At 47.2% G+C, this 144,179-nt stretch overlaps 2 protein-coding genes across 5 annotated transcripts; one reads left to right on the top strand and one right to left on the bottom strand.

Annotated features, from left to right (window-relative positions):
- Positions 1-44,629: 44,629 nt before the first annotated feature.
- On the top strand, positions 44,630-143,838 carry LOC140460048 (uncharacterized). The gene is made up of 5 exons (XM_072554455.1): positions 44,630-44,690; positions 44,795-45,355; positions 51,249-52,660; positions 67,124-67,185; positions 141,699-143,838. The coding sequence occupies exons 3-5, from the start codon at positions 51,634-51,636 to the stop codon at positions 142,746-142,748; spliced, it is 2,139 nt and encodes a 712-aa protein (XP_072410556.1). The 5' UTR covers positions 44,630-44,690; positions 44,795-45,355; positions 51,249-51,633; the 3' UTR covers positions 142,749-143,838.
- Positions 95,678-135,044, bottom strand: LOC140460919 (uncharacterized). 4 transcript variants are annotated; one of them, XM_072555646.1, is made up of 2 exons: positions 134,738-135,044; positions 95,678-97,475 (listed from the first exon to the last, which is right to left on the bottom strand). In XM_072555646.1, the coding sequence occupies exon 2, from the start codon at positions 97,076-97,078 to the stop codon at positions 96,278-96,280; it is 801 nt and encodes a 266-aa protein (XP_072411747.1). In that variant the 5' UTR covers positions 97,079-97,475; positions 134,738-135,044; the 3' UTR covers positions 95,678-96,277. The 4 variants fall into 4 exon arrangements, with proteins under 4 accessions (XP_072411747.1, XP_072411745.1, XP_072411746.1 ...); XM_072555644.1 differs by lacking the exon at positions 134,738-135,044 and adding an exon at positions 106,329-107,649; XM_072555645.1 differs by lacking the exon at positions 134,738-135,044 and adding an exon at positions 106,435-107,649.
- Positions 143,839-144,179: the final 341 nt, after the last annotated feature.

Genomic DNA, 144,179 nt, shown 5'->3' with positions numbered 1-144,179 from the left:
GAATAAAAACATCGACTGAATTAACTATGTACATTACAATGTACTCCGGCTAGCCAATAGAATTAGAGACGCGGTGGCAGGACTCTCTGAACAACTGGCAGTGATCTCATTGATGACAGTACAAAATAGAATGGCCTTAGATATGTTGTTAGCAGAAAGTGGGGGGGGGGGGGGGGGAGTGTGCTCTATGTTCGGAGATTAATGTTGTACGTTCATCCCCAACAATACAGCACCTGATGGCTTGGTAACCTGAGCCCTGGAAGGACTAAGAATCTTGTCTGAAGAAATGCATGAACCCTCTAGGAACCATTTTACCATTTTCGACTCATGGTTTGGGAAATGGAAAGAATTGCTGGTGTTTGTGTTTATGTCCCTCGTTGGTATGATGATTGCGTTAGTGTTGTGTGGATGTTGTTGTATCCTCTGTATTAGATCTCTGTTGAACAGGGTAATCATCACAGTAATTGAAGTGAAGCCTCCCCCGCCCTACCAGATGTCACAGATGGAGACGGAAACCATGGCTCTGGCAAGAAGAGAAGACTATGCATCAGCGAGTGAATGTGATGTATAAAACTGGTTTGTTGGTCTCATTCATGAGACCAAAAGGGGGACTTGTAAATATATGGCTTGGTGTGAGTGTAAATATACTCTGCATTCGGAAGCCTTTGATGTACCTGTTTTGTGCGTAGGAAGAGGTCACGTAGTGTTCTGTTTCGTGCACGAGGAGGTCACATGGTGCTCTGTTTCGCGGGCAGAAGGAGGTCACAGGGGTCGGACATCCGGGAACGCGAGAAGGCGGAGAATGGAGTCTGATCGGCAGCCAATCAGAAGACAATCCCCCCTCAGTCATTGCATGACGTTTTTTATTGTATAAAACACTGGGTCAGGGACAGGAATAGATTGTAATTTGTGAACTGACACACTTTGTAGTTTGTCAGGTACAGAAAGGTCTAGACCCAGAGCTCTGTATACTTTGTCCACTTAAAATAAACTAAAAGTGTGAGACCGAATATCTTCTCCTATTGCTTCACTTAAAGAACATGCGGGACTCGGCTCACACATAGAAGAAAGTAAGCTGGTAGATTTGAGCCAAAGCCCTACAGTATTTAGCATAGCAAATTCCCCCTAACCTAGACAAAGTTAAGAATCACACAACACCAGGTTTGGGTCCAACAGTTTTATTTAGAAGCACTAGCTTTTGGAGTGCTGCTCCTTCATTAGGTGGTTGCGGAGAATAAGATCATAAGACACAGAATTTATGGAAAAACATTACAGTGCCCTGCCACTGAAATGATACATTGAACAAACCTGGATTGTTAAGACTTTAATCTTTTCGAAAGGGTTGCAGGTATCATTAATATGCAAATCCCAGAACTTCCCGTAAGGCATCTTCTCAAACACGTTCACTCTGTGTGAGAAAGAAAATGTCTTTATCCATCAGTATATCTCTATACCTATTTGAGGACACATACCTAATTTCTGTTGGTGTGAATATTGTTGTAAATCATAACTTGGTAATCATAGTTAAATGTAAGGGAGAAAGAATTCCTAAAGTCAGGCACTATATGAATCCTGAGACACCACCATTTCTGGTTTACTTCTGAATGAACAAACATTAAACACGAGCACCCATTTATTTCGAATGTTGTTTCATTTTTCTCATTTGATTCCCTGCTATAACTACACACTCTGTCTGGATGGTTGACAGGCTGGGAGATTGTGGGTTGGGGCTTGATTGAATGTTTTATTGTTCCCAAAAGTGTCAAAGGAAGGGAGGGGGTGTCAAAGCTTCAGCAGAAATCCAACAGAGTTGACAACAGACCAACATCATATTCTGTGGGAACAGGGAGATCAAAGGAGGACAGAGAAAGCAGGACCTGAAATTCGAGCTAACGCCAGCCTACCCTGTGATCAGTGCTTTGATTAGCAATGCCAACCCTCTGCTTTTACCTAGCTTCCCATTTGACTACCCCCTTGATAATCAAGATCCAACCTTGTCATCCGAAAGCTATATATCTTAAGGAGTTTCAGATCATAATTATTCTCTTCAATGTGCGCTTAATTCATTCACTTTTGTTACAATGCACACCGTTTTTTTAGTTTCAAGTTTTGTGATCTTTCTAATTCAGTTTTGATTGCTGGTGTATTTACTCTCCTTGTCCCTTTCTATCATTCTCTTATCATTTTCTATATCGCTACATTGCTCACCAGCCTTGATTTGGATTGGCCATGCTAAGTTGCCCCCAGTGTTAAGGGATGTTCAGGTTAGGTGGGTTAGCTATGGGAAATGAAGGGTTATAGTTTCACAGTAACAGAAGCAGGAATAGGCCATTTAGCCCATCAAGCCTAATCCACCATTCATTAAGATCAGGCTGATATATCCTTTGTCTCAGCTCCTCCTCTCTGCATTATCGCAACTACCCTTAATTTCCCTATCATGCAAAAACCCATCCAACTGTGTCTTGAACATAATTAATGAAGCTGCCTCTACTGCTTCCTTGGGCACAGAATTCCATAGATTCACTATTCTCTGGGAAAAACAGTTCCTCCTCATCTCTGTCCTACATCTACTCCCCCTAATCTTACGCCTCATCTCATCCACAAGCAGAAATGACTGGATAGGGTAGGGTTTCATCCCCACAGTTCCCACTTTCCACCAATATCCCAGATGTACTCACTGAATTGCTGCCTCACAAATCAAAGAATTCATTGTGACTTTTTCTGCTCTCAGTGAGGGCAAAGAATCTTTGAAAGCTGCTCTGAAAGTCCAGCCTTCACAACACTTCTGCTTTCACCGAAGATAATTAGAGTCATCCAGCATCTTCACCCCAACTCGTCCGTGTCAACAGATATCCTAAATTGATCGAGTCTCATTTGCCTGCATGTGACCCATATCCCTTTAAACCCTTCCTATTAATATAACCATCCAGATGCCTTTTAAATGTTGTCATTGTACCAGCCTCCACTACTTCCTCTGGCAGCTTGTTCCATGCATGCACCACCCTCTGCGTGAAAAAGCTGCCCCTTGGGTCCCTTTTAAATCGTTCCCCTCTCACCTCAAATATATGCCCTCTAGTTTGACTACCCTGGGAAAAAGACTTTGGATATTCACACTAGCCATGCCCCCTATGAACGTCCATAAGGGGCACAGCCTCTGAACGTCCTCAGCCTCTGAAGTTCTGGGGAAAACAACTGTGTCTCTGTACCTCAAACTCTCCAACACTGGCAACAGCCTTGTAAATCTTTTCTGACCCCTTTCAAAGTTTCACAACATCTTTCCGATAGCAGGGAGGCCATAACTGAATGCAAAAGAGTGTAACCAATGTCCTGTGCAGCACAACGTGACCTCCCAACTCCTAGACTCAATGCTCTGACCAATAAAGGAAAGCATACAAAACGCCTTCTTCACTATTGTATCTTCCGGAAATTCCGCTTTCAAGGAATTCTGAATCCGCACGCCAAGGTTTCTTTGTTCTGCAATATTCCCCTTACCTGAGTCAGTCCTGCCTGGATTGCTTGACCAAACTGCAACACCTCACATTTCTCTAACATAAACTCCATCCCTAACTCCACGGGACATGGGTCCATCCAATCAATTCTAACTTTCTTTCCTCTCTCATTCCCAAACAGCTGTAAATCTCCATCCCACACACACTCCCTCCATTCTCACTTTGCTGAACCTAATCCCTGCCGTACCACATCTTGACGGGTCTGGTTCATGCTGATTAACAGGGCCCACTCAGGGAGGATCTAACATACAGAATACTGAACGGCCTGGGCACAGTGGAGGCTAGGAAGATGCTTCCATTGGAAGGAGAGACTAAGACCCGAGGGCACAGCCTTAGCGTAAATGGAAGACCTTTTAGAATGGAGATAAGGAATAACTTCTTCAGCCAGAGAGTGAGGAATCTATGGAATTCACTGCCACAGAAGGAGAGGTCATTGAGGATATTTAAGACTGAGATAGATAGGTTCTTGAGTATGAAGGATTACAGGGACAATGGGGTTGAGAAACTCAAGAGCCATGATTAAATGGTGGAACAGACCCAATGGGCTGAATGGCATAATTTCTGCTCCTATGTCTTATGGTCTGTTGATGTCCTGGAAGAGAATTGGGAGCAAGGCCATTTGGTCTTTTAAGCCTGGATCAGCATTGAACAGATATGAATCTACTTGCATATAGGTGGATAGGCTAGGACTTTTTCACTGGAAGAAAGTGAGGACTGCAGGTGCTGGAGATCATAGTCAAGAGTGTGGTGTTGCAAAAGCACAGCAGCTCAGGCACCATCAGAGGAGCAGGAAAATCAACATTTCGGGCATAAGCCTTGACTCTCCTCGGATACTGCCTGACCTGCTGTGCTTTTTCATCACCACACACGTTTCCACTGAAGCACAGGTGACCTTATACAGGTTTATAAAGTCATGAGGGGTATAGATGAGGTGAATGGCACGTGTCCTTTCCCGAGGATGGACGTTTCAAGATTATCTTTATCTGCATCTCCCTCATCACCCATCCCTAGTCTTGAAGAAGGGTTACACCCAAAACATCAACTTCTCCAACTCCTGATGCTGCCTGGCTTGCTATGTTCTTCCAGCCTCCTGCCGGTCTGTTTTGCCAATTGGGTAAAAACAATGACTGCAGATGCTGAAAACGAAATACTGGATTAGTGGTGCTGGAAGAGCACAGCAGTTCAGGCAGCATCCAACGAGCAGCGAAATCAACGTTTCGGGCAAAAGCCCTTCATCAGGGCTTTGCCAATTGACAGAGTCTTGGACCAACATTTCCAGAGTCTGTCTCCTCCTGGATTCACTCCCTTTCCTTTCAGTTGCTGCAAGTCAACAACTGAACCCCAGGATGAAAAAGAAATGGAAAAGGGGGCAAGGAAAGAGAATGTCGTACTCACAGATATTGGACAGAAGAAGGAATTTTCAGTCTGGGCAAAGCTCAATGTTCATTCAGACAGAAAGGAGCAGGTGTAGCAACTTCAGAAGGTCATGGTGCAACTTCCCCATTTAGACAATAGGGTGGCTCTGATTGGCAGGAGGACTCGTCTCCTTCTGGTCCTCCAGAGCTCCCCAATCGTCCATCAAAAGAAGGTCTCGCGTCACTTTTGCTGGCAGCGATGAGCATGCCCAGTGTTTTGCTGACACCAATGGGCATGCATACTGCTTTTCTGATACTGGCAAATATGCGTTGTACGCTCTATGGGAATACGGGAGTTACTGACAAATTTTAAGTGTCCAAATGCCCATAGGGGGAAAAAAAAGAGCAGTCACAATTTTTTTCTCCTGTGGCTCAACATCATTTGCATTTTATCTGGTTGCTCAATTTTTGTATGTCTTTTCCCCTTGTTGAGAGAGAGAGAGAGTGGCCCCGTGAGTTGACTGTGGGAAGGAGCTTTAACCGGTTACACAGATTGAAGAAACATTACACTATTCGCAGCAAGGGGTGACTGTACACGTTTGCTGACTGTGGTCACACTTTCAGTTGTTCATAAGAAACACAGAGCCAAAAGGACACCAGAACTGCAGAGATGTCGTGGAAATATGGGGATTGAGGAAGAGATTTCATTCCCTGTGAGCACTGGAGATTCATCAGCTCAGTCGCAGTGGGGAGCGGCAGTTCCTCAAAAAATTATTACATTATTTCCTATTGACAAAAACACATTCACACTGCCTGAATACCTTGAACTTCTACAAGTGCCCTGTCATAACAGCTTTCATAATAGCTTTGAACATTTTCCCCATGACCTATGTTAAGGTAAATGGTCTGCAGTTTCCTGTTCTCAGTCTCCCTTTTTCAAGAAAGGGGCCTCCCAATCTAAAGAAACCTTCCCTGAAACTAATGAGGTTTGGAAAATTCAAACCAATTAAAACAAATTAAAACCATTTAACTATTTCACTAACTAGTTTTTCTTTAAGAGTCAAGGATGAAATCTTTCGGGTATCTGGGACTTGGCAACTTGTAGATCCAACAGCTTACTCAGTTCTACTTCCCTGGTAATTGTACTTTTCTTCAGTTCCTCCCTCCCTTTCAATTCCTGATTTACAGCTAGTTCGAGGGTGTTACTTGTATCCTCTCTAATGAAGACAGATTCAAACACTTTTCAATTCATCTGCCATCTCTTTATCCTCCGTTATTGAATCCCCAGACTCATTTTCCACAAAACCTGTACTTAATTTCGTTAATGTTTTAAAAAATAACCTGATGAAACTTTCCAACCTGATTTTATATTTTTGACTAACTTTCTAACCCTAATTGCTGTGCTCCTGCCTACGTTATTTCTGATATTTTGCCCCAGCTCTCAACTCTAGCATCAAACTGTCTGCTTATTCTATTGAACTGACCTTGATTAAGTGTTGCAAAACACACAAGGACAAATCTTTCCTCTCCAGAAAGTCTTAGTACTAAACACGATAAAATTCACTTTGAACTATTGTTCATTCAAATTTTACCAAGCAAACGCTGCAGATTCAAAATCCCACAATGACTCCCAGTTTAGTTTTGACCTCTAATTCTGAAGATAAATTTGAATACCCAGTGATTAACTGGAGAAACTGTTCATTAAGTTTTCACATTTTTAAACAAAGAAAAAATACCAATTAACTGGAGTAACTTAGCAGAATAACATGTCTGGCCTTAGATTGTAAATCTAGTTTTCTTTACTTCCCTGCAAGAGTTCCAATGAATATTTACATGAATCTTGATAGTTCATTCACTTTCTGGGAATAGTCCAAGGGATGCAACATCTCTCTAGGATTCACCTGAATCCTTCTCAGGATTCCAAGTATTCCTGCTAATTGTATGTGGGAGAAGATCTGCCACCCTGCCCACCCACACAGGCCCACAAAAACAAAATTGGCCAAACTGTACCAAAACACCCAGAATGCCTCAGCAGGGACCAAGCAGGCTGACAAGCAAATCTAGATAGCACTCGCAGACAAGGGAATATACTTCAAGCATCCACTAACAATGACAGAGCACCACAGCCATCTCAAAGTCCCGAGGGCAGTTTCACAACCCAGCCACACAAAGGACAAGTCAGACAGAGAGGCACCAGCAACAGCATTGCTCCCAGGAGAGAACAATGGGAGCATCTCACCACTTCACAGGAGACATTAGCATCTACCTGTGAAGAGGAATGGAAGCTCTGGACACATCCATACTGTCAGAATGTAGCTTTGTGTAGAGAATGAAGATATTCCTCCCATAACAGTTTTCCGATTAGCATCATTGTAACTAGATTACTCCATTTCTAGCAGCAACATTTCACTGAGACCCAGAGAACTGGCGATGAGGTCGCTTCACTATCTAAAGCCAAACTGTCCCTACAACGTGACCCTGCCCTGAATCCCGCCACCCTGCTCCCACTCACACCAGCATTACAGACGCCCACGACTGTTCAGACCTTGTCCAACAGGTCATCACCCCGTGCCCTGACCTCTCTGAAACACCTCTAGACAACTCTGACCTCTAACTCTATACAGATGGTTCATCCTTCAGGCCCTCAGACCACTGCACACTAACAGGATATGCCCTCTGATCTCCTTTCGCAGTCCTGGATGGCACGTCTGCACAAGCTGCGGTGTTGTTTGTGCTCACTAGGGCTTGTGTTATTGCTAAAGGACACACAGCAAACATTGATCCTAACTCCACATATGCCTTTGGAGTCATCCACTACAACACACTACGCTGATTTCTAATCTCCTGGAAGCAGCCCTGTTACCCTCAGCCCTAGCAATGATCAAATGCCATGCCCATACCTCTGCCACTGACCTGGTCACCCTCAGGAATGCCCCTGCTGACACAACAGCCCAGAAGTCACACTGCACCCCACCATCTACATCCTGCAGGCCCCCAGAATAGTGAAAGCCCCAGTATTCCCTGACCTCATGGAGGCAGTGCCAGCTACCCAAGAAACTGGTCCACAGCAGGAAAAGGACAGTTGGGCCCACACAGTCTCCTTCCCTCAACCTGTTAATACACTCTGATGGCCGCATCGTTTGCCCAATAGCCCACCGACACATATTGACCCTAGGGGGCATGATGCAGACTGAATCAGTCCCAGTATGCACCAGGATTCACTGCCACTGCCCAAGCCCTGCTGTCACAATGCAGAACAATTCAGGGAAGCCAGTTGCCAAGTATAACCACCTGTCAGTCTCTGAAGGATCTTTCAGCCTCTTACAGATTGACTCGGCACATATGCCCCAAAAACAGGGTTACAAGTACATCCTGGTCATCAGAGACATGTTCTCCAAATGGGTGGAAGCATTTCCCACAAGAAAGGATGATGCACGTATGGTAATAAAATGCCTCCTAAAGGATGTCATCCCCAGATGTGGAGTTTCTGGACGGACGGGGGGACTCACTTCAAGGCTAGGCTTGCAACTGGCATTAGTGAGGCACAAGGGATACCACGGCGACACCCCATCCTCTACCAACCCCAGTCGTCAGGCATGGTCGAGCGGCTGAATGGCATCCTGAAGACCACACTGACTAAAACCACCCAGAAAATAGGACTGACCCGGCAGGATACCTTGCCACTTGCCCTCTATGCTAGACGTGTGCAGCCAAACTGAGCAACTGCGCTCATCCCTTTTCAAGTTCTTATGGGGCGGCCCATGCCCACTGCCACCAGACCCCTGACACTCACCACAGACACAGCCCTGCTTCTGACACGAGGCCCTACTAGAGTATGTCCAGGCCCTTAGCAGGAGCATTAGTGCCACACACGACCAGGTCAGGACTGCGTTGCCCACAACCCAATCAGTGCCCATTCATCCGTTCCGACTTGGGGACTATGTCATAAAATCACTAGAAAAAGATTCCCTCTCCCCTCGGTGGGAAAGGCCCGTACCTGATCCTAGTGACAACCCGGACTGCTGTGAAACTGGAAGGATTGCCCGAATGGACACATGCCACCTGCTGCAAGAGGACTCCTCAACCTATGACCAGAGACCACACAGAGGAAGGCACCACTCCGACCACCGAGGATGGATCCAGCTGCTCGCGGCAGCCATCACCATCAGCACCCTCAGCCTGATCTGTCTGACCATCACACTGTGGCTTGCTGGTAAACAGGGACAAGGGGCAGCACATTTCATAACCCACTGTGATTTGCGGACCATGGGTATGCCCAGAGATTTAATCAGACCCACTGCTGCACCAGGTCCCTGTCCACTCTCACGGGGGGCACTTCCTTAGCCTCAATCCCCTTGAATATCTCTGACGTGGCGGAATGGTGCCTGGGACCAGACAGGTCCCCTGAAGTTACCACACTCAAAATATCACCAGCAATGACCAAATATGGGGACAACAGCCCAGCCCACTGGAGGTCTGCAGGTTACCACCTGGAAAAATTTAAAGGGTAATTTTACCCGGCCTACAACCTCTCCCATGAGCCCTCAGCCCTGACCATTACTGACACTAACACACACGGGCCACCAGCGGGATCCATCTGTTTGAAACGCACACAGCCATCCGGATGGGAGGCTGGCTGGAGCCGGTGCACTGACTCCCTGCTCCTAACTCCCGCAGCACACTGATCTGCTGCAGAAGGCAGCATTTTAAACCCACAGGTCCTCAACTACCCAGAACACCACCTTCCTCACCAGCTGGACAGGGATCCAGACCCTCCATCTCTGGAATGACAATAGTACCTATTTCATCTGTGGCCACAAAGCCTACCCCTGGCTGCTGTTGCCCTGGACTGGGAGCTGCAATATTGGGTATGTGGTACCATTCATGTATCACTCCCAGTCCCCTCCCTTCCCAAAGCCCATGTCATGCAGTAGACAAGCCCTCGCTGCCATTGAAGCAGCTCTCTACCTGATGTCACCCCACTCTGCAACCCTATGGTTACAGGTAGAAGCCCACTAACTCGCTGCCACATGAGAGGAGGTGGCAAACTCCACAGCAGATGCACTCACCCAGCTGAATGTTGAGGCTGTTGCCATCCGTACTGTGGCTCTGCAGAACAGGATGGCCCTGGATACCTGCTCACTGTGAAAGAGGGCACACACAGAGCCTGACTGCAGGGACTGATAGCCCTCATCGCTATCATTGCCGTGCTTAGAGCACTAGCCATGGCTATCCAACTGTGCTGTTTAAGCCTATGTGCAATTCTCTTACCCTTTGCCCCCACCCCCCCCCACCCCACCCCACCCCCCCCCTCCCCCCACCCCCATCCCACCTCACCCCCCCTCACCACTCAGCTAGCACAGATCCACTGGGAGAACATCCCTGCCCCTAAAATAGCCTCTCCTGGACCAGACTCAGACACAGAGCTATCTGTCTGATACTGAGACCCCCCCCACCCAACAATCCCCCTGGCTCCGGCTACATTGCCCCTTCTCGTCCCTCCCCTGAGCAAAACAAAAAGAAAAGGGTGGGGGAATTGTGGCAAAAGATCTGCCACTCTGCTAAACCACAATAGGCCACAAAAGCAAAATTGGCCAAACTGTACCTAAAACACCCAGAATGCCCATGCAGGCTCGCAACCCAAACCAGACAGTACACACGGACAAAGGAATACACTTCAACCTCACTAACAATGACAGAGCACCACAGGTATCTCAAAGCCCCAAGGGCAGTTTCACAATCCAACAATACCAAAGCCACACAAAGAGCAGGTCAGACAGAGAGGCACCAGCAAGGACTTGCTTCCAGAACAAGAAATGGAAGCACCTCACCACTTCAGAGGAGACGTTAACACCTACCTGTGAAGAGGAATGGAACCATCGATAGTCAGGATGTTACACTGTGTGAAGGAACAGGACATTCATCCAATAACTGTTTTCCAATTAGCATCCTTGTAACTAGATCACTCCATTTCCAGATACATTGTATATTCCCCAATTCTTAATCAGCCTTATTGCACAGCATTATTATAAAAACTTATCTTATCCTCAGCTCTGGGAAGAGAAATTCTGACCTACCTGTACAGACTGTCAGTTCTGTGTCAGCCTAGTCAGTTTCTCTTCCAGCGATATCACTTGTAATAAACTGTTTGTCAATTTCACTTCAAACTGCGCTTTGTGATCTCTAACGTATTGGGAAAATTTCTCCGACATGCTATAACAGGGCGACCAGAACTGTACTCAGTACTCTCAAAGTGGGCTTACCAACATGATGTCCCAACTCCTATACACAACGGTGTGAACAATGAAGGCAAGTGTACTGAACGCCTCTTAACCACCCTGTCTACCAATGATGCAACTTTCAAAGAACAATGTACCTGAAACCCATCACGTCTCTGTTCTACAACACAACCCAGGGCCCTATCATTAACTATACAAGTCCTGCCCTTCCTTATTTTAGCAAAATGCAACCCCTCGCTTCTATCCATATCTCTCTCATGCACATGCTCTCTCTGAGACACTCACAGCCTCTCACAGGCTTATACTCCATCATACTCACGCTTCAAGCACGCACACACGCAAACAGACACACGCGCTCTCATGCACACACACTCTCTCATGCAGGTCTATGGGGTGAATTTGCATTTGCAGATACATTCAATTTTGATCAAAAAGCACACAACCTGCAGGCAGTTGACACATGTAATATTTGTAAATTCCTACTTTGGAAATAGAACCAGTCTGATTCAAGATTGGCATACAGACAGACTCAAACCTCACACATTTCATTATTGTCTGAATTGCTTTTATCCATACCTCTCTCAGACACACACATTTACCCACTTATACTCCCATCACACTCTCACTTTATCAAAAAAGCATGCACATACACAAACATGCTCTCTTATGCACACACTCACACATGCACAAGTCTATGGGGTGAATTTGCATTTTGAGTCAGAGTCATAGAGATGTGCAGCATGGAAACAGACCCTTCGGTCTAACTTGTCCATACCAACTAGATTTCCTAATCTAATCTGGTCCTATTTGCCAGCACTTGGCCGATATCCCTCCAAACCCTTCCTATTCATAAACCCATCCAGATGCCTTTTAAATGGTGCAATTGTACCAGCCTCAACCACTTCTTCCAGCAGCTCATTCCATACACACACCACCCTCTGTGTGAAAAAAGTTGCTCCTTTGGTCCCTTTTATATCTTTCCCCTCTCACCATAAACCTATGCCCTTTAGTTCTGGACCCCCCCACCCCAAGGAAAAGACTTTGTCTATTTACCCTATCCATGCCCGTCATGATTTTATAAACCTCAATAAGATCACCTCTCAGCCTCTGACCCTCCAAGGAAAACAGTCCCAGCCTATTCAGCCTCTCCCAATAGCTCAACCCCTCCAACCATGGTAACATCCTTGAAAGGTTTAAGAAAAGATTTACAAGTTTCACCACATCCTTAGGATAGGAAGGGGACCAGAATTGCATTCAATATTCCAACAGTGGCCTAACTAATGCTCAATGCTCTGACCAAAAAAAGGAAAGCATACCAAACGCCTTCTTCACTATCCTATCGACCTGCGACTCCACTTTCAAGGAATTATGAATCTGCACTCCAAGGTCTCTTTGTTCAGCAACACTCCCTAGGACCTTACCATTAAGTGTCTAAGTCCTGCTTTTCCAAAATGCAGCACCTTGCAATTATCCAAATTAAACTCCATCTGCCTATCCTCAGCCCACTGGCCCATCTGTTCAAGATCCTGTTATACTTATTAGCTGTCTATTACATCTCCAATTTTGGTGTCATCTGCAAACTTGCTAACTAATACCTCCTACATTCATATCCAAATCATTTGTATAAATGACAGAAAGTAGAGGACCCAGCACCGATCCTTGTGGCACTCCACTGGTCACAGGCCTCCAGTCTGAAAGACAACCCTCCACCACCACCTTCTACCTTTGAGCCAGTTCTGTATCCAAATGGCTAGTTCTCTCTGTGTTCCATGAGATCTAACCTTGCTAACCAGTCTCCCTTGGGGAACCCTGTCAAACGCCTTACTGAAGTCCATGCAGATCCCGTCCACTGCCCTGTCCTCATCAATCCTCTTTGTTACTTCTTCAAAACACTCAATCAAGCTCGTTAGACATGATTTGCCACGCACAAAGCCATACTGACTATCCCTAATCAGTCCTTGCCTTTCCAAATACATGTAAATCCTGTCCCACATCCACCTCCAGAATGGTTACCGGCTCCTGGCCTCTATATAGCTGGCCGGTCTGCCTCGGCCGCCCTCCCGCTGCTTCCCCGCTCGTGCAACTTCTCCTCCCGACCGCCTTTGCCCCGCACGATGTTAGCTCGGAGGTGGGCGGGGCCAGGGCAGCCTCACCGTCACCAAGCAACAGCCACCTCGCGCTACAACTGCTCATTCACAAAAACAAACTCTCCTGTCTCGCTCTGCAGCTGCAGGGGGGACACTGCCACGTTTCGAGGAGCCCTGTCTACATTGGGAAAGCTCACGGCTCAATTTAAATAGATATTCCGACATAATAACGAAACAGTCATATCTAAAGGGGCAAATCTGTATTTTAAAGGGACATGGATATTTTAATAGGCTATTTCTGCAAATAAAGAGATTTAAATGGACACGATTATATTTCAAAGGGATGTGGTGTGAGAGGTAATTTCGGTTCAAACTTTAAGATGTGCCTAGACCACAGACTGATCTATAATAAAAGACAAAACTTTTGCTTCTTTTCTAAAACATTTTGTATACTCAAGAGTAGGACAATTTAAATTGTGCATAATGCTGACAATTTGTGAGCAGAGTGACTTCTTTTCTAAAAACATTAGACTTTTGCTTTTTTAAAACATTTTGTATACTCAAAAGTAAAATAGTTTAAATTGTGCATAATGCTGACAATTTGTGAGCAGAGTAAAAACAAACAGGCCCTTGATTGATGAAACCATTAACACAGGCAGGGAAGGATGAGTCCTTGACTGATAAGACTGCAGGACAGGGAAACGACTCGAGAGACATCTGCTACAGATTGATACAGAGACATCTGCTACAGATTGATACAGAGACATCTGCTACAGATTGATAAGACCGCTAGCACAGACAGAGAAGAATAAGTCTTTGACTGATAAGACTACAGGGTGAGAAAGACAACACCTTTGGAGACTCTGGAGACATTTGTTGCAGACTTTGTGATAAGGGTGCAAATTGGAGAATAATGACGGTTTAAGAATGTGAACCTCATGGCTCGTTAGAGCCAGGAAGGGGAGGGTCTGGAGACATTTGTTGCAGACTTTGTGATAAGGATGCAAGTTGGAGAATAATGATGTTTTTAAGAATGTGAACCTCGCGGCTCGTTAGAGCCAAGGAGGGGAGGGACTTGTGCTGTATATAATGAGAAACTTTGTAAGCCTCAGCGCGCCTTTTACTCAGAAGGCTGCCCAACTCTGCAGACTTGCTAATAAAACTTTGTTTTCCTGAATTTGTCTAGAGCGATTATTAAGAAGCGATTTTCATTTCTAACAACTTGGGGGCTCATCCGATCAACACTCCGGCCGCAGGGGGAGCTGAGGAAGGACATCGGAGAAGGTGCACCCTGCCGAGTTCGGCAGTCCCTGATTCCTTGCTTGTCGCCCCGCGCGGCTTGAGCGAGTGATATCCGGGAGGCTCAGGAAAACAAACGAGGGGTGTGGCCGAGGCAGTGGGGACGGTTAACGATCGAGTAATTTCGGTGCACCGAACCCAGGTAAGAAAAAACCTGCGGGGACCGTGTTTCCGGAGGACTGGGGACCTACGGGGTGCCTGTGGATTTTTCTACAGAGACGTGGGACTCCGGTATCTAGAGGCCGGGGCTCGTCTGTGAGAGATTTTGCAGAGACCGTGTTTGAGGAGGAACGTGTACCTACGGGGTGCCTGTGATCTGTGTCACAGAGACGTAGGACACAGGAATCCAAAGACCGGGGGTGCCTACAAAGGAACCTGGGCGACCACGGGACTGAAGGTCCGGGAATTGGCTAAATTGTGATAGATTATCACGGGATAATACGAGAAATACGAAGTCCTCGGCAATGGGAAATAAGGGATCCAAGGCGATTAAGGGAAGGGTAGGCTTAAACAGGGACAATGACACATACCCCAGGGTACCTGACGATAGTCCGTTAGGAAGAATGTTAAATAATTGGAATCAGGGTGGGAGAAAAGGAAAATCTAGAAGGAAGATGGTAAAATACTGTCAAAAGTGGTCCCAGAAACCTATTCAGGGCGACTCAGTGTGGTGGCCTAGCTTCGGTACTGACGAAGACTGGGTCCGGCAAGCTCTCATTTTATATGTCAATTCAAAACCTGATGTTACTCTGGAAGAAAGTGATTACGCCCTTTGTTGGCTACCGCTCACAATATCCTGCAAAATGCAGGCAACTAATGAAGACTCGAAAGGGCAGAAAGAATGGGAACCTTTAGATCACTTACCGCCGCCCTACGTGACCCCGTCTGCCCCACAGAATGATCCTTCGGGTGACGACGATTCAGGGGAAGGGGAAGAAAATGGGGAGGAACCACAGGCTGCCTCAGGGGTACAGACCAGATCTCAAACTGGAAGGGGTCACAGACAAAACCCTGCCTCGATTGCAAGAATGAATCTACTCCGAGAAGTGCCTATGGGGGGCGAGGAAGGAGGGACGGGATATGTGAACGTCCCCTTAACGAGTACTGAAGTACGGAATTACAAGAGGGAGATGAAGGGCCTACTGGAGGACCCCATGGGCCTGGCTGAACAATTAGATCAGTTCCTGGGGCCGAATACTTACACGTGGGATGAGATGTATTCCATCATGGGAACATTGTTCTCTCGCCAGGAGCGTCAGATGATACGACAAGCTGCGCTGTTGGTCTGGGAGAAAGAGGAGGGAGAAGGAGGGGAGCAGAAGTTTCCCCTCACCGACCCCGAGTGGGATAAGAACACGGAGGAGGGACGGCGCAACATGAGAGACATGCGGGAATATTGGATAAAAGGAATAAGGCAGGCAGCCCCGAAGGGGCACAATTTTACCAAGGCCTTTGGGAATCATCAAAACCCGGAGGAAACCCCTACGGACTTCCTAGACAGGATTAGGAAGAACTTGCAGCAGTTCGCTGGGGTGGACCCTGAGACGGACGTGGGACAACAACTCATACGGGTAGAGTTTGTATCAAAAGCCTGGCCGGACATACGAAAGAAGTTAGAGAAAATGGATGATTGGGATAGTAAATCTCTAAGTGAACTACTACGGGAGGCGCAAAAGGTGTTTGTGAGAAGGGACGATGAGAAGCAAAAGAAGGCGACAAAGATAATGATGCAAACGGTGCAACAAATGACAGCTAGAAGGAGGGAAAAGGGAGAGCCGTGGCAGAAACAGGAAAGGGGAGAGTCGTGGCAAGAGCAGAGGAAAAGAGGACCATGGCCGGAACAAAGGAAGAGTGGAGGAACTCGAGGCCGCGACAGGGAAACGAGGAGGATACTCAGATGTTACTACTGTAATGAAGAGGGACATTTTAAGCGAGGGTGCCCCCGCTACAAGCGGGAAGTGCGGTCGTACGCCCTGATGGAGGAAGATTAGGGAGGTCGGGGGTTCCTACCCTTGGGGCAAAAGGACTATCGACAGGAACCCCTGGTAAACTTGAAAGTAGGGCCCCAAGGGTCGGAGATCACATTTATGGTAGACTCGGGAGCCGAAAGATCAAGTATAATCCAAATACCCCCCGGCGCCCGAGCAGGAAGAACAGTTATGGGGGTATCTGTCATTGGAGGAAAGACATTGCAAGTCCCAGTAGTGGAGGACGTGGAAATTGGGTATGAAAACAGAACTACTAAACGAGACCTCCTTCTACTGCCATCGGCGGGGTTTAATTTGTTAGGAAGAGACTTGCAGGTCAAACTAGGGATCGGAACGGTACCAAGTAACGGGGAAATGGTGGTAAGGTTGTTCGCCCTCACCGAAGAAGATGATCAACAAATAGACCCGGAAGTATGGTACCGAGAAGGGAACAGAGGGGTCTAAACATCAAACCTCTCCAAATCACCATGTTACCAGGAAGAGGCCCAGTAAGAAGGAAACAGTACCCGATTGCTATGGAAGGACGGGAGGGGTTACAACCTGTGATAGAAAGATTAATCACAGACGGACTACTGGAGGAATATATGTCCCCTTTCAATACTCCAATACTCCCTGTGAGGAAGCCGGATGGGACATATAGGCTGGTGCAAGACTTGCGGGGGTTGAATGAAGTAGTCCAGGCTAGATACCCGGTGGTACCCAATCCCTACACGTTAATGAGTAAAATTTCCCCCGAACATGAATGGTTCAGCGTAATAGATCTGAAGGATGCCTTCTGGAGTTGCCCCCTTGACGAAGAAAGTCGGAACCTTTTTGCCTTTGAATGGGAGAATCCCTTCACAGGACGAAAGCGACAGTTAAGGTGGACGGTCTTGCCGCAGGGATTCACGGAGTCACCCAACTTGTTTGGACAAATACTGGAGCAGATCTTAGGAGGATTTCGGTGTAACGCGGAGAATCAATTGCTCCAATATGTCGATGATCTCTTACTGTCAGGACCAAGAGAAGAGGAGGTACGAGCAGACACCGTTGCCCTGCTGAACTTCCTGGGGAAACAGGGCCTACGCGTCTCCAGGACAAAACTCCAGTTTGTGGAGCAAGAAGTAAGATATCTGGGCCATCGAGTCAGTAAGGGGCATCGCCGTATCACGCCAGAACGAATATCAGGGATTACGGGTATGCCAATACCCAGGACGAAGAAGGAAATCAGACAATTCCTGGGGCTAGTAGGATATTGCCGGATATGGATTGAAAATTTTGTACGACAAACTGGGACAAGAAGGACAAAAGGTGGACTGGTCAGATGAGGAGGAGCAGCGATTTAATATTATTAAAAGTAAACTGATCCGAGCTCCGGTATTGGCTTGACCCACCCTGAAGGAACCGTTCCAGTTATATGTCAATAGCGCCGGCGGAATTGCCCAGGGTGTGCTTACCCAGCTGCGGGCAGGGAAACGTCAGCCGGTTGCATTTTTGTCAAAAATGTTAGACCCTGTGTCATGTGGATGGCCGACCTGTATACAAGCAGTGGCAGCTACGGCAATGTTAGTGGAAGAGGCCCGAAAACTTACCTTTGGAGGAAGGATCACAGTATATTCCCCACATTCGGTTAGTGCCATACTGGCTCAGAAGGCTCAACGCTGGTTAACAGACTCTCGCATCCTGAAGTATGAGACGATTTTGATGACCGGGGACGATATCAATTTTGCAAAAGATCTCAGTTGCAACCCTGCCCAGTTTCTATACGGACGTCCTGCAGATGGGGAACAGGAGCATGATTGTGTGGAATTTGTAGACTTGCAGACCAAAAGCCGAGAGGACCTGCAAGAGGCCCCGCTGGGTGAAGGACAGGAACTGTACATCGACGGGTCCTCCCGGTGCATCAGTGGGGTCCGGTACAGTGGCTATGCTGTCGTAGATGGTGCAACGAAACGGACGATCGAGTCCGGACGACTGCCCGGGAAGTGGTCAGCCCAATCCTGTGAGTTGTACGCCCTCCAGAGGGCCCTGAAGTTGTTCGAAGGGAAAGTGGGAACCATATATACTGACTCAAAGTATGCATACGGAATCGTTCATACTTTCGGGAAAATCTGGAAAGAGCGAGGATTGATAACTTCCCGGGGAAAAGAATTAGCTCACGAACAAATGATCAGCCTGACGTTGGAGGCCCTGGCGTTACCTACAGAACTCGCAGTAGTCCATGTACCCGGTCACCAGAAGGGGTCGACACCGGAAGCGGTGGGAAACCGGCTGGCAGATGAGGAAGCCAAGCGGGCAGCGGTCGAAAAATCTGTTCAATTGTTAACGTTAATACCGTTGAGGGAAGGGCTCGCTAAACAACCCATCTTCACCCAGGGGGAGATTGATAAAATGGATCAATTGGGTGCCCGGCTAGATACTAACGGGAAGTGGACGGTTCCTGATGGGAGACAAGTACTGAACAAACAGATCACCCGGGGTATTCTGCACCGATTACACCATCAGACCCACTGGGGGGTGCAAGCCATGTGTGACACGATCCTGAGGGACTATGTATGCAGGGGGATATACACGTTAGCCCAACAAGAAATAGTCGGATGCCCCACTTGCCGGCGTATTAACCAGAAAGCCATGCGTTCTATGCCAGCCGGTGGTCAGCCCCTCGCAATTAGGCCATTCCAGAAGATCCAAGTCGACTTTACAGAATTACCCCCAGTACAGAGATGGAAATATCTGCTAGTAATAGTAGACCATTTCACTCACTGGGTAGAGGCTTTCCCAACCGCCAAAGACGATGCACCAACCGTGGCCCGACTATTGTTAGAGAACATAATCCCGAGATATGGCATATTGGAATCTATCGACTCCGACTGCGGGACGCGTTTTATTTCTAAGCTACACCATTTGATCTGTACTGCCCTGGGTATCCAATGGAAATTCCATGCACCCTGGCATCCTCAGAGTTCGGGTCGGGTTGAGAGAATGAATGGCACGCTCAAGACCCAATTGACTAAGCTGGTGTTAGAAACTAAGTTACCTTGGCCGAAGTACCTGCCCATTGCCCTATTGAGGATACGTACGGCACCTCGCCGGGATGTCGGGGTTTCCCCCTATGAAATGCTGTTCGGATTACCATATTGGAGTAAGGTTGATGGATGTCCCACTCTACAAGGGGGAGATATATTTGTCAGAAACTATTTACTGGCCTTATCCCGTTCTTTTGCAGAACTCCGGAGGAAGGGTCTCCTGGCTCAGACTCCGCCGCTCGACTTCCTCCTGCATAAGGTGGAGCCCGGAGATTGGGTACTTGTTAAAACCTGGAAAGCCGAAAAGCTCCAGCCGCGGTGGGAAGGACCGTTCCTGGTTCTGTTAACAACTGAAGCAGCTGTTCGGACGAAAGAAAAAGGGTGGGTCCACGCGTCAAGGATAAAGGGGCCTGTTCCGCCTGAAGGAGAAAGCACTTGGACATGCGAGCAAGGGGACAAGCCGTTGGTGGTAAAACTGAAAAGACAGCAATAATGAACTCTACTTGGACTGTATTGGTGGGGATATTGATCAGTTTACTCCTGTATGTGGGGGAGGGCGAGGGGAGATGTGACAAATGTCGGACTACGGTAAGGCTCGGGATTCGAATCTACTCGGGATCATTTGTGTCCCATTCCTATGTGGACGATTGGTGTTACGATGTGAGTGCACGCCATGAATGTTGGGAGGGTGGAAGACCCTATTATCAGGTGTATAATAAAGGATACGGTGGCAAAATCCGTGGATGCCCTATAAATACGAATGGGTAGAAGAAAAGATTGAACTCCCTGATGTTACACAAAACCTGTTTATTGATCTCACCTCTAGAATAGCCACTGTTTTAAATGTTAGCAATTGCTGGGTTTGTGGGGGGCCGCATATGTCGGAACAATGGCCGTGGACTGGTCAAAGCTTAGACATATGGGAATTGCTGCAAACCACTTGGACTCATGTCAACGAAAGGAAAAGCCAGGGGTGGAGACTGACGAACAGCCCTGAGGGCCAGTTCTGTATTGAAGGCAAGGGGACCGTGGAGGTAGGGATTAGTCCCTGTCAGAATGTATTGGACGCGACCACGCGAGTATGGTGGCCTGAGGATATTACTTGGTACATTGCAAACCGAGATCATGGAAATTGCGTTCCATTACGTACTGATTCCTCCTCTGACGAGCTGGGGGCTGGTTACTGGAATTGCAGTGGTCCTGGTCCTTATGAGGGCGTCCCTGGAGTAAAGGAGCTGTGGGATGACGTTGTGAGGCAGGGAGGCCCTGCTCCAGATGGCCTATTTTGGATATGCGGTAATCAGGCATACTCCAAACTGCCCATGGGATGGGCTGGGGTATGCTTCCTGGGTCTAATACGACCTGCGTTCTTCCTATTACCCCGGAAGGAAGGCGACGATTTGGGAATTAAACTCTTTGACTCCCTCCGTAGGTCGCCAAGGGATATCCAAGTCGGTGACTGGGGGGATGAGTGGCCACCGGCCCGGATTATTGCATACTACGGGCCAGCTACATGGGCACAGGACGGATCATGGGGATACCGTACTCCTATCTATATGTTAAATCGTATTATCAGGCTCCAAGCAGTCGTAGAGGTTATTACTAACCGGACGGCCCTGGCCCTGGAGTTGCTGGCTAAGCAGCAGGATCAGATGAGGGCTGCTATATATCAAAACCGACTTGCCTTGGATTATCTGTTGGCCTCGGAGGGGGGCGTGTGCGGGAAGTTTAACCTGACTAACTGCTGTCTAGAAATTGACGATAATGGTAAAGCGGTTTTGAAAATTTCTGATGAAATTCGGAAATTGGCCCATGTGCCGGTACAATCTTGGCGTCCTCTTAGTGGCATCGGATGGTGGGATGGTCTCCTAGGTGGTAGTTGGTGGCACACGGCGTTGCTGGTGGTTGGGGGGGGGGGGGGGCGTGATTCTTCTTCTCGTATTACCCTCCTAACCCCCTGGATTCAGTTTTTAATTCAGAAAAATATTTCCCGACTCCAGGCAGTGGTGGTTCCACAACATGGGACACGGGAACTTAAGGTGATGTTGCTGCGAAAGACCAAGGATTTCCCGGGCCCTTGAGGAGGGGAGGGGGGAGGCTTATCTTGGTCAGGCACATCTTAAAAAGAGAAAAGGGTGGAATTGTGAGAGGTAATTTCGGTTCAAACTTTAAGATGTGCCTGGACCACAGACTGATCTATAATAAAAGACAAAACTTTGCTTCTTTTCTAAAACATTTTGTATACTCAAGAGTAGGACAATTTAAATTGTGCATAAAGCTGACAATTTGTGAGCAGAGTGACTTATTTTCTAAAAACATTAGACTTTTGCTTTTTTAAAACATTTTGTATACTCAAAAGTAGAATAGTTTAAATTGTGCATAATGCTGACAATTTGTGAGCAGAGTAAAAACAAACAGGCCCTTGATTGATGAAACCATTAACACAGGCAGGGAAGGATGAGTCCTTGACTGATAAGACTGCAGGACAGGGAAACGACTCCAGAGACATCTGCTACAGATTGATACAGAGACATCTGCTACAGATTGATAAGACCGCTAGCACAGACAGAGAAGAATAAGTCTTTGACTGATAAGACTACAGGGTGAGAAAGACAACAACTTTGGAGACTCTGGAGACATTTGTTGCAGACTTTGTGATAAGGGTGCAAGTTGGAGAATAATGACGGTTTAAGAATGTGAACCTCATGGCTCGTTAGAGCCAAGGAGGGGAGGGACTTGTGCTGTATATAATGAGAAACTTTGTAAGCCTGGGGGCGCCTTTTACTCAGAAGGCTGCCCGACTCTGCAGACTTGCTAATAAAACTTTGTTTTCCTGAATTTGTCTAGAGCGATTATTAAGAAGCGATTTTCATTTCTAACATGTGGGCACATTCAAAGGGATGTCTTAATATGTGCATCAAGTCCCTTTCAGAATTCTACTGCTTTCAGTACTGTCACTTCTGGTTCATAGAGGTATACAACACAGAAACAGATCCTTCAGTCCAACTCACGCATGACAACCAGGATTCCCAAATTAAACTAGTCCTACTTGCCTGTATTTAGTCCATATCCCTCTTAAACCTTTCTATTCATGTACCCATCCAAATGTCACTTAAACGTTGTAACTGTCCTTACATCTACCACTTCCTCAGCAAGTTCATTCCACATGCAAACTGCCTTCTCTTAAAACATTGCCCCTCAGGTTCCTTTTAAATCTCTCTCCTCGCACCTTAAAAAAATGCCTCTAGTTTTGAGCTCCCCTATGCGAAGGAAGGGCTCTTTGCTATTCACTTTACCTCCACACCTCATGATTTTATAAATCTCACTAAGGTCACCCCTCAACCTCCTGTGAAAAAAAGTCCCAACCTCTCCTTCTAACTCCCCCCCCCGGTGTCTCTGTTTTGCAATACAGCCCAAGGCCCTACCACTAACTGTACAAGTCCTGCCCTTGCTTGTTTTAGCAAAACACAACCCCTTGCTTTTACTCATACCTCTCTCATACACACTCTCTTTCTCAGACACACACATGTACACCCCCCAACACACACAGGCTTCTACTCCATCACACCCTCAATTTACCAAGCATGCACACACACATGTGCACACTCACACACAAACTCACATCCACACAATCACATTCTCTCATACACACAAACACTCCACAGGGTGAATTTGTATTGACAGAATTATATTTACAGTTAAATTCAATTTTGCTCAAAAAGCACACAGTCTGCAGGCAGTCAATCCATGTCATATTTTATATATTCCTACTTTGGAAATAGAAGCAGTGTGAATCAAGATTGGGATACCGACTGGCTCATACTTCACACCATCCATGTATGGTCTGAGCTGACATATCACTTTCTTTAAAATATAAAACCTTAAGTCAACTCGAGAACGTGACTTTTAGATTAGATTACTTACAGTGTGGAAACAGGCCCTTCGGCCCAACAAGTCCACACCGCCCCGCCGAAGCGCAACCCACCCATACCCCTACATCTACCCCTTACCTAACACTATGGGCAATTTAGCATGGCCAATTCACCTGACCTGCACATTTTTGGACTGTGGGAGGAAACCGGAGCACCCGGAGGAAACCCACGCAGACACGGGGAGAACGTGCAAACTCCACACAGTCAGTCGCCTGAGGCAGGAATTGAACCCGGGTCTCTGGCGCTGTGAGGCAGCAGTGCTAACCACTGTGCCACCGTGCCGCCCACAAAAAGATGTTCTGGGATTTACATTTCAATGAACCGAAATCTGTAATTACTCTAAAAGATGAAAGAGTAAACAGCAATCTAAGTTTGTTCAATATATCCTATCGGTTGCAGGACATTGTGATCTTTTGCTATAAATTCTGTGTCTTACGATCCTGCTCCACAGCTACCCGATGAAGGAGTAGCACTCCAAAAGTTAGTGCTTCCAAATAAACCAGTTGGACTGTAACCTGGTGTTGTGAGATGTTTTGACTTTATTCTCCCCAGTCCAGTACTGGCCCCTCCACATCGTTTCGAGTGAACACAGCCCACAATAACGCCGATGAAATGATGCATTCTGCGTTCTGGAAAAATTGACAATTTCTAATGATACTCGTTTCTCATTCACTCCACCATCGCGACATTGGAAACTTAGGGCAGGAGGCTGAAAGAAATGAGCAGCTTTAAAACAAAAACCTCTTGGAGCTCAAAATTTTCAGTGAGAGTCTGAGCCCGGCTGTAAGTTGAGGTAACCTTTATTGTGACCCAACTTTGTTACAGCTTCAGATTCCCCCCCCAGCAAAAAGGTGTAAAAAATGTAGCTACTTTTTAAACAGCTCAAGGCCGAAGCGCAGACTCACCCCACCCCACCCCACTTTCTTTGCTGTTGGTCACCACCGAGTTGTCCCTTTGTAAGTGGATCCTTGGTACAGCCTGAACCCATATGAAGTATTGCCTCATTCAGCAATGTCAACCCATACCCTGTCTTCAAGTAAGTTCCCCTCCCCCCAAAAATGGTTTCATCATTAGATTCTGACCTCAAGATTTCTGACCGAATTCCAATTCCGCCATCTGCCGCGACGGGAGTCGAACCAGGGATCCCCAGAACTGGGTTGATAGTCCAGTCGCTAATGGCACTTTGCTGTCGCTCCTTCAATCCCCCTGCGATGACACGTGAACTCGCTGATGGCTTCGCAGGTGGGAGGAGCGGGTGAAACCCTTCCCTCACTGAGAGCAGGTGAACGGCCTCTCCCCAGTGTGGAGCCACCAGTGAGTCAGCAGGGTGGAGGAACCGCTGAATACCTTCCCGCACTCAGTGCAGGAGAATGGCCTCTCCCCCGTGTGGACCCGTTGGTGCCTCAGCAGGGTGGGGGAATCTCTGAAGGCCTTCCCGCACTCGGGGCATTTGAAGGGCCTCTTTCCCGTATGGACCTGCCTGTGCTTCAGCAGGGCAGTGGAATTGCTGAAGGCTTTCTTGCACTCCGCGCAGGAGAACGGTCTCCCCCCCAGTGTGGACCCGCCGGTGCCTCAGTAAGTTGGAGGAATCGCTGAAGGCCTTCCCGCACTTGGGGCAACTGAAGGGCCTCTCCCCGGTGTGGACGCGCTGGTTCTTCAGCATGGCAGAGGAATCGCTGAAGGCCTTCCTGCAGACGGGGCAGGAGAACAGCCTCTTGTTGGTGGGCTGCGCCAATGAGTCTCCAGGACAGACGGGGAACAGAAGCCTTTCCCACAGTTGCCACACTTCCACGGTTTCTCCATGGGGCAGGATTCCTCGGGTTTATCCGTGGCTGATGCTTCTGCTGCACACAAATGTACAGCCCCTCCCTGCTGTGAATTGCTCTTTCCTGGCCGTATAACTGTTACACGCTCTACACTCAGTGCACTGCACAAGTAGGTCTCTCATCCAGACCCACTGATGCTGAAAACATACTAAAACAGGAGCCAAAAAGCTTTGCTCCTTCTCACAGAAAATTGTTGCAGTCCCGAAGAATTGACTGACTGTCAGACATTGAATCTCCAGCGTCTGCGGGCCTCACTTTGACATCAGTGTCGAAAAGTGCGGCGCTGGAAAAGTACAGCAGGTCAGGCAGCATTGGTGGAGCAGGAGAGCCAACATTTGGGCATAAGCCCTTCATCAGTTCATTTTGAAACTTCCGTCTTCAGATCTTCAAATATTCTGCAAAAATAGATTACAAAAGTCATCACCATCAGTGCAGGGTAGAAATTCAGAACAAGAAATTCTACCTTTCTTTTGTTTTTCCACCAAAATAGTAAACACCATTCCCCTGCTCTCTCTCTCTCTGTTCTCACTCTGCTCTAACTAATCCTCCTGAAGGTGCTGATTCAGGATCTTACAGGGGCAGAAAAGAAAAACATCAAGACTGACATTTCTTTGAATTTTGGATCACTCCGCTGAAAAGTTAATATCTTTCACAACATTGGGATACTGCTGAGAGTGAGCAGGTTTGATTTCGGGAAGCAAAGAAAAAGTGTGGCAATTCAGGGTGAACCTGCACTGCAGCTTCTTGAGGAACAACCAGACACGAAATGGTTAACGTCCCCAGGAAGGTGGGAGCAAAATGAGACATCAAGGCATTAACACTGACACACTTCAGTCAAACTCTTCTGCTCTCAGTAAGGGCAAAACATCCTTGAAAGCTGCTCTGAAAGTCCAGTCTTCACAATGACCCTTCTGCTTTCACCAAAGACTATTAGAGTCATACAGCACAGAAACAGACCCTTCGGTCCATCTCATCTGTGCCAAACAGATATCCTAAATTAATCTAGTCCAATTTGCCTGCATGTGGCCCATATCACTTTGCACCCTTCCTATTCATGTACCTTTTAAAATGGCTTTTAAAACTCCACTCTCACTTCAAATATATGCCCCTCTAGCTTTGGACTCCCCTACCCGGAAGTAAATATCTTGGGTATTCACCATATCCATGACCCTTATGAACATCTATAAGGTCACCCCTCAGCCTTCGATGCTCCAGGGAAAATATCCCTGGCCTATTCAGCCTATCCTTGTACTCAAACCCTACAATTCTGGCAACAACCTTGTAAATCTTCGCTGATTTTTTCAACATTTCACAATATCTTTCCTATAACAGGGAGACCAGAAATGAACACAGTCTTCCAAATGTGGCCTAACCAATGTCCTCTACAGCTGCAACATCACCTCCCAACTCCTATACTTAATGCTCTAGCCAATAAAGGAAGGCGTACCAAATGCTTTCTTCACTATCCTGTCTACCTGTGACTTCACCTTCAACAAACTATGAACCTGCACTCCAAGATCTCTTTGTTCTGCAACACTCCCCTTAGCTGTGTTAGACCTGCCTGGATTGTTTGACCAAAATGCGAAACATCACACTTCTCTGAATTAAACTCCATCTGCCACTCCTTGGCCCATTGGATCAATTCTAATTTATGCTGAACTCTCTTTCCTCTCTTATTCCGGAGAAGTTGAATATTCTCCATCCCACACACTCCCTCCATTCTCACTTTGCCGAAACTAATCCCTGGTGTACCTCATTCTGAAGGCTCTGGTTCATACTGATTAACAGGCCCACACTTAGGGGAGGTTCTAATTGAAACATACAGAATCCTGCCCAGCCTGGACAGAGTGGATGCTTCCATTGGTAGGAGAGACAAAGACCCGAGGGCACAGGCTGAGAGGAAAGGGAAGACCTTTCAGAACGGATATAAGTAGAAACATCCTCAGCCCCGGAGAGTGGTGAATCTACAGAATTCATTGCCACAGAAGGTTGTGGAGGACAAGTCATTTAGGATATTTTAAGATAGATAGGTTCTTGAGTATCAAGGAGTTCGAGGGTTACAGAGACAAAGTGGGAAAATGGGGTTGAGAAACTTATCAGCCATGATTGAATGGCAGAGCAGCCCTGATGGGCCGAATGGCCTAATTTCTGCTCCTTTGTCTTATGATCTCTTGTTGTCTTGGACACAGACTATGAGAATTGGGAGCAGAAGTCAGCCATTTGGCCTTTCAAGCCTGCACTAGCATTCAACAAATATAACTGGTTATGACTCTACCAGTGTCTAGGCGGATAGGCTGGGACTTGTTCACTGGACCACAGGAGGTTGAGAGGTGACCTTACAGAGGTGTATAAAATCATGAGGGGGATAGATGAGGTGACCACTGGGTATCCTTTCCCTAGGATGGGGGTTTCAAGATTAGGCAGCAAATTTGAAGGTGAGAGGAGAAAGATTTTAAAAAGGCAGGAGGGGCACCATTTTTTTGTTTACACAGAGTGGTTTGTGTGTGGCATGAAGGTCCAGAGGAAGTGGTGGATGCAGGTACAGTAGCAATGGTTAAAAGGCATTTGGATAAGTACATGAATAGGAAAAGTTCAGAGGGATATGGACCAAACACAGGCAGGTGGGACTAGTTCAGTTTGTGAATATAGTTAGCATGGACCAGTTGGACTGAAGGGTCTGTTTCTGTGCTGTGTGCCTCTGTAACTGTTCTATACTGGTCTCGAAACCATTTTCTTGCCTTTCCCCATAAACATCCACTTCTTTGTTGTTCAAAAATCAGATGAACTCAGCCTTGAATATATTCAATGACCCCCTAACTGCAGGAAGACATCCCCACTTCAGACCTCTATTCCTCTTGCTAATGTACCACTATTCTTGCTGATTGCTTGCTGCACCTGTCTGACAACTGGCATTGACTGGTGTCTAAGGACGCTGAGACCTCTGCATACATCCACACATCATTTCTGATGAAGGGCTTATGCTCGAAACGTCAACTCTCCTGCTCCTTGGATGCTGCCTGACCAGTACCACCCTTTGACTCTAATCTCCAGCATCTGCAGTCCTCATTTTCTCCACATCCCAATATATCACCATTTAAAACAATACACCTCCTTTCTGCATTTTTTTCACAGCAAAAGTTATGACTTCACATTGTAGTATTGTATTTGCCACGTGTTTGCAAATTGTGGTCTTCCCTACATCGGGGAGACCGAGTGTAAACTTGGGGAATAGTTCGCCGAGCATCGTAGCTGGGTCCATAGAGGACAACCAGACCTACCATTCCCTTTCTGACATGACCATTTTAGGCCTCCTCCATTGCTACAACGAACCAAACAGCAAATTGGAGGAACAACACCCCATCTTCCACCTGGGCAGCCTACAGCCCAGAGGACTCAACACTGAGTTCCCCAATTTTAAAAAAAAACCCCTCCCTTCCCATCCCCAACTCCATTTCCAGCCTGGCCACCTCCCTTCCACCAACCAGATTCACACCTCCCACTGACCAACCAGGACCAACTATCCCCACTTCACCACCCTGCCCCCAGCACACCCTTTTATCCCCACCCCCGTCACGAGGAAACCGAAAAGTTGACTTCTCCTCCTCCTCCTGATGCTTCCTGGTTTGCTGTGTTCTTCCAGCCTCCTGCCTATTTTCCCAATTGAGATTCAGACCAGAACCAAAAGGTCCAGAGTCTGTCCCCTCCTGGATTCACTCCTTTTCCTTTCAGTTTCTGCAAGTCAACAATTGAACCCCAGAACGAAAAAGAAATGGAAAAGGGGGCAAAAAAAAGAGAGTGTCGTGCTCACAGATCTTAGAGGAAAACATTTGCAGTCTGGGTGAAGCTCAGTCTTCACTCAGAGAGAGAGAGGAGCAGGAGTAACAGCTTCAGAAGCTCACGGCCAAACCTCCGCATTCAGACTATGGGATGGCTCTGATTGGCAGGAGGGCCAATCTCCTTCCGGTCCTCCAAGGTTCTCTATTGGTTCATCAAAAGAAGGTCTCGCGCCTTTGTTTTTGCGGACAGCGATGAGCATGTCCAGTGTTTTGCTGAAAAATGTGTTGCTGGAAAAGTGCAGCAGGTCAGGCAGCATCCAAGGAGCAGGAGAATTGACGTTTCGGACATAAGCCCTTCTTCAGGAATGTTTTGCTGACACCGGTAGACATGCGCATTGCATTGCTGACACCGGCATAATATGCTCAACGGGGATGTTCGTGTTACTGACAGATATTTAGCGTCCAAATGCCAATAGGAAAAGAAAGAGTAGAGCCACAATTTGTTTTTTCCCTGTGTCTCGACATTTTCTTGTTTTTGCATTTTGTCTGGCTGCTCAGCTTTTGTATGTCTTTTCCCCTATTGGGGAACGACAGTGAAGTCCAGTACAGGAGGGCATAGGTTTGGGGTGAGAGGGACAAGATTTCTGAGGGTCCTAAGGAGCTATGTTTTCACACAGAGGGTGATATGTGTAAAGAATGATCTGCCAGAGGAAGTGGTGGAGGCTGGTGCAGTTACAATATTTGAAATACATCTGGATACGGATATGAATAGGAAGGATTCTGAGGGCCAAATGCTGGCAAATGAGTCACTAGATTTATTTAGGATATCTGGTCGGCATGTACCGAAGATATGTTTCTGTGCTTTACAAATCTATGACTCTATTTTGACATAGTCGGAACAGATTTCATGAGACGAGGAATAGGTCATTCACTCCTTCCAGCCTGTCCTGAGCTGTGGCCTAACTGCGCATATTTCAGTGCAAGTTCCAGGAAGATTTCAGCAGCTCTTTTAAAAAAATTAAACGTGCTTTCAGACTTCAATGATGTTTCGGAATATATTATTTCAGCTACTCTTGATTTTAAAGACCAGCCATTTGTCACCCCTCCCGACTCCCAGTTGAGTCATCGCCATCCATGCTCTCTCTCTTTCTTCTGAGAAGGGCATGATACAGTGATCAAAGAGGGTTCGAGGCCTGAAGCAGGAGAAAGGATTGGAGGGGAGGGGAGTAGGGTGATGGAGAGGAGAGAGAGAGAGAGAGAATGGATGTGGGGCAGAAGGCGGTGTGTCAAGAAGCAGAAAATGGACAGTGTGCAGAGGGTGGGTTAGAGAAAGACTGGGGGGGGGACGGGGGGAAGAGAAAGACCTGCAGGTAGGTACGGGGGCAAAGAGAGACAATGGGGTAGAGAAAGAGAGAATGGTGTGCAGAGCAGAGTGTGGGGGGAGAGAGACATAATAGACAAGGGGGCAGCAGGGGTGTGGGGGGGAGGGAGAATGGATGGGGCAGTGGGTGGGGGGAGAGAGAATGGACAGGGGTCAGTGGATGGCAGGAGAATGGACAGAGGGCAAAACGTGGGTGGAGAGAAGAGAGAGAGAGAATGAGAATAGATGGGGGAAAGAAGGATGGAGAGCAAGGTGTGGGGGAGAAGAGAGAAAAGGCATGGGAAGGCAGAGGATGGGAAGAGGGACTGGACAAGGGTGCAGATGGTGGGGGGGGGCGGTGGGAGAGAAAGAGAGAGAGAGAGAATGGACAGGGGGCACCGTGGGTGGCAGGGGGTGTGGACATGGGCCCCTGTGGGTGGTGGGAGGAATGGACAGGGTGCGCTGTGGGTGGTGGGGGAATGGAGTGTGTGCGCTGTGGGCAGCAGGGGTGAATGGACAAGGTGCGCTGTGGGTGGCGGGGGAACAGACCAGGGCACTGAGGAAGGGGGACAGACAGGGGGCGCTGTGGGTGGCAAAGATTAAGGCCGGGGGCACTGTGGTGGTGGGGGAATGGATAGGGGTGCTGTGGGGATGTTTGGATCTTGGTGGTAGTTAAAGCATCCCACTTACTCCCAACATCCCCTTCTCTACACACGCACAGTGCAGGTTTTTGAGAATCCAGATGGGATGCTGTTCTGGATGGCCTGCTCCCACACTGTAGGGATTCTATGATCATGCAAGCTGTCAGACCAGCAACTCTTAACTGGTGAAGTGAAAGATCAGGATCCAATCTTTAAGCAGTTTTCCATTTATTCACTCGATTTGCCCTCTAAACATTCCTTGAATTTAAGGTGTTCCATTGTAGTTTAATTGTGATCCACGAAAAGCAGCATCCAGTCTCATCTGAGTGCAGAACCAAATTCAACTGACTCTTCTGTCTGCTCTTTAGAGGTAACATCCTCTCTCTCTCTCTGTGTTGATCCAATCGGATGACCAAGGCTGGAAGTACCACTCTCGGAATACAATTGCTGATCTACAGTTTGCTTCTGCTGCTGAACATAAGGATTTAAAAGCTGTGAGCCTAATCTCACACAAAGCACAAAAACAGAATATTCACTTGTGCCTCCGCAGGGGATTAATTTTATTTGGAATACATCACAAAATAACAAGAGGTACCCCTCCCACAACTCGTGTATTACCCATGGAGGGAGGGGAGGGGGAGGGGAACTAAAATATTTTACTCTCAGATGTTTGAGGGGCGGACAAAGTTTCAGCCCCTCAAGTTAAAACGAAACCCTGTGCTTTTTTCTTTTTTTTAAAATAAAACTCAACCTGCATGGAGTTGCGAGGAATAAAAAAAATGAAGGAAAGGGAGTTTGCAAAGTTTCCGACCCCCCACAACCCACCCACTGCTCAGCTGGAGACAGTGCTGCCCCCCTCCCCCCCTCTGTCCAGGAGTAATCTCTGGAAAAGTGGGGGTGTTGATCGTGAGGAGGATGGTCCCCGGCTACACTCTGATATTGATCAAATGGTAAATGGGGCAGAGTGACGGAATTTAATCTCCAGACGTTCAGGGAAATTTAATAAGGGAAGGAAGCAATAAATAGTAGGTCCCGACTGAGTGCCGAGGAACAAAGGGACCTTGCTGTCCAAGTCCAGAGATCCCCAAAGGTGTCAGTACAGATAAATGGTAGGGGAGGGGGCATAGATTTGTACTTTTTCACACAGAGCACCACACAGGGCGTGTGTGGAATGAGCTGCTACAGGATACAGGAAGAGGCTGGAACAATTACAACATTTAAAAGACATCTGGACGGGGACATGAATGGGTAGATTTTAATGGATATGAGCCAAATACTGGCAAATGGGATAGATTAGTTTAGGATATCTGGTCAGCATGGACTGAAGTGTCTAGTTTCTGTGCTGTACAACTCTCTGACCACCCACTTCATTTTGAAACCATTCACTGCCCTTTACAACACCCTGTTAGGGTTCAGAGAGTTCCAGGTCCTGACAACTCTTTCCTCATGTCTCCTGCGTGTTTTAAGTCAATAATACCGGTTGTATGTTACTGGGTTAGTACGTTAAAGACAGACACATACAATATAATCAGAATTTCTATTCAGTACAGACAGTGATGACTTGTTTCAACTTTGTTTACTGGGTATCAGAAGGAAACAGATTTCTGCAGACAGAAATGTCGGAAGAAATGCCATAACAAGATCTGACAGAGTCACTCAATATCATTGGAGGCTTGAGTCTGGAAGTAGAAATCCATTCTAACTGCTTCAAAAAGTACTGGACATCAGTGTGACCAGAGAAGTACTCAGACAGGAACACACCAGAGGACTGAGCTTTAACTGGTTACACAGACATAGAGAGTATTCCCCAGTGAGCTGAATCAGCTGGGGCTGTTTTCCTTGGAGCATCGGAAGCTGAGGGGCTTTCTCACAGAGGTTCATAAAATCATGAGGGGCATGGATAGGATAAATAGACAAAGTCTTTTCTCTGAGGCGGGGGAGTCCAGAACGAGAGGGTGAGAGGAGAAAGATTTATGAGGGACCTAAAAGGGGCAATTTTTTCACACAGTGGGTGGGGCATGTATGGAATGAGCTGCCAGAGAAAGCAGAGAAGGTTCATACAACGACAACATTCAACAGGTATATGAATAGGAAGGGTTTAGAGGGATACGGACCAAGTGCCGGCACACTGTAAGTAACCTAACCTAATCTTAAAAAAAGGGACTAGATTAGGTTGGGATATCTGGTAGGCATGGATGAGTGGACCAAAGGGTCTGTTTCCATGCTGTACATGTCTCTGACTCTACGATAGAGTAAAAACAGAAAAGATGTCTACCCCTTCCCTTTCCAATCTATATCCTTCCATCCCTCCTCAGCTGGGTAATTAAGATACAGACCTGAGTTTGGAGAGCCTGCTCCATCCCTGAATTCACCCCAGTTGCTACAAGTAAGCAGATTTCCCTCCCATCCTCCCAGAGTTGCCCAAAGGGAGGGAGTTTCACTCGAACTGACAGGGCCAATTCCCCGTTGTAACATCATCAATGAATCGAGGGGGCATAGCGAGCGGGTGAAGTGAGTGGCGCGGTGCGGCCGACAATGGGACCTTGCACTACCCTTGTTCCAGACAGCTGGTCCACACTGTGTTTGTGCTGCCCTGCACAGTTTGCAAATCTGCCTTCCCTTCAGAGAATCCCCAGTGTGAAAGCAGGCCAATCAGTCCACCATGTCCACACCGACCTCCAAAAGGTAACCCACCCATAGCCATTCCCCTAACCCTATTGCTGTATGTTTACCCCTGACTGATGCATCTAACCTGCACATCCCTGGACACTATGGGTAATTTAGCATGGCCAATCTACCCTAACCTGTACTATCTTGCATGCTATGGGTCATTAAGCATGGCCAATCCACTCAAACCCACACAACATTGAACACAATGGGTAATTTAGCATAGTCAATCCACCCTAACCAACACAAAGTTAAAAATCTCACACCAGCATGTTATTGTCCAACAGATTTATTTGAAAGCACTGCTCCTTCATAAGGTGTTTATGGAGAATAAGACACAGAAAAACATTAGTGTCCTGCCACTGAAATGATACATTGAATAAATCTGGATCGTTAAGTCTGGATCGTTAAGTCTAAATCTGGATCTTTTAGAATGGTAACAGGTAGCATTAATATGTAAATCCCAGAACTTCCTGTAAGGCACCTTCTTGGGACAACTTACGGTTTTATAACAAAAGGTGACATCTCAGCTCAGACAATGCAATAAAGGTGTGAGGTAAGAGTCTGACTGTATCCCAATTCTGAGTCAGACTGGTTCTATTTCCAAAGTGGGATTTATAAAATATTACATGTATCAACTGCCTGCAGATCGTATTTTGCTCAAAAAGAGCACAATGTATCTGCAACTATCATTCTGCAAATTCAACTTCACCCCCATTGACTTGTGTGTGTGTGAGAGAGAGAAAGTCTATTTCTGTGCTGTATTTCTCTAAGTCTATTTGATAACAGATGCTTTGTTTCTGTTGGTGTAAATATTGCTGTAAATCATAGCAGAGTGCTAATAATTAGATATAAGGGAGCAATTCCTCCACCCTGCTGAGGCACTGGTGGGTCCACACGGGGGAGAGGCCATTCCCCTGCACCGAGTGTGGGAAGGCCTTCAGCTATTCCTTCACCTTACGGAGGGACCAGCGGGTCCACACGGGGGAGAGGCCGTTCAGCTGCCCCGAGTGTGGGAAGGGCTTTAACCAGGCCTCCAACCTGCTGGCCCACAAGCGAGTCCACACTGGAGAGAGGCCATTCACCTGCTCTCAGTGTGGGAAGGCCTTCACCCCCTCCTCCTACCTCCTACCATGTGCCGTAGCAGGGGGATTGAAGGTGCAACAGCTGAGTGCCATTATCGACTGGACTGTCAACTGAGTTCCAGGGTCTCCTAGGTTCAAGTCCCGCCGTGGCAGATGGCAGAATTGGAATTCTGTTAGAAATCTGAAGTTCAGAATGTATCAATGAAATCATTTCCGGGGTTTGGTGGGGGTGGAGGGGGGAGGTGAGAAAACTCCCATCTGATTCACTCACGTCCTTTTTAGGAAAGGAAACTGCCATTGTGGGAAAGGATTCACTCAGTCGTCCCAGCTGCATCCTGATGTCTGGCCTACGTGTGACTCCAGACATACTGCTGACTCTACGCTGCCCCTTCCTGGCAAACATGCAGAGAGAAACTCACTTGGAGACAGGGTATGAGTTGAAATTGCTGCATGAGGCAATACTTCCTCCGGGTTACGGCTGTACCAAGGATCCAATTACAAAGGGACAACTCTGTGCTGATCAATAAGAAAGAATGTTGGTGGCGGGGTTAAGTGTCAGTGCTTTGACCTTGAGCTGTTATTTTTTTTAAAAATCACCTACTTTTTCAACACCTTTTTGCTGGGGGGATCTGGAGCTGTAACAAAGTTGGGTCACAATAAAGGTTACCTGACCTTACTGCTGGGCTCAGACTCTGAAAGCTTCAAAATCCAAGAGGTTTTTGTTTTAAAGCTGCTCATTTCTTTCAGCCTCCTGCACTAAGTTTCCAATGTCATGTATCAGATGGAGCAGTGAATGAGTAGCTGGTTTCATTAGAAAGTGTAAATTTTTCAGGAGTGCGGGTACTGCATTGTTTCATCAGCGTTGTACAGTTTACTAGCAGCACTGAGAGGTGTGGGCTGTTTTCAGTGAACACAATATGGAGGTGCCGGTGTTGGACTGGGGGGGACAAAGTTAAAAATCACACATCAGGTTATAGTCCAACAGGTTTATTTGGAAGCACTAGCTTTCAGAGGATGCATTGTTTAAATGATGATCTATTGGGATGTGGAGGAAGTGAGAACTGCAGATGCTGGAGATCAGGGTCAAAAGTGTGGCACTGGAAAAGCACAGCAGGTCAGGCTGCATCGAAGGAGTAGGAAAGTTGATGTTTTGGGCATGAGCTCTTCATCAGGAATGATGTGTGGATGGACAAAGGGGTCTCAGCGTCCTTCTACACCAGTCACTGCCAGTTGTCAGACAGGTGCAGTGAGCAATCAGCAAGGCAAGTGGTATATTAGCAAGAGGAATCGAGTTCAGAAGTGGGGATGTCTTCCTGCCGGTGAATATATTCGAGGCTGAGTTCATCTGATTTTGAAAGAACAGAGAAGTGGATGGTTATTGGGGAAGGCAAGAAAATAGTTTTCATATCGTTATAGACAAGTTAGTCATACAGCACAGAAACAGACCCTTCAGTCCAACTAGTCCATGCTGACTATATTCACAAACTAAACTAGTGCCACCTAGTTTGGCCAATATCCCTCTGAACCTTTCCTATTTATGTACTTACCCAAATGTCTTTTAAATGTTATTACTGTACCTGCATTCACTATTTCCTCTGCACATTCATTCTACACACACAACACTCTCAAAAGAAAAGCTGCTCCTCATGTCTTTTTAAAAACTTTCTCCTCTCACCTTCAAAATTTGCTCCCGAATCTTGAAAGCCCCCATCCTGGGAAAGGACACCCGCTGTTCATCTCATCTATGCCCCTCACAATTTTGTAAACCTCTAATAAGGTCATGTAATGAAAAATTAACATTTGTGAAATCTGTAAAAGAATACTTTGCTTTTCTTGCAGGCAGACAGTAGCAAGGTCAGGCAAAACACAAGGACAGTAGACTTCCATATCAACAATCAAGGAATGAGAAAAACAACTCCATATGTGGGAAGGAATGTTCCAAGCTCTTGGCCTTGAGGTGTGATAAGGATAAGTGAAATAAAAGGAATATGGGAAAGCTGTTCAGCGCCCCTTACATGAGGCGTTTTGTCAATGTATTGGGTCCCCTGCAGAGATTAAAAATAAACTTTTTCTTTGCTGTTGCTAGCATTTGCGTCGAGTCGATTTAATTTCCACAACAGTCGCCTCTCAATCTCCTGTGCTCCAGTGAAAATATCCAAGTTTATCCACCTAGATATAGGTAGATTAATATCCAGTTATGATCTGTTCGATACTGGTGCAGGCTGGAAAGACCAAAAGGCCTACTCCTGCTTCCAATTCTCTCTCACTATGTTCAGGACAGCAAGAGACCATAAGACATTGGAGCAGAAATGAGGCCATTCAGCCCATCAGGTCTGCTCCGCCATTCAATCATGGCAGGTTTCTCAACCCCATTCTCCCACATTGTCCCCATAACCTTCGATCCTCTTGATACTCAAGAAAGTCTCCATCTCCATCTTAAATATCCTCAGTGACCTGGCCTACACAACCTCGTGCCAGTGAATTCCATACCGCTGTCTGGATGAAGAAGTCTCTCCTTATCTCCATCCTAAAAGGTCTTCCCCTTCCTCTAAGCCTGTGCCCTTGTGTCCTATTAGATTAGGATTAGATTAGATTACTTACAGTGTGGAAACAGGCCCTTCGGCCCAACAAGTCCACACTGCCCCGCCGAAGCGCAACCCACCCATACCCCTACATCTGCCCCTTACCTAACACTACGGGCAATTTAGCATAGCCAAATCACCTGGCCTGCACATCTTTGGACTGTGGGAGGAAACCGGAGCACCCGGAGGAAACCCACGCAGACACGGGGAGAATGTGCAAACTCCACACAGAGAGTCGCCTGAGGCGGAAATTGAACTCGAGTCTCTGGTGCTGTGAGGCAGCAGTGCTAACCACTGTGCCACCGGGCTGCCCTATCAATGGAAACACCTTCCCAACATCCACTCTGTCCAGGCTGTTCAGTATTCTGTATGTTTCAATTAGATCCTCCTTGAGTGTGGGCCTGTTAATCAGCATGAACCAGACCCTTCAGGATGAGGTACAGCAGGGATTAAGTTCAGCGAAGTGAGAATGAAGGGAGGATGCGTGGGATGGAGATTTTCAGCTTCTAGGGAATAAGAGAGGAAAGAGACTTTGCTATAAATTATAATCGATCGGATGTGCCAATGGGCTGAGGAGTGTCACATGGAGTTTAATTTACAGAGATGTGAGGTGTTGCATTTTGGTCAAGCAATCCAGGCAGAGCTGACACAGTTAAGGGGAGTGTTGCAGAACAAAGACACTTTGGAGTGCAGGTCCATAGTTAGTTGAAAGGGGAGCCTCAGGTGGACAGAATAGTGAAGAATGCGTTTGGTTTGCTTTCCTTCATACTCAGTGCTCTGACCAGTAGGAGTTGGGAGATCATGTTGTAGCTGTGCAGGACATTAGTTAGGCCACTGTTGGAATACTGTGTTCAGTTCTGGTCTCCCTGCTACAGGAAAGATGTTGTGAAATTTTGAAAGGGGTTGGAAAAGATTTACAAGGCTGTTGCCAGAATTGGAGGCTTTGAGGTACAGGGAGATGCTGTATAGGCCAGGGATATTTTCCCTGGAGCATCAGAGGCTGAAGGGTGACTTTATAGACGTTCAAAATGGGCAAGGATAGGGTGAATACCCAAGGTCTTTTCCTCAGGGTCAGCATGTCCAAAACTAGAGGGGCATAGGTTTGAGATAACAGGGCAAAGCTTTGAAAGGAATCTGAAGGGGTCCACTATTTCATCCAGAGGGTGGTGCATGTATGGAACAAGCTGCCAGAGAATGTGGTGGAGGCTGGTACAATGACAACATTTAAAAGGCACCTGGATAGGTACATGAATAGGAAGGATTTAGAGGGATAAGGGCCAAATGATGGCAAATGGAACTAGATTAGGTTAAAATATCTGGTCAACACAGATAAGTTGGACGAACGGTCTGTTTCCACGCTGTATGACTCTAATTGTCTTGCCCTTCCTGGGAGCTAAACTTACGATGAACTCTTTCCTTTGTGCAAGCAATTGAGTGAGTGAGTACATTTGTGATTTTGGTGGAAAGTGGGAATTCATTGCACTGTGGGGATGATGCCTTACTCTATCCAGTCATTTCTGCTGGTGGATTAGACTAGGCCTCAAGATTAGGGGGAGTTGACTTAGGACAGAGATGAGGAGGTGCAGCTTTTCCCAGAGAGTAGTTAATCTATTGAATTCTCTGCCAAGGAGAGGTATCTTCATTAAGTATATTCGTAACAGAGTTGGATGGGTTTTTGCATGGTAGGGCAATTAATGCAGTTGGGACAATGCAAGAAGGAGGAGCTCAGACAATGTACAGATCAGCCATGATCTTAATGGCAGAGCAGGCTCGATGGACCAAATGGCTTACTCCTACTTCTATTACTGTGAATCTATAATCCTGCGTTTCCCATGGCTAACTTACCTACCCTGCACATCCCTCGACACTATGTGCAATTTAGCATGGTCAATCCAAATCAAGGCCAGTGAGCAGCGTAGTGATGTGAAAAGTGAACATCAGAGAACGATAGAAAGGAACAAGGAGAATAAATGTAAAAGTAATCAAAACTGGATTCTGAAGTTCACAAAAATTGAAACTAAAAACGGTGTGTCTGCACGTGTGCTGCATTGTAACAAAAGTGAATGAATTGACTGCACACATTGAAGAGAATAATTATGATCTAAGTCTCCTTACAGAGACATGGCTTCAGGATGACAAGGATTGGATGCTGAATATCATTGGGGGGTAGTCAAATGGGAAGCTAGGTAAAGGTAGAGGATTGGCCCTGCTCATTAAAGTACTGTCACAGGGTAGTCTGGTGTCAGCTCAGGTTTTAGGTCCTGATTTCTCTGTCCCCTGTTGATCTCCCTGTTCCCACAAAGTTAGATGTCGGTCCATTCTTAGCTCTGCTGGGTTTCTGTTGAAATTTTGACCCCACCCCCCCTTTTACACCTTCTGGAACAAACGTTCAGTCAATCAAGGCCCAACCCACAATCTCCCAGCCTGTCGACCATCCAGACAGAGAGTGTAGTTACAGTAGGGAATCAAACAAGAAAAATGAAACAAAATTAGAAATAAATAGGTGCTCATGTTTAATGTTTTTGTTAGGACATAAACTAGAAATAGGGCTCTCCCAGGATTCTGATAGTGCCCTACTTGAGGAATTCTCTCTCCCTTACATCCAACTGTTAGTACCCAGCTATGATTTCCAACAATATTTTCACCAACAGAAATAATGCATCTGTTATCAAATACACATAGAGAGTACAGCAGGGAAATTGTTTTTTTCCTCTCTCATGTACACACACATATGCATATTCATGGGGTGAATGTGTATTTGCAGGATTATATTTACAGATCCATTCTATTTTGCTCAAAACATACACAATCTGCAGGCAGTCAATTCATGTAATATTTTATGATTTCCACTTTGGAAATGGAATCAGCCTGACTCAAGACTAGGATACAGACAGACTCTGACCTCACACCTTTAATGCTTATCTGAGCTGAGACGTCATCTTTTGTTGTAAAACCTTAAGTAGTTTAGGTGTTGGAGGTGATTTCCTCGAATTCCTGGAGCAGCAATTACTGTTTTATATGCTGTTGCATTGTTTTGGAAATTTGGAGAAAAAAAACTCAAAACAACCAGCTCTTTTGAAAGGAAGAGGAACAGACAAAGGAAGCACATAGTGAGGTCAGTGCAGGAGAGAGAGAGAGAGAGAGAGAGAGAGAAAGAAACCCACATTGCTAACTGACACAACAGTGAACCTGCACAGTTACTGCCTTTGCTATTTGAATTCATGTATCACTGGACTTTGGCGTGTATCTGGGAAAATTAACAAGCAGTAAAATTCACAACTGATCTTGGAGATCAGTTTGGGATAGGTTACAACACAGAAAGAGATAAGTGGATTTTTTAACCATGGCCTTGCAATGAGTCTGCAGTGAGTGGAGTGGGTCCTTTCTTGATTATATATTTTATTGAGATATGTCTCTAGATTAAACTTAAAATATAAGCCATAAATATTAAGTTAAACTGGAACAATGCTTTGAAGCGGAATAAGACAGTGCTATTTTCTGGATCTGTGGATTGAAAGAAGCAACGATGGCCGTTCGTAGAGTGATATGCTCTTCTTGTTGGATGTGGGAGTTTAGGGAGAGTTTACGGGTTACTCCCAACCAAATGCCATTGGTTGTGAATCCTATCAGATTGGTTGGAGAGACAGTTAGAAGTAATGAGGAATTTACAAGAGCAAGGGATGTGATGGATGGCAGCTTTAGGAAGGGAGGAACGTCTCATAAACAGTCACATAGATGGGTTAACTCCAGGAAAGGTAGGAGGGGTAGGCAGGAAGTCCAGGAGTCTTCTGTGGCTATCCCCATTTCAAACAAGTCTGCTATTTTGGAAAATGTAGGGAGTGATGGATTCTCAGGGGAATGTAGGATGAGCAGCGAAGTTTCTGGTATTGAGACTGGCTCTAATGTAATGAGTGGTACGTCGGGTTCCAAGAGATCAATTGTGTTTGGGGAATCTCTAGTCCGAGGTACAGACAGACGTTTCTGTGGCCAGCAATGAAAAATCAGAATGGTGTGTTGCTTCCCTGGTGCCAGGATCAAGGATGTCTCAGAGAGGGTGCAGAATGTTCTCAAGGGGAGAGGGGCCAACAAGAGGTCATTGTCCACATTGGAACCAACAACATAGGAAGGGAAAAGGTTGGGATTCTTAGGGAAGATTACAGAAAGTTAGGCAGGATTTTAAAAAGGAGGTAATCGAGAGTAGTAACATCTGGATTACTCCCGGTGCTACGAGCTAGTGAGGGCAGGAATAGGAGGATACAGCAGATGTATGTATGGCTGAGGAGCTGGTGTTTGGGAGAAGGATTCACAATTTTGGATCATTGTAAACTCTTGTGGGGTAGAAGTGACCTGTACAAAAAGGATGGATTGCACCTAAATTCAGTAAAGTGTTTGACAAGGTTCCCCATGGGAGACTGCTTGGCAAGGTTAGATCTTATGGAATACAGGGAGAACTAGCCATTTGGATACAGAACTGGCTCAAAGGTAGAAGACAGAGGGTGGTGGTGGAGGGTTGTTTTTCAGACTGGAGCCCTGTGACCAGTGGAGTGCCACAAGGATGGATTTGGATGTGAGCATAAGAGGTACAGTTAGTAAGTTTGCAGATGACACCAAAATTGGAGGTGTAGTGGACAGTGAAGACAGTTACCTCGGATTACAACAGGATCTTGATCAGATGGGCCAGTGGGCTGAGGAGTGGCAGATGGAGCTTAATTTAGATAAATGTGAGGTGCTGCATTTTGGGAAAGCAAGTCTTAGCAGGAATTATACACTTAATGGTAAGGTCCTACGGAGTGTTGCTGAACAAAGAGACCTTAGTGTGCAGGTTCATAGCTCCTTGAAAGTGGAGTCGCAGGTAGATAGGATAGTGAAGAAGGCGTAAAGTATGCTTTCTTTTATTGGTCAGAGTATTGAGTACAGAAATTGCGAGGTCACGTTGCGGCTGTACAGGACATTGGTTAGGCCACTGTTGGAATATTGCATGCAATTCTGGTCTCCTTCCTATCAGAAGGATGTTGTGAAACTTGAAAGGGTTCAGAAAAGACTTTTTTTTTATTATATAGAACATAGAACAAGGATGTTGCCAGGGTTGGAGGATTTGAGCTATAGGACGATGTTGAATAGGTTAGCGCTGTCTTCCCTGGAGTGTTGGAAGCTGAGGAGTGAACTTATAGAGGTTTATAAAATCACGAGCATGGATAGGTTAAATACTCATGGTCTTTTCCCTGGGGAGTCCAGAACTAGAGTGCATAGATTTAGGGTGAGGGGGGAAAGATATAAATGATACCTAAGGGGCAACTTTTTCACGCACAGGGTGGTGCGTGTGTGGAATGAGCTGCCAGAGGAAGTGGTGGACGCTGGTCCAATTGCAATAATTAAAAAGGATCTGTATGGATAAAAGAATAGGAAGGGTTTGGATAGGATGTGGGCTTGGTGGTGGCAGGTGGGACGAGGTTGGGTTGGGATATCTGGTCAGCATGGACGATTTGGACCAAAGGATCTGTTTCTGTGCTGTACATCTCTCTGACTCTATAACAGTCAAAGTTAGGGAGTTGAACCTCATAAATCCTCATAGCTGCTTAACTAAGTGGGCAAAATATCAATACCTCTCAGCCGTTCCATTTGCAAATCGAACACTATTTTCAAGGCAAGTTGTTTGTGTCTGTGCATTAGTCCACAACCCAGGGGAAATATAATGGAGTCTTTAATAGTTGCCCACTGTGTCCCATATGTCAAATTCATTAAAGTCTGGATGTCGTGAAAAAAGCAAATATACCTAATGCAGATTTCTACTACCCAATTAAAACGTATGTTGGGCACTTGAAAGGATTGGGGACATTTTGAAGCATGCCACAGACCTAGTGTGGGCCCATGGCTTATCAAATAGGGTTTCACCTGTCATAACCCTGGGGCAAGCAAATTCTTTATTACTAATTTTGTAAAGCATAAGTGCTCTCAGCACCATTACGTTCGGACACTAGGACCCTGTTGAGTACTCACAATTCTTGCTACTCAGCCACAAGATATTAATGTATCAGCATTTTTGTCCCAGGCCAGCTTTCCTTTTTATTGGATGTGACAAAAGCAGCAGCCACTCTATATTTCATCTCTCAAACAATATCAGCCAGTGACCTGGCAGGACCAGGGTATCTCCTGCCTGACTCGCCAACTGTGGAGGATGGAAATAAAGTCCCATGCAAGGAAAGAATTTGTTTATCAGGGAGCAGTACAGCTGCAAGGCCAACCGTCTCCGCTGAGCCTGGGAAACATAAGCTTTAGCAAGCAGGCACTAGGATGAGATTCAAAATGGCTCCCAGGCTTTAATATGTGACAAAATGGCTGACTCAAATCTAACAATTCTTCCACATCATTGCAGGGAATAAAACAAGAAAAATGAAACAAAATTAGAAATAAATAGATGCTCATGCTTAATGTTTGTTTATTAGGAAGAAAACCAGAAATAGGGATTTCTCAGGTTTCTTCTCGTGCCCTACTTGAGGAATTCTCTCTCACTTACATCTAACTATTATACCCAGCTCAGATTTACAACAATACTTACATGAACAGAAATAAAGCACTGATGTAGACTTTTTCACTCCCTCATGCACATATGTGCACACATATAAGTCTATGGGTGTGAATGTTTATTTGCAGATACATTTTATTTTGCTCAAAAAATGCACAATCTGTAGGCAGTCAATACTATGTAATAATATGTGAATTCCGCTTTGGAAATAGAACCAGTTTGACTCAAGACTGGGACACAGTCAGACTCTGATCTCACACCTTTGATGCATTGTCTGAGATCAGATGTCACCTTTTGCTGTAAAACCTTCAGTTCTCTCGAGGGTGACATAGAAGAAGTTCTGGGATTTACTGTACATAGTAATGACACCTGCAACCCAGTCTAAAAGATGAAAGACTTAACAATCCAAGTTTGTTCAATATATCCTTTCAGTGGCAGGACATGCAATGTTTTGCTAGAAGTTCTGAGTCTTATGATCTTATACTCTACAACCATCTGATGAAGGAGCAGCACTCCGAAAGCTACTGGTTCCAAAGAAGCCTATTGGACAAGGGATCTTTTGGAAAGTGTGTTCTCCTCCCCGTCTGCTACAGGGCAGTGCAGCGCAGGCGCAGTGAGGGGGGCAGCTGTCGACTTCGCCCCGTCCCTTTGGTTGACACTTTTCCTCACCACGCCCTTCGTTACCGTAGTGACGTCACAACGCGGAAGTGGCCCTGTCAGTTTGAGTGACAATCCCTCCCTCTGGGAGGAGGGGAAATCTGTTCACTTGTCGCAACGGGAGTGAATCCAGTGAGGGAGAAGCCTCCGCAAACTCAGGTATGCGACTTAATTACCCGCGTGAGAAGGGACGGAACTATCCAAATTGGGGAGGGGTAAATATCTTGTCTGATTTGTTTTTAAAATGTACCCGATTCCCACAGGTAATGCAACAGTTACAAGTACAGCTACATGCAATATTCCTCATTGCAGCTTCAAGTCGGCTTTGCATCCTCTGTTTCTCCTCCGCCTTGGCTCCAGCACATTCGGCTTCCTTCCCTCATCTCCCCCCCCCGCCCTGATGTCCAAGCTGATCCTCAAATCTTTTGTGGGTTTTGAAAACTTTCTTAATCCTCTAATCGAGTATGAGTTGGAAGGTTATGTTGTAGCTGTTCCGGACATTGGTTAGGCCATTTTTGGAATATTGTTTGCAGTTCTGGGCTCTCTGCTAGAGGAAGGATGTTGTGAAACTTGAAAGGGTTCAGAAAAGATTGACATGGATGTTGTCAGGGTTTGAGCTGAACAGGGTGGAGCAGTTTCCCTCGAGCGCCAGAGGCTGAGTGGTGACCCTGCAAGGAGATGTTATGTGGAACATGAATATGTGCACACCCGTAGCCGGATTCATTGAAGCAGTTCTCATACGACCCTGCAGTAGAGTTAAAAGACGTCAGCAAACGTGGCAGGAGGGCTAACACGGTATTGGAAAGTGATATTTCTCTTCAGAGGTGAGAAGGTTTGTAGCCTTAAAACTTGTCCTTAAACATTTCGACTAAATTGTAATTTTGAATTATAGAACACATTTGCTGCACAATAGAAAATAGACAGGCAGGGAGAGTAAAAACTGGATTAGTGGTGCTGGAAGAGCACAGCAGTTCAGGCAGCATCCAACGAGCAGCGAAATCGACGTTTCGGGCAAAAGCCCAATTAAGAACGTTTGCCTGAATATCAGTCAATCTGTATAAACAGGACACCGAGTGATAACATTCATGGCTGTTCCTTTGTGAAATTAATAACAATGTTGATTCTGACCTCGAAAAGAAACTTGCTATCGATTAACTTCTCCCTCGAATTATTGTCCTTCACTATTATCTGACTAGTTCAAAACATGCAGTGCTTTTGTTAACTTTTTGTGTTTGTGATTACCTTTATACACAAGTTTACAAAGGCTATCTGTTTGTGATAGTACAACAGAGTAGCCTGCTAGGGCACTTGAAGGAAGAGTGATGTCCTACACTCCTGGATTATTAGAATCCAGTTAGTCTGGCTTCTATCTCTGACACCTCGCTCCCCTTCCTGGACCTCTCCATCTCCATTAGTGACGACCAACTTGACACTGACATTTTTTACAAACCCACTGACTCCCATAGCTACCTGGATTACACCTCTTCCCACCCGATCTCTTGCAAAAATGCCATCCCGTATTCCCAATTTCTCCGCCTCCGCCATATCTGCTCCCAGGAGGACCAGTTCCACATAGGACACACCAGATGGCCTCCTTCTTTAGAGACCGCAATTTCCCTTCCCACGTGGTTAAAGATGCCCTCCAACGCATCTCGTCCACATCCCGCACCTCCGCCCTCAGACCCCACCCCTCCAACCGTAACAAGGACAGAACGCCCCTGGTGCTCACCTTCCACCCTACAAACCTTCGCATCAACCAAATTATCCACCGACATTTCCGCCACCTCTAAAAAGACCCCACCACCAGGGATATATTTCCCTCCCCACCCCTTTCCGCCTTCCGCAAAGACCGTTCCCTCCGTGACTACCTGGTCAGGTCCACACCCCCCTACGACCCACCCTCCCATTCTGGCACTTTCCCCTGCCACTGCAGGAACTGTAAAACCTGTGCCCACACCTCCTCCCTCACCTCTATCCAAGGCCCTAAAGGAGCCTTCCACATCCATCAAAGTTTCACCTGCACATCCACCAATATCATTTATTGTATCCGTTGCTCCCAATGTGGTCTCCTCTACATTGGGGAGACTGAGCGCCTCCTAGCAGAGCGCTTTAGGGAACATCTCAGAGACACCCGCACCAATCAACCAAACCGCCCCGTGGCCCAACATTTCAACTCCCCCTCCCACTCTGCCGAGGACATGGAGGTCCTGGGCCTCCTTCACCGCCGCTCCCTCACCACCAGACGCCTGGAGGAAGAACGCCTCATCTTCCGCCTCGGAACACTTCAACCCCAGGGCATCAATGTGGACTTCAACAGCTTCCTCATTTCCCCTTCCCCCACCTCATCCTAGTTTCAAACTTCCAGCTCAGTTACTGTCTCCTTGACTTGTCCGACCTGCCTATCTTCTTTTCCACCTATCCACTCCACCCTCTCCTCCTTGACCTATCACCTTCATCTCCTCCCCCACTCACCCATTGTACTCTATGCTGCTCTCTCCCCACCCCCACCCTCTAGCTTATCTCTCCATGCTTCAGGCTCACTGCCTTTATTCCTGTGAAGGGCTTTTGCCCGAAACATTGATTTCGCTGCTCGTTGGATGCTGCCTGAACTGCTGTGCTCTTCCAGCACCACGAATCCAGTATTTGATTTTCAGCATCTGCAGTCATTGTTTTTACCTTATAGGTATCAGTGTTACGTTGTAACAGTGATGCTATTAATAAATGAAGGGGATGATTAAAATTAAACTAAAATTGTCTGTAAGAGTTTTTTTAAAATTCCAGACTACCAAGTGTTCTTCATTAATATTACCAACAAAGTGCAGTCCATTGTCCAAGGTAATGCTGAATACTGAAGCGGGGATTAATTTCCTTAAGCAAAATCTTCACCACAGTCTCAGCAGTAGTGTTGGCTTCAATCCACTTAGAAAATACATAAACAATAACCAAAACATATTTATAGCACTGACATTTCAGCAACTCTATGAAGTCCAGTTGAAATGTCACAAAGGGACCCTCCGGCAAGGCAGTTCTACACAGAGCTCAAGGCAAGCCTTTTCCAGGGTTATGTTCCTGACAAATAAGGCACCGGTCGCTAACCCTTTGAGCTAGTTGTTGGAGGTGGGGATGCTACCAAGCTGTCAGGAGATGGTTGGTGACCAAATGGGCACAACAGTGAGTTGCGTAATGCACACAAGTCAATAACCCAAACAGCAAGATCATCAGACATACAAGTTTGATCTGTGGGAGGAGTCCAGAGTTGGAACTGTCCTCCTTCCAATCAGAGTGCCACCCACACCATTGTCTGAATGCAGAAGTTGGACCATGAGCCTCAGAAGCTGCTGTTGCTCCTCTCTCTCTCTGAATGAAGATAGAGCTTCACCCTGCACCACAACGTCCTTCCTTTGTCTGACATCTCTGAGTTCAGTACTCTTTTCTCACCCCCTTTTTCCAGAGTGGTGAAGGGAGTCCAGGCAAGGGAAGGGAGGTGATTTGAAATTGGAGCATTCAATGTTGAGTCCTTCGGGCTGCAGGCTGCCCAAGCAGAAGATGAGGTGTTGTTGTTCCTCCAACTTGCAGGCTGTTTCGTTGTGGCAATGGAGGAGGCCAAAGATGGTCATGTTAGAAAGGCAGTGGGAAGGGGAATTAAAATGGGTGGTAACTGGGAGGTCCGGTCAGCCTCTGCGGACCCACCTGCGATGCTCGGCGAACCGTTCCCCAAGTTTATGCTCGGTCTCCCCGATGTAGAGAAGACCACAAACACGTGGCAAATGCTGTACCACAATGTAAAGTTATAGCCTTTGCTGTAAAAGAAAGCAGAAGGGAGATGCATTGTTTAAATGGTGGATATATTGTGATCTGGAGATCAGAGTCAAAAAGTGTGGTACTGGAAAAGCACAGTAAGTCAGGCAGCATCCGAGGAGCAGGAGAGTTGACATTTTGGGTATGAGCCCTTCATCCGGAATGATGTGTAGATGTACAAAGGGGTCTCAACGTCCTTCTACTCCAGTCAAGGTCAGTTGTCAGACAGGTGCAGAAAGCAATCAGCAAAGCAAGAGGAATTGAGTTCAGATGTGCAGATGTCTTCCTGCAGTTAGGGGGGGTTCATTGAATATATTCAAGGTTGAGTTCATCTGATTTTTGAACAACCCAGAAGTGGATGTTTATGCAGGAAGACAAGAAAATAGTTTTAAGACCAGAATTGAAACAGACCTTCAGTCCAACTAGTCCATGCTGACTATATACAGAATTTAAACTAGTTCCACCTGGATTGGCCCATATCCCTCCAAACCTTTCCTATTTATGTACTTTCCAAATGTATTTTAAATGTTGTTACTGTACCTGTATCCCTGACTTCCTCTGGACATTCATTCCACACACACCACTCTGTGTTTAAAAAAAAAAGGTGCCCCTCCTGCCTTTTTAAAGTCTTTCTCCTCTCACCTTCAAATTTGCTGCCTCATCTTGAAACGTCCACCCTTGGGAAAGGATACCTGGCAGTCACCTCATCTATGCCCCTCATGATTTTATAAACTTCTATAAGGTCACCTCCCAATTTTCTGTGCTCCAGTGAAAACGTATGTGGTGCTGGAAAAGCACAGAAGGTCAGGCAGCATCCGAGGAGCAAGAAAATCGACGTTTTGGGCATAAGCTCTTCATCAGGGCTGATGACCGAAACGTCAATTTTCCTGCTCCTCGGATGCTGCCTGACCTGCTGTGCTTTTCCAGCACCACACTATCGACTCTGACCTTCAGCATCTGCAGTCCTCACTTTCTTCCAGTGAAAATGTCCCAGTCTATCCACCTAGATATGGTTAGATTCATATCCAATTACGATCTGCTCAGTGCTTGGTGCAGGCTCGAAAGACCAAATGGCCTCCTACACCATCCAATTCTCTTCCAGGACATCAACATACCATAAGACATAAAAGCAGAAATTATGCCATTCTGCCCAACGGCTCTGGTCCACCATTTAATCATGGCTAATGAGTTTCTCAACCCCATTGTCCCACTTTCTCCCCGTAATCCTCAATCCCCTTGATACTCCAGAACCTATCTCAGTCTTAAGTATCCTCAGTGACTTCTCCACAGTGTTCTGTGGCAATGAATTCCATAGATTCACTGCTCTCTGGCTGAAGAAGTTTCTCCTTCGATCCTTTCTAAAAGGTCTTCCATTTAATCTAAGGCTGTGACATCGGGTCCTAATGTCTCCTACCAATGGAGACATCTTCCCAGCGTCCACTCTGTCCAGGCTGTTCAGTATTCTATATATTTCAATTAGAGCCCCCACCGAGTGTGGGCCTGTTCATCAGCATTAACCAGACCCTTCAGGATGAGGTACAGCAGGGATTAGGTTCAGCAAAGTGAGAATGGACGGAGTGTATGGGATGGAGATTTTCAGCTGTTTGGGAATGAGTGAGGAAAGACAGTTTGATATAAAATAGAATTGATCAGATGGGCTGATGTGCTGAGCAGTGGGAGATGGGATTTAATTTAAAGAAATGTGAGGTGTTGCATTTTGGTCAAGCAATCCAGACAGGACCAACCCAGTTAAGGGGAGTGTTGCAGAATGAAGAGACCTTGGAGTGGAGGTTCAGACATCCTTGAAAGCGGAGTCTCTGGAAGATACGATAGTGAAGAAAGCGTTTGGTATGCTTTCCTGTATTGGTCAGAGCATTGAGTATAGGAGTTGGGAGATCATGTTGCAGCTGTGCAGGACATTGGTTAGGCCACTTTTGGAATATTGCATTCAGTTCTGGTCTCCCTGCTATAGCAAACACGTTGTGAAACTTTGAAAGGAGTTGGAAAAGACTTACAAGGCTGTTGCCAGACTTGGAGGGTTTGAGCTACAGGGAGACGCATGAAAGACTGAGGGGTGACCTGATGGATGTTCATAAGGGGCACGAATTGGCTGAATACTTAAGGTCTTTCCCCCAGGCTATGGGAGTCCAAAACTAGAGGGCATATGTTGGAGGTGAGAAGGGAATGATTTACAAGGGACCTGAGGGCATGTATGGAACGAGCTGCCAGAGGAAGTGGTGGAGGCTGGTACAATGCCAATGTTTAAAAGGCATCTGGATGGGTATATGAATGGGAAGTGTTGAGAGGGATATGGGTCACATACAGGCAAATGGGACTAGATTAATTTAGGATATCTGGTTGGCTCAGACGAGTTGGGCCAAAGGGTCTGTTTCTGTCCTGTATGACTCTAATCATCTTCGGTGAAAGCAGAAGTGTGGTTGTTAAGCCTTTTCAAGGATGTTTTGCCCTTACTAGGAGCAGAAGAGTTTGACTGAAGTGTGTCGGTGTTAATGCCTTGATGTCTCATTTTGCTCCCACCTTCCTGGGGACATTAACCATTTCATGTCTGGTTGTTCCTCTAGAAGCTGCATTGCAGGTTCAGCCTGAATTGATACTCTTGTTTCCCAAAAGCAGACCTGCTCACTCTCAGCAGTATCCCAATGTTGTGAAAGATATTAATTTTCAGGTGGCTTTATCCAGAATTCAGGGAGATGTCAGTCTTGACATTTTTGCCCCTGTAAGATCCTGAAGGAGAATTAGTTAGGGCGGAGTGAGAACAGAGGGGCAGAGAGAGAGTGGGATGGTGCTTTCAATTTTGTAGAATAACAAAAGAAAATAATATTCCCAGAGAAGGTAGAGTTGTTTGTTCTGAATTTCTACTCTGGAATGATAGTAATGACTTTTGTAATCTCTTTACAGAGCATTTGAAGATCTGAAGACAGTAGTTTCAAAATCAACAGATGAAGGCCTTATGCCAGAACCATTGACTCTCCTGCTCCTCAGATGCTGCCTGACCTGCTGTACTTTTCCAGCACCGCACTTTTCGATACTGACTCGCCAGTGTCTGCAGTCCTCACTTTGTTAATGTCTGACAGTCATTCAATCTGTCGTGATCACAATAATTTTCAACTATGATTCTGTGAGAAGGAGCAAAGCTTTTTGGTTCCGATTTCAGTATGTTTTTCAGCATCAGTGGGACTGGATGAGAGACCCTACTGTGGCAGCACAGGGAGTGTGGTGTGTGTAACAACTATATAGCAAGGAGAGGCTGTACACACATTTGTGTGTAGCTGAAGCTTTGGCCATGGAGAAACCCAAGGAATCCTGCCCTGTGGAGAAACCATGGAAGTGTGGCGACTGTGGGAAAGGCTTCCGTGTCCCGTCTGCCCTGGAGACTCATCGGCGCAGCCACACTGGGGAGAGGCCGTTCTCCTGTCCTATCTGCGGGAAGGGCTTCATCAATTCCTTCACCCTACTGAGGCACAAGCGGGTCCACACAGGGGAGAGGCCCTTCAACTGTGTTGAATGTGGGAAGGCCTTCAGCAATTCCTCTGCCCTGCTGACCCACAAACGGGTCCACACAGGAGAGAGGCCATTCTCCTGCCCTGAGTGCGGGAAGGCGTTCAGCAATTCCTCCGACCTGCTGACCCACAGGCGGGTCCACACGGGGGAGAGGCCCTTCAGCTGCCCCAAATGTGGGAAGGCCTTCATCAATTCCTCCGCCCTGCTGACCCACCAGCGGGTCCACACAGGGGAGAGGCCCTTTAGCTGTCTTGAGTGCAGGAAAGGCTTTACCCAGGCCTCCACCCTGCTGACCCACTGGCGGATCCACACGGGGGAGAGGCCCTTCAGCTGTCCCCAGTGCAGGAAGGGTTTTACCTGCGCCTCCGCTCTGCGGACCCATTGGAGGGTCCACACGGGGGAGAGGCCCTTCAGCTGCCCTGAGTGTAGGAAGGCCTTCAGTGATTCCTCCACCCTGCTGAGGCACCGGCGGGTCCACACAGGGGAGAGGCCTTTCCCTTGCACTGAGTGCGGGAAGGCCTTCAGCAATTCCTCTGACTTGCTGACCCACCAACGGATCCACACAGGTGAAAGGCCTTTCAGATGCCCAGTGTGCGGGAAGGCCTTCAGCGATTCCTCTGCCCTGCTGAGGCATCGGCGGGTCCACACGGGGGAGAGGCCCTTCAGCTGCCCCGAGTGCGGGAAGGCCTTCAGCGAATCCTCTGCCCTGCTAACCCACCAGCAGGTCCATATGGGCAAGAGGCCGTTCTCCTGCAGAGTGCAGGAAGGCCTTTATCAATTCCTTCACCTTGCTGACCCACCAGTGGGTCCATGAGATTAGATTAGATTACTTAGTGTGGAAACAGGCCCTTCGGCCCAACAAGCCCACACCGCCCCACCGAAGCGCAACCCACCCATACCCCTACATTTACCCCTTACCTAATACTACGGGCAATTTAGCATGGCCAATTCACCTGACCTGCACATCTCTGGACTGTGGGAGGAAACCGGAGCACCCGGAGGAAACCCACTCAAACACGGGGAGAATGTGCAAACTCCACACAGTCAGTCGCCTGAGGCGGGAATTGAACCCGGATCTTTGGCACTGTGAGGCAGCAGTGCTAACCACTGTGCCACCCTCCACAGGGGGAGAGACCATTCACCTGCTCAGAGTGCGGGAAGGGGTTCAGTCAGGTGGGTAACTTGCGGAGGCATGAGCAGCTCAACAAGGGGAAAGAGGCCGTTCAGGGGCCCCGAGTGCAGGAAGGGGTTCACCTGTTCTGTTAAGCTGCTGACCCACCAGCGGGGCCACATGGGGGAAGTGGCCATGCACCTGCTCTCAGTGTGGGAAGGTATTCACCCGCTCCTCCCACCTGCGGAAGCACCAGAGAGTTCACGTGCCATCACGGGAGATTGAAGCAGTGACCGCCGAGTGCCATTATCAACTTGACTACCAACCCAGTTCTGGTGCTGTCGGGTTCAAATCCCGCCACAGCTGACGGTGGAATTGGAATCTGGTCAGAATGTAGGTGAACCCCCATCCAATTCACTCATGTCCTTTTAAGGGAAGGAAATGGCCATTGTGGGAAAGGATTCACTCAGTCGTTCCAGCTGCAGCCTTTACCCAGTCTAGCCTACACATTACTCCTGACCCACAGCAGCCTGGTTGACTCGACACTGCCCCCGCTCGTTAGCACGGCAAACGAGCGGGGAAAAATTTACTTGGAGACAGGATATATGTTGAAATTGCTGAGGCAATACTTCCTACAGGTTAAGGCTGTACTAAGAATCCAATTAAAAAGGGACAACTCGGTGCTGACCAATAGTAAAGAAACTGAGGGAGGGAGGTGAGTGGTGAGTAGTGTATGCGCTTTGACCTTGAGCTATTTAAAAAGCATCCAAATTTTCTACACCTTTTTGCTGGGGGGATCTGAAGCTGTAACAAAGTTGGGTCACAATAAAGGTTACCTGAACTTACCGCTGGGCTCCGGCTCTCATTGAAAGGATCGTTAGAAGTTGTAAATCTTTCAGGAGTGCAGGTACTGCATTGTTTCATCAGCGTTGTAAAGTTTATTGGCAGCACCGGGAGGTGTGGGCTGTGTTCACAAGAAATGATTTGGAGGTGCCAGTGTTGGACTGGGGTGGATAAAGTTAAAAAAATCACACAACATCAGGTTATAGTCCAACAGGTTTATTTGGAAGCATGAGCTTTTGGACCGCTGCTCCTTCATGGGGTAGCTGTGGAGCAGGATCATAAGACACAGATTTGAGAGCAAAAGATCAGTGTCATGCAGCTAATAGGATATATTGAACAAACCTAAATTACTGTTAAGTCTTTCATCTTTTGGAATGAGTTACAGGTTTCGGTTCACTAATAAGTAAATCCCAGAACATCTTTTAAGTCATCTTCTTGAGATGATTTAAGGTTTTATTTTTTAAAAAAGTGACATCTCAGTTCAGATAATACATTAAAGTTGTGAGGTTAAAGTCTGTCAGTATCCCAATCTTGAATCAGACTGGTTCTATTTCTAAAGTAGGAATGTATAAAATATTACATGGCAGATTGTGTGCCTTTTGAGCAAAGTAGAATATATCTGCAAATAATTCTGCCAGTACAAATTCACCCCATAGAGCTGTGTGTGTGCACGCGCGTGCATGCATGAGAGTGTGATTGTGTCCATGTGAGTTTGTGCTGAAGAGTGTGTACATGCTTATTAAAGTGAGAGTATGATGGAATATAGGCCTGTGAGAGTGGGGTGTGTGTGTGTGTCAGAGAGTGTGTGTATGAGAGAGGTATGAATAAAAGGGAGGGCTTGTGTTTTCCTAAAACAAGGAAGGGCAGAACTGCTACAGTTAAATCCTGGATCATGTTGTGCAACAGACAGACATGGTGGTTTCAGGTACATGGGTCTTAAAGTTGAATCTCTGGTAGATTCAACTTGCCTTCATTGTGCAGACTGTTGAATATAGGAGTTGGGACATCATGTGGAGGTTGTACAGGATGTTGGTGAGACTACTGTGTACAGTTCTGGTGGCCCTGTAATAGGAAGAATACTATTAGAGAGGGTTCGGTAAAGATTTACCAGGACGTTGACAAGACTGGAGGGTTTGAGTTTCAGGAGAGGCTGGGACTTTTTTCCACTGTAGCACAGGAGATTGAGGGATCACCTTATTGTGATTTATAAAATCATAAGGGGCGGAGATAAGGTGAATAGCAAAGGGCTCTTCCTTAGCGTAGGGGAGCTCAAACTAGGGTTTTTTAAATAAGGTGAGAGGAGAGAGATTTATAAGGAACCTGAGGGGCAACATTTTGACAGAGGGTGGTCTGTGTGTGGAATGAACTTACTGGGGAAGTGGTAAATGCAGGTGCAGTTACAACATTTAAATGACATTTGGATGGGTACATGAATAGAAAGGTTTTAGAGGGGTATGGGCCAAATGCAGGAAAGTGGGACTGGTTTAGTTTGGGAATCCTGGTCAGCATGGACGAGTTGGACCGAAGGGTCTGTTCCTTTGTTGTACACTTCCATGAACCAGAAGTGACCTTATTGAAACCAGTAGAATTCTGAAAGTGGCTTGACAGGACAGATGCAGATAAAATACTCCATTGTAGGGGGAGCCAGAGTCCCGAAAATGTGAAAGCAGGCCATTCAGCCCATCTATTCACATTGGCTCTCCCACTCATACCCACCCCCTTTACTCCATCTTGCCCATGGCCAATCCTCCACATCCCTGGGCATTATGGGTAATTCAGCGCGGGCCAATCCTCCCTAACCTACACCCCCTAATCTATAAATTATTTTAGTCCGCAAGGGTAAAAAGCACAAGGATTTAAACAGTGAGGGGGTAAAAGTCACAAGCCCCAGTAAAATCAGATGTAAAGTGAGTGTAAAATGTGACTATGACAGGACAGGCCCCACATTCCTTCCCCTCCGTCCCCCCCCCAACCTGCCTCACCTTTCACCTCCCGGGCCCAGTACCTTCCAGGTGGCCCCAGAGTTGACACAGGGGCCGCCCCACGACCAGTAGAACTCCACCACCCAGGCGGCCGACGGGTTCCCAAACAGGCCCTTAACCCCATCCGCCTCCAGAATGGTCACCGGCTCCTACCTGCTGTACAGCCGGGCGGTGTGGCCCGTGACACAGCAGCTGCACCAGGAAGGCGGCGGTGCCCAGTGACGGGTGTCTGCCCCGGGGCCGCACGGCGCCATTTTCCTAACGGCCGCCCCTTCCCCGCTCGAGCGACTTCTCCTCCCAACCGCCTTCACCCCCGCGTGACGTCAGCTCAGGAGGGATGGGCGGGGCCGGGGGAGCCTCACCGTCACCAAGTAACAGCCACCTCGCGCTACAACTGCTCATTCACAAAAACAAACTCTCCTGTCTCGCTCTGCAGCTGCAGGGGGGACACTGCCACGTTCCGAGGAGCCCTGTCTACATTGGGAAAGCTCGCTGTAAACAGATATTCCGACATATAACGAAACGTCCTCAGATCTAAAGGGGAAAATCTGCATTTTAAAGGGACGTGGACATTTTAACGGGCTTATAGAGATATTTAAATGGACGAGATTGTATTTCAAAGGGATGTGGGCACATTCAAAGGGATATCTTAATATGCAAAGTGACGCAGTCATATCTAAATGCATCTACATTTCAAAGAGACGTTGCCCTATTTAGAAGCAGAAATATCCCTTTAAGAGATATACTCATTTTAAGAGAATTACCCTTTGGGTAAATATAGATTATCGAGGGGCAAGATTACGCTTAGAGGAACATGCATTTAAAAGGCTTAGCTACATGTAAAGGGGCATTTTTATATTTAAAAATGTACATTGAAATCTAAAGAGACTTGGTCATAATTAAAAGTACCTGGTAATATTTAGAAAGCATGACCATGTTGGAAATAGTGCAGCCACTTTTAAAAAGGGGGTTGGGGTGGGCGGGAGCTAGTTTAATTTTTAAGAAAATAAGCAAGTTATTACGATTTGGAACGATCTTGAAGGGGTAATAGAACCAGTAAATGGCAAAGGTAATTGCAAAATTCTTGAAAATGATTTTAGATATATGTGGATGCGGGGAAATAATTCAACAAAAGACCTATTACACATTTGATAGACCAAACAATCTTCTTTTGAGAGATATAAATGGGAGTATAAATATTTAAGTAGAAATTCCAATTCTCCTCCCAAAGTCATTGTCTTATCAGGGTGCAGTGCAAACCAGTACAATTTGTTATGCCACAGTAGGCCTTGCTACACAACCTCGTCGTGTCCTCACCCAATATTCATATCTGTGTTCTTAGCAGTCACGTTTTAAGGGAAAGAACGGATGATGAAACACACTGGCTCTGCCTGTGATGCTCACATTCCACGAACAAATAAAACAGATCATGGCGCTGCCATCACTGCATGTGTCAGAATTAAATGATCAGAAAAATTCTGACCTCACACTACACCCAGTTTGTGCATAAAAATGTCATTATTTCTACTTATTCTTATAATTTCTATTGATATTCAGTCTGCACCAAGTTAACAGCGGCCAATTCTGCATGTTGACTTTCTATTATCACAATCTCTTTGACGTTCTTATATATGTATTTAAATTAATCTTCAGATTGTTTCACAATTGAATGACGTTGCCAGACTGAAAACTCACAACTTCACCAAATGTCAAAACTTCTTTTTTACGCTATTTGGGCAATGCCACAGACAAATAAAATATCAAAGAAAGACAAAGTTATGAGGAGGGATACATATTTTGTTTAACCAAGTACAATGGCAGTGCAGAGAATTTCAGAAACGTGCAAGAAATATTCACTTTGTACCCCTTTATTCAACTCATTCAAGAATTTCAAATTGAATTTGAGGTAATTCAAGAGCAAATGGCAACATGCCTTTGTTAATAGACTCACCATAAATTATGAAAGATCACTTTTATCAAAGTCACAATGCTTAATCCCAAATGGAGCAATTAGGTGCAAAGTTACTTTCAACCATTTAATAAAACATTGCAAATTTTATTTCATATGAAAATACAATCATTTTATAATTTGGATAAGATCTTTACAAGGGAAATATATTAAACAAAATAGCTTTCCTGGGTATCAATATTTACAACAGTTATGCAGCTATTATTTGGCAATTGACCAACTAATTGAAATAATTTCAGAATAAATTAGCTGCTCACTGCTTGTCACTGGCCACTCGGGTGTTTCCTTACTTCCTGGTGGTGGAAACTGAATAAAGATTCGTGCACCTTGTGTCTTTCACCGTGTCTCACACACCTGTATACGCACAACATGGGTGCTGGGGGGAAAAAAAAGCACAAAATAAAACATAAATTAGCTTCACACTGCTTGTCACTGGCCACTCGGGTGGTTCTTTTCTTCCTGGTGGTGGAAACTGAATAAAGATTCTTGCACCTTGTGTCTTCCACTGTGTTTCACACCTGCACACACATATGGGTGCTGGGGAAAAATAAGCACTACCGCACTTAGGCGATAGTGTGGGGGGGGGGGGGCGTTCAAAAAATAAAATTAAAAAAAAAGAAAAAGAGATAAAATAAATTAGCTGCTTCATTATTATACATTGATATATTTTAATAAAAATGTCATGAAAAGGAAATCTTTAACACAAAGAACAAAGCAAAGTTAAATAAAATACAAAACCATCTTACAGAATTCACTTCAAATCATATCTGTTGAATCACAAAAAGATGATGCTCAATGTACCAAATATCAGACAATCACTGGTAATGACAGAAAAACATTGTAAAGAACATATATATCTCAATTATATCTTAAATGAATAACCACTCTGTCTTGGACAACAACAATTGAAAGTTTTTTTTGTCAGATTGAAAACCCGGCGCCAGGTTGACCTCCAGGGGGGAGGCACGGGCACCAGTTGGCCGGTGGACAGTCCTTTGGGTTCAGATTATCCTCTTACATGAAAACTCTGATCGCCAAGCTTTAGAAAATCCATCACTGAGCTCCATGTTGAATAAATGTTTTTTTTTCAGGAAATCCTTTTCAGATTTCAGGCTTCTCCAACAACAATAAGCATGAAGGAAAAGTTAAGCTCAGTGAGGAAAGGGTGAGTAATAGCAATATCTCGGCTCTCACACAAATATCCTCTGAAGAAAAGAAATGCATCTGGATGGGGACATGAATAGGAAGGATTCAGAGGGATATGGGCCAAATGATAGTAAAATGGGTCACTAGGTTAATTTAGGATATCTGGTGGGCCTGGACTGAAGGGTTTGTTTCTGTGTGCTCCTCTTCTGTGATCCCCAGTCATCTCCCCAAACCAGCTATTATCATTAAATAATCTGATAATTGTTGACTTCCATTAACCTCTTTGAGCCTAAGAAATTTCCTCTCTCTGCAAAGTGTGGTTCACATTGGCAAGTTCAATCTTCCTCCGATCCTTAGGAACACACTCTATAATGCGCAACATTCTCAATACCCGTTTAACGTTCATTGGGGAAACTACTATCAGTCCAACAGTTGGACAGAATTCCTCCGAAATGTTTTTGGTAAATGCACTGCTCCCATCAGAGCTCGTGGGTTCACAGTTTAAAATGCTTTTAACAGCCTTTTTAAAAATTTCCCTGCCTTCCCAGGATACAGAATTTCTCCCATCAGAAATTGTTTGCCCTGAAAAAAAATCCAGCAGGAAGATGACTATGGAGTTATCAGTAAAAATGTCTCTTTTGGGTCACCCAGGGTTAGAAATGGAAGAACATCTCTCTTCAAAGTTACTGTTCGGTTTGCTATTTCAACATTCCTTGAATTTAAGGTGTTCCATTGTCACCTTTAATTATGATCCATTAAAAACAGTATCCAGTCTCATCTGAGTGCAGAACCAACTCAACTGACTGAAGAACCGAAACAACTTTTCTGTCTGCTTTTTAGATGTGACATTCTCTCTCTCTCTCTGGTGACCCAACAGCATTACCAGGGCTGGAAGTACCACTCTCGGAATACAATTGCTGATCTACAGTTTGCTTCTGCTGCTGAACATAAGGATTTAGAAGCTCCTCGCCTGATCTCGCACAAAGCACAAAAACAGACTGTTCACCCGTACCTGCACAGTGGAGAAATTTCCCTTAGAATAGATCACAAAATAACAACTGTTACCAGTCCCACGACTCATGTTCTTCCTATGGACAAAGTTAAAAATCACACAAAACCAGGTTATAGTCCAACATGTTTATTTAGAAGCAGTAGTTTTCGGATCGCCGCTCCTTCAGCAGGTGGTTGTGGAGAATGAGATCATGATCATGGAATTTGTACCAAAAGAGTCCAGTGTCATGGAAATGTGATACATTAAACAACTTCAGATTAAACCTTTCATCTTTTCGAATGGGTTTTTGCTTTTTAATATGTTAATTCCTGAACTTGTTTTTAATTACCTTCTCAAGAATTTCATTTAAATGCAGTGATTTTCAAACAATAGGTGTGAATTCTGTCTGTATCTCACTGTTGAGTCAAACTGACATTTTTCTTAGAAAAACTCTGCATTTAAATTATACCCTTGAGAAGGTAATTTATAGATTAGGGTGTAGGTTAGGGTGGATTGGCCGTGCTAAATTACCAACAATTTCCAGGGATGTGCGGGTTACGGTGGATTAGCCATGGGAAATGTGGAATAAGGGGGTGGGTCTGGGTGGGATGCTCTTCAGAGGGCAAGTATACAATGGATGGGCTGAATAGCCTACTTTCACATTGTCAGGATTCTATGACTCCCCCGACAAAGGAGCATTTTATCTGCACCTATCCTGTCAAGCCCCTGTCAGAATTCTACTGGTTTCAATATGAGGAACTCCCCACATACGTTTGAGACACCACCCATGCTCTCCACCTCCTCCAAGACTTCCATTTCCCCGGCCCCCAATGCCTCATCTTCACCATGGATATCCAATCCCTCTACACCTCCATCCCCCATCAACTGGGCCTCCAAGCCCTCCGTTTCTTCCTCCCGACGTCCCCAACAGTACCCTTCCACTGACACTCTTATTCGTTTGGCTGAACTGGTCCTCACCCTTAACAATTTCTCCTTCGAATCCTCCCACTTCCTCCAGACAAAAGGGGTAGTCATGGGCACCCATATGGGCCTCAACTATGCCTGTCTCTTTGTTAGCTATGTAGAACAGTTGATCTTCCGTAATTACACCGGCACCACTCCCCACCTCTTCCTCCGCTACATTGGTGCCACCTCGTGCTCCCGCAAGGAGGTTGAGCAATTCATCAACTTCACCAACACATTCCACCCTGACCTTAAATTTACCTGGACCATCTCTGACACCTCCCTTCCCTTCCTGGACTTCCCTTCCCTTCCTAATGACGACTGACTTGACACCGACATTTTTTACAAACCCACTGACTCCCACAGCTACCTGGATTACACCTCTTCCCACCCTACCTCTTGCAAAAATGCCATCCCGTATTCCCAATTCCTCCACCTCCGCCGGATCTGCTCCCAGGAAGACCAGTTCCACCACAGAACACACCAGATGGCCTCCTTTTTTAGAGACCGCAACTTCCCTTCCCACATGGTTAAACATGCCCTCCAACGCATCTTGACCACATCCCGCACCTCTGCCCTCAGACCCCACCCCTCCAACCATAACAAGGACAGAACGCCCCTGGTGCTCACCTTTGCATAAATCAAATCATCCACCAACAATTCTGCTACCTCCAAAAAGGACCCCACCACCAGGGATATATTTCCTTCCCCACCCCTTTCCACCTTCCGCAAAGACCGTTCCCTCTGTGACTACCTGGTCAGGTCCACGTCCCACTAAAACTACCCTCCCGTCCTGACACCTTCCCCTGCCACCGCAGGAATTGAAAAACCTGCACCCACACCTCCTCCCTCACCTCTATCTAAAGCCCCAAAGGAGCCTTCCACATCCAAAGTTTTACCTGCACATCCACCAATATCATTTATTGTATCCGTTGCTCCTGATGCGGTCTCCTCTACATAGCAGAGCGCTTTAGGGAACATCTCTGGGACACCCACACCAATCAACCACACCGTCCTGTGGCCCAACATTTCAACTCCCCCTCCCACTCAGCCGAGGACATGGAGATCCTGGGCCTCCTTCACTGCCGCTCCCTCACCACCAGACACCTGGAGGAAGAACGCCTCATCTTCCGCCTCGGAACACTTCAACCCCAGGGCATCAATGTGGACTTCACCAGTTTCCTCATTTCCCCTTCCCCCACCTCACCCCAGTTCCAAACTTCCAGCTGAGCACTGTCCCCATGATTTGTCCTACCTGCCTATCTTCCTTTCCACCTATCCACTCCACCCTCCTCTCTTACCTATCACCTTTATCCCCACCCCATTCACCTACTGTACTCTATGCTACTTTTTCCCCACCCCCACCCTCCTCTCATTTACCTCTCCACCCTGCAGGCATTCTGCCTCTTTTCCTGATGAAGTGCTTTTGCCCGAAACGTTAATTTTCCTGCTCCTCGGATGCTGCCTGAACTGCTGTGCTTTTCCAGCACCACTCTAATCCAGAATCTGGTTTCAATAAGATCACTTCTGGTTCATAGAGGTATTCAGCACAGAAACAACTCGTGCATGCTGACCAGGATTCCCAAACTAAACTAGTCCTACTCGCCTGCATTTGGCCAATATCCCTCTAAACCTTTCCAATGCATGAAGGAGTGACGATCCGAAAGCTAGTGCTTCCAACTAAACCTGTTGGATGATAACCTGGTGTTGTGAGATTTTTAACTTTATCCACCCAGTCCAATGCTGGCATCTTCACATTGTTTCTAGTGAACACAGCCCACACCTCCCATTGCTGCCAGTGAACTTTACAATGCTGATGGAATGACGCACTCCTGAAAAATTTACAATTTCTAATGATACTAGCTCATTCACTGTTCCATCTGATACACGACATTGGAAATTTAGTGCAGGAGGCTGAAAGAAATGAGCAGCTTTAAAGCAAAATCTCTTGGGGCTTAAAGCATCAATGAGAGTCTGAGCCCAGCAGTAAGTTCAGGTAACCTTTATTGCGACCCAACTTTGTTACAGCTTCAGATTCCCCCAGCAAAAAGGCGTAGAAAAAAAAGCTCAAGGTCAAAGTGCACACACTCCCCAGCCCGCTTCCCCCCCCCCCCCCCCCCCCCCCCACCGCCCCACACACTCTACCCCACCTCTCTTTCTTTACTATTGGTCAGCACTGAGTTGTCCCTTTATAATTGGATCCTTGGTACAGCCATAACTCGAAGGAAGTATTGCCTCACTCAGCAATTTCAACACATACTCTATATCCAAGTTAGTTTCGCCCTGCTCATTTGCTGTAAGGCGGGTGGGGGGGCACTGTAGAGTTAACAAGGTAAAAACAATGACTGCAGATGCTGAAAACCAGATTCTGGATTAGTGGTGCTGGAAGAGCACAGCAGTTCAGGCAGCATCCAACGAGCAGCGAAATCGATGTTTCGGGCAAAAGCCCTTCATCAGGAATAAAGGCAGTGGTGAAGGGCTTTTGCCCAAAACGTCGATTTCGCTGCTCGTTGGATGCTGCCTGAACTGCTGTGCTCTTCCAGCACCACTAATCTGGCACTGTAGAGTTAACCACACTGCTTTGGGTCTGGAGTCACATGTAGGACAGACCGGGTAAAGAATTCAGAAAATGGAAAGCATCATCCCACTCACTCTCTTCCCCCTCTGCTTTCACTCCGCTCGAACTAATTCCCCTGAAGGCGTGGATTCAGGACCTTACTGGGCAGAAAAGTAAAAATGTCAAGACTGACATCTCTCTGAATTTTGGATAACTCCACCTGAAAGTTAATATCTTTCACAACACTGGGATACTGCTGAGAGTGATCAGGTCTGATTTTGGGAAGCAAAAAAAAACTGTGTCAATTCAGGGTGAACCTGCAATGCAGCTTCTTGAGGATCAACCAGATACGAAATGGTTAATATCCCGAGGAAGGTGGGAGCAAAATGAAACATCAAGGCATTAACACAGACACACTTCATTCAAACATTTCTGCTCCCAGTAAGGGCAAAGCATCCAGAAACTCCAGTCTTCACCACCAGACTTCTGCTTTCATGGAAGACGATTAGAGTCATACAGCACCGAAACAGACCCTTCAGTCCAATCGGTCTGTGTCAAACAGGTATCCTAAATTAATCTAGTCCAATTTGCCTGCATGTAGCCCATATCCCTCTAAATCCTTTCTATTCATGGACTGATCCAGTTGCCTCTCACCTCAAACATATGCCCCTCTAGTTTTGGACTCCCCTACCCTGGGGTAAAGACCTTGGGTATTCACCCTATCCTTGCCCCTTATGAATGTCTATAAGGTCACGCCTCAGCCTCCGATGCTCCAGGGAAAATATCCCTGGCCTATTCAGCCTCTCCTTGTAGCTCAAACCCTCCAAAACTGGCAGCAGCCTTGTCAATCTTTTCTGACCCCTTTCAATGTTACACAATATCTTTCCTATAACAGGGAGACCAGAAACGAATGCAGTCTTCCTTCCAAACATGGCCTGTACAGTTGCAACATGACCTCTCAACTCCTATACTCAATCTCTATGTGAGACACACTGGTAGTTAATATTTGATCGAGTAAGTCTCCACTGACCACCACAAGAACAAAGTTTTTCCCTGTCTGAACTGTCAGAAAAGATGTGCACTCTTCACAAATTTTGAGTTCCTGATGAGTTTGTATGTCTTGCAATATTTGATGTTTAAAATATGTAATTTACAGTGAAAATGAATTATTTGTGCTTTTTTTCATGTTGATTTTAAGGTACGCTGATAAGAAACTATGTATGTATTTAGGCCGTCTAAAAATAGAATGCTTTTCATCCTCAAAGTTGCTGTGCAAACAAAACACAATTTGGGAGGTGATGGTTGTTCCCTATCTCAAAGCCAATATCAATAATACCTGTGGGGTCAACACATGCAACCACTGCCTTTCACTCTTTTTTTTAAAATCATTGGGAATTTAACACATCACACGACTGCAGCAGAAACTGAGCACGTTACATCGGGCTTCCCATCAGGATGCTGTATCAAACCTCAACCTAATTTGGGGTGTTGGGGAAAGTGCAAAATAAATGAATCACTAGTATACACCCTGTGGTTAAAGACCGCTACAACAGTATTGTACAGACATGTCAGCTGTCTTGGTGAGACCTAACTTTACTCTGCGACCCCTTGATTGGCTCGAGTTGTTGCTGACTGCTTGTAAAATGAAACATTGTGGAATAAAGACAGTTTTGCGACTGAAACTGTCTTATTTGGCCTTCAGCAGTCACATCTAAACTTATAGCATGTATTTTGCTGCTTATTTTGATTTAACTTGATGATATGTAACCTTAGTTGCTAAACAACCCTCAACCTTAGTTGCTAAACAACCCTCAAAAGCCAACTTCTTCCAAATACAAAATGTTGTTGACTGCAAAAAAAAACATACAAAAAGCTTTTTATCAACTCCCGGATCGATTTACCCTAAGAAATAGGAGTATTGGCCATTCTGCTCATCGATTCTGCTCCACCATTCAGTGAGATCATGTCTGATCTGATAACCCTCAATTCCATTTTCCTGCCTTTTCCCCAAAACCCTTGCTTCCCTACTGATCTTTCTTTGACACCATCACTTTTTCAGAAGTTTAACTTATCTAGAACTTTGAAGTACCACAGTACCAACACCAATCCTTGTTAATTGCCCTTGCTTCTGTACTACACAAAATTGTTTTCTGGATCCTTGTTTGAGTCTACAAATTGCTCAATTAGCTCAAACAACCATCTTCTGTTCTTCTAATGAGCCAATATCTCTGACAGCTCCATTTCAATGAAACTGAGAAAGCTTCCTATCACTTTTGGTTACAGCTAATAGGGCCAGGATTAAAGATGATTCTCATTTTCCTAAATACTTGGAATAGGTTCAATTGATTTTAAACAAACAAGTTTTGACACATGTTCGGGTTCATTTGAGAAGTTTAGCAGAATTGTTTTTCTCAGATGGGACAATGAAACTTCTTTAGATTGTTTCCACTATTGGAGGTCTACCTCCAGTTCTTTTTCTTAGCACATTATAATGATCTTCTGAACTAGTTTTATTTCATTATATCCATCCCTTCAAACAAACCAATTCTTTGGCTGTGCCATTGACTTCCCATAAATAAATTCATCCATCTCCAGCACATTTTAGGTGATATTTTTCCTTAAATTCCATTAAAATGTCCAATCTCTTTCCTCAAATCTATGCCCCCTAGTTGCTGAAGCCGTCCACCAAGGGGAAACGTTTCTTCCTGTCTAGACCCTAAGTGTCTTATTTGTCCACTCCAAACAGGTCCTCACCCAGCCTTCTCTGCTCTAAGGAAAATACCTTCAGCCAATCTAATCACTCTCATAGCTGAAACCCACCAACATGCACCACCTTGGGTTAGTATTCCCTTCTGTACCCTTTCTAGTGCCATCACATCCTTCTAATAATGTGACAACTAGATCCAGTACTCCAGCTGTAGCCCAACTAATGTCTTGTACAGTTCCATCATGATCTCCTGGTTCTCATGTTCAATGCCTTAACTATTAAGGGCAAGTATTTCATATGTCACCTTAACCATTTCATCCACATGTCCTGTTGCCTTCAAGAATCTATGAACACATATACCTTACTCTGATGTTCAGTACATTCTAAGTTCTTGTGATTTATCATGTATTCCCTTGCCTGTAGATCCTCCTGAAATGTATCATCTCAATCTTTTCAGGATTGAACTCCATCTGTCATTGTTCTGCTCATCTGACCAACCCATCTTTATTGTCCTGTAGTCGAAAACTTTCCTCCTCGCCATATATTAGTGTGGGTTCTGAATTTCTTTTGGGCCTGATTTATTTAGGTTGCATTGTGTTTATTTTGTGGGCATATTTTTAGAATATTGGGAGGATACTTGGATCCAGTATCTGTTTATACCCAAAGAAGAAACTCAAACCAGAATTTTTTTTATTCAATGTTTTCCCTGGTAACATTTTCACAATGACTTCAATTTCTGCAACACCCTTAGCTTAACTTAAACTATGTTCAAATCAAGACATTACTGAATGGAGATCATAACTACTTGTACTATTAAATCTGTCTCAAGCAATGCTACAAATTTGGTAATCTTGCATTATTATTTTATAACTGTGCTCAAAACCTTTTCTAAAAAGTGATTGGATGAAGATTGAAGTTGACTGAACTGCTTTCTTCATTTTATAATATTGCAAGAAAAAGTAAATGTTCAAACATATGCAATCTTTTTCTTTCTCTAAAATAGGTAATGAGGTGAAAGGGAATAATGGACAAAGCAATGAAAACAATGCTGCTCTAATTCAGCAAGTATGTTCTTTTCAATAAGCTTAATTCAATATTTACATTAATTAAAGTTATGTGAGTGACACAAATAACAATACTTTAAGGCTGTTACTTAAGTTTAGAAATTCAATCACACTCTGTGTAGATGGCTTAAAATCATTACATCGAAAGCTTAATGCACTTGCATAAAACACGAAACCTCAGTTATGTTTATTATTTCCCAAACTGGGTTATCAAGTAAAAGGGAAGTATTATTGGAGATTTGATGACAGCGGGCAAAATGGCGACTCTAATTTTGCAAATATGCAAGGTTTAAGCTTAAAATGCATGACAGGTTTATTTATCCAAGAAATAAGCACCTTTTACTCTCACTAATATTAGCTCCAATTATCAATATTTGATGTGAGATTAGAAGATCTAGCTTGAGAAATCTACAACTTATTGCCACACTCTTGCCATAAATATGACAGGAGCACAGTAAAAGTAGTGAAAATTAAGTCAGATCTTTGTTGTTACAGATCCATAAGATACAGAAGCAGAATTGGTCCATTCGACTTGTTGAGTCTGCTCCACCATTCGATCATGGCCAATGTTTCTCAACCCCATTCTCCTGCCTCCTCCCTGTAACCCTTGATTCCCTTACTAATCAAGAGCCTATCTTTATCTGTTTTAAAAGCACTCAGTCACTTGCCTCGTTTCAGTGGCATTGAGTTCCACAGAGTCACCTCTTTCTGATTGAAAAGAAATCTTCCTTATCTCATCCCAGCATTTCTTGCTACAGAGAACTATGAGGGCAGAGTCCATGTCTATATTTCCTTGCATGGTAATTTGTAAATAACATTTGTTTTTTCAGGTTCATTAGCTGCTGCTTAAGTGTGTTGGTAGGTTTGTGGGCTACCATGATGTGGAGAGGTTTCAGTTGTTTGGACATCATTTCACAGATGTCTTTGATGTAAGGTAATGTGGCTCGGGTTTCTACGCGTGTGTCTGCTTGTTTGAGTTTGTTGTTGAGAAATCAGCGGACAGGGTTCATTGGGTACCTGTTCTTCTTGAATATGCTGTATAAATATTTATCTTCTGCTCTTCGTAGTTCTTGGGTGCTGCAGTGTGTAGTGGCTCATTGAAATAATGTCCTGATGCAGATTTATTTGGGATGATTTGCTTCTACAGTTAGGTACTTGGGTCTGTGTATGTTGTTTTCCTGTAGACGTTAGTTTGAAGTTCCCCATTGACTGTTCCATCTACTGACATCGAGGAATGGCACTTTGTTGTTGTTCTCCTCCTCTTTGGTGAATTTTATGCCAATAAGGATGTTGTTGATAGTGTTGTAGGTTTCCTCTAATTTGTTTCATTTTGTGGTGACAAAGGTGTCATCGCTGTAGTAGACCCAAAGTTTGGGTTGGAGCGTTGGGAGGGCTGTTTGTTCGCGTCTCTGCATTATTGCTTCTGCTAGGAATCCTGATACTGGTGGTCTCATGGGTGTTCTGTTGATTTGTTTGTAGGGCTTGTTATTGAATGTGAAGTGGGTATAAGACATGGGTCCACAAGCTTGACAATGTTATCTTTGCTGATGAAGTTGGTGCTGTTTGGTGTTTGTGTCTTTGGTTGTTCTTGTAGCGTAGTCCGTGTTTCTTTGGCCACGTTGATGTTAATGGATGTGAACGGGGCTGTTATGTCAAAGGACAACATTATTCCATCCTCTTCTATCTTGGTGTCTTTGGTGTTCAGGAATTCTTGGGTGGAGTGAATGGAGTGGCATGAACCTTCTACTCAGTGTTTTAGTCTTCACTGGAGTTCTTTGACTAGTCTGTATATTGGTGTGAGACTATGGGCCTGACGGGGGCTCCTGGTTTGAAGAGGAGGAGAACAGCAACAAAGTGCCATTCCTAGATGTCACAACAGAGTGAACAGTCAATGGGGAACTTCAAACTAGTGTCTACATAAAATAATACACATGGACCAAATACTTAACTACAGAAGCAATCATCCCAACACCCACAAACGAAGCTGATTAAGGAGATTATTTCAACGAGCCACCACACATTGCAGCCCAGAGGAACTGCAAAGAGCAGAAGAGAAATACGTATACATACTCAAGAAGTACGGATACCCAATAAACCCAGTCCGCCAATTTCTCATTAATGCTTCCAAGCTGACCCTCAAATTTGGTTTGTCCCTGCAATCTTTCCTGGTTGTCTTTTGTGGGTTTTGAAAACTTTCCCAATCCTCTGACTGAGGATAGGAGTTGGGAAGTTGTGTTGTGGCTGTACAGGAAATTGGTAGACCACTTTTCGAATATTGTGTGCAATTCTGGTCTTGCTCCTATCAGAATGATCTTGTGAAACTTGAAAGGGTTCAGAACAGATTTAAAAGGATATTGCCAGTGTCTGAGCTGAATGAGCTCAGCTCGTTTTTCCTCGTGTACCAGAGGCTCAGGGGTGACTGAGAGTCATTAATAAAATCATGAGAGGCATGGATAGGGTAAATAGACAAGGACATTTCCCTGGGTGATAGAATCCAGAACTAGAGGGTAATAGGTTTAGGGTGGAGGAGGGAAAGATTTAAAAGGGTCCTAAGGAGTAACCTTTTCATGCAGAGGGTGGTGTGTGTAAGGAATGAGCTGCCAGAGGAAGTGGTGGATGTTGATACAGCTATGACATTTAAAAGGCATCTGGATAGGTATATGAATAGGAAAGGTTTAGAGGGATATGGGCCAAGTGCTGGCAAATGATCTAGACAGGTTGGGAGAGTGGTCCAGGAAATGGCTGATGGAATTTAACGTGAGCAAGTGCGAGGTCTTGCACTTTGGCAAAAAGAATAAAAGCATGGACTACTTTCTAAATGGTGAGAAAATTAATAAAGCCAAAGCACAAAGGGATCTGGGAGTGCTAGTCGAGGATTCTCTAAAGGTAAACATGCAGGTTGAGTCTGTGATTAAGAAAGCGAATGCAATGTTGTCTCTTATCTCAAGAGGGTTGGAATATAAAAGCAGAGATGTACTACTAAGACTTTATAAAGCTCTGGTTAGGCCCCATTTGGAGTACTGTGTCCAGTTTTGGTCCCCACACCTCAGGAAGGACATACTGGCACTGGAACGTGTCCAGCGGAGATTCACACGGATGATCCCTGGAATGACAGGTCTAGCATATGAGGAACGGCTGAGGATACTGGGATTGTATTCGTTGGAGTTTAGAAGATTAAGGGGAGACTTAATAGAGACGTACAAAATAATACATGGCTTGGAAAAGGTGGATGCTAGGAAATTGTTTCCGTTAGACGAGGAGACTAGGACCCGTAGACACAGCTTTAGAATTAGAGGGGGTCATTTCAGAACAGAAATGCGGAGACATTTCTTCAGCCAGAGAGTGGTGGGCCTGTGGAATTCATTGCCACAGAGTGCAGTGGAAGCCGGGACGCTAAATGTCTTCAAGGCCGAGATTGATAGATTCTTGTTGTCTAGAGGAATTAAGGGCTACGGGGAGAACGCTGGTAAGTGGAGCTGAAATGCGCATCAGCCATGATTGAATGGCAGAGTGGACTCGATGGGCCGAATGGCCTTACTTCCACTCCTATGTCTTATGGTCTGAAATGGGACTAGATTAGGATAGGATATCTGATTGGCATGGATGGGTTGGACCGAAGGGACTGCTTCTGTGGTGTCGATCTGACTCTGGCTTACCACTAACATTTGCCGTGTCTGTATGTTCAGTTTCTCTCTGGTTGTCTGTGTCAATGCCTTGATGTCTCATTCCACCCACCACATACCACCACCACCACCTCCACCCAGCACAGGGACAATAACCAATTCATGTTGTCTCTTATCTCACGAACAGAGTTGTTGTCTCTGGTTTGTTACCCGTGCCACGTGATAGAGAGTCGAGGAATAGGGAGAGAGAATAGTTAAATGCGTGGCTACAGGGATGGTGCAGGAGGGAGGGATTTCGGTACTTGGATAACTGGGGTTCTTTCTGGGGAAGGTGGGACCTCTATAAACAGGATGGTCTGCACCTGAACCTGAGGGGCACCAGTATCCTTGGGGGGAGGTTTGCTAGTGCTCTTGGGGGGGGTTTAAACTAACTCTGCAGGGGCATGGGAACCCAGACTGTAGCTTTAGGGTGCAGGACCTGGAGTGTAGGGAGGTTAGGAATATGGCATCAATCTTAAAGGAGGGTGCCTGTAAACAGAAGAGTGGCTTGAAGTGTGTATACTTTAATGCCAGAAGTATACGAAATAAGGTAGGTGAACTTGCAGCGTGGGTTGGTACCTGGGACTTCGATGTTGTGGCTATTACGGAGACATGGCTAGATCAGGGACAGGATTGGCTGTTGCAGGTTCCAGGGTTTAAATGTTTTAGTAGGGTCAGAGGTGGGGGTAAAAGAGGAGGGGGTTTGGCTTTGCTTGTCAAAGATAGTATTACAGCGGTGGAAAGGAAGATGGACGAAGATTTGCCATCTGAGGTAGTTTGGGTTGAGGTTAGGAATAGGAGAGGTGAGGTCACCCTGTTAGGAGTCTTTTACAGGCCTCCTAATAGTCCTAGAATCGTTGAAGAAAGGATTGCGAAGATGATTCAGGAGAAGAGTGACAGTAATAGGGTGGTTGTTATGGGGGACTTTAACTTTCCTGATATTGATTGGGAAAGCTATAGCTCAAGTTCGTTAGATGGGTCAGTGTTTGTCCAATGTGTGCAGGTGAGTTTCCTGACACAATATGTAGATAAGCCAACAAGAGGTGAGGCCATACTGGATTTGGTTCTGGGTAACGAACCAGGCCAGGTATTAGAACTAGAGGTAGGTGAGCACTTTGGGGACAGTGACCACAATTCGGTGATTTTTACTCTAGTGATGGAGAGGGATAAGTGTGTACTACAGGGCAAGAGTTATAGCTGGGGGCAGGGAAATTATGATGCGGTGAGGCATGACTTAGGATGTGTGGATTGGAAAAGTAGATTCCAAGGCAAGAGCGTAATTGATATGTGGAACTTGTTCAAGGAGCAACTATTGAGTGTCCTTGATAAGTACGTACCTATCAGGCAGGGAGGAAAGGGTCGTGTGAGGGAGCCGTGGTTTAATAAGGAATTGGAATCCCTTGTTAAATGGAAGAGGGCGGCCTTTGTAAAGATGAGGCGTGAAGGTTCAATAGGGGCGATTGAGAGTTATAAGGTAGCCCGGAAGGACCTGAAGAGAGAGCTAAGAGCAGCAAGGAGGGGACACGAAAGGTCCTTAGTTGGTAGGATTAGGGAAAACCCTAAGGCTTTCTATAGGTATGTTAGGAATAAAAGAATGACTAAGGTAGGAATAGGTCCAATCAAGGATAGTAATGGGAAGTTGCGTGTGGAGGCTGAAGAGATTGGGGAGGCACTGAATGAATACTTTTCGTCAGTATTCACTCAGGAACAGGACATTGTTGTCGATATGAATACTGAGGCACGAATAAGTAGAATGGATGGCTTTGAGATATGTAGAGAAGAGGTGTTGGAAATTCTGGCAAGGGTGAAAATAGATAAGTCCCCTGGGCCTGATGGCATTTATTCTAGGATTCTCTGGGAAGCAAGGGAGGAGTTTGCAGAGCCATTGGCCTTGATTTTTGTGTCCTCTTTGTCTACAGGAGTAGTGCCAGAGGACTAGAGGCTAGCAAACGTGGTTCCCTTGTTCAAGAAGGGGAGTAGGGATAATCCTAGTAACTATAGGCCAGTGAGTCTCACTTCTGTTGTGGGCAAAGTCTTAGAGAGAATTGTAAGGGATAGGATTTATGCACATCTGGATAAGAATAATGTGATCAAGGATAGTCAGCATGGTTTTGTGAAGGGCAGGTCGTGCCTCACAAACCTTATTGAATTCTTTGAGAAGGTGACTAAGGAGGTAGATGAGGGGAAAGCGGTAGATGTGGTATATATGGATTTTAGTAAGGCATTTGATAAGGTCCCCCATGGTGGGCTACTGCAGAAAATACAGAGATATGGCATTGAGGGTGATTTGGAGGTTTGGATTAGGAATTGGCTGGCTGGAAGAAGACACAGGGTAGTAGTTGATGGCAAAGGTTCATCTTGGAGTGCTGTCACTAGCGGTGTTCCGCAAGGATCTGTTTTGGGACCATTGCTGTTTGTCATTTTTATAAATGACCTGGAGGAAGGGTTAGAAGGTTGGGTGAGCAAGTTTGCAGATGATACGAAAGTCGGAGGAGTTGTAGACAGTGAGGAAGGATGTGGCAGGTTACAGCGGGATATAGAGAAGCTGCAGAGCTGGGCAGAAAGGTGGCAAATGGAGTTCAATGTAGCTAAGTGTGAGGTGATTCACTTTGGTAAGAGTAACAAAAAGATGGGGTACTGGGCTAATGGTCGGATACTTGGTAGTGTGGAAGAGCAGAGGGATCTTGGTGTCCATGTACACAGATCTCTGAAAGTTGCCACCCAGGTAAATAGTGCAGTGAAGAAGGCATATGGCGTACTGGCTTTTATTGGTAGAGGAATTGAGTTCCGGAGTCCTGAGGTCATGCTGCAGTTGTATAAGACTCTGGTGCGGCCGCATCTGGAATATTGTGTGCAGTTTTGGTCGCCATACTATAGGAAGGATGTGGAGGCACTGGAACGGGTGCAGAGGAAGTTTACCAGGATGTTGCCTGGTATGGTAGGAAGATCGTATGAGGAAAGGCTGAGGCACTTGGGGTTGTTTTCATTGGAGAAAAGAAGGTTTAGGGGTGACTTGATAGAGGTGTACAAGATGATTAGGGGGTTAGATAGGGTTGACAGTGAGAACCTTTTTCCACGTATGGAGTCAGCTATTACAAGGGGGCATAGCTTTAAATTAAGGGGGGGTAGATATAGGACTGATGTTAGGGGTAGGTTCTTCACTCAGCGAGTCGTAAGTTCATGGAATGCCCTGCCAGTAGAAGTAGTGGACTCTCCCTCTTTATGGGTATTTAAGCGGGCATTGGATAGGTATATGGAGGATAGTGGGTTAGTGTAGGTTAGGTAGGCTTTGATCGGCGCAACATCGAGGGCCGAAGGGCCTGTACTGCGCTGTATTCTTCTATGTCTATGTATGTTTTTTTTATCAAGAAGCTGTATTGCAGGTGATGCGACTGCGGGAGAGGCTTCCATGCCTGGAGATTCAGCGGTGCAGTCACACCGGGGAAAGGCCATTCTCCTGCCCTGAGTGTGGGAAGGCCTTCTGCAAATCCTTGGACCTCCTGAAGCACCAACGGGTCCACAGAGGGGAGAGGCCAATCAGCTGCCTTGAGTGCGGGAAGGCCTTCAGTGATTCCTCTGTCCTGCTGAGGCACCAGTGGGTCCACACCGGGGAAAGGCCGTTCTCCTGAGTGCAGGAAGGGATTTACCTGCTCTTCCGCTCTGCTGACCCATTTGCAGTTCCACGTGGGTGAGAAGCCCTTTAGCTGCCCCAAATGAAGGATGGTCTTCAGCAGGTCTTTCCACCTGCTGAGGCACCAGCGGGTCCACACTGGGGAAAGGCTGTGCTTTACCCAGCCCTCCAACCTGCTGACCCACCAGCAGATCCACACCTGCAAGAGACCATTCTCCTGCCCCGAGTGCGGGAAGGGCTTTGCTGTTTCCTCTAACCTCATGGCCCACCGGCAGGTCCACACGGGGGAAGAGGCCGTTCAATTGATCCGGGTGCAGGAAGGCCTTCAGTAATTCCTCTGCCCTGCTGAGGCACCAGCGCGTCCACAGCAGAGAGAAGCCGTTCTCCTGCTCAGAGTGTGGGAAGGGCTTTACCCACTCCTCCACACTGCTGACCCACAGGGGGGAAGAGGCCATTCAACTGCCCCCAGTGCAGAAAGGCCTTCAGCGATACCTCTGCTCTGCTGAAGCACCAGCCAATCCACATGGGGGAGAGGTCCTTCAGCTGCCCTGAATGCGGGAAGAGGTTTACGTTTTCCCGCAACTTGCAGAAGTATCAGCGCTCCCAACAATCAGATTCCACGGGTGACGCTGCCTTGAGGTCCCCCCAGGACTGATTCTCCTGAGAGTGCGTGTAGTGGGAGAGTTGGTGCACTGTTTTTGTTTTCCGTTGGACTGCAACACTACAACCCCCTGGTGACTCAGTGATTAGCACTGCTGCCTCATAGCACCAGGAACCAAGGAACAATTCCACCCTTGGGGGTGACTGTCTGTGTGGAGGTTGTGGAGGGTAGGAGAATGGATCTGGGTGTGTTCCACTTCCGAGGCTGAAGGGCATGTTTCCACGTTGTAGGAGTTCTACGATTCTGAGTTTTGCTTCCAGTGGGTGTTCCTGCACATTGAGCCCAGGGCTACACGTTACCTATGACATGGTCCAGAGAAAACTAAGACCATTGGAGCAAAAGTTAGGTCATTCGGCTAGTCGCGTCTGCTTTGCCATTCGTTATAAACAAAAAAAAAGGTACAGATTAGATTCCCTACAGTGTGGAAACAGGTCCTTCGGCCCAACACATCCACACTGCAACATAATACAACTTCCCAACATCTATACTCTGTGCCCTAACTGATGAAGGCCAGTGTGCCTAAACCCTTCTTCACTGCCTTGAGGAAATATAGGACCTACTTTAAACTGATCCAGCTGACGAGATCAGAAACCACTGGCTTTCTTGAGACAAGTCTCCCGCAGAGAACTTGCTGACTGATTGTCTGACCTACTGATCCTCACAGTGTCCCATTGCCCTCAGTTATCTGGAGGAGGTCCACACAGATGCGCCTAAGCCCCTTTTTGGACTGTGGAAGGAAATCTGTGCAGACAGGGAAAACATGCAAACTCCACACAGTCACCTGATGCTGAGAGGTAGCAATGCTAAGCAGTGTGACACCTCCAATATGTTATAAAATTTGAATAAACCCACTAAGTTGCAAATGTGTCCATACCAAGAACTTACTGCAAATGTTTGGAAGCAAAAGTCCATTGGAATTGTCTTTGGGAGGGATCCAAAACTTAATTTGTTCATGATTGAAAATGCTTTGATCTCTGGAATGGTCTGCAAGAGTGTGTGTTGGAGTCAGATTCAATTATGGCATTCAAAATAGAGGTAGATCATTAAACTGAAAAGGAAAGTAATTGCAGTGTTCAGTGAAGAGTACTACGAGGTACTGTAGTGGACCTCTGAATACGAGTTTCCTGATTGGGGCTGTTCACTTGTTCCTGTTACCATTTCAGGTTGCTAACTTTTCGTTAGATTCCCAACAGCTGCAGGCTGCTTTCTTCTTTCTAGTATCTACTTGAGTGACTCAGTGACAAATTTAGTTTATGAATTGCTCCTATGGTATCTTATGAGGGTACACAGTGGGTTGTATTGTTGTGGGTCACAGTGTGTGAGGAAAAACAAACTGTTCATCTTAAATATTTGTTTTTAAACCATGGAAATAAAATTAATGTTTGGAAAACACACAACTTGCTGTGTACAAAGATGATCAGAAATAGGAATGGGAGTAAGTAATTGACCATTGAGATGCTCTGTCTTTCATTTATCTAAATTCTCTTTCTTGTACTTTTTTTTTCATGACTTCAGCTGATGAAGTGGCTACACTCCAAGAGCTTGTGATTTCAACATAAGAGCATAAGAACTAGGAGCAAGAGTCGGCCGTCCGGCCCTTCGAAGTCTGCTTCACCACTCAATAAGATCATGACTAATCTTTTTGTGGGCTCTGCTCCACTTACCTGCGTTTTCACCATATCCCTTAATTCTTTTATTTTTCAAAAACGTATCTGCTGCTTTAAAAGTGATTACTGAAGTAATCTATCGATTAACAACCCTCTGGGTGAAGAAGTTTCTTCTCAGTTCAGTTTTAAACCTGCTTCCTCTAAGCCTGAGGCCATGCGCCCTTATCCTAGTCTCCCCTACTGGTGGAACATCCTATTTCTATTTTGATTTCTTTGATAATTTAATATAGTTCTGTAAGATCCCCTCCAAACAAACCTGCTGGACTATAACCTGGTGTCATGTGACTTATGACTAAAAAAATTATTATGCATCCTCATAGCAGTGGGATTTCAAACTGGGCCTCAGGGCTCCAAGATAGGAACACTACCACTGTGCCATTAACCTCTTCAGCAAATAGACCCTCTTCTATTGAATGAATGGGGAGAGGTTTCTTCTCAACATGGGATACAAATATTATACCTTCAGAGCCATTGCACTAAATTGAGCCCTCTTCGGTTGAATGAGTGGATGTGAAGGTGCCAGAGTTGAATTGGTTGATAACGTTAAAAATCGTGAATATGTGACACTACCACTTTAGCGCCGGAGCCCGTTGCAGTAAACTGGGTCATCTGCTGTTGAATGAATGAATGGGAATGAAAAGGGCGGATACACTGACGTGATTGTGAAATTCCCCACCAATCCCAAAGCTTGTGGTCAGTACCGACTAATCAGAGATGGTTATTGCAGAGGGTGGGGCCAACACGACAAGGAAAGCCGGCCGCCATTGGTCAGACGGAGTAAGGTGCGTTCTGATTGGAGGGGGCGTGGATGACGCGGGTCACCGAAGGAGGAGACGGAAAGAAGAAGAAAAACAAAGATGGCGGCGCGAGGCTGCGGTTTTCTCATCGACTCAGCGGGCGGTTTCTGACGGAGGGAGGGGGGCAGACAGGCATCGTTTACCTCAGAAAATACCTTTAAAATACATTTCAAATTAAAGCCGGAACTTTTCAAACAAAAGTTGTGAAGAAAAGGAGACAGTCCCCGGTGGTGGGGGGTTTATTGTTTATTTTTGTATAATTTCCGGGGCCCGGGAAGGGGGAGGTGACGGTTACCGGGTGAACGAGAAAACAAATTAAAAATGTCGGCGGTGGAGGAGAGAGAGCCGGCGCCCGCGGCTTCTTCGGCGGCGGCCGGAGCCCAGGAGCTCAACAACCCCCCGGAGCTGGAGGAAGGTCCGAGCTCCAAGAAGCGGGGGGTCCGGCTGGAGGCTGGATTTGCTCAAGGCTTGTATCTATTAACTTATTTAAATGGTACCTACTGTATGGGGCTATGGTTTACATTAAAACCGGAGGATCATGTCAGAGTGTTTGTTTATATTGAGCAGTTGTAGTTGGTAAAATACACTCCCTGGAGGAGCACCTTCTATGATGCTGCATTTCTTGCCTTCTGCCCTTCCCCCATTTGTTATCTCACATCTCGATTTTACATTTTCGGTCAAATTTAATTTCACATTAATGAGACTTGGTATTCACTGTGTTATTACTTTGTTTGTTGGATTATTGTAAGAAAACATTAATGGTGTAATTTCATTTCTGATGTCAGTTTTTTAATGTGCAGATGTGAATATCAGTAAGTTGTGAAAATAAACCAAGAACTTGTGGTTCTAACAAAAAAAAGGAGTTCACTGACATTAATGGCATCGTCTCATTTGAGTCTGACCAACAAGCCGTTTCATGCAGTCAGTCAATGCAATTAAAATTTTCTTTAACGTAATTAAAGACAATAATTGTGACAGGCTAAGATTTGTACAATTTGTTTATAAGATTTATTTATACGTCCATTGCTCTCGATGTGGTCTCTGCCACATTGGGGAGACTGGACACCAACTTGCAGAACATTTCAGGGAACAGCTCTGGGACGCCAAAACTAAACAACCCCACCGCCTTGTGGCTGAACGCTTTAACTCCCCCTCCCAATCCGTCAAGGACATGCAAGTCCTGGGCTACCTCCCCCCTCCAAGCTCGAGCTACCTGACACTTGTAGGAAGAACACCTCGTCTTCTGCCTTGGGACTGTAAATATAAGGCTGGCTGCGAGTATAAACATACTCATTCGGAAGCCTTTGGGGATGCTCCGCAATGTGCGTGGGCAGGTGGTCACGTGGTGCTTTTTCACGCGCCGGGAGGCGTGCAAGGGTCACGTGGTACTCCGTTTCGCGGACAAAACAAGGTCACGTGGGGTCGGACATCTGGGAATGCAAGGAGGCGGAGAATGGAGTCAGATCAACAGCCAATCAGAAGATGATTCCACCTCAGTGATTGCATGTTATTTTTTTATTATATAAAAGACTGGGTCAGGGACTATTTTTCTGAACTGACACACTATAGTTTGTCAGGGACAGAAAAGTCTAGACCCAGAGCTCTGAATGCTTTATCCACTTACTGCTAAAATAAACTTTAAGTGTGAGACCGAATATCTTCTCCTATTGCTTCATTTAAATAACATGCAGGACTTGGCTCACACATAGAAGAAAGTAAGTAACTTAGTAGATTGAGCCAAAGTGGCTGGTGGTGAGAAGGGCTCTGCCTGTGAGATCCTTTGTTCACGCCCGGACTCTCTGCCGCACCGCACGCTGCCCTCGAAGCGGCTGCCGGGGGGACGAGACTGTCTCACACCACCTTCTGGAATGTGCCTATGCAGAGGAAGTCTGGAGAGGAATGCAGTGGTGTTTGTCGAGGTTCGTCCCGAGCAGCGCCATGACGCGGGACTCTGTTCTCTACGAGGTAAAAACAATGACTGCAGATGCTGAAAATCAAATACTGGATTAGTGGTGCTGGAAGAGCACAGCAGTTCAGGCAGCATCCAACGAGCAGCGAAATCAACGTTCCTGATGAAGGGCTTTTGCCCGAAACGTTGATTTCGCTGCTCGTTGGATGCTGCCTGAACTGCTGTGCTCTTCCAGCACCACTAATCCAGTATCTGTTCTCTATGGCCTGTTCCCCGGGACGCACACCAAGACGAACATCAACTGCACCTGGAGGATCATCAACTCGGTGAAGGACGCTCTCTGGGCGTTCCGAAACCTGTTGATCTTCCAGCTGAAGGAGTTGACCCCGACTGAGTGTTGCAGACTGGCACATTCCAAGGTCCAGGACTACATGTTGAGGGACACGCTGAAGCTTAGGGCAGCTGCCGCCAAGGCGCGGTGGGGAAAGACCACCGTGTAACATCTGCCTGACTAAAGAACAGGGGGCCTGTGCAGTCATTTGGGCTCTGCTGACACCTCAGCTAAAAATGTAATCGTACAGACCTGTAAATAGGAATGATTACTCTGTTTTCGGTATGCAAACAAATTGAATGTTTACATATGTATGGCATGTCCAGTTGTACAGATCATTAAAGTATTTTATGAATGAAGAAGAACAGGGGGCCCATGCAGTCGTTTGAGCTCTGCTGATGCCTCAGCTAAATATATGGGCATATGATTGAGAAATGCACAGACCTGTATATAACAATGATAAATTCTGATCTGTATGTGTAAATGTTGACATATGTATGGCATGACTAAATGTACAGACCATCAAATCATTTTATGAATAAAGTATATTTTTGAAATAAAAAAAAGATTGAGCCAAAGTCTGACAGGACCCACTAACTACATGGGATCAATGTAGATTTCACCAGTTTCCTTATTTCCCCTCACCTCCCCCCACCCCACACACCTTATCCCAGATCCAACCTTCCAACTCGGCACTGGCCTCTTGAACTGTCCAACCTGCTTCCCACCTATTCACTCTCCTCTCTGACCTATCCCAATCAATCCCCACCTCCATCCATCTATTTCATTCACAGCTGCCTCCCTTCCAGTCCCATCCCCTTCCCAATTATCTCTCAGCCCCCTTAGAGCACCCCTCATTCCAGATGAAGTACTTATGCTCTAAACCAAGACTGCGGTGAAGCAACATCCTTAACAAATAAGAAAGAGCTCCCAATTCAGATTTACACCCCCTCCCCTTGTTTCCTAAATCTTTTAGAAATAAGAATTTCTTCCATTAGAAAGTGGTCTTACACTTTGTGCTGTCTGAAGTGTTATGCCACATCACTACTTTGCCCACCTTTTAAGAATCCTTTCAACCTGTTTTTCTGACAATGGTGGAGATGACCAAAAACAATAATTTCACTCCTCCTCAATGCCCCATTTCTCCTCCTATGAGCCACTTTTGTCATGTTGTCTGAGTGTACTTGGTTTTCAAAATGAAATTTGGCCACTGAAGTGAACAAGATTCATCTTTATCGATCACTAGCTGTGTTTGCACTAACTGTAATTATCCACCAATTTGCTGTCTTCTGTTCCACCAATGCTGGAAACAATGGTGTGTGTTTATATTGCACTTAGATGTAGAAAATCATCCCAAGGATCGTCACATTGTTAGTTGACTGAAGCTATAACAGGAGGCATTGCGTGGCAGTTTGAGACTAAACACTTAGATTCTGCCTTTTGACAGCCATCAGTGTGGCTTAAGTGGTGGCTCTTCAAAAGCACCTTCCAAACCATTATCTCAACCACCAAGTGCAGATAAGTGTGAACACAGCATTACGACTGTGAAATATACACGGTGCTTCTTTATTATTGACCAAAATCCTGGAATTTGCTCCTGAACATTATTGTAGACCACATCATATTTGTGAAGCAATTTAAGAGGCAGCTCACCACCACTTATTCCAAGGACAGTTCGGGAAGAGTGTTGGCAGAGCCAATGATATTCCCATCTGATGAAACAATAAACAAAGAGGCAGTCTAACCGCATGGATAGAGGATTGGCTAACCAATTATACAGTTGGGATAAGGGGCATGTTCAGGATGGCAAGTTGTAATTAGTAATGTGCCAGAGGGATCAGTGCTGGGGCCAGAATTATTTACAAAATGTTTCTGAATTCCTTGGATAAGTAAAGTGATTGTCCTGTTGCCAAGATTGCAGAAGAGATGGTTGATGGCAAGGCAGGTGGTGAGGATGATATGAAATACCTGCTGAGGGATATAGACAGGTTAAGCAAATGAGCAAAACCTTGGCAGATGGAACAGAATGTGGGGATATGAGATTCTGCATTTTGGCAGGAGGAACATTCATTTTGGCTGAATGTTAAATGGAGAAAGCTGCTGAATAGAGGGATTTGGAAGCACACATCCATGAATCTCTCCATCTAAGTTCAGTGAGTGTTAGAGAAGGCAAATGGGAGGTTGGCCTTTAAATACAGTATAAAAGTAGGAAGGTTATAGTGAACGTATGTCAGGCACCAGTCAGGCCACAACTGAACACTGGGAAAGTTTAGGGCCCTTTACCTAAGGAAAGATATACTGGCATTGGAGGCAGTCCAGAGAAGGTTGACCAGGATGATATCAGGGATGGAAAGAATATCATATGAAGAGAAGTGAATAGGTTGGGCCTGTACTTCTTAGAAATTTAGAGGTTACTACTGATTGGGCCGAACGGCCTGTTTCCACACTGTAGGGTATCTTAAAACAAACCTTATTTTCACATAAACGATTCTGAGGAGACTTGACGGGCTTGATGTGGAAAAGCTTACCTTTGTGGGTGAGTCCAGCACCAGAGAGAATAACCTGCAAATGAGGGATTGCATGTTGAAGACAGATAGGAATTTTTACTGAGGGCAGTAAATCTGTGCAACATGTTACTGTAGAGGGTTTTTGAGCCTGGGTTGTTAAGTGCATTTCAAGGCTGACATTTTTTTTTAAACCAGTGAGGAAATTGAGGATTATGGGGAAATGGCAGGAAAGTGGAGTTGATGTTTACCAGAGCAAACGTGCTCTGAATAAACGGCAGAGTTGATTCAATGGGCTGAATTGAATAGTAAATAATAAAGGGGAAAAGGATACCACTGGCAACTACAGGCCAGTCAATGTTGGAAAGTTAGAGGTTGTACGGAGTTGATGGCATTTTGGCATTGTTACTGGATTGAACATCTGGAGTTTCAAATTGATGTTGCTGTGTCCCCAATGCAATTTAAAATCAATTAATATATCTGGAATATAAAGCTTATTGCTGCTTTGATGATCTGAGCAATTGTTCTGAGGACCTATCTTGATAGGGAAGGAAACCTTTATTCCTAATTCAGTTAAGTGATTATGTCACTCTTGATCCACAGTAATGTGATTGACTCTTAACTGCCCTCCGAAATAGCATTTGGTTTTTCTGGGAGCTAAAGTGCCACATCCCATGAATGAATAAAGGAAAATATTCAGGAGAAAATTGTCACTGAAGTGAAGATTGTGATCTTGTGATACTGGTTGAGTAACCCAGAGATCTCGGTCTTCTGAGAACAAAAATTCAAATCCCATCATGGCTGCTTGTGGAATTTATGTTCAACTAATAAAATGATCTAGAAGTGAGAGTTTGTCTCAGTCCTGGCAACCAGGAAACCATTATTGACTAAAACAATGAATTGCAGATGTTGGCAAAATTGCTGGGGTGACACAGCAGGTCTGGCAGCATCTGTGGACAGAAAAGTTAATGTTCTGAAGGCCACTTGACACAAAACTAATCTCTTCATAGATGCTGCCAGAGTTGTTGTGTTTTTCCAACCATTATTGATTGATTGTTGTGAAAGTATTCCTTTATGGAGAGAAAATTAGATTGCATAGGTTTAACGTTCATAGCAAATGGAGTTTAATATAGGTAACTGTGAGGTCTCACAGTTGGATAGTCAAATCGAGGTAGGGGTTTCATGGTGAATGGTTGGACCTGTAGTGGAACAGAGGGATCTTGGAGTAGGTTCACAGTTCACTGAAAGTGGAATCATAGGTAAATATCTTTCGGCACACTGGTCTTCATCAGTTAGAGCGTTGAGTATAGAAGTTGGGAATTTATGTTGGTGAGGCTGCACTTGGAGTATGACATAGATTCACTGCTATATTAAAGGCAGGAAAGAATAGCAAATGTATATTAATTAGAGAGCCATAAATTATGTATCTAAATGAGATAGTGAATTAGAGTAGAGACAAGCACCGAATAATAATGCTCTTCCAACAAGCACCGAATCTGTTTCATGTGCAGTATTTTGAACCAAGAAATCTAGGGGTGCACGTTCATAGCTCCAAGAAAGTGGAGTCACAGGTTGACAGGTGGTGAAGAAAACTTTCAGCCTGCTTCCTTTCATCAGTGCAAGCATTGAGCATAGGAGTTGGGACATCTTGTTGCAGCTGTCACAAATGCCACACAACACAGTGTGACCCTGCCCTTCTCTGACTTACCGTCCCTTTGAATATCAGGGGGAAAACACCCTTTTAATTGTGATGTTCAGGAAAGATGCCTTACTTCAACAAAAATGTGCTGCACTCACAGATGTTTGGACAGAGAAAGGGAGTTGCAGTCTTGGGTGAAGCTCAATCTTCATCCAGAGAGAAAGGAGCAGCAGTAGCTTCAGAAGCTCATGGTCCAACTTGCACATTCAGACAATAAGGGGGCTCTGATTGGCAAGTGGACCCAGCCCATTGTGGTCCTTCAGGGCTCCCCATTGGTCAATCCCCAGATACTTCACCACCTGGACTGGGTGATGTACACGATGGGAGACAGCTAGCCTGGAAATGTGGGGAAGTCACTGCCAACCACCGCAAATCCAATTGACTACCTAAGGTATGGCACCTCCCCATTGTGGGCATCACAATGCGAAAGTTATCCAATGAGGTTCAGAGGGAAACTCTCTCTTCTGGACAAAACCTGGGAGCAAAGAAATGTTTCCTCCTTTTCATTCCTCATCCTGGGAGGGCGAAAGAAGGGGGGAGCACTGTTGACTTATATCAACTGGAGGCAGACAGTGTGAATCCAAGCAGGGAGCAGACTCTGCAAAGATCAGTTTCAGTAGGCCACTCCTGGAATATTGTGTGCAATTCTGGTCATAATATAAATTAATTCATGGTAATTGCTTCTTCGCTCTACCCCATTTCGGCTTACGAAACCAACCTTCGCATAAACCAAATCATCCGCCAACATTCCTGCCACCTCCAAACAGACCCCACTGCCAGGGTTATATTTCCCTCCCCACCCCTTTCCGCCTTCCGCAAAGACCGTTCCCTCCGTGACTACCTGGTCAGGTCCACGCCCCCAAACAACCCACCCTCCAATCCTGGCACTTTCTCCTACCACCGCAGGAACTGTAAAACCTGCGCCCACACCTCCTCCCTCACCTCTATCCAAGGCCCTAAAGGAGCCTTCCACATCCATCAAAGTTTTACTTGCACATCCACTAATAACATTTATTGTGTCCGTTGCTCCCGATGCGGTATCCTCTACATTGGGGAGACTGGGCGCCTCCTAGCAGAGCGCTTTAGGCAACATCTCCGGGACACCCGCACCAATCGATCACACCGCCCCAACATTTCAACTCCCCCTCCCATTCTGCCGAGGACATGGAGGTCCTGGGCCTCCTTCACCGCCACTCCCTCACCACCAGACGTCTGGAGGAAGAACGCCTCATCTTCCGCCTCGGAACACTTCAACCCCAGGGCATCAATGTGGACTTCAACAGTTTCCTCATTTCCCCTTCCCCCACCTCACCCTAGTTCTAAACTTCCAGCTGAGTAACTGTCCCCATGACTTGTCCAGACTTGTCCTGCCTATCTCCTTTTCCACCTATCCATTCCCCCCTCCCTGACCTATCACCTTCATCCCCTCCCCCACTCACCATTGTACTCTATGCTACTTTCTCCCCACCCCCACCCTCCTCTAGCTTATCTCTCCACGCTTCAGGCTCACTGCCTTTATTCCTGATGAAGGGCTTTTGCCCGAAACGTCGATTTCGAAGCTACTTGGATGCTGCCTGACGTGCTGTGCTCTTCCAGCACCACTAATCCAGAATCTGGTTTCCAGCATCTGCAGTCATTGTTTTTACGTCACTGATATGTTTCTCAACCCTATTCTCCTATAACAGTACTCCAAATGTGGCCTGACTGGAGCCTTACAGAGCCTCAGAAGAACATCCCTGCTTTTACGTTGAAGTCTGGTCAAAATAAATTCCATCATTGCATTTGCCTTCCTAACTAGTGACTCAACCTGCAAGTTTACCTTGAGAGAATCCTGGAGTAGAATTCCACAGTCTCTTTGCACATCAGATTTCTGAATTTTCTCCTCATAATCCTTCTGTTCCAGAGTAGCAGTAGAGATTTCCAGACACATCAATTGTTTTCAGGGATACCAAGGGATCTTGGGAATTGCCAGTATCTCAGGAGGAGGCAGAGAGGAATGTGGTGTGGTCCTGTAAACTCCAGAACTTTCTAAACTCCTTGAGTCAGCAATTACTCTTTCTGGACCAAGAAACAAAAGGGCCACTGAGAAACTGTGACATCATAAACCCTCAGAATCAGAAATTAGGCCATTCAGCCCATTGAGTCTGCTCCACCATTCAATCATTCATAAGTATCAAGGGTTACACGAAGAAAGGGGATGAGAAACTTATCAGCCATGATTGAATAGTGAAGCAGACTCAATGGACTGAATGGCCTAATTTCTGCTGGTTAACCATCGCTGGGCAGAAGGACGCAAAACAACGGGCTATTTCCTGGGATAGATGAGATGTGTTTAATAACATGACAAAAGGACAATTAAGTCTGTCTGTGGAAGGAAGGCCCTGATGTAAAGGGGTTAATTGCAGGACAGGCTGTTTCAGACAGCTAAACCTCAAGGATAAGAAGGTAAGTTCCAGGCACGAGGTCTCCAGCAGTGTGGGGAGGTGGTATTAGAATCTAAAGAAACGTCACACCACAAATTTGAAAGCAAGGAATCTCCAGCAGAATTTAACTCCAGAACGATGCATTAGCAGAACTTGGAAGAACAACACTGCATCAATCCCCTGTAAACTTCCAGATACAGATACTGTCAGTGGAAACTCAGTTAAATTCTACCATCAATTGGGTGATAGCCAAGTTGGGGGTGAGGTTGAACTAGGTTACTTGAGGGGTTTCATTTTTGGTTGCTACATATAACAAAGTGTAAGTCATTGTTTAAGCAGTTGATTCTATGTGCAGTTTCTGAGTCAGGAGCCAAATTAAGGCAATTCACCTACAATTGAATTGTAGCGAGAGGCTGGGATTAATATTGACTCCATTGTATTCAGCAGGACATCACATCAATCCTGTTATAAAGCGAAGGCTGACACCATCACCCCAGATCTCAAACCGAAACACTCAGAGGAGCACATCGCCCTATAATTGTGGTAAAAATAAATCCCCAACACTTTAAAGTCAACAATCAGCAATTTATTTATTCAACTCTCACAGTGAACAAATGAACAAAACTATTAACAAACTGGATGCAGGCCAGGAGCAGATAGGTGGCTCACTTTAGTTGGGAATCATGGACTGGTTGGTCTGAAGCATCTATTTCAGGGCTGCATGACTCAATAGCATTGGATGAATGGGGATCAATCCCAAGGAGATGATAAAGTTTTGAGCACCACCTTAGGCATGTGTATGGACTCTCTCCAGATAACTGAGGGCAGTGGGACACAGAGGTTCAATAGATCAGACAGTCAGTCAGCAAGTTCTCTCTGGGAGACCTGTCTCAAGAAAGGAAGCGATTTCCTGTCCCATCAGCCAGATTATCCAGTTTGGAGTAGGTCCTATATTTCTGACAACATGGGTAGACAGGAGAGTGAAGAAGGCTTTAGGCATACTGGCCTTCATCAGTCAGGGCACGGAGTATGGAAGTTGGCAAGTTATGTTGCAGTTAATCAGGACATTAGTGAGGCTGCATTTGGAGTATTGTGATCAGTTTTGATCACTTTGCTAAACAAAAATTTTATTAAACTTGAAAGAGTGCAGGGACATTTACAAGGATGTTGCCAGGACTCAAGGGTCTAAGTAAAAGGGAGATGTTGGACAAGCTAAGATGTTTTTATTTAGAGCATTAGAGACTGAGGGGGACCCTTATATAAGTGAAGAGATCATGAGAGACATGGAGAGGGTGAATGCACTCGGTCTTTCTGGGGTTGAGAAATTGAGGGCTACAGGACTTCAGTTTAAGGTTACAGGGGAAAGAATAAAAGGGAACATTAGGGGCCATTTTGTTTTTTTTTACACAGATGGTGGTACACATATAGAATGAGCTGCCAGTGGAAGTGGTTGAGGCGGGTACATTAACAACATTGAAAAGGCATTTGGACAAATAAGTGGATAGAAAAGGTATGGAAGGAAATGGGCCAAGTGCAGGGAAATGGGGTTACTGTTGATGGACATTTTGGTCGGCGTGAACCATTTTGGGCCGAAGGGCCTGTCTCGTGCTCTATGACTCGCGTCTCTTTGTCGCTCCGACAGCTTTGCATATCTAGATGAACATCTCACTAAATCAGGCTGAATAAAATCCAATCTCATTCGTCAACTCTGATGTGGAGGTACTGGTGTTGAATTGGGTAGATAAGGTCAGAAATCACACGACACCAGATAAAGTGATGAAGGAGCAATGCTCCGAAAGCTTGTGATTTCAAATAAACCTGTTGCACTGTAACATGCTGTTGTGTGACTACGGATTTCTTCAACTCTGGGTTTGTCTCGGACTTGATGGGATACTTTGTCCAACTCGGCATATTTAAACAGTACGGCTTGGAGGAATTCATTTTAAAAAAAATTAGATTCCTTCCAGCATGGAAACAGGTCCTTTGGCCCAAGTAGTCCACACTGGCCCTCCGCAGAGTAACCCACCCAGACCCATTCCCCTATCCCTATATTTACCCCTGACTAATGCACCACACCTACACATTCCTGAACACTATGGGACAATTTAGATGGGCCAATCCATCCTAACCTGCACATCTTTAGACTGTGGGATGAAACCGGAGCACTCAGAGGTAACCCATACAGACGTGGGGTTATCGTGCAAGCTACACACAGACTGTCACCCCAAGGGTGGAAGGAGAGAGTGTTTAGCAGCCTTTCTCCACACAGTCCACTGCTGAACTCACCCAAACAAGACTTCAGCTTTCAGGTGTGACCACTCCCCTTTCATTGTACAGGTCACTTCTAAAACATAAAAAGCTTTGGCCTCAAGTCTCATCTGTTCACATATAACCAAAAATCCATTAGGACTGCACAATTTTCACATATAACCCAATACCCTTTTTCATCTCTGTACTAAACCAGTCGCTTCGGAGCCCGGGTCTTTTTACCACCACTCTGAAAAAAACCCAATGACACAGCATCCTTGAGAAGAAGGACCAGCTTTGTGACAGAGGGATATAGGCCAAACACCGGCAGATGGGATTAGATTTGTTTGAGAACATAGCATGGAGTAGTTCTGTTTCTGTGCTGTTTGACTTGGTAATTGTTCTGTAATGGTCTGAAAACCATTTTCTTGCCTTCCCCCATAAACATCCACTTCTTTGTTGTTCAAAACTCAGATGAACTCAGCCTTGAATATATTCAATCATTCCATAACTGCAGGAAGACATCCCCACTTCTGAACTCAATTCCTCTTGCTAATATACCACTTGCCTTGCTGATTGCTTGCTGCACCTATCTGACAACTGTTTTTGACTGGTGTGGAAGGACGCTGAGGTCCCTTTGTACACATTAGTGATGAAGGGCTCGTGCCTGTAACGTTGACTCTCCTGCTCCTCGGGTGCTTCCTCATCTGTTGTGCTTTTCGAGCACCACACGTTTTGACTCTGATCTCCAGCATTTGCAGTCCTCACTTTCTCCACATCCCAATGTATCACCATTTAAACAATGCATCTCCTTTCTGCTTTTTCCCCCCACAGCAAATGCTATAACTTCACATCGTGGTACTGCATTTTCCATGAGTTTGCCAACTGAGATACACACCTGGACCAACTTTTCCAGAGTCTGCCCCATCCCTGAATTAACTCTTTTCTTTCAGTTGCTGTAAATCAACAACTGAACCCCAGAATAGAAAAAAAAGTGGAAAAGAGAGTGCTGTACTCACATATGCTCAGAGGAAGGAAGTTTCAGTGTGGGGTAAAACTCAATTTTCATTTAGAGAGAAGAAGCAACAGCAGTTTCCTAAACTCATGGTCGATATTCCGCATTCAGACAATGGTTGCGGGGGGGGGGGTCTCTGATTGGCAGGAAGACCACGCTCCTTCTGGTCCTCCAGGGCTTCCTATTGGCCCAAAAGATCACGCGCTGTTTCCGCGGACAGCGAGAAGCATGCACAGATCTTGGTGACACTGAGGAGCATGCGCAAACTGCTCTGTGAAATTAGATTAGATTAGATTACTTACAGTGTGGAAACAGGCCCTTCGGCCCAACAAGTCCACACTGCCCCGCCAAAGCGCAATCCACCCATACCCCTACATTTACCCCTTACCTAATACTAAGGGCAATTTAGCATGGCCAATTCACCTGCACATCTTTGGACTGTGGGAGGAAACCGGAGCACCCGGAGGAAACCCACACAGACACGGGGAGAATGTGCAAACTCCACACAGTCAGTCGCCTGAGGCGGGAATTGAACCCGGGTCTCTTGCGCTGTGAGGCAACAGTGCTAAGCACTGTGCCACCCATCTGCCACCGTGCCGCTCAGTTGGTGGTGTTACTGACAGGTTTTGTGCCCAAATGACAATCGGAGACAAAAAAGGCTGCAGCGACATTTTTTTTGTACCCTGCGGCTCGACATTTTATTCCTTTTGCATTTTATTTGACTACGCATCTTTTCCCCAGGGTACGGGACTCCTAAACTGGAGGGCATAGGTTGAGGGTGAGAGGGGAAAGATTTAAAAGGGACCTAAGGAGTAGAAAAAAAGTGTGCAAGTTAATTCTCCTCAAGAAATGCCCTCTCCAAACCTGCACATCTTTGGATTTACAAAGTTAAAAATCATCCAACGCCAGGTTATAGTTTGTTTCCATGCTCCATTACTTTATGCCTCTATTTCGACATATCAGAACTGTTACGTCACAGGGTGCACCTGCCTGCTAATTTAAACCAGTAACACAGAAAAGAGTTACCCCGTGTGGTAATCTGTGAAAATTCAAGAGCCAAGGAGCTATTCCCAAAAGTCAGTATTTAAAGTAAAAATTAATTACTTTATTTATCAAAGTCTAACAGAGAATAAATAATTAACAACTATTTACAACTGCTTTCTCGAACCTATCTTCTACCTTCCTCTGTACGAGACCAGTCCAATAAAAAACCCTGATTAAGGTTTACTGAAAAATTCAAACTTCAAAACCAGCCAGCTGTTAATTCTTCTCTTTGTATCTTCCTCTGTGGATTTGCCCTCCAGGTCAGTGTCAATGTTTTTTCTCTGGACAAGTACCTCTCAGAGTTCTCACTAGCAGCCTACATTTGTTGGTCTTTTGGCAGTTCTCCTGCAACTGTTCAATTTTTTTTTCCAATTTTGTACCCCAAAGCATCGAATCATTTCATTGGTGTTAATATTGTCAAAATACTAAATTCAAACTTGATTGGAATTCAGTATTTTGGTGCAAAATTTAAACCGATTGGCCAAAATTGAATGTGTTTTTGTCTCCAGGCAATCCAGCTACCTAGCTGTTCAACCAAACGTTAAATTGTTATCTTGTTCAGAACGCTTGGTGCTGTGTCAGGTATTTCTGCTAGCGTTGCAACTCTCTTGAAGGTAGAGTACACCTCTACACCTTCTTAGCAGAACCAATTTTTCAAGACTAGGAATAGGTCATTAACCCCTAACAAGCGAAAGTGAATACTTCAGATGCTAGAGATTAGAGTCGAGAGTGTGGTGCTGGAAAAGCACAGCAGGTCAGGCTGCATCCGAGGAACAGGAAAGTTGACGTTTCGAGCAAAAGCCTCATTCACCCCGAACAGACGACCTCAACTGTGGCCTAACTGCACATTTGCAACATTTAAGAGGCATTTGGATGGGTATCTGAATAGGAAGGGTTTGGAGGGATATGGGCCGGGTGGCAGCAGGTGGGACTAGATTGGGTTGGGATATCTGGTCGGCATGGACGGGTTGGACCGAAGGGTCTGTTTCCATGCAGTACATCTCTATGACTATGACTCTATAAAGATGGCTGCAGCTTTGTTTTAATATAAAATGGAACATGCATTCAAATCTTAATGCTGTTTCTGAATATATTATTTTGGCTATTCTCAATTTGAAAGATCAGCCATTTCTCATGCACCCCATCTCCCAGGCAGAGTCATCATCAACCATTCTCTCTCTCTTTTCTGAGAAGAGCTTGATACAGTGATCAAAGAGAGCTCGAGGCATGAGAAAGTTTAGTGGGGGGTTGGAAAAGAGACAGAATGGACAGGCTGACAGAATGTGGGGGCTATTGAGAGACTGGGGGGAGCAGAGGGTGGTGAGGGTGGAAAGGAAAGACTCAGGGGACAAAGGGTGGGGGAAGAGAATGAGGGGGAGAGAGAGAGAATGGGGGGCAGAGGGTTGCTGGGCGAGAGAGAATGGATGGGGGGCAGTGGGTGGTGGGAGAGACAGCACAATTCCCACCTTCCCAGGACTGATGTCAGTGTCCCATGAATTGGAACCTACTCCTCTCACAACAGTCATTTCTCAATCTACATGTGGCTAAAGCAGAAAAATTATATAATCCCTGCAAGCCATTCGGCCTATCAAATTCACACCGACCTTCCACACAGCATCCTACCCAGACTCATCCACTTAACCTACAGCCCTACAGTTCCCCATAGCTAACCCACCCTAAAGTGCACATCCCTGGACACTTTAGCACAGCCAATCCATCCTAAAATGCAGATCTTTGGACTGTGAGAGGAAACCGGAGCACCCAGAGGTAACGCATGCTGACAGAATGGGGAGAACATGCCAAAGTTAACACAGACAGCTTGGATGGGGAGGATGAAAAGGTCTGTTTCTATGCCGTACATCTGCAACTCTAAATAATAGAGTACACTTTCACAAATAACAAATTATATCCATGTTAACAAGGATTAATACACCATGTACTTTACTAACCATCCTCAACAGGTCCTACCCCTTAGATGACTGAACATATACATGCTGCTGCATAATCTCCTTCACTAGTATTTACACACTAGGCAGAACAATTGCACAAGTTACTGCAACATTAAACAGCATAAGGATTAAACAAACAGTGAGGGGGTAAAAATCACAAGCCCCAGTAAAATCAGATGGAAAGTGAGTGTAAAATGTGACTATGACAGGACAGGCCCCACATTCCTTCCCCTCCGTTCCCCCCCCCCCAACCTGCCTCACCTTTCACCTCCCGGGCCCAGTACCTTCCAGGTGGCCCCAGAGTTGACACAGGGGCCGCCCCACGACCAGTAGAACTCCACCACCCAGGCGGCCGACGGGTTCCCAAACAGGCCCTTAACCCCATCCGCCTCCAGAATGGTCACCGGCTCCTGCCTGCTGTACAGCCGGGCGGTGTGACCGTGACACAGCAGCTGCGCCAGGAAGGCGGCGGTGCCCAGTGACGGGTGTCTGCCCCGGGGCCGCACGGCGCCATTTTCCTAACGGCCGCCCCTTCCCCGCTCGAGCGACTTCTCCTCCCAACCGCCTTCACCCCCGCGTGACGTCAGCTCAGGGGGATGGGCGGGGCCGGGGAGCCTCACCGTCACCAAGTAACAGCCACCTCGCGCTACAACTGCTCATTCACAAAAACAAACTCTCCTGTCTCGCTCTGCAGCTGCAGGGGGGACACTGCCACGTTTCGAGGAGCCCTGTCTACATTGGGAAAGCTCACGGCTCAATTTAAACAGATATTCCTTTAAATTATCATCTCTGAATGGGGAAATTAGCATTTTGAAGGGACTTAAATGAACAAGATTATATTTCAAAGGGATATGGGCACATTCAAAGGTGTATATTGTTATCTAAAGTGACGCCGTCAAATCGAAATGAATCTTCATTTCAAAGGGATGTTACCCTATTTATAAAGAGAAATATCCCTTTGAGACAATAGGTGTGAATTCAGTCTGTGTCCCACCGTTGAGTCAGACTGTCATTTTTCTTAGATAAGCTCTGCATTTAAATTACATTCTTGAGAAGTTAATTTATAGATTAGGGTAGATTGGCTGTGCTAAATTACCCATAGTGTCCAGGGATGTACAGGTAAGGGTGGATTGACCATAGGAAATATGGAATAAGGGGGTGAGTATGGGTGGGATGCTCTTTGGAGGGCCAGTGTGGAAAAGATGGGCTGAATGGCCTATTTCTACATTGTGGGAAAATCCCCACAAAGGAGCATTTTATCTGCATCTATCCTGTCACGCCCCTTTCAAAATTCTGCTGGTTTCAGTAAGATCAGTTCTGATACATAGAGACAAACAGCACAGAAACAGACTCTTCTGTCCAACTCGTCCATACAGACTAAACTAGTCACACTTGCCTGCATTTGGCCCATATCCCTCTAACCCTTTCTATTCGTGCATCTATCCAAATGTCTTTAAATGTTGTAACTGTCCCTGTATCTACCACTTCCTCAGCAAGTTCATTCCACATGCAAACTTCCCTCTGTCAAAACGTTGCCCCCTCAGGTTGCTTTTAAAATCTCTCTCCTCTCACCTTAAAGAAATATGCCTCCTAGTTTTGAGCTCCCCTACACTAAGGAAGAGCCGTTTGCTATTCACCTTACCTCCACTCCTCACGATTTTATAAATCTCAATGAGGTCACCCCTCAACTTCCTGTGCTCTAGTGAAGTCCCAGCCTCTCCTTATAACTCAAACCCTCCAGTCCTGGCAGCATCCTGGTAAATCTTTACCAAACCCTCTTTAACAGTATTCTTCCTATTACAGGCCACCAGAACTGTACACAGTACTCTGAAATTAGCCTCACCAACATTCTCTACAATTTGAACATCATGTCCCAACTCCTATACTCAGTGATGTGAACAATGAAGGCAATGGTGCTAAATACCTTCTTCACCACCCTGTCTACTAGTGATCCAACTTTCAAAGAACTACGTAGCTGAACACCCCACACCCCCCATGTCTCACTGTTTTGCAATATGAACCAAGGCCCTACCATTAACGGTACAAGTCCTGCCCTTCCTTGTTTTAGCAAAACACAACCCTCGCTTTTATTCACACCGCTCTCCTCTCAGACATACATGCACACCCCAACACACTCACAGGCTAAGACTCCACCACACTCACACTTTACCAAACATGCACATACTTTTCCGCACACACTCACACACAAACTTCCATGCACACACACTCACATAACTCTACCCAGTGACTTTGTATTGGCAGAATTATTTGTAGATACATTCAATTTTGCTTAAAAAGCACAATCTGCAGGCAGTCAATCCATGTAATATTTTATAAATTCCTACTTTGGGAATAGAACCAGTCTGATTCAAGATTGGGAGACTGAGACTCAAATGTCACACCTTTAATGCATTTTCTGAGCCGAGATGTCACTTTTTAAAAAATAAAACCTAAGTCATCTTGAAAACGTGACTTAAAAGATGTTAATGAACTGAAACCTGCAGCCCATTCTAAAGATGAAAGACTTAACAGCAATCTAGCTTTGTTCAATATATCCCATCAGTTGCATGACACTGCGATCTTTTGCTATAAAATCTGCGTCTTACGATCCTGCTCCACAGTTACCTGATAAAGGAGCAGCGCTCAAAGCTAGTGCTTCCAAATAAACCTGTTGGACTATAACCTGGTGTTGTGTGATTTTTAACTTTGTCCACCCCAGTCCAACATAGGGACCTTCGCATCATGTCTAGTGAACACAGCCCATACCTCCCGGTGCTGCAATTAAACTTTACAATGCAGATGAAACGACGCAGTCTGCAATCCTGAAAGATTTACAATTTCAAACAATACTAGCTACTCATTCATTGCTCCATCTGATACACGACATTGTAAGATTAGTGCAGGAGTCTGAAAGAAATGAACAGCTTTAAAACAAAAACCTCTGAGTTCAAAGCTTTCAATGAGAGCCTAAGCCCAGGTAACCTTTATTGTAAACCAACTTTGTTACAGCTTCCAATCCCCTCACCAAAGAGGCATACAAAAAGTAACTGGTTTTTAAGCAGCTGAAGGTCAAAGTGCACATGCTCCCCCACCACCACACTTTCTTTACTATTGATCAGCACTGAGTTGTTCTGTTGTAAGTGGATCCTTGGTACAGCCCTAACCCAGAGGAAGTATTGCCTCACTCAGCAATTTCAACCCATACCCTGTATCCAAGTAGGTTTCTCCCCACTCATTTGCTAGGGGTGGGGCCGGGATGGTGTGGGGTGGGAAAGACAGTATAGAATCAACCACACTGCTGTGGGTCTGGAGTCACATGTAGGCCAGACAGGGTAAAGGGTGCACGTGGGACGACAGAGAATCCTTTGCCACAACTGCAGTTTCCTTCCCTAAAAAGGATGTGAGTGAATCAGATGGGGCTTTTCACCCCCAAAAATGGTTTTATCGTTAGATTCTGAACTCCAGATTTCTGACCGAATTCCAATTCCACCATTGCCACGACGGGATTCAAACCTAGGCATCTCGGTCGATATCGGCACTCTACCATCACTCCTTCAATCCCCCTGCGATGGTACATGAACCCGCTGGTGCCTCCGCAGGTTGGAGGAGCGGGTGAAGCCCTTCTTGCATTCAGGGCAGCTGAAGGGCCTCTCCCCAGTGTGGATCTGCCGGTGTGTCAACAGGTTGGATGCCTGGGTAAAGCCCTTCCCACATTCTGGACAGCTGTAGGGCCTCTGCCCTGTGTGGACCCGCCGGTGGGTAAGCAGGTGGGAGGCCCGGGTAAAGCCCTTCCCGCACTCGGGGCAGCTGAAGGGCCTCTCCTCTGTATGGACCCGCTGGTGCCTGAGCAGTATGGAGGAATCGTTGAAGTCCTTCCCGCACTCAGGGCAGCTGAACGGCCTCTCCCCAGTGTGGACCCGCTGGTGCCTGAGCAGTATGGAGGAATCGCTGAAGCCCTTCCCGCACTCAGGGCAGCTGAAGGGCCTCTCCCCCATGTGGAGCCGCTGGTGCCTCAGCAAGTTGGAGGAACTGCTGAAGGCCTTCCTGCACTTGGGACAGTTGAAGGGCCTCTCCCCCGTGTGGACCCGCCGGTGGGTTAGCAGGTCGGAAGAATGGCTGAAGCCCTTCCCGCACTCAGGACAGCTAAAGGGCCTCTCCCCAGTGTGGACTCGTCGGTGGATCTGGAGGGTGGAGGCCTGCGTAAAGCCCTTCCCACACTCAGGGCAGAAGAATGGCCTTTCCCCGGTGTGGATGCGCCGATGAGTCTCCAGGGCAGATGGGACACAGAAACCTTTCCCACAGTCGCCACACTTCCATGGTTTCTCGACAGGGCGGGATTCCTCGGGTTTCTCCATGGCCAAAGCTTCAGCAGCACACAAATGAGTGTAGAGCCTCTACCCACCGTGAATTCCTCTTTCCAGGCTGTATTATTGATTCAGGCTCCACACTCACTGCACTGCAACAGTATGGTCTCTCATCCAGTCCCACTGCTGCTGAAAACGTACTGAAACAAGAACCAAAAAGCTTTGCTCCTTTTCACAGAACCGTGGTTGAAAATCGTGGTCCAGACTGATTCAGTGACGGTCAGACATCGACGTCAAAATGAGGACTGCAGACACTGGAGAGTCAGAGTCGAAAAGTGCGGCACTGGAAAAGCACAGCGGGTCAGGCAGCATCCGAGGAGCAGGAGAGTCAATGTTTCAGATATAATCTGTTGATTTTGAAACTTCTGTCTTCAGATCTCCAAATACTCTAAAAAGAGATTACAAATGTCATCAAAGTCAGTCCAGGGTAGAAATTCAGAACAACCAATTCTACTTTCTGTGGAATATTCTTTTATTTTGTTATTACACAAAATTGAAAGCACCATCCCACTCACTCTCTCCTCCTCTGTTCTCACTCCTCTCTAACTAATTCTCCTGAAGGTGCTGATTCAGGAACTCATAGGGCAGAAAAGCTCTCTGAATTTTGGATAACTTCACCTGAGAGTTAATATCTATCACAATATTGGGATATAGTGCTGAGAGTGAGCCGGTCTGATTTTGGGAAGCAAAATTTTAAAATAAAGTGTCTCAATTCAGGGTGAACCTGCAAAGCAGCTTCTTGAGGAACAGCCAGACACAAAATGGTTAATGTACCCAGGAAAATGAGACATCAAGGTATTAATACCAACACCAGAGAGAAACTGAACATAAAGATGCGGCAAATGTTCCTGGAAAGCCAGATTCACAGAGACATACAGCACAGAAACAGACACTTGGAGCAAACTCTTCTGCACTGATCAGATATCCTAAATTAAGCTAGTCGCATTTGCCAGCACTTGGCCCATATCCGTCTGAACCCTTCCTATTCATATCCCCATCCAGATGCCTTTTCAATGTTGCAATTGTACCAGCCTGCATCACTTCCTCTGGCACCACCCTCTGCGTGAAAACAATACCCCTTAGGTCTCTTAAATCCCCACCGCTCCCACCCTGTCCTCACCCTAAACTTATTAACCTCCAGTTCTGGACTCCCCCAACCCAAGGAAAAGGCCTTGTCTATTTACCCTATCCCCGCCCCTCTGGATTTTACAAATGTTTTACAGGTCACCCCCGCCCCGCTCCCCCGTCAGTCTCTGGCGCGCTGGGGAAAACAGCACCTCCCACCATCCATCCGGCTCTCCTCACCTTGAGTTTGCAGTGTCTGCTCCCTCCCTGGGTTCACTCCAGTTGCAACAGATGCCCCCAGAATGAAGAGTTGCTCAGAGGGAGGAAGTGAGTTTCACTCTGAAACGGACATGGCCACTTCCGTGTTGTGACGTCACCGGTGCAGCACTGCGCCTGCTCCGGACGGCGGCCGCCTGGCCCGCACTGCCCTGCGCAGTTTGCAAAATTCCTTCCCTTCAGAGAATCCCCAGAGTGTGGAAGCAGGCCATTCGGCCCATGGAGCCCACACCCATTTGCTTTACATTTAACCCTTACTAATGCACTTAACCTGCTCATCCCTAAACACTATCGATAATTTACCATGGCCAATCCACCCCAACCTGCACATCCCTGAACCCGACGGGACAACTTAGCATGGCTTATCTAGACCCTAACCTAGTCAGATGCTGGCCAGACATCATAAATTAATGTAGTCCCACTTGCCAGCATTTGGCCCATATCCCTCTAAACCCTTGTTATTCATGTACCCAGATGTCTTTTAAATTGTGTCATTTTCCCTCACATCCGCCACCCTCTGCGTGAAAAAGTTTCACCTCACGTCCCTTTCCCCAGTCACCTTAAACCTAAACCCCTCTAGTTCTGCACTCCCCTACCATGGGGAAAATACCTTGGGTATTCACCCTATCCATGCCCCTTATAAGCTTCTATAAAGTCAGCCCTCAGCCTCTGATACTCCAGGGAAAATATCCCTGACATATTCAGCCTCTCCCTGTAGCTCAAACCCTCCAACTCTGACATCGGCCTTATAAATCTTTTCCCACCCTTTCAAAGTTTCACAACATCTTTCCTACAGCAGGGAAACCCAGAACTGAATGCAGTATTCCAAAAGTGGCCAAACCAATGTCCTGCACAGCCACAGCAAGACCTCCCAACTGCTATACTCAATGATCTGACCAATAAAGGAAAGCATACCAAGGTCTCTTTGTTCTGCAACACTCCCTTTAACTGTGTCAGTCCTACATGGATTGCTTGACCAAAATGCAAGCCACACATTTCTCTAAATTAAATTCCATCTGCCACTCCTCAGCCCATCTGAACAATATAATTTATATCAATTTCCTCTCTTATTCCAGAGAAGCTGCAAATCTCCAACCTACACACTCTCCCTCCATTCTCAATTTGCTGAACCTAATCCCAGCTGTGTCTCATCCTAAAGGATCTGGTACATGCTGTTAACAGGCCCACACTCGGGGGATCTAATTGAAACATACAGAATACTGTACGGCCTGGACAGAGTGGACGTTGAGAAGCTGTTTCCACTGGTCGGAGAGACTGGGACCCGAGGGCAAGTCTTAAAAAAAAGGGAAGACCTTTTAGAAGAGACCTAAGGAGAAACTTCTTCAGCCAGAGAGCGGTGAATTTATGAAATTCCTTGACACACAAGGCTGTGGGGATATTTTAAATTGTAACATTTGTCAATGAGGATATTTAAGACGGAGACAAATAGATTCTTGAGTATTGAGGGGATCGAGGGGTACCGGGAGAAAGTGGGAGAATGGGGTTAACAAACTTATCAGACACGTTTGAATGGTAACAGCAGACCTGATGGGCTGACTGGCCTAATTTCTGCTCCTACGTCTTACAATTTCTTACTGTCCTGGACATAGTGTGAGAACTGGGGGCAGGAGTATGTCATTTGCTCTTTCAAGTCTGCACCAGCGTCGAACAGATCGTAACTGGATATGAATCTACTTATATCTAGGGGATAGGCTGGAAATTTTTCACAGGAGGTTGAGAGGTGACCTTATAGAGGATTATAAAATCATGAGGGGTATAGATGAGATGAATGGCAGGTGTCATTTCAAGATGAGGGGCAAATTTTTAAGGTGAGTGGAGAAAGATTTTAAAAAGATATGAGGAACACCTTTTTCTTTTAAAGAGAGTGGTTTGTGTGTGGAATGACTGTCCAGAGGAAATGGTGGATGCAGGTAGAGTAACAACATTTAAAAGACATTTTGATAAGTACATGAATAGGAAAGGTTTGGAGGAATATGGACAAAATCAGGTGGGCCTAGTTTAGTTTGTGAATATAGTCAGCATGGACTCATTGGATTCAAGGGTCTGTTTGTGTGCTGTATGACTCTAACTGGTCTATACTGGTCTTAAAACCCTTTTATTGCCTTTGCCCATAACCATCCACTTCTTTGCTGTTCAAAAATCAGATAAACTCAGCTTTGAATATATTCAATAACCCCCCAACTGCAGGAAGACATCCCCACTTCTAAAGGAGAAAGTGAGGACTGCAGATGCTGGAGATCAGAGCTGAAAATGTGTTGCTGGAAAAGCGCAGCAGGTCAGGCAGCATCCAAGGAACAGGAGAATCGACGTTTCGGGCATCAGCCCTTCTTCCTGAAGAAGGGCTGATGCCCAAAACGTCGATTCTCCTGTTCCTTGGATGCTGCCTGACCTGCTGTGCTTTTCCAGCAACACATTTTCAGCATCCCCACTTCTGAACTCAATTCCTCTTGCTTATATACCACTTCCCTTGCTGGGTTACTTGCTGCACCTGTCTGACAACTGGCACTGATTGGCATAGAAGGACACTGGTGCCCCTTTGTACATCCACGCATCATTCCTGATGAAAGGCTCAGACCCAAAACATCAACTCTTCTGTTCCTTGGAAGCTGCCTGACCTGCTGTGCTTTTCCAGTGCCACACTTTTTGACTCTGATCTTCAACACCTGCAGTCCTCACTTTCTCCACATCCCAATATCACCATTTAAACAATGCCCCTCCTTCCTTTTTTTTTCCCCCACAGCAAAGGATATAACTTCACATTGGGGTATTGGATTTGCCATGTGTTTGCCAATTGACAGTCCTGGACCAACATTTCCGAGTCTGCTCCTCCCTGGATTCAATCCTTTTCCTTTCAGTTGCTGTGAGTCAGCAATTGTAGCCCACAATGGAGAAAAAGGCATGAGAAAAGAGAGTGCCGTATTCAGATGTTGGACAGAGGAAGGAAGTTGCAGTCTGGATTGAAACTCAATCTTCATTCAGAGAGGGAGATGCAGTACAACTTCCGCATTCAGACAATAGGGGATGTTCTGATTGGCAGGATGACTACCGAACTTCCGGTCCTCCAGGGATCTCCAGTGGCTTCTAAAGAAGGTCGCGCCCCGTTTCAGTGGACAACTAGGAGCATGCACATTGTTTTGGTGACAAACTTTAACAAGCGCCGTTCTTGCTGACACCGAGGAGCCCGTGCAGTATGCTCGGTGGAAATGCTGCTATTACTAACAAATTTTAAGGGTCCAAATGCTAATAGGAGGAAAAAAAGGGTAGACCCACAATTTATTTTCCTCCGTGGCTCGACATAACCACGCATGCTCCTCACTATTTTTGCTCGTCACTCTGTCTACACCCTCATGATTTTAAAAACTTCAATAAAGGTCACCCCTCAACCTCCTATGCTCCTGCTCCAGTGAAAAACGTCCCAGCTTCTCCTAACTCAAACTATCCAGTCCTGGCAACGTCCTGGTACATCTTTTCCAAACCCTATCTAATAGCGTTCTTCCGATAACAGGGCGACCAGAACTGTACTCAGCATTCTAAAAGTGGCCTCACCAACAGCCTGTACAACCTCAACATGATGTCCCAACTCCAATATTCAATGGTTTGAACAATGAAGGCAAGTGTGCTAAATGCCTTAACCACCCTGTCTACCAGTGATGCAACTTTCAAAGAACTATGGACTTAAACCACGCCCCCATGTCTCTGTTCTACAGCATGATCCAGGGGCCTACCAGTAACTGTACTAGTCCTGCCCTTTGCTTTTGTAGCAAAATGCATTCCTCGCTTTTATCTATACCTCTCTCATACACATGCGCTCTCTCAGACACACACCCACCATCCAATATTCACACCTTCTCACACTCATACATTACCAAACATCACACAGGCAAACATACACTCTTACGCGAACTCTCAGACACAAACTCATGTGCACACACTCTCTCATGCATACACAGACACAAGTCTATGGGATAAATTTGCATTTGCATTCGTACATTCAATTTTGATCCAAAAGCACACAATCTGCAGGTAGTCAATCCATGTAATATTTTATATTTTCTACTTTGGAAATGGAACCAGTCTGATTCAAGATTGGGATACAGACAGACTCAAACCTCACACCGTTCATGTACTGAGCTGAGATGTCAGCGATTTTTATAAAGTCATCTCGAGAACGTGACTTAAAAGTACTTCTGGGCTTTACATTTTAATTACCCGAGACCTGCAACCCATTTTAAAAGATGAAAGACTAATCCACAATCTAGGTTTGTTCAATATAGCCCATCAGTTGCACTATACTGTGATCTTTTCTATAAAATCTGTGTCTTACGATCCTGCTCCACAGCTACCTGATGAAGGAGCAGCACTCAAAAAGCTAGTGCTTCCAAATAAACCTGTTGGACTATAACCTGGTTTTGTGTGATTTTTAACTGTATCCACCCAGTCCAACACCAGCTCCTCCATATTGTTTCCAGTGAATACAGCCCATATCTCCTGTCTGTAAACCTTACAATGCTGGTGACATAATGCAGTACCTGCACTCCTGAAAAATTTCTAATGTTACTGGCTACTCATTCACTGCTGCAACTGATACACAACATTGGAAACTTTGTGCAGGAGGCTGAAAGAAATGAGCAGTTTTAAAACAAAAACCTGTTGCAGCTTAAAGCTTCCAATGAGTGTCTGAGACTGGTGGTAAGTTCAGGTACCATTTATTGCAACCCAACTTTACTACAGCATCAGATCCTCCCAGCAAAAAGGCATAGAAAAAGTCGCTGCTTTTTAAACAGCACAAGGTCAGAGCATTGTCAGTCCAGGGTAGAAATTCAGAACATGCAATTCTACTTTGAGGAACATTTTTTGCTTTTGTTATTCCACAAAATTGAAAGCACCATCCCACTCTCCTGCTCAGTGTTCTCACTCTGCTCGAACTAATTCTCCTGAAGGTGCTGATTCAGGATCTCACAGGGACAGAAAAAGCAAAAACGTCAAAACTGACATCTCTCTGAATTTTGGATAACCCCATCCGACAGTTAATTTCTTTCACAACACTAGGGTACTGCTGAGAGTGAGCAGGTCTGATTTTGGGAAGCAAAAACAAAAGGGTGTGTCAATTCAGGGTGAACCAGCAATGCAGCTTCTTGATGAAGAACCAGACATGAAATTGTTAATATCCCCAGGGAAAAAAAAAGGGTGGGTGTGGAGGAGGTGAGACATCAAGGCATTAACACCAACACTCAAGAGAAACTAAATATACAGACATGGCAAGCATTGTTGGAAAGCCAGGGTCATGGAGATATACAGCACAGAAACAGACCCTTCAGACCAACTTGTTCATACAGAAAAGATAGCCTACGTCAATCTAGTCCCATTTGCCAGCACCTTAGCCAACAACCCTTTAAACCCTTCCTATTCTCTTTCCTTATTCAGATGCCTTTTCAATGTTGTAATTGTACCAGCCTGCATCACTTCACCCCTCAGCCTCCCACGCTACTGGGAAATCAACCCTAACCTATTCAACCTCTCCCTATAGCTCAAATCTCCCAATCCCTGGTAATATTCATGTACATCTTTTCTGAACCCTTTCAAGTTTCACAATATCTTTCCAATAGGAGAGAGACCAGAATTGCATGCAACATTCCAAAAGTGGCTGTGGTTCTGTTGGGCAATGGTAATTTAATTCCAAAATGTTAATTCCTTCACGAGAAGGGAATAATTTGCAATGTAGCTGTGACAGGCCGCTTGTGGAAGAGTGAAGAACTGATTGAGGTGGAGAGGAACAGAGTTGATTCGGAGACTGGGGACTTAAATCTAAAGCGAGAAAATTACAACGGCAGAGGCACGAACAGGCTGCAACAAATGAGGGAACATTATTGAAAGAAATGACAAACATTTACATAGCACCTGGAGGAACTGCAATAGTTGCCCCTTACTGCTTGACAAAATAAAATACAAAAAGGTGGCCAGCCACAGCGTATAAGGGACATCATGGATCGTACTGAATCCAAAGAAATGGCGTACAAATTGGCTTAAAAAAAGCAGATCTGAAGACTGGGACAAGTTCAGGTTTCAGTAAAAGGATTGGTTAAAAGGGGAAAATGGGGTATGTGAAGACAAAAAAAAAAGGATTAGTGAAAATAATTACAATGGGAACAGGCAAAGTTCTCACGTGGAACAAAGAGATGCTTCTATAATCACAAAGGAGGACACAAGTAACGTCCCCAGAATGTTCGGAAACACATGGTCCATTGAGAGCAGAACTGAGTAGTTGTGGGGAAATGGTGTTGGGGAAATTGATGGGATTAAAAGTTTACAAATCCCCAGCACCTGGTAATCGAAACTCCACACTATGCACTGAGATAAGTCATTCAATTGTCAAATCTTGGGCTGATCTTAGCAGCGCTTACACACTTAACCAGAAGGTCCTGGGAGTGTTACTGAACAACCAGACCTTGGAGTGCAGGTTCATAGCTCCTTGGAAGGAGAGTCGCAGGTAGTTACGATAGTGAAGGTGACGTTTGGTATTCTTTCCTTTATTGTTCAGAGCATTGGGTACAGGAGTTAGGAGGACATGTTGCGGCTGTACAGGACATTGGTTAGGCCACTTTTGGAATATTGCATGCAATTCTAGTCTCTTTCCTATCAGAAGGATGTTGCTAGGGTTGGAGGATTTGAGCTACAGGGAGAAGTTGAACAGATTTATGCTCTGCCCCAGAGGACAGTGGAGGCCCAGTCTCTGGATTCATTTAAGAAAGAGTTGGATAGAGCTCTCAAGGATTGTGGAATCAAGGGTAATGGAGATAAGGCAGGAACAGGATACTGATTAAGGATGATCAGCCATGATCATATTGAATGGTGGTGCAGGCTCAAAGGGCAGAATGGCCTACTCCTGCACCTATTGCCTCGACTGGTGCTGTTTTCTTGGAGAGTCAGATTCTGAGCAGTGACCTTATAGAGGTTTATAAAATCATGAGGGGCATGGATAGGATAAATAGACAAAGTCTTTTCCCCGGTGGCTGGTGAAATTGCAACATTAAAAGGCATCTGGATCGGTATATGAATACGAAGGATTTGGAGATATATGGGCCAGGTGCTGGCAAGTGGGACTAGATTAGGTTGGAATGTATGGTTGGCATGGATGGGTTGGACTGAATGGTCTGTTTCCGTGCTGTACATCTCTGACGTTTGTCTTGAGTTTCCCATCTGAAACTTGTGACACCCACTATAATGTACAAAAGATGTCACCGTGAGTACAAGATTAAAAGCTCAGGGGACAGTTCTACTTTTCATGGAACACTTTTCTTATCTACTAGCTGGAAGTATTAAATTTCAATCCTACACATTATCCCTCCTCCTGCATTGAAATTCAAATGCACTTCCTCCTGTCTTTCCTGCACTCCTGGTGTTCTCTCTTTTCACCAGTCTACAAACTGAAAACAACATCAACACGTCAATACTCTCCAGGTCACTGCGATCACCACTTTCTGTTCCAGCGCCACAAATTATCACATTCAATTCAAATTCACAGCCCGCCTACGTGTTTTTCAGGATCTCTCTCTCTCTCCCTTTACCTGGGTTAAGGGCACACAGCCCAAGCTCAGCTCCAGGTCTCTCAGAGTGAAACGAGGAAATTCTAGTTGACACAAAGGCTGCCACGAGGTTGGAATTCTCTCCCGGAAATGACCGAATATGGCCAAGATGGCCGCCCGACCCAAGACAACATGCGCCTTCCCCTCACAGAGATGGCGGCCGGTTGTCCAGGCAACCCGAGGGGGCCTTCTCCAATAAACACTAGCCCTGTGGGGCTTTTATTCACGACCTCAGGCCTCCCCCTAGGAGTTTATAAACTCCCCAGTCTCCCTCCTTCCGCGGTTTCCAATCCTACCCTGTCTCCTCTCCCCGGGATGTTTCTGAAACCTGTTCCTGCTCTGAAGAAGGATCACCGGACCAGAGACGCGTCTTCGGATTGTTCTCGACACGAGCTACCGGACCTGCTCAGCTTTTCCAGCGGGTCCTGTTCTTGTTCGTTCAGCCGCCGGCGCCATTCCTCGCCCACACTCAGTAACAATGCCCGTGTCGCGCTGCAGGACTTACACTGCACATGCGCCAGATCACGTGCTTGGTTGTGAGAATGAGGGCTGCGTCATCACCAGCTGAAGGGGCGTGGTTGGAGGAGTCCTCCAAGAATTAGAAAAAAATGGGGGCGGGGCGATAGTTTTGCCCGCCCCCAGCCTCCTGATAGGTGGGTTTATTTTCAGTTTGAACAAAGTATGTTTTAAAATTCCAGACCTTTGGAAAGCTGAAACGTAAACAATGGGATACTAATAAAATGTATAAAAGTAGGTAAGGTAAATTACAAAAGAGACCTAGCACAAAATATCAAAAAGAAAACAAACGCTTCTAGTCGTATGCTAAAGGGAACAGAGTAAATGTCGGTCCCTTGGAAGATGAGGTAAAAACAATAACTGCAGATACTGGAAACCAGATTCTGGATTAGAGTGGTGCTGGAAGAGCACAGCAGTTCAGGCAGCATCCAACGAGCAGCGAAATCGACGTTTCGGGCAAAAGCCCTTCATCAGGAATAAAGGCAGTGAGCCTGAAGCGTGGAGAGAAACCGGTGAGTTAATGAGGGAACACTGAAATGGCAGAGTTTCTAAATTAATACTTTTCTTCAGTTTTCACCTTGGAGGACAGCAGTACCATTCCTATTGGAACGGCCAAGTCAGAGGCCATAGAAAGTGTAGCACTGAAACAATCAACGTCGATAGGAACACAATGAGGATTAAGGGCAGACAGGTTCACTGGGCCTGATGGCTTACATTTGAGGGTACTAAAGGAAGTAATGCAGAAATAGTGGAAACATGAGTTATAATATTCCAAAATTCCCTGGACATGAGAAAGATTAATTGAGTATATTTAAGACTGAGATAGGTCGATTCTTGATTGACAATGTGAACAAAGGTTACTGAGAGAAAGCGGGAGAATGGAGTTGAAAAACTTATCAGCCATGGCTGAATGGTGGAGCAGACTCGATAGGCTGAATGGCCTGATTTCTGCTCCTATATCTTATGATCTTATGTTTCCAGTTGTTTGGAAAAATGCTAATGTAACATCTGTATTTAAAAAAGGAGGGAGGCAATATATAGGAAATTGCAGACCAGTTAGTATAGTATCTGATGTTGGAAAGGTATTAATATCAATTATAAAGGAAGCAATATTCAAAATTCAAAACTCAATATTCAATATTCAAAATTGGAAATTCAAAACTCCATCCATCAGAGTCAGAATGGTTTTATGAAGGGCAAATCAGGTTTGCCTAAGTTCTTCTAAGATATAACAAGCGACGTCGATAATGGGGATCCTGTAGATGTAATATATTTAGATTAGATTAGATTACTTAGATTAGATTAGATTACTTACAGTGTGGAAACAGGCCCTTCGGCCCAACAAGTCCACACCGCCCCGCCGAAGCGCAACCCACCCATACCACTACATTTACCCTTTACCTAACACTACGGGCAATTTAGCATGGCCAATTCACCTGACCTGCACATCTTTTTGGACTGTGGGAGGAAACCGGAGCACCCGGAGGAAACCCACGCAGACACGGGGAGAATGTGCAAACTCCACACAGTTAGTCGCCTGAGGCGGGAATTGAACCCGGATCTCTGGCGCTGTGAGGCAGCAGTGCTAACCACTGTGCCACCGTGCCGCCCACGAAATGCCTTCCAGAAGGCATTTGCGAAAGTGCCACATAAAAGGTCAATTCACAGGTGGGATCATATAGGATTAGGGGTGATTTATCAGCTTGGTAGGTGACCAGCTGATGGGCAGGAGACAGACAGTCTGAATCGCTGGCTTTTTTGTTCTGGATGGCAAGATGTAACTGTTGAGGTGCCACCAGGTTGGGTCCTTGGAGCCCAACTATTTACAATTTACATTAGTGACTTGGATACAGGGATAAAAGGCACGATAGCCTAATTTGCAGATGATACAAATCTGCAAAGGCAGGATGGTAAATTGCAATGAGGAAATGAGAAACTTACAACTAGATATAGATAGGTTCTGAGAGAGAGCCAAAATTTGGTAGATGGAATTTGGTGGATAATGTGAGGTCATGCATTTTGGTCACAAAAACGGGAAGGAGACCTATTATCTAAATGGTGAGAGGCTTTGGGATGCTCTGATGCAGAGGGATCTGGGTATCCTCGTTCATGAGTCACAGAAAACTAGTATGCAGGTACAGCAGATAATAAAGATAGCAAATGGAATTAGATTAGATTAGATTACATACAGTGTGGAAACAGGCCCTTCGGCCCAACAAGTCCACACCAACCTGCCGAAGCGCACCCACACAGACCCATTCCCCTCTGCATCTAACACTATGGGCAATTTAGCATGGCCAGTTCACCTAACCTGCACATTTTTGGACTGTGGGAGGAAACCGGAGCACCCGGAGGAAACCCACGCAGACATGATGAGAATGTGCAAACTCCACACACCTGAGGCAGGAATTGAATCTGGGTCTCTGATGCTGTGAGGCAGCAATGCTAACCACTGTGCCACCGTGCCAACCACATGTTGGGTTTTACAGCTAAAGGAATAGGATATAAGGTTAAGGAAGTGTTACTGCAACTGTGCATGGCATTGCTGAGACCACACCTGAAGGATTTGCCCAGTTCTAAACCCCCTATTTCAGAAAAGATGTAATGAGATAGTTCACAGGAGGTCCACTAGATTGATCCCACAGATGAGGGGGTTGTTAAATGAAGAGAGATTGAACAATTTAGACTGGGACTGAGTTTTGAGTTGTAGAGAGAGGCTGGGGCTTTTTAAACCCTGCAGTGTCATAGTCTGAGTAGTAATGTTATTAGAGGTTTATAAAATCATGAGCGTCACAGATAGGACGAATAGCCAAGGTCTTATTCCCCAGGGTGGGGAAGTCAAAAACTAGAAGGCATAGGTTTAAAGTGAGAGGGGGAAAGATTAAAAAAGGACCTAAAGGGCAATGTTTTCATAGAGGGTGCTGCTTGTATGGGATGAGCTGCCAGACAAAGTGGTGGTGGTTGGTACAATTACAATGTTTATAAGGTGTCTGGATGAATAGTCTGAGTGTAGAGAGATTTGGGCCAAATGCTGGAACTTGGGACTGGGTCAGTTTGGGACATCTGGTTGGCATGGATGAGTTGAACCAAAGGGTCTGTTTCTATACAGTGTGACTCTATGTCTCTCACTCTATGACCGAAACCAGACCTTTTTTTTTTACTGATAATCTTCCTATTGGATTTTATTTCAGTGCAGTTTCAGGAGATTTGTGGTGGATGAAATTGGCACATATCCTGTATCCTGGAAATTCTGGAAAATAAAAATAAATAATTCTCTGTGAATGGTACAATCCTCTCCTTCCCCTATGCACCCCCACCCCACCCCGAATGGTACAATCCTCCTATCCTTTCTACCCTTCCCTGTGAATGATGCAATGCTCCCCCTCTCAATGGTACAATCCTTTCCTCCTTCACCCATGTTGGGTGCAATTCTCCCGTCTTCGAATGGTACAATCCTTCCAACTGTCAATGGTAAAGTTCTCTCCTACCCACATCCGCCATGAATGAAACAACCCTCCCTGTCTGAACTGTACAATTCTCCTCTTCCCATGTCCATGGGATGATTCTTCCTCACCCCCAGCCCCATGAATGACAGCATCCTTTTCATCCCCATTCGCGCCCCACCACCACCCCGACCAGGAATGGAACAATCCTCCCTCTGAGAATTCTGACTTGTGACTCCCAAGTCCCTTTGTGTTTTCCATTTCCAAAGCCTTTCCCCTTTTGAAAATAGTCTCTGCTTTTGGTCTTGCTACCAAGCTGCATAACCTCAGACTTTACCACATTGTATTCCATCTGCCCTGCATCTGCCAATTCTCCTGGCCTGTCCAAGCATTCCCAGCATGGACTCCACCTGTCCCATGCTGAAAAAGGCCCTTTATGCCAACTCTCTGCCAACTGCCAGTCAGCCAATCCTCTATCCATGTCAGTACCTTGCCCCTCACACCAAGAACTCTTATTTCGCAGCCACCTGCACAGCACCTTGTCAAAGTCTTTCTGGAAATCCATGTCGCTCACATCCATTGACTCTCCCTTTGTTTAACGGACTTATTACCTTCTCAAAGAACCCGAACAGATTTGTCAGACATGGCCTCTTCTTGTCAAAGCCATGCAAACCCAGTCCTGTTTTACCATGCATCTCTAAATATTCTTCATAATTCCTGTTGAGTTTACCCATTTTATCCTAAGTAAGCTGTTCTGTTCATTAGAATGTCATCAAGTTTTGGAAGTCATATTGCAGCTGTACAGGACATTGGTTAGGCCACTTTTGGAATACTGCTTGCAATTCTGGTCTCTTTCCTATCGGGAAGATATTATGAAACTTGAAATGGTTCAGGAAAGATTTACAAGGATGTTGCCAGGGTTGGAGGATTTGAACTATAGGGAGAGGCTGAACAGGCTGGGGCTGTTTTCCCTGGAGAGTCAGAGACTGAGGGGTGACCTTATAGAGGTTTACAAAATTATGAGGGGCATGGATAGGATAAATAGTCAAAGTCTTTTCCCCAGGGTCGGGGAGTCTAGAACTAGAGGGCATAAGTTTAGGGTGAAAGGGGAAAGATATAAAAGAGACCTAAGGGGCAACATTTTCACACAGAGGGTGGTATGTGTATGGAATGAGCTGCCAGAGGAAGTGTTGGAGGTTGGTACAATTGCAACATTTAAGAGGCATTTGGATGGGTATATGAATAGGAAGGGTTTGGAGGGATATGGGCCGGGTACTGGCAGGTGAGACTAGATTGGGTTGGGATATTTGGTTGGCATGGACAAGTTAGACCGAAGGGTCAGTTTCCATGCTGTACATCTCTATGACTCTATAAGTTTAAAGACTTCATATTATGTATGTACACTATCTTTGCCGCTTGTAACATTTTAACCTTCTGAAGAAGTCCTTCAAAAGATATTAGCACAAGGTATGAAACTGACTGTGTGACTACTTCAAGTGAAGGAGTTAGTAAGAATGAGAAAGGAATGGCTGAATATCCAAACCTACCAAACAGTCAAGAAGGCACAGCAATGCATTTTTTTCCACCTGAGGCTAAAGAAATTCAGCATGTCCATAAGGATCTTCACCAACATTTACAGATACACCATAGAAAGCATTGTGTCTGGGTGCATCACGGCCTACAACGGTAACTGCTCTGCCCAGGACCAGAAGAAGGTTGTGTGCACAGTACCGTCCATCCTGGAAGCCAACCTTCCATACATGGAATTCATCTTCACTTCTCATTGTCTTGGAAAGGCTGCCAACATCATTTCCGCCCCCCCACCCCCAGGACTGATCTCCTACACCCTCTTCTGTCAGACAGAAGATACAGAAGCTTGAATACACGAACCAACAGTTTTGAGAATACCTTCTTCCCTGCCATTATTAGATTGTTGAATGGAACTCATGAATTTGAAATCTGATCCTGACCTTGCTTTTGTGCACCTTCTGTGCAGACGTAACCCTAAACTCCTCGCTCTGTCTATGCACAGTATGGTAAAAACAATAACTGCAGATGCTGGAAAGCAAATACTGGATTAGTGGTTCTGGAAGAGCACAGCAGTTCAGGCAGCATCCAACAAGCAGCGAAATCAACGTTTCGGGCAAAAGCCCTTCATCAGGAATAAAGGCAGTGAGCCTGAAGCGTGGAGAGATAAGCTAGAGGAGGGTGGGGGTGGGGAGAGAGTAGCATAGAGTACAATGGGTGAGTGGGGGAGGAGATGAAGGTGATAGGTCAAGGAGGAGAGGGTGGAGTGGATAGGTGGAAAAGAAGATAGGCAGGTAGGACAAGTCCGGACAAGTCATGGGGACAGTTACTGAGCTGGAAGTTTAGAACTAGGATGAGGTGGGGGAAGGGGAAATGAGGAAGCTGTTGAAGTCCACATTGATGCCCTGGGGTTGAAGTGTCCCGACCTGCATGTCCTTGTTTGCTAGGATCTGATTGTACTGCTCACAAATCAAAACTTTTGACTGTACTTAGGTACATAGAACGTAGAACAATACAGCACAGTACAGGCTCTTTGGCCCTCGATGTAGTGCCGGCCCTTTATCCTACTTTTTAGATCAGACTAACCTACATGTCCTTCATTGTACTAACTTCCACATGCCTATCCAAGAGTTGCTTAAATGTCCCTAATGTATCTGACTGTACTATCACCACTGGCAGTGCATTCCATGCACCCACCATTCACTGAGTAAAGAACTTACTCTGACATCTCCCCTGAACCTTCCTCCAATAACCTTAAACTTATGCCCTCTTGTAATAGACATTTCTGCCAAGGCTATCCATTCTATCTATGCCTCTCAACATCTTGTACACCTTGATCAAGTCACCGCCATCCTTTTTCGCTCCAAAGAGAAAAGCTTTAGCTCCCTCAACCTTTCTTCATAAGGCATGCCCTCCAGTGTAGGCAGCATCTTGGTAAATCTCCTCTGCATTCTCTCTTCAATTTCCACATCTTTCCGACAATGAGCAAACCAGAACTGAACACAATATTGCAAGTGTGGTCTATACAGGATTCTACGGAGCTGCAGAATAGCCTCGCAGCACTTACACAAAGTCCTCCTGCTAATGAACGCTAACATACCATACACCTTCTTAACAACCCTATCAATTTGCATGGCAACTTTGAGGGATCAGTGGACATGGACTCCAAGGTCTCTCTGTTCCTCTACACTGCCAAGAATCTTGCCTTTAACCCTGTATTCTGCATTCAAATACGACCTTCCAAAATGAATAACTTCACACTTTTCCATGTTGAACTTCATCTGCCACTTATCAGCCCAGTTCTGCATCTTGTCAATGTCTAATTGCAGTTGAAAAATGTGATGCTGGAAAAACACAGCAGGCCAGGCAGCTTCCGAGGAGCAGGAGAATCGATGTTTCAGGCATGAACCCATCTTCAGGAATGAGGCTGGTGTGCCAGGCGGGCTGAGATAAAAGGTAGTGGGGAGGGGATTTGAGGAAGGGGCGCTGGGAATATGATAGGTGGAAGGAGGTGAGGGTGAGGGTGATAGGCCGGAGAGCGGGTGGGGCAGAGAGGTCGGGAAGAAGGTTGCAGGTCAAGAGGGCGGTGCTGAATACGGGGGTTGGGACTGAGAAAAGGTGGTTCATCCCGTGTGGTTGGAGGGTTCCTAGGCGGACCATGGGGTGCTCTTCCTCCAGGCGTCATGTTGCCATGGTCTGACATTAACCGCCTCAATCTGTCCACCCCTCTTACCCACTCCAACCTCTTACCCTCACAATGTACAGCCCTCCACTCCCTCCGCTCCAACCCCAACCTCACTATCAAACCGACAGACAAGGGAGGCATAGTGGTAGTTTGGCACACATTGCTGAGGCTAAACGCCAGCTCGCAGACACCTCCTCCTACTGCCCCCTTGACCATGACCCCACCTCCCACCACCAAACCATCATCTCCTAGACCATCCATAACCTCATCACCTTAGGGGATCTCCCAGCCACCGCCTCCAACCTCATAGTCCCACAACCCCGTACCGCTCGTTTCTACCTCCTGCCCAAAATCCACAAACCTGACTGCCCCGGCCGACCCATTGTCTCAGCCTGCTCCTGCCCCACCAAACTCATCTCTGCATACCTCGACACGGTCCTGTCCCCCTTAGTCCAAGAACTCCCCAACTACATATGGGACACCACCCACACCCTCCACCTCCTCCATGATTTTCGCTTCCCCGGTCCCCAACACCTTATCTTCACCATGGACATCCAGCCCCTGTACACCTCCATCCCCCATCACGAAGGACTCAAAGCCCTCCGCTTCTTCCTTTCCCGCCGACCCAACCAGTACCCTTCCAATGACACCCTCCTTCGACTGACTGACTGACTGACTCTGAACAACTTCTCTTTCCAATCCTGCCACTTCCTCCAAACCAAAGGAGTAGCCATGGGCACCCGCATGGGCCCCAGCTATGCCTGCCTCTTCGTCGGATATGTGGAACAGTCCATCTTCCGCAGCTACACTGACACCACCCCCCACCTTTTCCTCCGCTACATCGATGACTGTATCATTTCTAACAATACGAGCTACTCATTCACTGCTCCATCTGATACACGGCATTGGAAACTTAGTGCAGGATGCTGAAAGAAATGAGTAGCTTTAAAACAAAAACCATTTGGAGCTCAAAGCCTTCAATGAGAGCCTGAGCCCCAGCGTTAAGTTCAGGTAACCTTTATTGTGACCCAACTTTGTTACAACTTCAGATTCCCCCCAGCAAAAAGGCATAGAAAAAGTAGTATTTTTTTCAAAACATCTCAAGGTCAAAGCGCACACACTCTCTCCACCCAACACCACCACCAACCCCTCAAACCCGTTGCTCCTTCAATCCCCCTGCGATGGCAGGTGAACTCGCTGATGGCTCCGCAGATTGAAGGAGCGGGTGAAACCCTTCCCACACAGAGCAGGTGAAGGGCTTCTCGCCCTTATGGACCCGCTGGTGGTTCAGCAGGTTGGAGGAATTGCTAAAAGCCTTCCTGCACATGGTGCAGGGAAACGGTCTCTCCCCTGTGTGGACCCGCTGATGGGTCAGCAGGTGGGAGGAACTATTGAAGGCCTTCCTGCACTCGGGGCAGCTCAAGGGCCTTTCCCTGGTGTTGTCCCAGTCGAAGTGGTGTCCTTCCTCATGCATCTATAAGGATACTAGGGATAGTGGGTGAGGTCTTTTTGTGGCTAGTTGATGCTCATATATCCTGGTGGCCAGTTTTCTGCCTGTTTGTCCAATATAGGGAGACCACCTCCATCCTCGGATAAGGGTCTGTTTCTGTGTTGTCTGACTCCAACTCTGGTCTTCACAACCATTTTCTTGCCTTCCCCAATACCCATCCAATTTATTGTTGTTCAAAATATCAGATGAACTCAGCCTTGAATATATTCAGTGACCCCCTAACTGCAGGGAGACATCCCCACTTCTGAACTCAGTTCCTCTTGCTAATATACCACTTGCCTTGCGCATTGCTTGCTGCACCTGTCTGACAACTGGCATTGATTGGTGTGGAAGAACATGTTGCTGGAAAAGCACAGCAGGTCAGGCAGCATCCGAGAAGCAGGAGAATTGGCCCAAAATGTCGATTCTCCTGCTCCTCTGATGCTGCCTGAACAGCTGTGCTTTTCAGCAACACATTCTCAACTCTGATCTGCAGCATCTGTTAACCTCAATTTCTCCTGGTGTGAAAAAACGCCGAGACCTCTGTGTTCATTCCTGATGAAGGGCTTGTGCCTGAAACATCGACTCTCCTGCTCCTCGGATGCTGTCTGACCTGCTGTGCTTCCAGCACCACATTTTTTGACTCCAATCTCCAGCATCTGCCGTCCTCACTTACTCCACATCCCAATATGTGACCATTTAAACAATGCAACTCCTTTGTGCTGCTTTAGTTTTCCACAACAACAGCTATAACTTCACACTGAGGTACTGCATTTGACATGTGTTTGCCAATTGAGACACAGATCTCGACCAACTTTTCCAGTCTGTCCCCTCCCTTTGCTTTACGTCAAAATTTAATCCCAGCATGAAATCAAAGTGAATAGAAAAAGGGGTGAGAAGAGAGAGCGCGTAGTATTCACAGATGTTGGACAGAGGAAGTTGCAGTCTGTGGTGAATCTCAATCTTCATTCTTGGAGAGAGGAGCAGCAGCAGCTTGAGAAGCTAATGTCCCCACCTTCCCCATTCAGACAATAAGGAGGTTGTGATGGACAGGAAGACTAGACTCCTACCAGTCCTCCAGTGCTCCTCATTGGTCCACCAAAACAATGTAGCACCGTTTTTGCAGACAGCGACAAGCATGAGTGTTTTTTTTTGCTGACACCAAGGAGCACGCATAGTAGACTCTGGAGATGGTGTTCTAACTGTCCAAAGGCCAATGGGGGAAAAAAAAAAGGTAGAGCCACAATTTTTCCCCCGTAGCTCGACATATCCACGTGTGCGCCTTGCTATTTTTGCTAATCGCCTTACTACACCTCTCATGATTTTATATATCTCAATAAGGCCACCCCCTCAACCTCCTCTGCTTCAGTGAAAGAAGTCCCAGTCTCTCCTTATAACTCAAGCCCTCCAATCCTGGCAGATCTTTTCCGAACGTACTCTCCAATAGTATTCTTCCTATAACAGGACAAACTGTAGTCAGTACTCCAATAGTGGCCTCAACATCATTGTGTACAACCTCAACATGATGTCCCAACTCCTATATTCAATGGTGTGAACAATGAAGACAAGTATGCTAAATGCCTTCTTAACCATCCAGTCTATCAATGATGCAACTTTCAAACTATTATGTACCTGAACACCCCCAGATCTCTCTGTTCTACAACATGACCCAGGGCTCTCCCATGAACTGTACAAGTCCTGCACTACGTTGTTTTAGCAAAATGCAAGTTCTCACTTTTATCCATCTCTCTCAAACACACTGGCAGACACACACACACCCCCAACACTCTCAACCCCTGAGGCCTATACTCCAACACTTTACCAAGCATGCACTCTCTTCCGCACACGCTCAAGCACAAACTCACATGCACACACACACACATACAACTCTATGGGGTGAATTTGCATTTGCAGAATTATATTTGCAGATGCATGCAATTTCACTCAAAAAGCACACAATCTGCAGGCAGTCAATCTATGTAGTATTTTATAAATTCCTACTTTAGAAATGGAACCAGTCTGATTCCAAGATTGGGATGCAGACAGACTCAAACCTCACACCTGCCATGCATTGTCGGAGCTGAGAAGTTACCTATTTTTATAAAACCCTAAGTCATCATGAGAATGTGACCTAATATATAAATCTCAGAATTTCTTAAGGATACCTGCAACCCATTCGCAAAGATGAAAGACTTAACAGCAATCCAAGTTTGTTCAATATATCCTATCAGTTGCATGACACTGATATTTTGCTATAAAATCTGTGTCTTATGATCCTGCTCCACAGCTGCCCCATGAAGGAGTAGCGCTCCAAAAGCTAGTGCTTCCAAATAAATGTGTTGGACTATAACCTGGTGTTGCGTGATTTTTAACTTTATCCACCCCAGTCCAAGACCAGCTCCTCAAAACAGTTTCGAGTGAACACATCCCACACCTCCCAGTGCTGCCAGTAAACTTTACAATGCTGCTGAAATGATGCAGCACCTGCACTCCTGAAAAATTTACAATTTCTAACGATACTAGCTCCTCATTCCCTGCTCCATCTGATACAACATTGGAAACTTAGTGCAGGAGGCTGAAGGAAATGAGCAGCTTTAAAACAAAAAACACTTGGAGCTCACAGCTTTCAATGAGAGTCTGAGGCCAGCAGTAGGTTCAGGTAACCTTTATTGTGACTCAACTTTGCTACAGCTTCACATCCCCTCAGCAAAATGGCATAGAAAAAAGTAACTGATAAGTTACTGATAACGGATAAGAGGCATAGACAGAGAACACAGGGAGCCAACGCCTTCAACATATTGTCTAACTATCACCATTGTTAACAGCTAACCCGAGAATGCAACATTTTAAAAAAAAAGTTTTGTGATTTACACATGAAAGAAGTGAAACTATCACTGTATTCTAACAGATCAATTTTTCAATGTATAATTTCAGTTACATCACACTGTAAATTTTTGCTATAGATTATGTGTTAGGATTGAGCCCTCCACTATCACCTGATGAAGGAGCGTCGCTCCGAAAGCTAGTGTGCTTCCAATTAAACCTGTTGGACTATAACCTGGTGTTGTATGATTTTTAACTTTGCACACCCCAGTCCAACCGGCATCTCCAAATCATAACCTTTTGTGTAGCACTTTAGCAAATGCCTTCTGAAAGGCCAGATATATTCCATCTACAGGATCTCCACTATCCAATTTGTTTGTTACAGCTTTGAAGAACTTAGTCAAATCTGATTTGCACTGTATAAAACCATACTGATTCTGATGGATTAAGTTTTGAATTTCCAAATGTTCTGATATTGCTTTCGTTACAATTGATTCTAACACCTTCCCAACAACAGATGTTAAACCAACTGGTCTGCAATTTCCCACATATTACCTCGCTCCCTTTTTGAATACAAGCATTATATTCACATTTTTCCAATGTGTGTGTGTGTGTGTGTGTGTGTGTGTGTGTGTGTGTGTGTGTGTGTGGGGGGGGCGGCGGAGGAGGAGGAGGAACGGGGGCGGCGGAGGAGGAGGAGGAGGAACGGGGGCGGCGGAGGAGGAGGAGGAGGAACGGGGGCGGCGGAGGAGGAGGAGGAGGAACGGGGGCGGCGGAGGAGGAGGAGGAGGAACGGGGGCGGCGGAGGAGGAGGAGGAACGGGGGCGGCGGAGGAGGAGGAGGAACGGGGGCGGCGGAGGAGGAGGAGGAACGGGGGCGGCGGAGGAGGAGGAGGAACGGGGGCGGCGGAGGAGGAGGAGGAACGGGGGCGGCGGAGGAGGAGGAGGAACGGGGGCGGCGGAGGAGGAGGAGGAACGGGGGCGGCGGAGGAGGAGGAGGAACGGGGGCGGCGGAGGAGGAGGAGGAACGGGGGCGGCGGAGGAGGAGGAGGAACGGGGGCGGCGGAGGAGGAGGAGGAACGGGGGCGGCGGAGGAGGAGGAGGAACGGGGGCGGCGGAGGAGGAGGAGGAACGGGGGCGGCGGAGGAGGAGGAGGAACGGGGGCGGCGGAGGAGGAGGAGGAACGGGGGCGGCGGAGGAGGAGGAGGAACGGGGGCGGCGGAGGAGGAGGAGGAACGGGGGCGGCGGAGGAGGAGGAGGAACGGGGGCGGCGGAGGAGGAGGAGGAACGGGGGCGGCGGAGGAGGAGGAGGAACGGGGGCGGCGGAGGAGGAGGAGGAACGGGGGCGGCGGAGGAGGAGGAGGAACGGGGGCGGCGGAGGAGGAGGAGGAACGGGGGCGGCGGAGGAGGAGGAGGAACGGGGGCGGCGGAGGAGGAGGAGGAACGGGGGCGGCGGAGGAGGAGGAGGAACGGGGGCGGCGGAGGAGGAGGAGGAACGGGGGCGGCGGAGGAGGAGGAGGAACGGGGGCGGCGGAGGAGGAGGAGGAACGGGGGCGGCGGAGGAGGAGGAGGAACGGGGGCGGCGGAGGAGGAGGAGGAACGGGGGCGGCGGAGGAGGAGGAGGAACGGGGGCGGCGGAGGAGGAGGAGGAACGGGGGCGGCGGAGGAGGAGGAGGAACGGGGGCGGCGGAGGAGGAGGAGGAACGGGGGCGGCGGAGGAGGAGGAGGAACGGGGGCGGCGGAGGAGGAGGAGGAACGGGGGCGGCGGAGGAGGAGGAGGAACGGGGGCGGCGGAGGAGGAGGAGGAACGGGGGCGGCGGAGGAGGAGGAGGAACGGGGGCGGCGGAGGAGGAGGAGGAACGGGGGCGGCGGAGGAGGAGGAGGAACGGGGGCGGCGGAGGAGGAGGAGGAACGGGGGCGGCGGAGGAGGAGGAGGAACGGGGGCGGCGGAGGAGGAGGAGGAACGGGGGCGGCGGAGGAGGAGGAGGAACGGGGGCGGCGGAGGAGGAGGAGGAACGGGGGCGGCGGAGGAGGAGGAGGAACGGGGGCGGCGGAGGAGGAGGAGGAACGGGGGCGGCGGAGGAGGAGGAGGAACGGGGGCGGCGGAGGAGGAGGAGGAACGGGGGCGGCGGAGGAGGAGGAGGAACGGGGGCGGCGGAGGAGGAGGAGGAACGGGGGCGGCGGAGGAGGAGGAGGAACGGGGGCGGCGGAGGAGGAGGAGGAACGGGGGCGGCGGAGGAGGAGGAGGAACGGGGGCGGCGGAGGAGGAGGAGGAACGGGGGCGGCGGAGGAGGAGGAGGAACGGGGGCGGCGGAGGAGGAGGAGGAACGGGGGCGGCGGAGGAGGAGGAGGAACGGGGGCGGCGGAGGAGGAGGAGGAACGGGGGCGGCGGAGGAGGAGGAGGAACGGGGGCGGCGGAGGAGGAGGAGGAACGGGGGCGGCGGAGGAGGAGGAGGAACGGGGGCGGCGGAGGAGGAGGAGGAACGGGGGCGGCGGAGGAGGAGGAGGAACGGGGGCGGCGGAGGAGGAGGAGGAACGGGGGCGGCGGAGGAGGAGGAGGAACGGGGGCGGCGGAGGAGGAGGAGGAACGGGGGCGGCGGAGGAGGAGGAGGAACGGGGGCGGCGGAGGAGGAGGAGGAACGGGGGCGGCGGAGGAGGAGGAGGAACGGGGGCGGCGGAGGAGGAGGAGGAACGGGGGCGGCGGAGGAGGAGGAGGAACGGGGGCGGCGGAGGAGGAGGAGGAACGGGGGCGGCGGAGGAGGAGGAGGAACGGGGGCGGCGGAGGAGGAGGAGGAACGGGGGCGGCGGAGGAGGAGGAGGAACGGGGGCGGCGGAGGAGGAGGAGGAACGGGGGCGGCGGAGGAGGAGGAGGAACGGGGGCGGCGGAGGAGGAGGAGGAACGGGGGCGGCGGAGGAGGAGGAGGAACGGGGGCGGCGGAGGAGGAGGAGGAACGGGGGCGGCGGAGGAGGAGGAGGAACGGGGGCGGCGGAGGAGGAGGAGGAACGGGGGCGGCGGAGGAGGAGGAGGAACGGGGGCGGCGGAGGAGGAGGAGGAACGGGGGCGGCGGAGGAGGAGGAGGAACGGGGGCGGCGGAGGAGGAGGAGGAACGGGGGCGGCGGAGGAGGAGGAGGAACGGGGGCGGCGGAGGAGGAGGAGGAACGGGGGCGGCGGAGGAGGAGGAGGAACGGGGGCGGCGGAGGAGGAGGAGGAACGGGGGCGGCGGAGGAGGAGGAGGAACGGGGGCGGCGGAGGAGGAGGAGGAACGGGGGCGGCGGAGGAGGAGGAGGAACGGGGGCGGCGGAGGAGGAGGAGGAACGGGGGCGGCGGAGGAGGAGGAGGAACGGGGGCGGCGGAGGAGGAGGAGGAACGGGGGCGGCGGAGGAGGAGGAGGAACGGGGGCGGCGGAGGAGGAGGAGGAACGGGGGCGGCGGAGGAGGAGGAGGAACGGGGGCGGCGGAGGAGGAGGAGGAACGGGGGCGGCGGAGGAGGAGGAGGAACGGGGGCGGCGGAGGAGGAGGAGGAACGGGGGCGGCGGAGGAGGAGGAGGAACGGGGGCGGCGGAGGAGGAGGAGGAACGGGGGCGGCGGAGGAGGAGGAGGAACGGGGGCGGCGGAGGAGGAGGAGGAACGGGGGCGGCGGAGGAGGAGGAGGAACGGGGGCGGCGGAGGAGGAGGAGGAACGGGGGCGGCGGGAGGAGGAGGAGGAACGGGGGCGGCGGAGGAGGAGGAGGAACGGGGCGGCGGAGGAGGAGGAGGAACGGGGGCGGCGGAGGAGGAGGAGGAACGGGGGCGGCGGAGGAGGAGGAGGAACGGGGGCGGCGGAGGAGGAGGAGGAACGGGGGCGGCGGAGGAGGAGGAGGAACGGGGGCGGCGGAGGAGGAGGAGGAACGGGGGCGGCGGAGGAGGAGGAGGAACGGGGGCGGCGGAGGAGGAGGAGGAACGGGGGCGGCGGAGGAGGAGGAGGAACGGGGGCGGCGGAGGAGGAGGAGGAACGGGGGCGGCGGAGGAGGAGGAGGAACGGGGGCGGCGGAGGAGGAGGAGGAACGGGGGCGGCGGAGGAGGAGGAGGAACGGGGGCGGCGGAGGAGGAGGAGGAACGGGGGCGGCGGAGGAGGAGGAGGAACGGGGGCGGCGGAGGAGGAGGAGGAACGGGGGCGGCGGAGGAGGAGGAGGAACGGGGGCGGCGGAGGAGGAGGAGGAACGGGGGCGGCGGAGGAGGAGGAGGAACGGGGGCGGCGGAGGAGGAGGAGGAACGGGGGCGGCGGAGGAGGAGGAGGAACGGGGGCGGCGGAGGAGGAGGAGGAACGGGGGCGGCGGAGGAGGAGGAGGAACGGGGGCGGCGGAGAGGAGGAGGAACGGGGGCGGCGGAGGAGGAGGAGGAACGGGGGCGGCGGAGGAGGAGGAGGAACGGGGGCGGCGGAGGAGGAGGAGGAACGGGGGCGGCGGAGGAGGAGGAGGAACGGGGGCGGCGGAGGAGGAGGAGGAACGGGGGGCGGCGGAGGAGGAGGAGGAACGGGGCGGCGGAGGAGGAGGAGGAACGGGGGCGGCGGAGAGGAGGAGGAACGGGGGCGGCGGAGGAGGAGGAGGAACGGGGGCGGCGGAGGAGGAGGAGGAACGGGGGCGGCGGAGGAGGAGGAGGAACGGGGGCGGCGGAGGAGGAGGAGGAACGGGGGGCGGCGGAGGAGGAGGAGGAACGGGGGCGGCGGAGGAGGAGGAGGAACGGGGGCGGCGGAGGAGGAGGAGGAACGGGGGCGGCGGAGGAGGAGGAGGAACGGGGGCGGCGGAGGAGGAGGAGGAACGGGGGCGGCGGAGGAGGAGGAGGAACGGGGGCGGCGGAGGAGGAGGAGGAACGGGGGCGGCGGAGGAGGAGGAGGAACGGGGGCGGCGGAGGAGGAGGAGGAACGGGGGCGGCGGAGGAGGAGGAGGAACGGGGGCGGCGGAGGAGGAGGAGGAACGGGGGCGGCGGAGGAGGAGGAGGAACGGGGGCGGCGGAGGAGGAGGAGGAACGGGGGCGGCGGAGGAGGAGGAGGAACGGGGGCGGCGGAGGAGGAGGAGGAACGGGGGCGGCGGAGGAGGAGGAGGAACGGGGGCGGCGGAGGAGGAGGAGGAACGGGGGCGGCGGAGGAGGAGGAGGAACGGGGGCGGCGGAGGAGGAGGAGGAACGGGGGCGGCGGAGGAGGAGGAGGAACGGGGGCGGCGGAGGAGGAGGAGGAACGGGGGCGGCGGAGGAGGAGGAGGAACGGGGGCGGCGGAGGAGGAGGAGGAACGGGGGCGGCGGAGGAGGAGGAGGAACGGGGGCGGCGGAGGAGGAGGAGGAACGGGGGCGGCGGAGGAGGAGGAGGAACGGGGGCGGCGGAGGAGGAGGAGGAACGGGGGCGGCGGAGGAGGAGGAGGAACGGGGGCGGCGGAGGAGGAGGAGGAACGGGGGCGGCGGAGGAGGAGGAGGAACGGGGGCGGCGGAGGAGGAGGAGGAACGGGGGCGGCGGAGGAGGAGGAGGAACGGGGGCGGCGGAGGAGGAGGAGGAACGGGGGCGGCGGAGGAGGAGGAGGAACGGGGGCGGCGGAGGAGGAGGAGGAACGGGGGCGGCGGAGGAGGAGGAGGAACGGGGGCGGCGGAGGAGGAGGAGGAACGGGGGCGGCGGAGGAGGAGGAGGAACGGGGGCGGCGGAGGAGGAGGAGGAACGGGGGCGGCGGAGGAGGAGGAGGAACGGGGGCGGCGGAGGAGGAGGAGGAACGGGGGCGGCGGAGGAGGAGGAGGAACGGGGGCGGCGGAGGAGGAGGAGGAACGGGGGCGGCGGAGGAGGAGGAGGAACGGGGGCGGCGGAGGAGGAGGAGGAACGGGGGCGGCGGAGGAGGAGGAGGAACGGGGGCGGCGGAGGAGGAGGAGGAACGGGGGCGGCGGAGGAGGAGGAGGAACGGGGGCGGCGGAGGAGGAGGAGGAACGGGGGCGGCGGAGGAGGAGGAGGAACGGGGGCGGCGGAGGAGGAGGAGGAACGGGGGCGGCGGAGGAGGAGGAGGAACGGGGGCGGCGGAGGAGGAGGAGGAACGGGGGCGGCGGAGGAGGAGGAGGAACGGGGGCGGCGGAGGAGGAGGAGGAACGGGGGCGGCGGAGGAGGAGGAGGAACGGGGGCGGCGGAGGAGGAGGAGGAACGGGGGCGGCGGAGGAGGAGGAGGAACGGGGGCGGCGGAGGAGGAGGAGGAACGGGGGCGGCGGAGGAGGAGGAGGAACGGGGGCGGCGGAGGAGGAGGAGGAACGGGGGCGGCGGAGGAGGAGGAGGAACGGGGGCGGCGGAGGAGGAGGAGGAACGGGGGCGGCGGAGGAGGAGGAGGAACGGGGGCGGCGGAGGAGGAGGAGGAACGGGGGCGGCGGAGGAGGAGGAGGAACGGGGGCGGCGGAGGAGGAGGAGGAACGGGGGCGGCGGAGGAGGAGGAGGAACGGGGGCGGCGGAGGAGGAGGAGGAACGGGGGCGGCGGAGGAGGAGGAGGAACGGGGGCGGCGGAGGAGGAGGAGGAACGGGGGCGGCGGAGGAGGAGGAGGAACGGGGGCGGCGGAGGAGGAGGAGGAACGGGGGCGGCGGAGGAGGAGGAGGAACGGGGGCGGCGGAGGAGGAGGAGGAACGGGGGCGGCGGAGGAGGAGGAGGAACGGGGGCGGCGGAGGAGGAGGAGGAACGGGGGCGGCGGAGGAGGAGGAGGAACGGGGGCGGCGGAGGAGGAGGAGGAACGGGGGCGGCGGAGGAGGAGGAGGAACGGGGGCGGCGGAGGAGGAGGAGGAACGGGGGCGGCGGAGGAGGAGGAGGAACGGGGGCGGCGGAGGAGGAGGAGGAACGGGGGCGGCGGAGGAGGAGGAGGAACGGGGGCGGCGGAGGAGGAGGAGGAACGGGGGCGGCGGAGGAGGAGGAGGAACGGGGGCGGCGGAGGAGGAGGAGGAACGGGGGCGGCGGAGGAGGAGGAGGAACGGGGGCGGCGGAGGAGGAGGAGGAACGGGGGCGGCGGAGGAGGAGGAGGAACGGGGGCGGCGGAGGAGGAGGAGGAACGGGGGCGGCGGAGGAGGAGGAGGAACGGGGGCGGCGGAGGAGGAGGAGGAGGAACGGGGGCGGCGGAGGAGGAGGAGGAGGAACGGGGGCGGCGGAGGAGGAGGAGGAGGAACGGGGGCGGCGGAGGAGGAGGAGGAGGAACGGGGGCGGCGGAGGAGGAGGAGGAGGAACGGGGGCGGCGGAGGAGGAGGAGGAGGAACGGGGGCGGCGGAGGAGGAGGAGGAACGGGGGCGGCGGAGGAGGAGGAGGAACGGGGGCGGCGGAGGAGGAGGAACGGGGGCGGCGGAGGAGGAGGAGGAACGGGGGCGGCGGAGGAGGAGGAGGAACGGGGGCGGCGGAGGAGGAGGAGGAACGGGGGGCGGCGGAGGAGGAGGAGGAGGAACGGGGGCGGCGGAGGAGGAGGAGGAGGAACGGGGGCGGCGGAGGAGGAGGAGGAGGAACGGGGGCGGCGGAGGAGGAGGAGGAGGAACGGGGGCGGCGGAGGAGGAGGAGGAGGAACGGGGGCGGCGGAGGAGGAGGAGGAACGGGGGCGGCGGAGGAGGAGGAGGAACGGGGGCGGCGGAGGAGGAGGAGGAACGGGGGCGGCGGAGGAGGAGGAACGGGGAATGGGGGGGGGGGGAGGAGGAATGGGGGGAAAGGAAAGGAGGAAAGAGGAATGGGGGGAAGGAGGAAGGAGGAATGGGGGGGGAGAGGAAAGGAGGTATGGAGGGGGGGGGGGAGAGGAAAGGAGGAATGGGGGGGAAAGAGGAGAGGAAAGGAGGAATGGGGGGGAGAGAGTGGAAAAGGAGGAATGGGGGGGGGGGTGAAGAGGAAAGGAGGAATGGGGGGGGGGGGGAAGAGGAAAGGAGGAATGGGGGGGGAGAAGGAGGAATGGTGGGGGGGGGGGAAGGAGGAATTGTGGGGGGGGGGGGAAAGGAGGAATGGTGGGGGGGGGGAAGGAGTAATGGTGGAGGGGGGGGGGAAGGAGGAATGGGGGTAGTGAGTGAGAATGGGGAAGTAAGAATAATAGTGATTATAGCAGGGGATTTTAATTTTCCAAATGTAGACTGGGGCTGCATTTTGTTAAGGGTTTAGATAGAAAGGACTTTGTTAATTAGAATTAGAATCCCTGCTGTGTGGAAACAGGCCTTTTGGACCAACAAGTCCATACCAACCCTCCAAAGAGTAAGCTACCCAGACCCATTCCCCTACATTTACCCCTGATTAATGCACTTACCCTACACATCCCTGAACACTATTGAAAAGTCTATAGCCTTAACACTTGTCCCCAAACATGTATACCAAACGTAATGCTGAATTACAGAACACATTTACTGCACACTAGAAAGCAAAGAGGACAGGCAAGGAGGAACCCGGAATGTGCAGAAGATCAAAGGTTAAGTGTATAGAAGAAAGGTTTCTGATTGAATATGTGGATGTACCTACTAGAGAAGGTGCAAAACGTGACCTACTCTTGGGAAATAAGGCAGGGCAGGTGACTGAGGTGTCAGTGGGGGAGCACTTTGGGGTCAGCGACCATAATTCTATTAGTTTTAAAATAGTGATGGAAAAGGATAGACCAGATCGAAAGGCTGAGGTTTTAAATTGGAGCAAGGCAAATTTGATGGTATTAGGCAAGAATTTTATGAAAGCTGCTTGGGAACAGATGTTCACAGGTGAAGGGATGTCTGGAAAATGGAAGCCTTCAAAAATTAGGTAATGAGAGTTCAGAGACAGTATATTCCTGTTCAGGTGAAAGGAAAGGCTGGAAGGTGTAGGGAATTGTGGATGACTAGAGAAGTTGAGGTTTTGATTAACAAAAAGAAGGAAGCATATAACAAGTACAGATGAAAGAAATTGAGTGAATCCCTATACTATAAAGGCAGTAGGAGCATACTTAAGAGGGAAATCAGGAATGTGAAAAGCGGACATGAGATAGCTTTTGCAAATAGTGTTATGGAGAATCCATAAGGGCAAAAAGGGTAACTATGGAGAGAATAGGGCCCCTCGAAATTCTGCCTTTGTTTGGAGCCACAGGAGATGGGGGAGATACTGAGCGAGTATTTTGCATCAGTGTTTACTGTGGAGAAGGGCATGGAAAATATACCGTAGAATGTGGGGAAATAGATGGTGACATCTTGAAACATTTCCTTATTATAGAGGAGCAGGTGCTGGATGTCTTGAAACACATAAAAGTGGATAAATCCCCAGGACCTGATCAGGTGTACCCTCGCACTCTGTGGGAAGCTAGGGAAGTGATTGCTGGGCCCCTTGCTGAGATATTTGTATCATTGATAGTCACAGGAGGGATGCTGGAAGATTGGAGGTTGGTTAACGTGGTACCACTACTGAAGAAAGGTGTAAGGAATTGGCAGGGAACTATAGATCAGTGAGCCTGACATCGGTGGGCAAGTTTTTGGAGAGTATCCTGAGGGACACGTATTTGGACAGGCAAGGATTAGTTAGAGATAGTCAGCATGGCTTTGTGCATGGGAAATCATGTTACGTCTCATCAATTTGATTGCGGGTTTTGAAAGGAGAAAGCGAGGACTGCAGATGCTGGAGGTCAGAGTCTAGATTAGAGTGGTACTAGAAAAGCACAGCAGGTCAAGCTGCATCCGAGGAGCAGGAGAATCAACATTTCGGGCATATGCACTTCATTCTTATTTCTGATGAAGGGCTGAAACCTGAAACATTGATTCTCCAGCTCCTCGGATGCGGCCTCACCTGCAGTACTTCTCTAGCACCAAACTCTCAACACTGAGTTTCTTGAAAAAGTAACAAAGAACAATTAGAGCAGAGCGGTGGACCTGATCTATATAGACTTCAGTAAGGTGTTCGACAAGGTTCTCCATGGGACACTAGTTAGCAAGGTTAGATCTCATGAAATACAGGGAGAACTAGCCATTTGGATACAGAACTGGCTCAAAGGTAGAAGACAGAGGGTGGTAGTGGATGGTTGTTTTTCAGACTGGAGGCCTGTGACCAGTGGAGTGCCACAAGGATCAGTGCTGGGTCCACTACCTTTTTGTCATATATAAATGATTTCAATCTGAGCATAAAAAGGTATAGTTAGTAAATTTGCAGATGACACCAAAATTGGAGGTGCAGTGGACAGCAAAGAAGGTTACCTCAGATTACAACAGGTAATCAGGTGGGTCAATGGGCTGAGTGGCAGATGGAGTTTAATTCAGATAAGTGTGAGGTGCTGCATTTTGGAAAAACAAATCAGAGCAGGACTTATACACTTAATGGTAAGGTCCTAGGGAGTGTTGCTTAACAGAGACGTTGATAGTTAGTTGAAAGTGGAGTCGCAGGTCAAAAGGATAGTGAGGAAGGTATTTGGTATGTTTTCCTTTATTGGTCAGAGCATCGAGTATAGGAGTTGCGAGGTCATATTGTTGCTGTACAGGACATTGGTTAGGCCACTCTATGATCTCCTTACAAGTTTGTTTCCCAATTTCCCTGACTATTAGGGGGTCTATAATACAATCCCAATAAGGTTATCCTCCCTTTCTTATTTCTCAGTTCCACCCAAATAACTTCCCTGGATGTATTTCTGGTAATATCCTCCCTCAGCACAGCTGTAATGCTTTCCTTTATCAAAAATACCATCCCCCCCTCCTCTCTTGCCTCCCTTTCTATCCTTCCTGTAGCACTTGTATCCTGGAACATTAAGCTGCCAATCCTGCCCATCCCTGAGCCATGTTTCTGTAATTGCTATGATATGTTCCATGTTCTTAACCATGCCCTGAGTTCATCTGCCTTCCCTGTTAGAGCCCTTGCATTGAAATAAATGCAGTTTAATTTATTAGTCCTACCTTGTCCCTGCCTGCCCTGTTTGACTCGCTTCTCTTTTACGTCACATTCTCGAGATGACTTGAGGTCTTATTAAAAAAAAGGTGGCATTTCAGCTCAAACAATGCATGAAAGGTGTGATGTTCGAGTCTGTCAGTATCCCAATCTTGAATTAGATTGGTTCTATTTCCAAAATAGGAATTTATAAAATATTACATGGATTGGCTGCCTGCAAATTGCGTGCTTTTTGAGCAAAATTGAATGAATCTGCAAATATAATTCTGCCAATACAAAGTCACCCCATAGAGTTGTATGTGCACGCGTGAGAGAGTTTGTGTGGAGAGTGCATGTAAGCATGTGTGCATGCTTGGTAAAGTGTGTGTGATGGATGGAGTATAAGCCTGTCAGAGTGTTGGTGGGGTATATGTGTGCGTGTGTGTCTGAGAGAGCTATGAATAAAAGCAAGGGATTGAGTTTTGCTAAAACAAGGACGGGCAGGACTTGTACAGTTAATGGTAGGGCCCTGGATTGTGTTGTAAAACAGAGACATGGGGGAGTTTGGGGGAGGGGGGGGGGGAAATGGGGGGGTGGAGGAGGAGTTCGGTACATAGTTCTTTGAAAGTTGCATCACTGGTAGATAGGGTGGTTAAGGAGGCATTTAGCACAAATGCCTTCATTGTTCACACTGTTGAGTTTCGAAGTTGAGACAGCATGTTAAGGTTGTACAGAATGTTGGTGAGGCCACTTTCGAGTACTGAGTACAGTTGTGGTGGCCCTGTAAAGGAAGAACTCTATTAGAGGGGGTTCGGTAAAGATTCACCAGAACGTTGCCAGGACCGGAGGGTTTGAGCTATAAGGAGAGAGTGGCGCACAGGAGGTTTAGGGGTGACCTCATTGAGATTTATAAAATCTGAGGAGTGGAGGTAAGGATTATAGCAAAGGGCTGTTCCTTAGTGTCAGGGTGCTCAAAACTGGGGGGCATATTGTTTTAATGTGAGAAGAGAGAGATTTAAAAGGAACCTGAAGGGCAACGTTTTGACAGTGTTGTTTGCATGTGAAATGAACTTGCTGAGGATGTGGTAGATGCAGGTACAGCTACAACATTTAAATGACATTTAGATGAGTACACGAATAGAAAGGTTTAGAGGGATATAGGCGAAATGCAGGCAAATGGGACTAGTTTAATTTGGGAATCGTGGTCGGCATGGACGAGTTGGACTGTGCTGTATATGAACCAGAAGTAATCTTATTCAACCCAGTAGAATTCTGAAAGGGGCCTGACAGGATAGATGCAGATAAAAGTGTCCTTTGTTGGGGGTGTCATAGAATCCTGACAACGTCGAAGCAGGCCGTTCGGCCCATCTATTCCATTCTGGCCCTCCGAAGAGCATCCCACCCATACCTACCCCCTTACTCTGTATTTCCCATGGCTAATCCATCCTAACTTGCACATCCCTGTCAATAGGACTCTGTGTGAGAACCTCTCCAGCTATGTCGAAGGCATCTTGAAACCCATCGTTCGGGGAACCCCTAGCTTCCGTCACAACACTATAGATTTCTTAGAGAAACTCAGCATCCATGGACCAGTCGAACCGGGAACATTCCTCGTCACAATGGATGTTTCAGCACTCTACACCAGCATCTCCCATAATGTCAGCATCGCGGCAACAGCCTCATTACTCAACACCAACAACTGCCAATCTCTGACCACCGTCCTACAACTCATCCACTTTATCCTTGAGCACAACGTTCTTCATCCAGACAGATGGAACAGCCATGGGACCAAATTTGCACCCCAATATGCCAACATTTTCATGCACAGGTTCGAACAAGATTTCTTCTCTACGCAGGATCACCAACCAACACTATACACCAGGTACATTGACAACATTTTCTTCTTCTGGACACATGGAGAGGAGTCACGGAAAAAGCTATACAGTGATATCAACGTGTTCCATCCCACCAAACTCATCATGGACAATTCTCTACTATCTGTCTCATTCTTGGACACCTGCATCTCCATCAAGGATGGGCAACACCTCAGCACCACATACAACCTCAAACCCACGGATAACCTCCCGATGCTACACTTCTCCAGCTTCCACCCAAAACAGCCACTCCCTTATGGACAAGCCGTACGCATACACAGGATCTGTTCAGATGAGGAGGAACATGATGGGCACTTGGAAGTACTCAGTGATGTTTAACTCATTGACTGCCAGTTCTGACATGCCATGGTGAACCATGGGAAATGCAGGGTTATAGTTTCATAGTAATAGAAGTAAGAGTAGGCCATTTGGCCCATCCAGTCTGCTCCACCATTCATTAAGATCATGGCTGATCTATCCATCGTCTCAGCTCCTCCCCCCTGCATTGTCCCAACTACCCTTAATTTCCTTATCATGCAAAACTCATCCAACCTTGTCTTCAATATACTTAATGAAGCTGCCTCGGGCAAAGAATTCCATAGATTCATGACACTCTGGGAATAGTGGTTCCTCCTCATTTCTGTCCTAAATCTACTCCCCCTAATCTTGAGGCCTGGCCTCATCCACCACCAGAAATGAGTGTATAGGGGAGGGCTGCATTCCCACAGTGCAATGAATTCCCATTTCCTACCAAAATCCCAGATGTACTCACTTAGTTGCTGTCTCACAATTGAAAGATTTTACTGTAACTACTTCTGCTCCCAGTAAGGGCAAAACCTCTTTGAAAGTTGCCCAGAAAGTCCATTCCTCACAACCACATTTCTGCTTTCACCGAAGACGATTAGAGTCATATAGCACGGAAACAGACCCTTCAGTCCAACTCGTCTGTACCGACCAGATATTCTAAATTAATCTCATCTCATTTGCTAGCATTTGGACCGCATCCCTCTAAACCCTTTCTATTCATGTACTCAGCCAGATGCCTTTTAAATGTTGTAACTGTACCAGCCTCCTCTACTTCCTCTGTTAGTTTGTTCCATACATGCACCACCCTCTGCATGAAAAAAAACTGCCTCTCAGGTCCCTTTCCTCACCCACCTTAAACCTATGCCCCTCTTGTTCTTGACTCCCCTTTCATGGGAACAAACCTTGACTATTCACCCTATTCATGCCCCATATAAACTTCTAAGGTTACCTCAGCCTCCAATGCTCCAGGGAAAACATCCCTGGCCTACTCAGTCTCTCCCTGTAGCTTAAACTCACCAACTCTGGCAACAGCCTTGTAACTTTTCAGAACCCTTTCAAAGTTTCACAACATCTTTCCTATAGTAGAGAGACCAGAACTGAATACAGTATTCCAGAAGTGACCTCCAGTCATGACCTCCCAACTCCTATACGCAATCCACTGATCAATAAAAGAAAGCATACCAAACACTTTCTTCACTACCATCTCGACTTATGACGCCACTTTCAAGGAACTATGAACCTACACTTCCTGTCTCTTGGTTCAGGAACACTCCCCAGGACCTGACCATTTAGTGTACAATTCCTGTCCCAATTTGCCTTTCCAAAATGCAACAGCTCACATTTCTCCAAATTAAACTCCATCTGCCATTCCTCAGCCCATTGGCCTATTAGATAAATTATCATTCATAGGTGAACTCACTTTCCTCTCTTATTCCTGAGAAGCTGAAAATCTCTGTCCCACACACTCTCCCTCAATTTTCACTTTGCTGAGCCTCATCCTGAAGGGCCTGGATCGTGCCGATGAACAGGCCCACACTCAGGGGGATCTAATTAAAATATACAGAATACTGAACAGCCTGGCCAGAATGGACATTGGGAAGATGTTTCCACTGGTAGGAGAGACTAGGACCCAATGGCACAGCCTTAGAGCAAAGGGAAAACCTTTCAGAATGGAGGCAAGGAGAAACTTCATCAGCCAGAGAGCGGTGAATCTGTGGAATACATTGCCACAGAAGGCTGTGGAGGACAAGTCACTGAGGAAGTTTAGGACTGAGATAGATCAGTTCTTGAGTATCAAAAGGATTGAGGGTTACGGTAAGAAAGTGGAAGAATGGGGTTGAGAAACTGACCAGCCATGATTAAATGATGGAGCAGAGCTGATGGACAGAATGCCATTATTTCTGCTCCTATGTCTTGTGGTCTGTTGATGTCCTGGACACACTGTCAGAATTGGGAGCAGGAGTAGGCCACTTGGTCTTTCGAGCCTGGACCAGCATTGAACAGATCATAACTGGATATGAATCTACCTCCATCTAGGTGGATAGGCAGAGACTTTTTCACTGGAAGAAAGTGAGGGCTGCAGATGCTGGAGAGCAGAGTCGAGAGTGCGGTGCTGGAAAAGCACAGGTCAGCCAGCATCTGAAAAGCAGGAAAATTGACATTTCGGGCATAGTCCTTCATCAGCGCTCCTGCTGGTCGATTTTGCCAATTGAGACACAGATCTGGATCAACATTTCTCTAGTCTACCCCCTCCCTGGATTCGCTCCCTCTCCTTTCGGTTGCTGCAAGTCAACAATTAAACCCCAGAATGAAAAAATATATTGAAAAGGGGGTGAGAAAAGAAAGAGAGTGTTGTACTCACAGATGTTAGACAGAGGAAGGAAGTTGCAGTCTGGGCTGAAGCTCAATCTTCATTCTGAGAGAGGGGAGCAGCAGCAGCTTCAGAAGATCATGGTCCACCTACTTTCAGACAGTAGGGGAGTTCTGATTGGCAAGAGGACAAGTCTCCTTCAGGTCCTCCAATGCTCCTTATCGGTGCATCAAAAGAAGGTCAGAGCTGAGCGTGCTGGAAAAGTACAGCAGGTCAGGCAGCATCCGAAGAGCAGGAGAACTTAAATTTTGGTGCATAAGCCCTTCATCAGGAATCTTTTCTGACGATGTAGAAATGCAGATCTGGATTGCAGGTCTGGGAAAATGAGGCTCTGAGGACTGACTGCTGGTTGAGTAGATGGCGGCGCATGTCTGATAGTGTGGAGTGGAGGATTCAGAAAGAGAATCGTTGAAGGTTTCGGATTTGTAGTATGTACTGGGTATCCTGTTCAGGTCCAAACTGGGTTGGTCTGAATGTGGTCCGGGCTGCATGTGAGATCAGATGGTTCCCATAGGCAAACACTGAGAAAGGAGATGTGGCTGTGATAGTCAAACTGCTTGTGGATGTGGCTGAAGAAATTCAGGGCAGAGGTTCAGGACTTGGGGGGGTACAGTGAGAGGGGGACTCACAGATCTTTGTAGACAGGAGGAGAACTTCTTCCAGGTAGGCATCCATGAAAGAGGCTTCGCAGTAATATTGAAATCAACTAGGAAAAAGTTAGGACTGCAGATGCTGGAGATCAGAGGCAAAAGTGTAGTGCTGCAAAAGCACAGCAGGTCAGGCAGCATCCGAGGAGCAGGAGAATTGATGTTTCGGGCATAAGCCTTTCATCAGGCTGGCTTAAGGCTGAAAGGACTCAAATGATTCCCAATGAAGGGCTTATGCCCGAAACATCAATCCTCCTCCTCCTGGGATGCTGCCTGAGCTGCTGTGTTTTTCCAGCACTACATTGTCAGTGCTAATTTTGAATATCTGGTCGGCATGGACGGGTTGGACCAAAGGGTCTGTACAACTCTATGACTCCAAATAATAAGAAGCATACTTTGACAAATTACAAACTACTGTACATCCATGTTAACAAGACTTAGTACATCACATGCTTTATTAACCATTCTCAAAAAGTCCTTCAATGACTGAGGAACATATACATGCTGGTGCATAATCTCCTTCACTATTATTTACAAATTAACCTCAGCAATTGCACAAGTAACAGCACCAGGATTTTTTAAAAAGTGAGGGTAAACAGCACAAGGATTTAAACAGTGAAGGTAAAAAATCACAAGCAGATGTAAAGTGAGTGTAAAATGTGACTATGACAGGACAGGCCCCACATTCCTTCCCCTCCGTCCCCCCCCAACCTGCCTCACCTTTCACCTCCCGGGCCCAGTACCTTCCAGGTGGCCCCAGAGTTGACACAGGGGCCGCCCCACGACCAGTAGAACTCCACCACCCAGGCGGCCGACGGGTTCCCAAACAGGCCCTTAACCCCATCCGCCTCCAGAATGGTCACCGGCTCCTGCCTGCTGTACAGCCGGGCGGTGTGGCCCGTGACACAGCAGCTGCACCAGGAAGGCGGCGGTGCCCAGTGACGGGTGTCTGCCCCCGGGGCCGCACGGCGCCATTTTCCTAACGGCCGCCCCTTCCCCGCTCGAGCGACTTCTCCTCCCAACCGCCTTCACCCCCCGCGTGACGTCAGCTCAGGGGGATGGGCGGGGCCGGGGAGCCTCACCGTCACCAAGTAACAGACACCTCGCGCTACAACTGCTCATTCACAAAAACAAACTCTCCTGTCTCGCTCTGCAGCTGCAGGGGGGACACTGCCACGTTTCGAGGAGCCCTGTCTACATTGGGAAAGCTCACGGCTCAATTTAAACAGATATTCCGACATAATAACAAAACAGTCATATCTAAAGGGGGAAATCTGCATTTTAAAGGGACATGGACATTTTAACAGACTACTTCTGCAAATAAAGAGATTTAATTCACAAGAGCTCGTGGGTCCACAGTTAAAATGCTTTGAACAACCGTTTTTTTTAAATTTCCCTGCCTTCCCAGGATATAGAATTTCTTCCACCAGAAATTGTTTGCCCAGAAAAAAATCCAGCAGGAATATGATTATGGAGCTATCAATAAAAATGTCTAATTTGGGTCACCCAACGTTATTAATGGAATAACATATCTCTTCAAGGTTACAGTTTGATTTACCCATTCAAAATTCCTTGAATTTAAGGTGTTCTAATTGCAGTTTCAATTAGGATCCATTAAAAGCAGTATCCAGTCTCATCTGAGTGCAGAACCAACTCAAACTGACTGAACAACCGAAACAACTTTTCTGTATGCACTTTAGATGTGACATCCTCTCTCCCTCTCTCACTGTTGACCCAACGGGATTTCCAAGGCTGGAAGTACCACTCTCGGAATACAATTGCTGATCTACAGTTTGCTTCTGCTGCTGAACATAAGGATTTAAAAGCTGATCTCGCACAAAGCACAAAAACAGACTGTTCACCCGTGCCTGCGCAGAGGATAAATTTCACTTGGAGAAGATCACAAAATAACAACTGTTACCAGTCCCACAACTCCTGAGTTTCACATGGACAAAGTTAAAAATCACACAACACCAGATTAGAATCCAACAGATTTATTTGGAAGCACTAGCTTTTGGAGCGCCGCTCCTTCATCAGGTGGTTGTGGAGAATTAGATCGTGATCACAGAATTTATAGCCAAAGGAGTCGAGTATCATGGAAATGTGATACATTAAACAATTTTAGATTAAATCTTTCATCTTTGATATGTTAATCCCTGAATCTGTTTTTAATTACCTTCTCAAGAATGTCATTTAAATTCAGAGTTTTTCTCATAACAGGTGTGAATTCTATCTGGGTCTCAATGTTGAGTCAGACTGAGAAAGACTTTAAAAAGGCATGAAGGGTACCTTTTTTTTCCACAGAGTGGTTTGTGTGTGTCACGAATGTCCAGAAGAAGTGGTGGATGCAGGTAACAACATTGAAAAGACATTTGGATAAATACATGAATAGGAAAGGTTCAGAGGGGCATGGGCCAAATGCAGGCAGGTGGGACTATTTCGTTTGTGAGTATAGTCAGCACGGACTAGTTGGACTGAAGGGTGTGTTTCTGTGCTGTATGACTGTAACTGTCCTGTACTGGTCTTAAAATCATTTTCTTGCCTTCCCCCATAAACGCTCACTTATTTGATGTTCAAAAATCAGATGAATGCAGCCTTGGATATATTCAATGACCACCCAACTGCAGGAAGGCATCCGCACTTTACAGCAGAATTCCTCTTGCCAAAAGACCATTTGCCATGCTGATTGCTTACTGCACCTGTCTGACAACTGGCATTGACTGGTGTAGAAGGACGCTGAGGCCCCTTTGAACATCTACACAGCATTCTTGATTAAGGGGTCGTGCCCAAAATGTCGACTCCCCTGCTCCTTGGATGCTGCCTGACCTACTGTGTTTTCCCAGTGCCATACTTTGACTCGGATCTCCGGCATCTGCAGTTCTCCCTTTCTCCACATCCCAATACATCAACGTTTAAACAATACACCTCCTTTCTGCTTTTTTTCACAGCAAAGGCTATAACTTCACATTACAGTACTGCATTTACCATATGTTTGCAAATTGTGGTATTCTCTACATCAGGGAAACCGAGCATTGCAGCTGGGTCCGCAGAGGCTGACCAGACTTCCCCATCACCATCCATTTTAATTCCCCTTCTGATATGACCATCTTTGGCCTCCTCCATTGTCACAACAAACTAAACCGCAACTTGGAGGAACAACACCCCATCTTCCACCTGGGCAGCCTACAGCCCAGAGGACTCAACATAGAGTTCCCCAATTTCAAATAACTTCACTTCTCATCCCCCGATTCCCTTCTCAGCCTCGACCCCTCCTTTCCACTCCTCTCTGCCACCAACAAGATTCCTTCCTCCTATTGACCAATCAGGTCGTACCCTCCACCTGTCTTCACTTATCCCCACTTCACCATCGTGTCCCCAGCACACCCTTTCTCTGTATCTCTCCCTGTACCCACCTCCAGTTATGAACAAAGGTTACACCAAGATGTCGACTCCTCCACCCCCTGATGTCGCCTGGCTTGCTGTGTTCTTGCAGCCTCCTGCCTGTCTATTTTGCCCATTACAACACAGACCTGGACCAACGTTTCCAGAGTCTGTCCCCTCCCATATTCACACCCTTTCCTTTCAGTTTTTTCCAGACAGCGATGAATATGCCCAGTGTTTTGCTGACATTGGCAGGCAAGTGTAATACGCTTTTTGGGGATGTGGGTGTTTATTAATACATTTTAAATGTTCAAATGCCAGTAGGGAAAAAAGGATACAGCCACAATTGTTTTATTGCTTTTGCATTTTGTCTCGCTGCTCAACTTTTGTACATCTTTTCCCCTTGTTGAGAGAGAGACAGTGTCCCAGTGAGCTGACTGTGGGAAGGAGCTTTAACCAGTTACACAGACTAAAGAACTATTACACTATTCGCAGGAGGGAGTGACTGTACACGCTTCCTGAGTGTGATCACAGTTTCACTTGTTCATTAGAAACAGAAAGCCAGAACTCCGGAGAAGTCGTTGAAATGTGGGGAGTGGGGGAAGGGATACTATTCCCTGTCGGCACTGGAGATTCATCAGCTCTGTCACATTGGGAAAAGGCAGTCCTTCAAAACATTACTACAACATTATTTCCCATTGACCTTGAACTTATAAAGTGCCCTGTCATAACATGTTTAATTATAGGTTTCGACATTTTCGCTGACATATGGTAAGGTAAATGGTCTGCAGTTTCCTATTCTCTGTCTCCCTTTTCGAAGGAAATAGTTTACGAATTTAAAGAAACCTTCACTGAAACTAATGGCATTTGGAAAATTAAAACCAATGCGTTAACTATTTCACTGGTTAGTGTTTCTTTAAGAGTTTTGGATGAAATCCTTCAGGTACCTGGAACTTGTCAACTCGTAGTTCCAACAGTTTACTCCATACTACTTCCCTGGTAATTGTAATTTTCTTCAGTTCCTCCTTCCCTTTCAATTCCTGGTTTAGCTAGTTCCAGGGTATTACTTGTATCCTCTCTAGATTCAAGCTCTTTTCAATTCATTTACCATCTCTTTATCCTCCGTTATTGAATGCCCAGACTCATTTTCTATAGAACCAACACTTATTTTGTTAACTTTTTAAAAGAGCGCTGAAGAAACTTTCCTACCTGTTTTTATGTTTTTGGCTAACTTTCAAACCCTAATTGCTGTGCTACTGCCTGCATTATTTCTGATGTTTTGCCCCAGCTCTCAACTCAAGCATCAACCTGTCTGTTTCTTCTATTGAACTGACCTTGATTAAGTGTTGCAAAATGCACAAGAGCAAGTCTTTCCTCTCCAGAACATCTTGGTATTTAATATGATAAAATTCACTTTGAAATATTGTTCATTCAAACTTTACCAAGCACATCCTACAGATTCAAAATTCAACAAAGAGATGCAGTTTTGTTACAATCATTCAGTTTGAAGAGGAAAAACTATTAATTTTGAAGAGAAGTTTGAAAACCCAGTCATTAACTGGAAGAATAATTAATTGTTTTTTTGTTTAAAAATGTGAAAACCTAATCAACAGGAGTAACTTAGCAGAATAGTATGTATGGCATTAAAATTGTAAATCTAGTTTTCTTTCCTTCCCTGCCACAGTTCCCACAAATCTTTATATGAATCTTGATAGTTCATTCACTTTCTGGGAATAGTCCAAGATATGCAATATCTTTCTAGGATTCACTTGAATTCTTCTCAGGATTCCAAGTATATCTGATAATTTTATGAGGATGCCTCCATTAGCTTTTGGCTAAGTGAACTTGTAGATTTCGTTTGAGACTTCAAGGTTTAGATTGATCAGTTTGAATGTTGGTTGAAAACACCGCTGGTTCCTCATGGCTGTCTGTACTTTTAATCTCACAGCAGTGCGTGAATGACTAAGCTGCTGCTGAACACAAACTGCTTTCTGTCAGCAATGCAAACACCACGGTGGGTTGTTTGAGTGTTCTCACCATCTGGGAAAATGATGGGGCAACCTCAGCCAGGATAACACAACAACACTTCTTCCTCAGGAGGCTTATGAAATTCTGAATGTCAATAATGACCCTCACCAACTTTTACAGATGCACTATAGAAAGTGTTATATCTAGATGTGTAGCAACCTAGGCCGGCTACTGCTTTGCCCAGAATGATAAGATACTACAGAAGGTTTTATGCACATCACAGACCATCATGGAAGTCAACCAACACTTCTCTTTGCCGCCGAAATGCTGCCAACATCATCAAATTCTCCTCCAACCCCATAATGCTCTCTCACAACCTCTTTGGTCAGGCAGAAGATACAGAATCTGGAAACACATGCACCAACAGGTTCAGAAAAAGCTTCTTCCCTGCCATTGTTAGACTGATGAATGGACTCTCTTTGTACATATGGAATGATCTACAGAGGAAGTGGTGGAGGCTGGTACAATTACAATATTTAAAAGGCATCTGGATGGGTGAATGAATTAAGAAAGGTTTACAGGGATATGGGCCAAGTATTGGTAAATGGGACTAGATTTATCCAGGTTAACTGGTCAGTATGAACGAGTTAGACTGAGGGCTCTGTTCCGATGCTGGACATCTCTATGACTCTGTCCAATGCCCACTTACCGTCCCCTTCAATAACAGCATAATTGGAAGTATATGACATAGCTACAACACATAATTACAACAATTAATTAAAATCGAATGTGAGAAAACCACGAAGAGCACGTTGAATGTTTAACAATTTAATAACACTGGACAAATCTCTGACCCTTTTCACGTTCCAGTCCTGATAAATGCCATGAGGATCAAAAAGCCTTAACAGAGAGCGAATCTGAAACCCCTTCACTTGCATTCACACTTTCCGCCGTTAGTTGGTACAAGTGTACAGTGCCTTCCCTCTCCCTCCCAGGATGAGGAATAGAAAGGGGGAGATATTGCTTTGCTCCCAGATATTGCCCAGAGTTGGGGAGGTCTCAGTCTGAAACTGATCGGGCTACTTCCGCATTGTGACGTTCACATACGGGGGCGGGACGTCCGGAGGGAGCTGGCCGATGACGATCCCGTGTTCCAAGCTAGTTCTCTTCTATTGGCCACGCGCCATGACGTCATACAGGTCAACTGCGAGCCAATTGGAATCGCTAGATGACCGGAAGGAGACTGGTCCGCCTGCCAATCAGAACCGCCGTATTGACTGAATGCGGAAGTTGGACCATGAGCTTCTGAAGCTCATCCTGTCCCTCTCTCCCAGAATGAAGATTGAGCTTCACCTCAGACTGCAACTTCCTTTCTCTGTCCACCATCTGTGAGTACGGCACTTCCTTTTCGTGCCCTCCCTTTCCATTCTGGGGTTAAACTGCTCAGTTTCTGGCCCTTTATTCCATCCAGTCCATGCTGAACATGATTCTAAAGCAACTAGTCTCCATCTGTCTGGAAGTGGTCTCCCATTTCAGGTAGAAATGAGGAATTTATTCTTTTTTTGTTAGTTTATGGAATGTTCCCCCACAGACAGTTATGGAGACTGGCTCATGGAATGTATTCAATGCTTAATTGAAGAGAATTTTGAGTGACAGGGATATGAAAAGTTATGGAGAACAGCAGGAAATGGAGTGAAGGCCAAAACAGCACAGATATGATTTTATGGAACAGCAGAGCAAACCCCAGGAGCTGAATAGCGCACTCCTGGTTCAATCTGTGATAACCTGTGTCCAGGGCAGGAAGAGACGAGCATAGATCAATCAGTCAACATTTTTCAGCATTTTTAGGAGAATTTGAAGCATGAGGCAATAATACCTAGTGAGAATGGAGGGAGACTGTAGAATTGAGATTCGCATTCTGGGGGATGGAGAGAAGAAAGAATGTTCCACAGGAACCAGAATTGTCTGTTTGGAATTTCTATCCTATGTAGATGGTGATGTCTTCTGTAATCTCCATTTTGCAGGATATGAGAATGGATGGAATTGCAGCCAGATATCTCAAAACAAGATCTGATCGAGACAATCGATTCACTGGCACAGGAATGTTATCAGTCTTTTGAATCTCACTGGATATTTTATTTCTCTTCTGTCCAGTCTGCTTTGAAAGGTTTCAAACTTCAGTGAGACTGAAGTACACAGACTTCAGTGAGCATGCACCAGTGAACTGACTGTGGGAAGAGCTTTAAGCGGGTACAAAGTCTGAAATAGCAACACCCTGTTCGCAGCAGCAAGATATAGAACACCTTCCATTTGTGAGTGGTCCTTCAACTGATTGTCGACACTAGAGCGCGGCGGGGATTCCCACGTGATGGAGAAACCGTGGAAATGTGGGGACTGCGGGAAGGAATTCAAATTCCCGAGCTTGCTTGAAAGCCATCGCCGCCGTCACACTGGAGAGAGGCCGTTCACCTGCTCTGTGTGTGGTAAGGGGTTCACCCATTCATCCGCCCTGGTGACCCACCAGCGGGTCCATACGGGAGAGAGGCCTTTCACATGCAACGTGTGTGGGAAGGCGTTCGTTCAGTTATCCTCCCTCCATAGTCACCAGCGGGTCCACTCTAGGGAGAAACCTTTCACCTGCTCTGTGTGTGGGAAGGCGTTCAACCAGTCTTCCAACCTCCAGAGTCACCAGCGGGTCCACACCGGGGAGAGGCCGTACACCTGCTCTGTCTGCGGGAAGGCGTTCGTTCAGTTATCCACCCTGGTGACCCACCGGCGGATTCACACTGGGGAGAGGCCGTTCACCTGCTCCATGTGCGGGAAGGCATTCACCCAGTCCTCTGCCTTGCTGACCCACCAGCGAGTCCACACCGGGGAGAGGCCTTTCTCCTGCTCAGTGTGCGGGCAGGTATTCACACGGTCCTCTGCCTTGGTGAACCACCAGCGGGTCCACACCGGGGAGCGGCCGTTCACCTGCTCTGTGTGCGGGAAGCACTTCAGTGATTCATCCACCCTGCGGCGACACCGGTGGGTCCACACCAGGGAGAGACCATTCACCTGCTCCACATGCGGGGAGGGCTTCATTGATTCGTCTTCTCTGCGGAGACACCAGCGGGTCCACACTGGGGAGAGACCGTTCACCTGCTCTGTGTGTGGGAAGGCATTCATTCAGTCCTCCAACCTGCAGAGTCACCAGCGGGTCCACACCGGGGAGAGGCCATTCACCTGCTCAGTGTGTGGGAAGGGGTTCATTGATTGGTCTTCCCTGCGGAGACACCAGCCTGTCCACACTGGGGAGAGACCGTTCACCTGCCCCGAGTGCGGGAAGGGATTCAGTCAGTCATGCCACCTGCTCAGACATCAATCCAGTCACACCGAGTAGCGAACGTTTGGATGCTTTGTGGGTGTTACTTGTATTAATATTCAAGAGGGCATATATTCCCTGTTGAGTTGAGCACCTATTAAGACACACTTACTGATTTGGAGCATGTACTGAAGTCAGGAGGTGTGTATCTGTCATGTTTGACTCCGAAGAAATCTGCACCGTGTAAAGATTGGCTCCGGTTTCTCCGATCCCACCAGGCTGCTAGGACGATAACATGGTGTGTGAGATTGTATTTTCGGTCTCTTTACTAACCCACTCTCAAACGCTTTCTATTTAGTCATTCATAAATCTTTTCTAACCTGCTCACAGGAGCCCTATATCTAATAATACTGCTTTCCCATTTTAATCACTCATAACTCTTTCCTATAACATAGCTTCATTCATTCAAAAAATCGCAGTTTTGTAATATATTTTGCTATTACAAAATAGAATAAGTTAAAGCACCTCTTTCAATTCATTCCTTCTTTTTCACACCTTCAAGCCTTATCAGCTCTTGCTACAAGCAGTGTTTAGGCCTATTTCTGCATCAAAGCTACCTCTGAATAACTGTCAACATATTGTTTTCAGAACAATACCTCCCTGCCATCTTATCTCCATGAAAGAATACAATATTAATCAGCCCTTGCCAACCGTCTATCGGGACCTGAATAAATACAGAGCATCAAACAGTTTCCCCGACTTGCAGCCACTGTCCCCTTTAAGAAACTGACTATCGAGGCTGCGCTTCTATGAACTTGCAGGAATGAATGAAACTCATGCTGGTAAATACTAAACAAATCTCACAATCCAGCAGCGATAAACAGTTTAATATCCTTTATTATTTTATTCAGTGCAGGTACAATGTCTAACTTATTTAGAGCATACAGGCTGAGTAATTTTACTAACATTTGCTATCTTAAAAGACAAAAGGACTAACACCTCTTAATTCTGCAAGCACACCACACAGAAAATCTCAATCCTATCGGGAGTAGCAGCCAACGTTTGTGTACAATAGATAAAACAATGGAACCCCATTGTGACGGAATGTTAATCTCTGTAAGATGTTGCTGTAAGGACGGAATTTGTGGTTGCTGAATAAAGAGGCTATTTTCACCAGTTGCTGATTTTGGTCACTATTTGAACACGATCCCACAACGGGAACAGAGAATGCTTGCCCAGTGCTGAAGGTTGGACAAAAAAGAAAACCAAAGTTTCTGACAGCGGCTGACAATCCAAGTGGCGTTTGTGAGAAGTGCCCAGAGCTATGTGGAAATTGTCAGGGTCTGGTTGACCCAACGATGTTCCCGGGCTCTGAGCCACACAACAAGTGGCAGGGTAGAGGGGGGAATGTGGACACAGGTTATGTCCCCACCATTGAGCTGGACAGCACGGAAACTGACCTTTCCATCCAACTTGGCCATGCTGACCAGATATCTGAAATTAATCTCA

Source organism: Chiloscyllium punctatum, chromosome 36 (assembly GCF_047496795.1).
Source record: "Chiloscyllium punctatum isolate Juve2018m chromosome 36, sChiPun1.3, whole genome shotgun sequence".
NCBI lineage: Eukaryota > Metazoa > Chordata > Chondrichthyes > Orectolobiformes > Hemiscylliidae > Chiloscyllium > Chiloscyllium punctatum.
Note: the sequence above shows the minus strand (reverse complement) of the source record. Positions and strands in the feature narration are given on the sequence as shown.

Excerpts from the sequence above, each read along its gene's own strand:
- LOC140460048 (XM_072554455.1), top strand. The coding sequence starts at position 51,634 with ATGGAGAAACCCAAGGAATCCTGCCCTGTGGAGAAACCATGGAAGTGT. Across the intron at positions 52,661-67,123 it reads TGCTGACCCACCAGTGGGTC|GTAATGAGGTGAAAGGGAAT; the intron begins CATGAGATTAGA and ends TCTCTAAAATAG. Across the intron at positions 67,186-141,698 it reads ATGCTGCTCTAATTCAGCAA|TTGTCGACACTAGAGCGCGG; the intron begins GTATGTTCTTTT and ends TCCTTCAACTGA.
- LOC140460919 (XM_072555646.1), bottom strand. The coding sequence starts at position 97,078 with ATGGAGAAACCCGAGGAATCCCGCCCTGTCGAGAAACCATGGAAGTGT.